The 144,179-nt window shown below is 40.8% G+C and overlaps 1 protein-coding gene across 3 annotated transcripts; it reads right to left on the bottom strand.

The window, feature by feature from the left end:
• Positions 1-1,062: 1,062 nt before the first annotated feature.
• On the bottom strand, positions 1,063-103,771 carry GAB1 (GRB2 associated binding protein 1). 3 transcript variants are annotated; one of them, XM_042829687.1, is made up of 11 exons: positions 103,628-103,771; positions 46,177-46,471; positions 37,168-37,381; positions 29,661-30,265; positions 27,723-27,808; positions 27,213-27,423; positions 14,438-14,527; positions 12,181-12,274; positions 11,723-11,846; positions 8,803-8,925; positions 1,063-8,552 (listed from the first exon to the last, which is right to left on the bottom strand). In XM_042829687.1, the coding sequence occupies exons 1-11, from the start codon at positions 103,697-103,699 to the stop codon at positions 8,394-8,396; spliced, it is 2,073 nt and encodes a 690-aa protein (XP_042685621.1). In that variant the 5' UTR covers positions 103,700-103,771; the 3' UTR covers positions 1,063-8,393. The 3 variants fall into 3 exon arrangements, with proteins under 3 accessions (XP_042685621.1, XP_042685619.1, XP_042685620.1); XM_042829685.1 differs by having other exon boundaries at positions 27,213-27,516; positions 103,628-103,770; XM_042829686.1 differs by lacking the exon at positions 14,438-14,527 and having other exon boundaries at positions 27,213-27,516; positions 103,628-103,769.
• Between the last annotated feature and the right edge of the window lie 40,408 nt (positions 103,772-144,179).

A 144,179-nucleotide genomic window follows, 5' to 3' on the forward strand; every position in this document is an offset into this window, starting at 1 on the left:
CGGCGGGCGGCCCGGCGGCGGGGTCGGGCCGCTGCGATCGGAGCCCGGTGCGCGACCGGCGGCGGAGGCCCGTCCCGCTGCCGCCCCGGCTTTCTCGGCGGGATCCCACCAACCAGGAACCGAGCCGGCAACCCGCTCTCGCGAGAGCCCGGCCTCAACGTGCGGCGCGGCGGGAACGAGCGCGTCGCGAGCCGCCTCCTCCTCTTCCTCCTCCTTGGGCGGCCGTTGGCGCCGCTCCTCTCGCGCCCGCCTTCGCGAGCGCGGCCACGCAACACCCGGACGGGGGCGGGGCTGCCGCGCGCGCGCGAGCGGCTGTGCGGGCCGGTAACGGAGCGCCGCGTGCCGAGGGCCGCGCGCGGTGGGGGGGCGGGGGAAGGAGGCGGGACCAGCGCGGCGGCGTCACGGGCGCGCAGGCAAAGCCGGCCGAGGCACACATGCGTGCTCGTCCGCGCCAGCTGCTCGTTGAGGCAGAGCCCGCGTCCCAGCGCGCTGCACGCACCGTGATGACACGTCGCTCCGCCGCAGGTGCGCCTGCCTCGATCTGCTGTTAATGGGCGCACGGAGCTGGCCGTCCCATGCCGGGACAGTGCTGCTGGGATGGCAGCTCCGACCTAAAATTTCCAAGGAACGGAGGGAATCGGCTTGGACACAGCGATTGTGGCACTCGGTTTCTGAAAACAAGAATAACACGGCAGAAATGTTCAACTTCCCTAGAATAGGATTTCTCAACTCATGCTTTCTACTGCTTGTTTTCCCTCACCGCACAGGAGAGCCCAGTGCAGACCGGAACCCTGGCACTGTAAGCAGTAGCTGATTCCACCCCTTTTATTCATTTAGCTACCTGTGCTCATCTAACAGGACCCTGGGTGCAGGTTTTTACCTGCTCTCCTCCACTCCTTCCCCACAGTGCAGGCAGGATGGAGGGCTGGGAAGCACCACACGGTGCCCTTCCGATTTCTTACTCTATCTCCCACGAGAAGCACTCAAAACCACAGGTGGAAGATCCCTGGTGAGGAGAAGTGTGACTTTTAGGAAGAAATCAGGCACCCGGGAAGAGCTGGAGATGTTTCAGCGTCAACATTTATTAGTTCGAAAATCATCAGGTCAGATCATACTGGCTGATGGGAGACGAGAGAAGTTTTAGAGAAGGGGGGAAAATACCATCACCATCCTAGCCTCATCGAACCTGGCCGTCGAGTAAGGCAGTGTGTGGTGTTGAGATGCTTGTGGGCCTCAAAAGATGTTCGTCTCTGTGGCAAAATGATTTTCTCTTCCTGGATAGCTTATTTCTCTCTCTTCCTCTTTTATTATAGAGAAGAATCTTTGCGTCAAAGCTAAGATTCAGTGAAGTGTCAGCCCCAAATCTTTCATGCAGATACGGTCAAGCATTGTCAAAAAACATTCCAGCCAAAACCTCTCTATAGAGACAGGAAATAAAATTGGTCTTGCAACTGTACAGAACTTGGAACATCATAGGAGTATTCCTTGATAACCCTAATAGGATACCTGTAAAAACACACGATAGACCCAAAGGCTTCTGAATACAATTTACTTCTCAGTGTAACTTCTAACTGTAGCACTAATTCACCCCTAATTCATTATTCAGCATAACTCTCCTGAAGTTGCCATGGACCCTGTATCACGGCAACAGTACAATACCATTAGGAGTCAACTCTTAGACGCAGTTTTTGGACAAACTATTTCCAAGTGAAGTGAACCGTACTGTGAAGCAAAAGAAAGTTACTATTGTGGTTTAAGCCGGCAGGGAGATCAACACAGTGCAGCCATTTACTCACCTCCTCCCCACTGCAAGACAGGGGAGAGAACTGGGAAAAGCGCAAGAACTTGCGGGTTGAGGTAGACACAGTTTAGTAAGCAAGAATTAAAGTGATGAACAACACAGCTGCTCACCAGTAGCTGGCCAGTGCCCAGCAATGGCAAGCCCCTTGACCAACCTGCCCCACATTTTACTTATAAACATGGTACCACATGGTATGGAATATCCTTTTGCCATTTTGGGTTCTGTCTCCTCCCACTTTCCAGTGCATGCCCAGTCTGCTCGCTGGCAGAGACAGAGAAAACCTCCTGGAATTGAAGATTCTGGGGAGAAGTCTTATCAGAAAGACATGAAAAATCAAAGTAAAACTTCAAAGAACAAAGCACACAGGCAACAATAACACCAAGTACTCGATTCATTACAAAGCAGGGAAAAAGAAAAGACCTAGCAAAAATGACAGTCTGACATAAATACGTGACTAAAACAGATACAATTCTAGCCAATGATCAACCAAATGGGAGTAGGCTGGGCCAAGTTATTTCAGCAGCTCCGAGCAGAAGGCCGCAGCCAGCAAAATTGATGCTATTTAGAAATGATACTTTCTGAAGGAAACAGAAGGTCGTACAACTGCAGCTAATCTGAGATACGAAATGAAAACATTCTCACGTTCTGATGCTTGGTTTTTTTGTTTTTTCTAAGGTGCAAAGGTGCACTGGTGCTTGTGTTCTCTGGGTACTCCATCCCCCCCCTTTTTTTTTTTTAAGAGGCATTAATTCCATGTAAAGAACAGTCCTGTTGGCTTAGTTCAATGTTTCCGTCTTTTTACGCAAAGCACTTACTAAATAAAAGCCTCAAGGCAGATGTTAGAAATATCAACTGGAAACTCATCCCTAAGCTTTTGTGAAAGTACATTCTGCATTTATGCCAGTATACCCTGACCAAAAAAACCACCAGAACTAAAATCCTAATGAATCCAATTGGCTAGTCACATTATCACAAAACTAGGTCTGTGTATTTTTCCACATTTGCTAACAATGACCCACGAAGCAACCTGCTTTCTGTAAACTGGATTTTTAAGTAGAAATTGGTGCTCTACCTGAAGCATTCTTAAAAGTGGTGTTCCTCAAGCACATGCTGGACTCCGCACTGCTAGGTTATATAGCTACTCGCTAGCTGGTTACAGCTAGTCCAGGCACAGCTCAACTCTCCTACAATAAAAGGAAACAGCTAAACCTGAATAAAATACTAAGTCGTCCTACTGTGAGCATTTTGGATTTTATCTCCTCAACCAAAAATGCTGTATTTCACACTCAAAAGTTCTCGGTCAATATAATGACCGAATGCTAAGAACGGTTCTGCTTCACATTGCACCTTTTAAATATCTCCACAAGACTGGATTTCCACGCCACCTCCTAGCACGCAATCAGGCCACCTGGATGGGTACACCTGGGCAAGTCCCATCTACATACTAGTACCCAGCAGCTGCAGCTGAGAAGAACCTCGAGCAGCATTTAATAAAATCTTATGATAGCAGCAGCCAAATTCTTACGAGCATTTCTAAAAACTGATGTGATATGCATTTTCTTCTGGTTTCACTGCAGATCCAACTTACTGGGAAAAGGCTTAGCAACAAAGCCTGTACGAATCTTCAAACACGTACCAAGATTATTTATACAGACTTTCTTTTTCTTTGAAATAACTGAAAGAAAGCTTTCAGGGTTTCCATTTTAATTATTTTGTATTCTAGGTTCTGAAACCACGGGATTTCTTGTATGCAAGATCTTTGGACACATCTGGCTAAAATATTTCCAAATTAGTACGTTTTTTACTTCTCGTTTTTAAAACAGACATAAAGGCATTGCCCCATGACTTGTGGTTTAGTAACAGCAAAAAAATATTTCTCATCTCACTAAGTTTAGCATCACGATGAGATACTTTCATAGTCCATTTCACCAAAATGTTCAGCGTTTCTGACGTTATGCACGGACACTGCGGGTTACTCAACTGTACACTTCAGGTAACTTGTGTCCCGCTTACCAAGAAGTGAAATTGCTTCTGGCAGGTTCTTGGCAATACCAGCTTAATTATTTGCAGGTAGGCCAATAGTCATATACACAAAGGATGGAAGTCTCCCAAATGGGAAGGGGCTCTCTGGCTGTACGGTACTCCTTCTCAGGAAGCAGCCTAGGTCAGAACTACGCTCTCCCTTCAGTGGCAGGCCCATAGATGAGCAGAGAAGCTGCACCTGAGTTTACCTCCTTTGGACGCATGGGGAGCACAGGTGCAAACAATTTGCCTGTGTTCCCTGGACCAGCCACAGCCCTTTACCAGCTGCTCAATCATCAGTTCAAGCTGCGACCTAACAGCTCCCCTACAAACTGTTTCTTCTAAACAAGTGAAAACAAGCATACAACCTTTTTAAATCCTCCAAAACAAAGGATTTCTTAACGAAGATGTTCAATGAGATCCACTGGCATCAGAACGTTCTAGCTGTTTAGTAATATGTCAAGCCTCTCATCTAGTCATGCAGCGAGTACTTGTTCTTCTCCCACTTTTGTTACTAAACATTCATACCAAAGATGTCAGAACTTAAACATACACTGGGAAGCTCTCAAGGGCAATGACACTGTTCGTAAGCAACTTTTTTTTTTTTGTCCCACTCTACCTCACCAAACAGGAATACATCCAAGCATATCTGGCCACTTGTTTAGTTAAAACGGAAGCTTAAAAAAACCTCACAGCTTGGTCTCTGGCTCATCCACAGCCCATAGTCATAATGCTTTTGAGGAAGGTTTGCTCACAGCTAGTCATTACAAACAGTACTAAGCTTAAATTTGTTCGCAGTAAAGATCTCGTTCGGCTCTCGGTACAATGGGAAAGATACAGAGCTGCCCATCAGTCCCCATGTAGCTGTATGTAGCAATGCATTTCAAATGATACGTACAACTGCAAGACTGTAATTGCCTGCAAAACCTGTGTGTGTCACTATATCACAGCTGCCACACATAAGTGAATTGTCTTCTTTTTAATACATAAACAAAAATCTCAAGTAAAAAAAGACTAACGTTCATGTTTCTATCTTTTTCAACATCACTTTGCACATTTCTGGGAGAACATGACTATGTATCTGCATCAGCACTTTAAGAGCTTACAGCGATTAAGTCACACTGTGCAGAAGCGTAGCCAGTAGCCTTTATGAGAAAGCAATGGTTGAGGTGATACAGCAAGGCATCTTTAGGAGTCTATCTTACCGCACGAGGCGCTAACGTTTTCTTTTGATATGAGCAAGATCCAGATGCGTATTTGCAGTTGAAATTTGCTCATTTTAAATGGACGCACAGCAGTGAAAACTACACCCACACTATAAGATAACCCTGTTTTAGACAAACAAGACAGAACCTCCTACCTGTTTGAAGAGGAACGCTTGACAACACTGACAAGCTGCACCTTCACTGCTTTCTACTGGAGCTTCAACCAGCATCCACTCGTTAGTAGAGCGTCCTCACACAATTAGTAACTGGAAGTTACGGCTAAGTCTAATTCTCCTTCTACCACTTTTAATTTTAGAACTTACATTCTCAATTTAATATTCACACCCTTTGAAAATCCTAGAGCTCTGTCAAACCTGAAGCGCAAAGTCCCATTTTAGCTTTTAAGGTGAAAACGTGACATGTCGTCAAGAGTTAGCATGCCTCTGTTTCTTTGGACTAAATGAAAGTAGGCAAGTTATTACTGGAAACAAGGGGAGAAAACAGCTTAGAAATTTAATGAAACCAAAGATAACTTTTAGCCTGTTACTTACATAGCATTACACTACACGTTGGAAGCTATTATTTTCATTAAGAAAAAGCAGGAAAATGGTATAAAAATAGTAGAGTGTAATTCGTAATTGACACTCTGAATGCTGTTAAATTTTAAATGAAGAAAGAATAAGCAGAACCTGTAAAACAAGCACTGATGTCATAAAACAGAACAAAACTGCCTTGTATCAATTGTTCAGTAAGAGATGCCAGTCTAGGAAACTTTCTATGAGGCATTTATACTTCAATATCAGAGATGCTCAGGACACCTGAAAAAATACTACTGGTACCTAAATACAAGTGTCAGTCAGTGTTTCATTATAAAAACCCACAGAGTTATTAAGTAATAAATAAATACACGCACAGAGCCAGCAGATGTTTCAAGGAAGGGCGGGTTATGAATAAGAAAACAATTAGCACCCCTTCCAAAATCTCTTCCCCTAATTTAGGTGTCTATGGAGAGACAAAAGAAACAAAGTTGAAATAGGATTTTAAGATCCTGTGGAAGTGCTGGACCACACTGTATGACTCTTTCCCTTAACAGTAAGCATCAAAACAACTATGGCTGATAAACCAGAGCAGTGATTATCTCATCACTTCTGTTAGCAAATTAGAGGCAGCTCGGTGGAAGCGCTCTGCTATGACTGTACCAATAAAACGCTTAAAACCAGCATCCTAAACCAAAATTACCTTCACATTAAGCGTTCCAAGCGTTTGATGTATCTGTGAGTGCGTCAGCCATCGCAGCAGTGAGGAACAGTTTATTATGTAGTAATAGTAACTTCAAAGCAGAGTTGAGTTTCACCTCCAGAGTCCTCCAGGACCTGATACGCTTCCGATCAAGCTTTCAAGGTCCCCTGGCTCACATGGCTTTTCCCAGCTCCCAGGAGGCTGGGACTCCGATTAATTCAGTTGCTCGCAGCAGGGTTTGAAAGCAGAGATTTGTTTTGAAAATTAATTCAACGTTTTTTGTTTTGACAGCTACCTAATGTACAATTTCAGAAAGTAAGCGGTTGAAATCTAGGCACTTTTACAAACACATTAATACCCAACTGCTGTTTAACAGGACAGAGCTTACACATCGAAACTGAACAACTTGATTTATTTAAAATTCACCTCAAAATCCATTTTTTAGCTTTTTTTTTTTAATGAACATTCAAAGCATCAAAATATTACTAATTTTAAAAGAACCTTCGTTAAAAATAACATAATTTACGTATGGTAGATTGTGGTTGCGAGGGGAGAGAACCAACGAACGGTAGGTTAGGCACAGTACTAAGGCCAACATGTCAGAAAACAAAACAGCTGCATACTCAAATTTTAAGTGACCTGGACAAAATAAAACAATGGGGGGTGGGGGGGAAACAAAACCGATAGCTTACTCAAGGGCAGTTGTAGGAAAAAATAAAAGCGTTAGTAAGTTTTCTATCTAAATCTATCCTGTTCACGTATTTAAAGAGCTCTATTTTCTTCCATATATCAAAAAAATTGTTTCTAAATCAAGGCAGATTATTATTTGGAACTGTCATAGTAAAATAAGGGATCACAGTATACAGAGCTTAAAATCCTGTACCAGGAAAGAGGAACGAGTGGTTTACGAGGGGATCATTTAAGTACATGATCTAATTTTTAAAACAGAGATATAAAATAACAGTTGCATAGGGATTTAAATATAAGGCCAAGCAGGAGATTAAAGTAAAATACAGATCGTAAGAAGGGCACTACGGTGTCAAAACATAGTATTTCCATTTGAATTAATGTCTAATTCAAAATCACAGTATTTTGCTAGTACTATAAACAGTGAATGTCAAACTGTCCCGTTAATCTTGAACTGAAAACTGACATTAGAACTTCTAAACAGTACAAAACTAAAGCTCACTGTCTAAACCTGATCAGTGTGTTAGCACAGTAGTGCTTGGTACGTACCTGATTTATATACTCTACCTTCTGTAAATAATATAAAGGTTATTTCTTGTTAATAAGTGTGAGATCACAATATTACTGCATGCCATCAGTGGTTTGCAGGCTTACTTGATATTTAATTACTCAGTCTTAAAAAGTGTGAGATCCCACCCTGCAGAATCTTCACCTATCAAACACAGAACACTGTCATTAATAAAATACAATAGAAGTTCCACCGCTAACAACTAACATATAAGCCAGTATTGTAGGTCTAAACCCAGTATAGGTCATTATTATTAAATCACAGCAATTTTTGTTAGGAAGGTAACCTGCGGACTTCCAAATAATCTTTTGCATGTATTAAATATAAACAAGTACGTAACTGACGGTTACCACTTGACACTTCAAGTAGATTATTCTATTGTGAAAGTATTTCTGCAAAAAATTGATTTTAAGTTGTTAAAATGAAGTTCAAATATTCATTTCCATATCTACACGTAGCTTAATTAACCTAGAATTGTAAAGAATAGTAGTGTAAGGAAAAAAATTCTGCAAATGAATTAGGCATTAAGGTACACTAACTGGGAATACCTGAACCAACATTGTAACTGAAAAAGTGCATAAACATGGTAATACTACAAACGTGTTAACTACAGAACGAGAGGTTTTCTGAAAGCAAAGTGGTGCTATTTTACACGTTATTTACAGGTTGCAAATTTTCCAGAGACCACACAGCCAATTTACGATCTTAAACTTCTCTGATGCTTATGAAGCGTCCTTTGGCTTCCATCCTACTCGGTCAAAAACCTATTCACACACCAGTGAATACCGTACAGCCAAGCAACAGGGCCATTATGGTTCTTTAAATCTTCAAAATTCATTCCTTTCCGTTCTTTGAAGAATAAGCAGTGTTTTCACTTCACGCTTTTTGTGGGTGTTTCTGATTCTGTAGACTGTCGCCCATCAGTCCATGCCTCTCGCGTGCTCTTCAGTGCAAGTGTTTTCTGCTGGTCAACTACAACATAATCAACTCTTTCATCTGCCACACTGCTGCCTGAACCGCTGCTCTTCTTCTGGATAAAGGCAAGAGAGAATGAAAAAAATAAGTTAAACTAATAATTTATTCATTAGAAAATTAAGTACATATCCCAAACAAATAAAGAACAAGCACAGGTTTCTCTGGAGAGTGTGACAGAGCCCCTCTGATTCACCTGAGGACAAACTACATGGGGTGATACGTCTGGAGGCTCTTTCCCAGCAGCTTCTTGCAAGGAAATCCCAAGCTGTTTGTGCCGATCATTCGAAAAGTCAGGACGTGCTTACCTTACGAGGCGGGGTAGATTTTCCTGAATCTAGGTCCAGATCTAGATATTCCACTTGCTTATCTCCTTTAGGTTTTACCATGGGGCTGCTTCCTCCATCAAGACTGTTGCTACCGAACAAATTCTGAAATTGTAACATAAAGAACTTCAGCTGCGAATGTACACAGTAACAACCCAAACTGTCAAATATGCTTATTATTAACTGTCAAAACACTGAAGGTTAAAGAACTGAGTTTTTACGACCAGGTAAGCCATGCAAGTTTTGTTGACGTTATGCAACAAGTAGATAGAGTCAAATTAAACAAAAATGAAACAATCTTGAGCTCGGGACAAAATCAAAAGCCAAAGGGAGTGGACGGAAGGAAACCAAAAGCCGCCGCCCCAAAGTTAAGATTGTCACCAAATCAATCTGTACCTTCCACCTAATACCCCTTTCATACCATGAGGTAATAATGAATTGCTTTGGTGTTTCACATCTCAAGTTTAACATTTCTTTACCACAATGAAAAGAAAGAAAAACTTAAAATTGCTATTAGGTATCTTAGAAGAATTTCAGCCTTTCACAGTAGCAAAGCTTCAAACACAACTTTTCAATTTCAGTGAAAGCTATCGTAATTAAGCTTAAAACCACAAGGTATTATTCAAGTTAATAAAACTAAAAGATTATCACTTTGGATTATTTGTGCAGGACTGCCTAAACTGAAGTCGTATTGCATATACCTACATTTCAATTAGCCCAGACTTTTACAACCTCACCTCCTCTGTCCTCTCCCAGCCTGATCCCTCCCTCTTAACAGGTGTTATAGGAACAGTACAATAGAAGGACTCTTCTCTAAAAGATAAAGAAAAAAAGGAAGACAGAGGGCAGCAGTCAGCAAAAAATGAAGAGGAAGGCAGAAGGACAGACAGAAGGGTAAGGCTGACAGCAACTTGAAGGAGAGAGCAGAACATTGCTGATTTTATTAAATAAAACAGAAGTGCAACATGTCCAAGTGATGATTCAATGCTGATGACAGAAAAGGATTTTGAAAGTATGGAGTTCTCACTAAGATATAGCTGAAGCAAAAAAAAAAAAAAATAAAATTCTGAATAGTCTATGCATATTTTAAAACAAAGGCCTTGGGATACCTGGAAACATTCAGGTTCTCTAGGAAATAAAATATTTTATTGGTTAGAGCTGAACAGGCTGGGCTCTTAAAATCCATGCTGTTATACATTACGTCTGTATCATCCAATGTAGTAAGTGGTAACAATGACAAACAACAGGCCAAGTTTTTGTTGCCCAGATTCTCTAAATCTATTTCTTCATATTTAACACATAAAGCGGCATCTGTGTTAAGGTTTCCAGCACAAATTACAAAAAAAAAAAAGCTCTTAGTCATTAAACATCTTTTTATCTCAAGCAAACTAAACAGGTAGAACGTAGGTATAAGAAATCAAACGTAAAATACACTTAAATGAAGACGAAAGAAAATCTGTAGAACAACCCTGGAAAATAAATGGTGCAAGCAAACAGAAGGATACTAATGATAGGCTGTCTCAGCTGCAATACTAAAAGCACCACCTTAGCACTCCTTGTAAGAATCAGCAGAAATCCCCACTCCTAATTGCAGTGCTGCAATTTTACTGGGTAGGAGGCGATTCCAAACCTTTGCAAAGAGGACATCTCTTGCATCTGTATAAGGGGATGTGACTGATTACTTACCAGTGCCTCTCGCACAGTACTCTATGAGGAGGTAAGTTTTTACACCACTGGCTCCCCACTGCTGAAGTGCACTTCACCTAGGAAGCACACCTGTGCTGCTGACAGGTCAGAGAGACATGGAGCAAAGCGCGAGTCAGGACTTTCTGGCTCGCAAGCTCGCACCGAGTCACAAGTGCCACAAAGAAACCAGCAGGAGGGGCTCACTCTGGGGGTCATAAAAGGTGCCATCCATAGGCAGCTACAGAGCACGAGGGGAAGGAGACTGGAGGAGACCAGGGAGGGTATCTGGGACAGCAGGGAATAGGTAGCAAGCAGCACTGCCAAGAGACAAGGGTTAAGTGAAATGGGATAGCACATGCCACATAAGGCAGCAGAGCAACGAAAAGAACAAAAACAGAGGTAAGCAGGTTCTGCCTCAAAGAAGATTTGGAAACCACAGCTTGATACGGCTTTAAAGATGAAAAACAGATTCTCTACTAAGAAATCCAAGCAGCAAAAACACATTAATCACACTGAAACTACTGTGAACTAAAAACTGAGGTACAAGTGCAGATTTTCCCCCAGTGTTTCAAGGGTATTATGGATTGTGTTTCATTTTAGGCCTGGGTTTACTGCTATCCTTTCCCTTCAGAATTTTTCTATTTTCTCATACTCTCTCCTGAAGAAAACTAAAGCAAAAATCCACAGCATATCAGTAACTTCTCTTACCTAGCTCTTCAATAGATGCTAAATACTTGAGACATCACCATCCAAAAAATTCTCCCCAAAAGGGGAAAAATAAGCAACGTATCAAAGTCCCCTCTACCTGCCCTGGACCCTCCTCATTTCTCACATGTCCTTTCAATAAAGGTTCTAGGCCTGTCTCAGAGGACCTATGGTAGCACATTTTCCTTCACGTCCTGATATTGAACTGCTGCATGGTCTAGAACTATCTGCTGAAGACAAGACGGTTTCTACGAAAAAGAAAAATAAGTAATCTGCTGATCTATTTTGCAGAGCGCAAACATACGCTAACCACAGTCTCTAGATGACTATGCTCATATCTTCCTTAGTGAAATCAAAATTACAATTGCAGCAGAGGGATAATTTTATTCTTTTCCAATTTTGATCTAGAAGTACAAATGAAGGTGATGCTGAGTGGAAAGATTTGTGTTTGCATGATTTAAAAGTAAGGACTGCACAGGAAGAGAGTAGTTAAGACGTAGATGTTACATACTGGGTCTTCAGTGGACTGATTTGGATTCATGGATACATAATTCTCTTCACTGTCGTGCGAGTCACTGCTGGAAGTTGTGCTATGAACTGAATCCGGTCTGGGAGACATGGGAAACCTGGAGGAGCTAATTACCAGGAATTATTTTACAAACAATACATCTTGAATATCTTAAACCTCCTGGTAAACAACAGAAACAAGCACGTTAGAGCTGGAATCTTCATTCAAGATTACTAGAGCGTCTCACAGTTTGGATATACAGTCCTTTACATACATTATTACAAAATAAGAATTAATATTGACATACTTTTGTCTTAATGCATGCATATGCATACACACAGTTCCAGAGGAAACTTCAATCTGTATTACATACGCTGAAAATACAACACAGATGTATATACACATTATTAATGCTACAGTCAACAGAAACTATCCAAATGAAGAAAAGCTAGGAAACTTACTCTCGTGCAAAGCTTCTGGTGATAGGAGACCTAACTGGGGCTTGTAATTCTTCCCATTCAGGCAAAGGTTTTATTTCTAGTGGAGCTGGTTTTGCTACGTAAGAACACAAGCATAGAACGTTCTTAAGCAAACTTAAATTTAATAGCTTTTCAAGTTTCTAATGCCAAAAAGAAACACTGTTTATTAAACAGTAAACACTAGTTAAAAAGAGACACTTTCATTCTCACAAAGCTATGACGTAACAACTTATGTTTTATGCTTTCCAGTTACAGAATAACAACAGTACTTAAAAAAAAACCCACAATTTAAGAATTTTGCAACATAGACAAGTACATAGTAATTCTATTTCGAAAAGAGACTGAAAATGGCATCAAGTTCCGTGGCACGGGGACTTGCTGAACTGATAAGCCCAGAAAGGGATGACTGACAGTTTCAGCCTTAAAATGCAAGCATTGCCAACTCCGTATGCTTTTATTGGCTTGTGCACTATTGTTACTATGCAAACTCTGCCCTCACTGCACAAGTCTCCTTACGGATTAGGTTTCACAGCTCAAAGTATGAGCAAAATATTCAACTATGATTAAGTTTGCAAAATGGAGAGATGAGCCAGTAGCTAGTTGCAATGCCAAAAGGTGCTTGGCTTGCTTCAGGAATCATCAACTAGAGAGCAGAGCAGCAGCATGCTGGTGCCACCAGAGACAGCTAACGTGCCATTTTTAAGCTCCATTTTCAGAACAGAACCACAAGTTGAGTATTAGTGAGAAACATCATCCCTCCCTCCAATATCTGCAATTCACCCTTTCCTAGCCAATAATATACATATATTAAAGGAAGATCATGAGACTTCACAGAGAAAAAAATTACACAAACTATTGTCATACTTGTAATCTGAACTTCTACCTTCTTAAAAACTGTTTTAAATGAACGAAATGCAGTGACATTTCAGTAACATCCAGCCCCACCACCCACCCCTCAAATCATCTGCTTGCGGCGTGTTAACAAATTCACCAAGATCAAATGTCAGGCAAGCGGAGTAAAAGCTGTCTTAAGAGACCACATGAGGAACTGACAGAAATCAGTTGCTTAATCAGTGTGGTCATCTTGCAAGGAACAAACAGAACTGCACTCATGACACTTTCGATATGCTCTCTCTTCAGATAGAGTTCATCGCGGAGTCAGCTATATTACATATCAAACATAAGGATGCATGATTCACATTTTCTGGTTAAGTATCAGTCTTCAGCATCCCTAACAGTTTTCCCCTTTAATTAGAGGATCATAATTACTCAAAGCACATCAAGCCCGATCCAGTAATTCTGCCACTTCTACTTGCTTATATAAGACCTGTCACCACAGCCTCTGAAGAGGACCGACAACACACCTATGTCAAGGTGCCAGGTATCGCAGGAGACAGGGTGGCAGAGCTGAACTTTACATAGGTGAGATGACACTGAAGACTGAGCGACAATAATTGTCAGTTTGGCCAGAGCCCTCTGTGGAGGGCAGAAGCTAAACGGCAGGTATAATCTGTGGCCAAGGTACCACTCCAGCAGAATGAGTAAGGACCTTGTGCAAAGCCCTCTGAGAATAGAAGCAATGGTTCATCCAGTTGCAATGGGCTTCAATAACCAAAGGTACTGTTCAGCAAAACTTCTGTGAGATTTTTAACGTTATCTACTATTTGCTCTACTACACGTGACCACATGAAGAGCCAACTCAACAGCCTAAATAACGCCCAGACTAATTGTGATATTCATACAGTTTCATACGTAAATCTCTGCAATAATATATGGTCACGGGAACAGTTTTTTGCCTTACTTCAATCCTTATCCAACAGCAAGTGACCCAAGTAAACTGTGAATTCACAACCATTTCCTAATGAAAGATATTTCAAGCAACTTCCAGGTGAGTATATTTCTCACATACATATTTCATATTCGTATTTCATTCATTTCATTCATGTTTCATATACACATTTCTGAGGAAATAAAAAAGTAAATCCAGAATACGAATAACTAAAATTTAAGAGACTTAGTATCTATGCTAAAGCCAAAACAACGCATTCATGCGCTCTTTACAAGAGAAAGCTTTGACTTTCCTATACAGGACATCTTTTGCTCAGCAAGGTATATGCACCCATGATCTTAGATTATAATACAAGTAAAAAGACTATAGTAGAGATATAAAATAACAGTTCCTTTAATTTTTGTCTTATTTTTATAAAGCTCCATAAACATACAGTGCTAAAGTACATACCCTTTCTTCTTGTAGTAAAGTCACCTATGGTTTGTGAATCAGTTCGCTCTAAACCATGTGGTTTAGGTCTTAAAATTTTAGGACTTTGACCTAATTGGCAAAAAGAAGACTCTCTTAATAAAATATTCTTTTTAAAATGGGAAAATGGAATTTTGTAAATAAACAGCACATTCCCCTGCAGAAAGGTTACCGCCACAAGCATAAGCAAGCTGCTCAAGGAAGAGTTTTACAGCCTATAGCTAGGTTTCACGCTAAAGCCGTAAGCACCAAACTTGAAACAAATAAAATACTGCATGCAAGTAATTTGCTAGAGGCAAGCGTAAAAGCTGTACAAAAAAAGCCCAAAGGTGCGTCAACAAATTCTTCAACTGATCATCAGTTGCTTTCAAGCTGTATTACATAAAAAACACCAGAAACGTACCTAAGGAATTCTCCAGCAGGACAGGAGAACAGTTACCTTTCAGATGTGAGTTAAGTTACTTCCAAACAGATTAAGTCCTTTTCAGTGAAATGACTACAGTATTGGGTACTATTACCTATTCACCACACACTCCCTTCACCTGAGAAGTCCTCAGAGTTCCGTATCAACCTGCACCAAAATCACCCCCCTGACTGCACAAACTGAGCGACCTTCTCTCCGAGCTCCCAGTCTGCACTCGGGAGCACACCAGAGCACACACGGCCTTCACCACAAATGGCCTTATCAGAAAGTGAAGTCATTTAAATATATATATTTTTAATTGCTCGTGGCCATCTGCAAGTGCAGCAGATGCACTAATCGTTCTCTAATATGCTGCACTATCACAGAACACTGTATTTTAGACCAATCTAGTAACAAAACAGAGTGCAAAACAAGAAAACATCTTAGACTGAACAGCTTTCTCACAGGAAAAAAGATACTTTCCTTTCAGTAAGGAAGCTGTTTGCCGATTAAAACCCTGCAAGCAGTTCCGGTCATGCTGCGTATTTTAAATATGATCAATAACACATGACAACTCCAATCTTCTGAGTAAGTTTACACGACAAAATGTTTAATATCAGGAAAGGCAAGCATCTCCAGGTGTTACACCAAGAAGCCATATGAGAAAGGTAAATCTTCACAATAAATCAAGTAAGTTTAAGACTGTTTATATTCAAAAGTTGCCCTACAGCAAAAAAAAATATGGGAAAGGACTGGCACAGAGTCAAATGTGGGCTCGAGCTACCAGCAGCAACCAAGAATGCCTTTTAAAGAAGTAAATTTGGCAAGAACACTGGGACTTTGCAAATCTCAGCCTGAAAGGTTTTGCATGTGAAGAGCCCTATTACTGTTATCGCTAAGCATTGGGAATAATCAAATAGTAAGTAAACAAAAAAGGTTTTGTACTATATCTGAACATTTACACACTGCTTCTGAGAGATCCTGCAGGAAAAACAATGTATTTATTTACCAATATTGTTGCACAGCAACTTTCTTAAAAATAAGATAAGAAAAAGAACAGACTTTCACACAATTATTTTTTCATTTCAAGAAAAGATGCTGCCTTAAGTGGCTAGAAGTGCTGGCAAAAAGACAGCGCACCCAGGCAAATGCTAACCAAAGACCTGGCTTACAAGTGGTACTCACAGTAACTGTCAAGAATGCCGCTGGCTAGAACTAAGCATGACCCAGCATGTTGGCCAAGTTTATGCTGTGCTGACCCGATATTCTTGAGTACCTGACCTACAACTATGATAAAAGCTTGCCTGTAGAAAAAGACCAAGGTCCCCAAATCAATCAAACAGATTTGGAAGTTAAAATTCAAATATTTTCTACTAACAACAATTTGATGTCGAATATCATCACCTACTCACATCAACTCTCCAATCCACTTCCATAATCTGATTAAGAAGAAATTCAGGCACAACTCTACTTAGAATGTCAATAAAGTACTAACACGTGAGCATAGATCAGTGCAGTGAAAAATCAAGCAGAGGTAGCAGGGTAATGGAATAATTTAACCAGCGTGTACATTACAACCTCTCTACTCTTGCAGCCAAATCATGTAGGCTGAAGTGACTGAAACCAATTGTATTGAGAGGTAAGCACTGCCTTAGGAATCTGGGTCTGCGACTCATTATTTCTGTTTTTATTAAGGGTTCAATGTGGTCTTGTGCAGTCAACCTCCCTGAACTACATTATCACTCCCATTTGCAAAACACAGATATTACCTAATTGCCTTCATACTTATACTTCATACTGCTTTGTACTTAATTTTGCATTCAGAAACTGTTCTGAGACTTTGTGAAGTGCTATATAAGTAAGTACAGGTCCCTGCAATATTTCTTTTATGCAACAGATGAGAACATACAAGATGTTCCCGCATAAAATAGATGCATGGAGTTTTTACCTCTTCCTGCTGAAAAACTGTTCAGTCTAAAATAAATTTGCTGGCAAATCAGCTTGTTATTATCGGGATAATGGAACGACCTTAGTTTGCCACAGGTAATTAAAATATTTGTGTATTTCCCTCCCCCCCCACACACAAAACCAAAAAGCCTAATCTCTTCTGAGTAGCTCACCCTGCAACAGAAAGACCTGACATCAAGGAAAGGAAAAGGAGCTGTGGAGAAACCGCAGCCATGAAACTGATGTTTCTTGTTTCGGTCTGTACCGCAGAATTCTTCCACCCTGTTTTTTTTTGTTGTTCATGAAAAAAATAAAAAATAAACTAACAGAAATCCTTTGATAATACTCTTCACTCCATCAAAAACCACATCTTAAATAAATGCGTCAGTTTTAAAAACTGTCATTCAGTGTCCAAAAATCGGCAGTTCCTCCACTATCTTAGTTGCTTCTTTGAACAAAAATACATGTTTTTAGAACTTAAAAAACCCAAGTCTCACAACTGAAGATCCTGCTGCTGAGCCAGAGTAACCTTGCTGCTTTGCTCCTCAGAGCTTTCAGAAAAGCCCTCAGAGTAAAGAGCTGAATACAATAAACAGAAAATGCAGTGTACCTGTACAACAGACTGTTCTTCACCATTTATTCTCAGAAAAAATCTCCTAAAAAGTGTCATAGGGCCCCTCTTCTAGTCAGTTTGCTGCAGGAGAAAATGCACGAGGTCTCTGTGGAGAGCACGTGGTTCCACTTGGCATTCCAGCTCCAGGGTCACTACAGAATGCGCTTCCAACGCTGTAGGTTTAGGCTCACAGACCCAAGCTGACCCAAGCTAATTATTCAGGCACTCAACATATGACAACATCTAATCTACAACACTATTCTGGGAAAGGTAAGCCTGGGTCTACAATACAGTTTGTTTATTTATTTATTTTTAAAACTGACAAGGAAACGAGACAACTAAAAAGCCCGCTAGGAAAAAAAAAGCAACAAAATAAATATGTTGTGGCTAGTGAAACCAATCAAACAAGAAGTGAAAATTAACACGTTTTTGTTGTTCACTGAAATCAGCGCTTGTGAAATGCAAAATGCTACAGTTAGAAAAAACCCTCAGTTTCTACATAGTGATACAACTGTGCAAGGGCACTCTGAGATGAAACAGATCTAAAGCAGCCCAGTTCTTTGAGAAACGGCTGCTTGCAAAAACTGCCCAGTAGAACAGGCAATTATGAATCCAGCATTAGAGTGCACTCAGACGGCATGAATTCTGCTCCTGGCATTTCAGCATGTGTCAATGCTGCCTTTGTTTAAGAATTCATCAGGAGAAGAATCACTTGTTTGACTTTGTTTCCAATAACGGTTTAAGTTAAAAAAAAAATTCTTTCTTCATTAATTGGCTGATGCATTCTCTTCTTGTTTTCCATACAACATGTGACATATGATGCCGGAGACAGGCAGTGGGAAGGTGGACCACTACAGCCAAGTCCTGTATCAGAGCAGCTAGGCCCTAACATTTCTCGTTTTAAGGACACAAAAGGTAATCATTGAAGAGCCTCATTTTGCTTTCAGGCTTTAACCTTCAAGCACTACTGCTAACAAGACTTCTGTTAAAAATTTCTGTTACTTTTTGACTAGTTGCTTGCTGCCAATGGATTTTACATCAGGAAATTGCAAATATCCTCATAAAAGAGGCCAAAAGACTCCTTAAGCACCAGCTATGTAGGGCTTACATTTTTAAAGTAAATTTACTAATGTGACATAAAATTTGAGAAATGTGTGATCTGTTAATGCTGTTTCCTGGCCAACAGGACTCTAATCCTCACGAGACAAGGAGATCAGATGTAGGAATGCTACAGCAGTGCTTTACTTGGACTAGAAGGGGGAGAGCAAGAGGAAAAAACAGCCATATTAGTGTCCTGCATCAACAGAAGTACTTTTAGAAAGGCGTACCTAATAACAGTTTTCAGTTCCCATTAAAAAAATATGCATCTTTCTCTATGCATTCAGAAGAAGCTGAAATGTGCAGAGGTCCAAGAATACCAGTACTCTAAATCATTGCGGTTTTCTCCTTAAAAAAATAATAATAAAAAAAAAAAGTCAAGTCTGAAGCTCAGTCTTAGTCCCACAGGGTTTATTATTTGACTTTCATTTCTGCAGAACAACCTCCCCCTTTCGTTCGCTTCCCCTTCCTCACCGGAGTGAATTCCTGAGTACATGGGCTTCAACACAGAGCTCTACAAATATCCTGAATTTGCTTTTTTTAAAAGATTGTTTTTAGAAAGACTGTTTCCCGCCAAGGTCTTCTATTCAGAAACATGTATTCAGTTACACAACATTCATATCCATTCCCACACTAGCACCTAGTAATAAATAGGAACAACAGTATGGTACTCAGATCTGGTCAGTGGTACCACATGGATGATGACAATTAGTCTTCTCATAACAGTAAAAAAAAGTGAAATCAGCTTATGCCTTCAATATTATGAATTTTCAAGGCAGTCATCTGAAGAGATACTCTCCAGTTTTCTTAGACACCTTTGTCTCCTCCAAATAGGTCATCACAGAGCACTGGTACTTTGAATTCTCCCAAAATTAAGAATGAATTGTAAAAAAAAAAAAAAGACTATGAAGTCAAACTGCATCTGACAGCTAAGGTTCACTGGTATTCATAAAATGTTTGGCAAATGTCAGAAAAACTGCTTTGAGAATACCAAAGCTATTAATCATCCAAATACTATTTGACTGCTCTAATTTGCAAGTAGTTCGCCATGCTCATACGTAAAAATCCCCTACTGCATGACAAATTAAAAGCCTTCACGTAGTGCTTTAAGACCAAAGTGCAGTGTTTTGATGTTTTTATTGACTAGTAGCTTCAAGCGGCACTATCATTCATGAAGCCCAAGTGATACTACTTGAGATTGATTTCATTTTTTCTTTTTAATGAAAAATGAGAAACTGGAATAGCATGACAAGATGTATATCAAATCAACTATGCTTGCATATACAGGCATTAAAACACAGGGAATAAGACAAAAAAAATGTAGAAAGGGAAGAAAAAATAGGTTATCACTAAAGTCCTGTTTCTGCTCTCCCCAGGGTCTCTGAAATTCTGCATTACCATCTCTGCAACTAATATCAGAGAAATTCCTGTAGCTTGTCTTCAGAGAGCCATTTTTTAAATCTTTAAAACCATCAGATTTAGTAAATCAGCTTCATCTGCAACTATGAAATACTCAATCAGATTTTTTTTTTTCTTTTTTTGAACTTGAAATTATTTGTTGTTTTAAGGTTTTGCAAGACCGATCACGGCTGCAAGCTGAGGACTGGTGGATCATACCAAGGCACTACATAAATTTATTTCAGGCTTGGAACCGAAAGCTAGCCTTGTAGAAATAATTTAGTACTGCCACTGTAAAAGCCTAAGATCTAGCTAACCTGAAGGCTTTGGAGACTGAAGATGGGGGGGAAATAAATAAATAAATCAGTACACTTCCATTTATCCTGCTTTAGGAACTCTGCAGAAGCACCAAAACATCCTCAACATTTTTACCTTTTCAATTGTTAAACAAAATGAACGGCAAGTTCATTTCAAGAGAACTTAAACACTTAGATTTCCAGAATGAAGCATACTTCTGCTCTGAAAAGCAAGCATGAAAATTAGTTTCTTATCCGCTGTTCGGTTCAGATCTTGTTGCTGATTAAAACTGATTGTCATTCACAATTCTTCCATGACTATTTGCCGTAAAGTCTAAGTGAGTGTTCTGTTAAGACTGTACAACAATCATGATAGCACAGAACACCGCAGCGTTGCCAAGTTCTGACTCGGTCTCCCTTGGCCCCTAATCTTTCCCTTAATTTTTAAAGAAATCTTAGCTGTCGCAAATGCTGTAACTGTTCCTGTGATTTTATTTTGGGTTGTTGGTGTGGTGCTTCTGCTATACTAGGAAAAGCAATATGTTCACACTGTCCAATACAGACACCCATACACAAATATTTAACGAGGCAACTGTTCACTTGGCTATTTATAACTAAACTTCATGATTAACTCAAGTCCATTTCCTTAAGAAAGATTGAGCTCAGGATTTTAAAAGAACTATACAGAACTACAACAATGGGTAATTAGGATTGTCATCCAGAAGCATCACGGTGGGTCCTATTGTAGCCAGAACGTAGCAAACATAGCAGATGCTTCCTGACACACGTGGGAGTTCCGTGCACAGTTCCATCTTCAAAGTGGACTTGCATTTACAAACGTAAGGCTTGGTTATTTTTGGTGAAAAAAAGAAGTTTTCTAGGAGGTTAATCTGGCTGAGAGATGCTCACAAGTAATCAAGGAAAAGGAAAAGATAAAGCCAAGTCCTGACGAAAAATACATTTGTGTGGTCTGACCATAAATTCCGTCATGAAACATCATAAATGGTAAAGATTTGTATGAAAAATAACCAGAGAAAAATCACAGAAGTGTAGGGGTTGGACAGGACCTCTGAAGATCACCTAGTCCAACCCTCTGCTAAAGGAGATTGTGTTGTCGTGAAGGAATAACTTGTTCCTTCACAAGTTGTTGTGAAGGGAAGCATCCAGGCAGGTTTTGAGCATCTCCAGAGAAAGAGCCTCCACAATCACTACGTGCAGAAGCAACATTTTCGAAACAAGCACAAGCACAAGGTGCAACCAGGTACTTCATCTGCACGAAGAGAAATGCATGCATCACTCCCTATCTCTATGTCCTAATTTACTGCTTTCTCAGCTTAAAACTACCAATACCAAGCACCAGTTTCTTTTCAAGATAGTTGTATTTGTATGGGCTGAAGTTGCAGAAAGCATCTCTACACAAAATTCTGATGACTTATTTCTGCTAAGAAATAAACTTTTTTTTTTGGGGGGGGGGAGGGGAGGGAGGAGGAAAAGGTCAAGAGTCACTATAATACTATCTATTTGTTTCTCTTGCCATCAGCAAAATACACTGTGAAATTCAACCCAAGACTAGGACTGAAAATCTCGTTAAAAATAATCTTGAAAGTAATTAAACTCAAGCAACTTTCAGGCAAATATAACTGCCATCCAAAATCCAAGGAACCGGGAATTTAAAATTCTCAACCGTCTGTCGGCAATCTGCTTAGCGATCCTGAATACATTATTCCATCACAACTCCCTGTGACCCTGGAAAGACATCTGCATTAATCTGAACTCTCCTGTAAAGTGTTTTTATAAGAAGGTTGGATCAACAGCATTACAAAAATAACAGCACTGCACTCAGTTTAAATTACACTTAACTTCTGATTTTCATTCCGTGGTGATCGTAGCTTGTTAAATTCAGCCACATGCTCGCAGTTCATATTTTCCTTTCTAGAACCTCAAAAAAAAAATTCACTTTGGCACAAAGATGTGCTTTAGAAAATGGAAGCTGCCAAGCTACAGTAAGTAAAGCACCAGATCAAGACTTGAAGGAACTACGTTCCACCACCATTAATTCCATCAACTTGTTTAAGATAGATATTGAAAAAATACATTTTGCCAGCCAAGACTAAAAACACACACAATCTTAAGAACTCTGAACTTTACAGATGAAGAGATGCACCACATATATTAGATACTATACATCCTGAAGGATTCCTCCATAGCTTTATTAAATAAATATTTTTCAAAATATAAAGATCCTAAAATTTTGCTTTAAGGGGACAAACATGATCTTTTACCCCTGAAACAAAACACTTCGGGGGTGTCCTTATCATGCGCAGAGACCCATGGACACACAATCTCTCTCCCACGCTGCTCAGCCTTGTCCTGACCTACAAAGTACTACTGACCCACCCTCTGCCCCTTCCATTTTCAAGCATGTGCTTTCCTTGATCTAGGACATAACATCGCATTTGTATTGAAGATTAAGATCGTCTTAACTCACAGATCTCCGTCAGGCTTCACAACTTTCTCATGGACTGCCAACACAGCCACTTGAGACCTGCCTGTTCAGTATCTTTCACTACGTAGACTTGTTCCCTGTGGAGCAGCGGTGACAGGAGGCACTGCCCCATATCACACATTTTGAAGAGCCCTATGAAAGCACACGGTGGAACAGAAGAGAACCTGTCTGTTCTCTGCAGCCTTAGCTTTCTAGGGAGTCTTCCCACCTCACTGCATTTATATACTTTTTACTCTACTGGCCCTACTTTCATAAACAGCACTTTTGAAGGAGGAGCATGAATGCGTGACCGCCTCCAAAAAAAAAAAAAAAAAATTGCCACAGAACCACTCTGTCACAGAACCCGTCACTGACTTTTAACAATTCAGGGAAAGTGATTTAACTGCAGGGTTGGCTGAAACATGTCTGGATAAAGCCTTTTGCTAGCAGCAGTGCTTCGAACTTAGCATCAGGATTGCATGCAACCACGGCAAGCCAAAGAGCCAAAAGCAAAAATACAACAAAGATTTTACATGAAATAAATTATAATTTAAGAAAACAGCGCTCCAAGAAAACCCACTTCTTTTAAATCTAATTTTTGTCATTCAGTTACAGGTGACTGTGGAAAAAACATCTGGCCAAATACTCTCCATTTTGTCCCAAGTAATACATCACTTACCTTTTGGTGTATTTCTTTAAAGAAAAAGTGTTTGATTTAAGCCACAGGGGCAGGAAGCCAACAATGTTTTGAAAGTACTTTTAAGACTTGCAAATAAGTACTGGAAACTCCCCCTACTTACACATAGAAGGAGTGGTAATCCAGAGAAGTGAAACTACCTGAAAATGCAAACTCAAATTCCTGTGTTTTGTTTTTGTTGTTGTAGTTTTTTACCCCATGCTCAAAAAAAAAAGCTCTTCTAGAAACCAGAACAAAATGACACAGGGCATCTCACACCTCATCATGGCTTCTTGCCCGGTCTATTCCTTCTGAAGAACATCTGGCAAAGCAGGGGTGAGCAAGTGTCCGCGCACAGAACATGCACACAATTTAGTGACTTTCATACATACATATTACCCACATTTAGTTATTGATATTACTGATTTTCATAACTCATTCTTCAATCACAACTGGAACAGAGGAGAGTGTTAACAATATGACGAGTTACCCAGAACTTCACTGCTCTCATGTAAGCACTTGAAGTCATGCACCTTGTAGTCAATGCTGCTGACATAATTATGTCATCTGCTGACAGATGGACAGATCTTTGTTGCCCAGTTACGTTATGACCCAAAGACCACAGAACCTGAAGTAATCTAGCATTTATTTTGTCTGAGGTTCACAAAACAGAAGCACTGGAAGGGAAAGCAGGCTACGTACGACAGAACAGACTCTGGAATTCTTGTATTCGTTTACTACTATTGCCAAACTCCACTGCCTGTAAAATTCCAAGGTCTTAAAATGAACAAAAAATAGAGAAGATACATAGGCACATACATCTGATAACTAAAAGCAGTGCCTTCCTTTGTCATTTGGTAATTTCTCTGCTATTTCTGTTCTACATTCAGAACCACAATTTTGAACCAAATTTGACAAACTTTCCTGATCCACACAGAAACGTTACTGAGCCAGTGTTTAAGATAAAGATTATAACTGTACTTCTCAGTAACAAACACATCTACAAAACAACTGTTTGCTGGCAGCACAAATAGTACTTTTGCAGCAGTATCTGCAACTGATGAAAAAATAAAACTGATTCTTCTGACAAAATACACAATATGCCCTCATTTGCCCAGAAGCCTTAAAACCAATAAACCTGATCTCAGTAACGGCAGTACTGCCATTTTTAGTGATGGTCTACAACAGAAAATGTTGAATTAATCACAAAAAAAAAAATATTAAAGATATTAAAAATATTAAAAGGAACAGTAATCAGAACTCAACTATTTTACGTACCATTTGCCCATTTCTACGCCTACCTAGATATTAGGGAACATACTGACCCACTTACTATTTTCTGGGTACTAATTTGTAGTAGAACACCACTGCGGAACATTTAAATAATGCAGAAACAAGCTGATAATAAAATGTGCTAAAAGAACTTCAATGCTGAAAAAACAACACAATAGGATGTAAAGCACATACTTGCTTTGATTAAGTAAGGGTCCACTAAATCAGAAGTTTTATTCTATTTTAATTCAAAAAGAACGGAAGTTTTATTTTCTCAAAAATATTTCAGGAAGTTATTTGTGTACCAAAATGGGAACAACATTACCACCCTGGGGCGTCATCATATCTGCTCTTGACAAGACTGGAAAACTTGTATCGCTAATGTAATACAACTGAGAGAATTTGAGTATGCCAGCGTGAGCCTGCGTTTTACTAAGATAAAAACCTCACTAATAAATCAGAATTACTGCCATTCTTGGTAACTCAAGATCTTTCTACGGCATTTGCTTGTTCCCCCAGCCAGTATAGCCAGCCAGTAGGAGCTACACTGGGCACCTCTACACTCATTAAGACACGTGTTAGCCTCCTAGCCTAAAAAACTGTTCCCCGTTGTTAGTCAGGGCTTCTCATCTGTAAAGCATTTGAGGGCAGGAGAGAAGCGTAATCCTCACGCAGCACTTACAGAAGGTGAAACACTCAGTTTCAAGAAGAGAGTCTCAAAATTAGCAGTGCTGCCTCAACAGACATGTATGCGACTGCCTTGCATCACCAACAGCAAAACAAGAAGCTTTTCAAGATTAAAACTTAATTGTGTTTAAAGTCAAGGATTTCATCAGTCGAATACACAAACCTGAAGTCAGAAAAAAAATACTTCAAAGCAGCTCAGTATTTATTTTAAGAATATTTTCCAGCATTGAGTTTCATTCTGTTACTGTCCAGTATTTCTTAAAAAGTAAACAGAGCTACTCTCTGCTAACGCAGCGACAGACAGAAGCAGAGAGCCATGGTTCTGAACAAGGCCATGTTTCACTTTCGGAACACAGGCAGTCAGAATGAGAAGCGGCACTTTGTTTTACACTGAGATCATCCCTATCATAATGATATTATCCGCTTTGCTTAATTGTACGTAAGGCTGTCTTCACTTATGAGGAAAGAAACAGTAATTTAAAGTTTGAATTAGGTCAATATTTTGGATCATCTGATTAAAACATTGATTTTTTTGCTCCAAAATGAAGTCAGCCACTCTCAACTTAAACACTCTTTTCAAATGTGTAATTCTGAAAATGGGAGCTACAAAGTTCTGCAGACGCCGACTATTTGTTTAGTTCCCCGTTCCAGAAGAAAGATATTTCTGATAAAATATTTCACATTGACTGGGAAGTCTAAGCTATTCATTAGTGATTCTCAGTAAGTACTCTCATATGGAGACATAACAATGATATCTATTTCTTAAGGCTATCACTTCAGTCACCTAAATAATCATTTACTTTAAGGCCAAGTAAACATTGTGCACCAGATTTAAGAGATTTACTCGTTTTTTTCAGGATAGCTTTGGAGAAGCCCTCTAAAATTTGTGCACTCCTCCCTCAATTTTGTCAGCATTACTGCAGCTACAAAACCCTTGAGTTTTCTCTCACACGTTCAATCATTTGAAATATTTCCACACAGAACCAGTTCTCGTTTTGCTTCATGACTGTTCATCTATTGCAGCCTACTTACTGCATTTGACAAACAACGTGGTATCCAGCTCATGTGATAGAGCAAACATGCCTTAAAAGCAGGCTTGAATTAAAACTTTGCTCCTCACATTTGGATCTCAAGGAAAGAATATCTATGGTAACCTCATAGCCCACATTCAACATCTTTTCTGCCCCATATGGCTGCTACATCTCAAACACTGGCCAACCTCAACATCAAGTGAGTTTCCTTGTTTTTACGGGTTGAAGTGAAGATAACATCATGCGCTCATCAGCAAACACTTCCTTGAAGCTAATATTATTCTTACAGTAACACATTCGTAGGAATTATTCGGTGAATAAAAAATCATTTTATAATATTTTTTAAAAATAATTTTATTCTTGAATTAAAAAATACTGCATACCTTGAGTAACAAGTTGCAAAATATCCCACTTATTACTTATTATTAATTGCTAACAATGCTTAGATCAAAAGCAAACACATAAAATAGCTAAGTCATCTACATCATACAATGGAACTGTGTATTGACCCTGCACCAAGAGCTGTACGTCTATAAATCCTATGTTGTTCCTCATGTGATGTCTCTATTACAAGCTAGCCTGCCGTCCTCTCTGTGTAAAGACAAGAACTCATACTTGAGTGTTAGCAATTCCATGTAATTTTTGAATTGAAATGTAAACCCAAGTTTGTATTTGGCTGTTACTGTGATGTATTATCATCATTAAGAAACATCTTAGTAATTTTGCTCATAAATTGGGCCAAAATTCCTTCGTTAGAATTGCTCAAAAACAGTATTTCCCACTAATCAGAAGTTGTAAGAGCTACAATATTGTATTAGATGATAAAATCAACTATTGGATATTTTCCTCACCTTTTCGGTCTGGTTTGAGGTTCCGATCCACTGGCGGCGGTTCACATTTTTCAGTAGGCACTGACCGTCTGGGAGGGGTCTTTGGACTGGACCTGAAACCCATGTGAGAGGGAGGAGGGACTTGCTTTCCAAATAACGGAAAATCAAACGTGCCTGGTGTCATTGGAACATAATTTGTTTCCTGGATGGGTTCAGTGAAGCTGCTGGAATGCTGTCGTGGAGGAGAGTTGGGATTCATTGGGACATAATTTTCATCTAGTTCTTCACTTGAAACACTTCCCACTGTCAACATGCTTCTGTTTTTCTAGAATTAACATATATTTCCTTTAACAAAATAAGTTACGCAATCAGCTGTGAATCATATGAATCTTTTAACCTAAGCTACTCAGATTAATACACTACTTTGAAACTGAAAATCACAAACACCGTACACCTTGCTTTTTTTACACAGAAACAAAAAGCATTCAAGCTCTGTTACTGTTGTCTCTCGTAAGATCACATCATACTTACAAAGTGGTTATGGAAGCCCTCCAATGAATTAGATCTGTCATTCGGAAACGTTCGTGGAATATCATAACAGTCTTGAGAACTAATTTCTAAAGAAATAAGAAGAGAAAGTGGCTATTCATCATTTGTGTTCCCCATCCCTTGGCACCAGTCATCCAGAGTTTGTTTTTATTTACTGTCTGCTTCTAAGACACCAGGCAAACATACCTCCCAAAGCTGTGGCCAATAGGTTTTATCCACAGACTTGAGATGACTGTGTTCATAAATGAACTCAGCACTTGCCAATCAACTTGAAAATCTTATAATGTTTTCCATACCAGAAAAAAAGAAAAGAAAAAAAAAGAAAAAAAAAAAAAAAACAGTATTTTTTCCTTTAAAAGAACCAGCTACATCTTCCTTTCAAATAGGCAGGCATAAAACTTTACTGTAAGAGCTGTATCTTTTGAGATAAAAGACCCTCATGAGAAACCTACTGTAAAATAAACAAACAACAGGTGTAATTTAAAGTCTAGAGGGATGCCTTCTGACTGAATACACTTGATTAGAAAGTGCTGATTCAACAGAAACTGATTCACTGCTGTAACAGGTGAATTCTTCTTTTATCCCACCACTCTTCTCTCAACTCCCCTGTAGGCTTCCAGGGGTTTTCAGATTGAATAAGTGACAGAACCGAAATATCTCCTGCTTCTCAGGGCCCTGGCTCTCAGCAGTCCACATTAAGAAGGTCCTCACCTTCGTGACTGCCTCTCTGGAGCACTGGGATGTTCGTTAAATACTTTGTCCCCAGGTCCTGGGTCTCACTCATTTGTTGCAGGCAACAACTTGCATTATTTCTCAACAAGCCTGCTTCTACTGACAGTAAGACAGAAACTCGAGGGGAAATTCTGTTGTGTTCTCCTCTTGACCTAGACAAAGAACTCCAAAGGCTCTCCCCTCCACCATCACCTTCCTCATTTTTGCCTGCCATCCCACAGGCACTGTGTAACTTTCCTCACAAACAGCACCAGCTTCAATCTACAAAATTAGACTCTGAAAGTCACATCTTTATACCCACTGCCTCAGGAACCTAAAATAAATGAAACTCTTAGACCTAAAGTTTTTAGTAAGACAACAACAACTGCTCTCTGTAACAGTAAATATCACTTTCTGAACTCAGCCTTTCACTGCATTTCTTTACTTTAAATCTGAGAGAATAAGAACAGGAACAAAAACAAACAAGCAGAAAAACAAGACACACGAAAATCTTTCTAAAATAGAACTAGCCCCACCAGATTTGCTAGTACCCAGAAATACACCCAGCTGCTAAAAGAAAAACAACACTAACGCATTAGCAAGTCTGCAATGCTGGCATTTAAACTGCTAGAAGGAACAACTTCAATTTTACTGTAAAAGCTTTGTATGCACACCTAACACAAGGAGAGAAAGCTCTGTGGCGTCAATAACCAGTTCAGGGTTGATTTCAAAGCTCTTGGTGCATACCAAATTTCACTGAACTTCCAGCTTCTGCAGATTTTGGTCATTATGTGTGAACCTTACATTGGTTGTTCTGACAGACTGACAGCAGCAGTTTTGAACTCAGCTATACAACCCTATTAGCAAAAACAATGCTGTTTTCCACTGCTGTTTTCAGAGACTAATAGAGCCATTGAAATGTCTAGCACTTCAAATACGTCCAGCTAAAGCTGAATGCCACAGTGGAGTAGCCTTTATCAATGTTCTGCGCTTTGCTATTTCAATGCTTTTCCTCTAATCAACATGTCTTTCTCTGGTTTCTTATATATTTTAGACTTCAGTGAGTGCTTCGTGAAGTGCCACGCACTCGCTTCTCAAAGACAAAAGCAACACAATTCCACTCACATGGAACTCATCTTTCTTCATAAGACTAATATCACTGAGCATTAAAAGAATCTGGAAGAGCAAAGTAAAATATGGAGCACTGACCTTTACGAAAGATATTCAAATCTACAGTTGAAATGGTGTTACTGCGTGAGGGTGGTATTCCTGCTGTAGGGATACAATAGCTACTATCAGTATCTGAAGCTGTGCGAGTAATGCTACATGTTTCCACAGGAGATCGATCTGCAGCGTGGTGAGGTTTTGGTGGCCGAGGTGGAGGAATATCTGGAATAGTATCCAACTTTGTAGTCTGAGACAATGTTCCTTCTGGAAAAGTTCGTGGAATCTGGTAAGTACCTCCAGGTGTAGGGGGAATGTCGTAACTGATGGAGATGTGCCTCATCTGTGCATCTAACGACGACGTCGCTGATGGCGTATTGAAAACATGCTGCTCGCCTTCTGCGTCAGTCCCCGTTGGAGATGCTGCCTTCGGTAAAACATCTTGGGAGTAACTCCTGGGCAGGTTATAAAGGCTGGAGTCTGCCAACGGTAGTCCAGTACGAGAAGGCGGAGAGTCATAGACACCTTGCTGCTGAAAAAAGCCATTCACAGCTTGCTTGCTCATGGATGGAGCAGGGTTTTTGTGGGAGGGCACGTTATCATTGCAGTCTGTTTCAGAAGAGCTGGATTTTGCAGAGTCAGCGTGAGATCTACACACAAGATCAAGAGATTCAAACATTGACGAACACCAAGAAAAGAAACATCAAAATAACTTTTAAGATGTTTAAAATGTGGACATTTAGGTGCATCAGTCTCTTCCAACTTTTAAAAAATGAAATGCAGGAACCCAATTATGAAACGAACTACTTCGGAAGGATTCTAAGTTATTGCACATACACAGACCATGCAGGTGAAATAGATAACAGCACAAGCACGTAACTTTAGCAGCAGCTCAGCAAGTTGATATTTCATAAAGCAAGTGATCTCCAGGAAGATGTCAAGACAACCTAAAGCAAAGTTTGTTTATTAAGGTAGTTGAAGGTGGGGTTTAATTTTTTATTCTTTTAATCAGCTCTGCCAACTAGCAGCACTTCAACAACACTGAAAAGTGAAAATGCATTCAATCCTTGAGTTCACAATACTTGCTGGTTCTAACCAGTATGAAAAAACACAATTAAAAACAGCTGCTTGCAACACCCTGAAGTTATCTACTAACCAAAAAAAACTGATTCCAGTATTTTTTTTTTTTTTAATGCATTATAAAGAAGAGAAAAAGACAGAGAGAGAAAAATCCATGTGATACATGTAACAACAGAGTGCTTTTTCTCCTGAACACCAGTTAAGGCCACATCATTAGGCAAAATGGCACAGTTGTTTGCTTTTATTTCTTTGGAACAACCACTTTTTATGACAACAGCCCTCATTATTACTGGTAATAATGGATACAACTGCCTTTTGGTTCAGTGTTTTGTTGACTTTTGTTTTTTAATGGGGGAGGGTGACACCTCCCCATTTATCTTGCCCCAGGAAGAGAGATTCTAAGTTCTGAATGCTTGCTTAAATGCAAGTGAAGACAACTGCAGAAATACTAATGTAGAAGGAGGTAATGCAGTTTTTCCACCATATCCTGGTATTTCCTTTTATCATTACCACAGAACCATTTCATTGTTTTTGTTTATAAATATGTACATGCATACTTCAGCACGTGTGCAACACTGAATAGCTGGTATACTACTCTCACTAAGCAATTGGTCAATTCAATTTACAAAGCTGCTGAGAAATAAAATATTCAAAACAACACTATTCTTCCTTTAAGAGACTCTTGTTCTACAGGTGATCAATTTGTCAGTAAAATCAAACATTTTCTTACTTCAGCAACAGCCAGATTCTTACCTCCCAGGCTTCTAGTAACCTGGGGAGAAAGGAATTCAGCTTAGCAATTCATTTAGGTTTCCTCTTCATTCATTATGGAGAAATTGATACAGTGTGAAACAAGCCTTTCTTCTCAGAGATCCATCTAAAAAATGACAAATGACTCCCTACGAGCCTCTCTGTGCCAACTCTCAAGGGAACGGATGTTATTAGTTTAGACTGGACATTAGCAGTCAAGAAAAATGTTCTTCACCTAACACATTCCTGTTGTGTTTAACAGAATTGATACTATCATCCATCAGCCTGGTCTTCTATGGCTTTAACTTATGACATACTTTTCTATGTATTTTTTTTTTTGTTACTTTATATATTATTTTTTTTTATTAAAATATATACTAATTTTGCTCTGATTACTATTTTTCATGTAGATTTAAGTTCTCCTTCAACAGTCAGAACTGGTTTCCACGTGACTTAGAATACTAACCTGCACTTAGTTTAACAGACTCCCAAATATTCTCATTAAGTATTTACCCTTGGCAAAAGCAAGGAAGTCCATCTTCCGATATTCCTTGTACCATCAACTTCGTTAAGTTTACTCTGTCTCAGAGCTTAACAAGTTCTCTAATGAACTACTGCAAGTTTAACATAACTGCAAAAAATACAGCACACAGGATGGAAGGAACTACGTAAGGTTACAGAGTGCTTCATCAATTGTGAAAGTATTATGTGATCAGATTGTATCTTTGATGCAGCCCTTGCACTTGAAGTATTGATTCCAAAGCTCTTCTTTTTCAACGCACACTCTTCTAGTTCTGTGGCATTCATCTGTACCAAACCCACAGCAGAAGTCACGTGTTTTACTTCAGTGAGCACAGCATGGACCGTGATGTATGTTTTAAATGCTAGAAAAATAAAGTGGGCAGACATTGACAAGTGATTGTAGAACTGAAATTAGTTCCAGTTCAGCAGGATGTACTTTTACCTGAAAGTATTTCCAAAATACTTAATAATATAGGCACTGGTATAGGAATAATAGAGGCACTGCTATACATCTTACCAAAAGCAAACAGAAATGCACATCATAAAAAAACTGTAGAGTTGACCTCATTTCTCAATTTTTAGCTTGTACACATACCGGGATCACTTTCATCCATTCAGCCACGTGCCAGAACTCAACCTTTAAAATGTTTTCACACACAAAAGCAAAGCAAATGTCCGTCATCTTAGCAGTTCTAGGCACAATGGTGGTTTTACAGACATTAAGACACATTATAATGACGCCAAGTCATATTTGACTCTAGAGAAGCAACACATGCAAGCATATAACCAAAACTCAAGATGCAACAACAAAGCACATACAATACAGTTACCCATCACATGTATGCAACTTAGGAGCTTTCTGGACCCAAGTAAATGCTGCTGCTTCTCTCTTGAGCACTTGTGAAAACATAAAGACTTGCAGCCAGTCATTTTCTTAGCTGATGGCAATGGTATGCATATCTCATTGTAAGAGGGCTTCTATGATTTACTCCTTTTTTTTTTTTTTTTTTTTTTTTTTTTTTAGGTAATCTTTGGAATTGGCTTCCTAGGCAATTGAATTAAGTTTTCAAAATATGAAAATGTTGTAACCAGTTTGACTTCGCAAGACCAAAAACTAGAAGATGGTCTGAAATAGAGGGCACAAAAGCAGTTTATACCTAAATGAAAACATAACTGACCCTCTGAAGTTTGAATAGATTTCAGAAGTCAGCATTCACCACTGAACATGGCAGAAAGAATACATACTATCTACAAGATTTACATTGTATTCTTGATTCATGTTACCTCAAGAAAAACTAGATTAGCACTACAGATGAGGGACAGATTTTTACTCCTTGTTTTTTAAGAAAAAGCTTCAGATATACAATCTTCGATGATTTCTGCATGTTTTCTAACATAAATCATGCAATCACAGAATCTTTTGACTTAGAAGGCACCCTTAGAGATCATCCTGCCCAACACCCCTGCAGTGGACGGACTTCTGCAGCTAGATTAGGTTGTTCACAGCTCGATCCAGCTGGACCTTGAACAGAGAACAGGGCATCCACCACACCTCTGGGCAATCTGTTCCAGTGCCTTACCACCCTTCTTGTGAAAAACTGCTTCTTTACAACCAGCCTAAACATCCCCTCTATTAGTATGAACCCATCTCCCCTTGTCCCTTTACTATGGACTCTGCTAAAGAGTCCCCATCTTTCAGCCTTTAGAAACTGAGAGGCTCATGTACAGCTTATGATCCACCAGGCCCCCGAGTCCTTTTTGGCTGGGCTGAATCCTCCACTGACATGGTAAGCATTCATGTTTCTCTGTACTTCAGTTTAAAATAAATGCAAAGTAATATCTAACACAACGACAACTAACCCTATTTATAATCAGAAGATGACTGTGATATGAACTCAGTATTACCAGGTGTGCATCACATATCTGCAAAAAGTGCTTAAGTGAGCAAACTGTTCTTTACCCAGTACTGAGAACTGTACAGCCTACCAGTCCACAAGAACTGGGTGTTAATATTCACGGAGCAGAGATAAAGTACCAGGGGCAAAATAAGAAAGCCTAACACCATGTACTGAAATCTGACTGCTGACAGAAACCCAGGAGAAAAGATTTCAAGGCAGACAGTATACAACATGAAAAAATGGGCTGATTGTCCGTCAGACCACTCATCCTTGCAATCATCCTGATTCTTTTTGCAACTGCAGGAACAAATACGTCAGACTAAACAGAATCACGATAAATAAAGTGGCAGATAAACTGCTCTTATATGCCAACAATCTGGGACAGAAACAGCAAGCATAGTAGAAATGTGGATAAATAAGTAAATAAAACAGCTCTATCTTAATTACAGCTATTTTCAGAAAACGGAATCCAAGTTTCCATAGTTTTTTTCTGTTAAAACTGAACACCATGCAAGACGTATTCCAAACAATATTTTCAGGCAAGTTAATGGCACTGCAATTAATTTCTCACACACGTTCCAAGAACAGCTACTGTTCACTCACTGCAGTGGAACCTTTTTACTTTCAAAGTCTTCTAAGAGAAGGTATTCCTGCCCTTCTTCAGAGATAAAGGGTGACCCTTGGCTGTTTCATAGACACAAGAAAAACGAGGAAGACAGTGTTATTTCCATATACATCTTGAATGAGCCAGAACAATAAGACTTTCGGAAACAGTCCCTGGCTTCTTTTTCTTATTTATGATCCAAATATGAACGTCACACTCTCACTAAATGCTACAGTTAAACAATACTCTTTTTCAAGCCAACAGTGATCAGAGCCTAAAACTATTTTAGACAAAATACAGCATGATAATTATAACCACAAGTACTGTGTTCAAACTATTCTAATAAGACTATATGATGCACTGCATGACACTGTAAGGAAACATTTTGAAGTTATTGTTAGTTTTGACACATAATAACTAAAAATTCTGAAAAGGGAGGTTGACCGTGGCCTCTAGATTTCTCAGTTACCCATCTCACCTGAAAAAAGAATAATTCCAAAGATTTTTTTATAGAAAAATCAGTGCTTCCCAGATTATCCACTAAGTACTATGCAAAGTTAGAGCAGAAAACATTCCTTCTTTTTAAAAATCTAAAAAGAAAACAATGCAGAAAAAACCATTCAAGCAACAAAATCCATATATAAATTAAACAACATCCACCTACTATAGCTTTGCTTTTAATTAACATTTACACAACTTTCCCCCAGTTAAAATAAAGGCTGTATGACATAGGTGCATGTTCCACATCTGGAAATGAATAGGAAAATGATGCAGACATTTAGTGGATTATGGGAATGTACTTCGTGCCCTGCAACACCATTTTAGTAACTTGCTCTGTAGATACACTAAGCTGTAATTCCATAGGAAAACTGAATATATCCTGCGTATCAGACCAAATCCAGCAAAACACCTGCAATCTTTTTACATGACAGGAGCAATCATGGAAAAACTCCAGCGCGACTACTGCTTTGAATTTTCATTATTAAATCCTTCTTAATAAAGAGACAGAGCTATTTAGTGAACTTGCTTAAATATAAAACAGTACAAGTCCATACCATTCTCCACTGATAACCTTGCCAATGTTTCATCGCTTTGAAATAAAGAAACTTATTATTTTAACAACCTCTACGCTCCCCATGACTTTATACAGTTCTTCTTTCAGTTCCCTTGGCATTTTTAACTCCACTGGACATTCTGTCTTCCCCAGACATTCAACTATCTTCTCCCGTAACCATCTAAAGTCTTCCTCAAGTAATTTTGGAGGTTATTCAGACTCCATTCCTCGCCCCCTTCTGTGTCCCCTTTATGGTCTCCTCAGACTTCGTTGTCTCTACTTAAGTCATACAACCATACAAGTACAAGAAAATCAACTACATATCCCAGCCTCGATCATTCTTAAAAACACCCTTCATTTGTGCTGGAAATCCACTCTGTGCCCATCCCTCGTGAAAACAAAGGGGTACTCAGATATTTCTGATGACTCAGAGCTCTGAAACGAGCCAAGATTTATCTGCCAAGCCATTATGGAAACAAAACCAAAAGTTTTGATAATTTTTGGCAGAAACTATGACATACCTATCAGGCACCATCTAAACATGAGTAAACATTTAAAATTTCAATATTCATAGCGCACATTGGATTTCCCCTTCTCTACAGGATGCTCTGGGGGCATGCCATGCTGCCTCTAACTTGCACATTTCATACACCAGGGGAACTGTAGGCTCATTCCTCCATTTTATAATGAGGATTGTAAAGGGCGGATACTTTTCTACCGTGCAATCATCAGCAAACAGAGAAAGAAGCTACTCGGGCACAAGAGCAAAATAAAAACGCCAAGGGAGCAGAGAGCATATGGCTCAGGTAAAACTGCCAGAGCATCAAGCTGTTGATGAAGAAAGCACTGAGACTAAGAGGTATGGCACTAAGGCACCCTAAGAAACACTTAGAAAGCTGCTTTCCAATGATAGCTCTCCTCAGCCTTCAACGTGCTTTCCTGCAATCATAAAAAGAATATGCAGTTTTGCATACTTATGTGTAGATATCCCAGCACATTTTTATTTTAAATTACTGCAGAAGAGCAGCTTGCAAGAGATTTATAACTTCATCCCAAAGAATACTCAAGGTTGAAAAGGACCTCTAGAGATCACCTAATCCAGCTCTTCCAATACCTCTAAGAAAAGGGGATTTCCAAGAGGGGTGAGGCTTCCCAGGGCCTCATTCAAACAAGTTTTGTTTGCTTGCTTTTAAACCTCAAAGGACAGATTCAACGAGGTTCCTGGGCAGCCCATTCCAAGGGGTGCCACCATTATCCCCTCTGAAGAATCAGTGACATTTCTTAGATGGTTACCATAGATTACATATCCTTCTCTACAGAAGATGCCGGAAATTTATCTAAGGTAAAAGTAGCAGTGCATAATAAACATACATTTCTTCCAGCCTAGAACCACTACACTAATCTGATGCTTCAGATGAGGAATTACTCTCCCTGCTTCTCAAGACTGCTGTATGAGTCTAACGTTCCAACACCTCTGTATTGTCATAAGTTCAAGAACATGAAAGAGAAGCAAAAGTTGCAGCCAACTTCTCCCACTGTTTATAGGCATCCAAACTTTCAGTGACTTAGTACAACAAAAAAATGCTTTTAGCACTAACATTCTTGGCCTGTTCAGAAGTGTTATTAAGGAAAACCATAACTTACCTCATTGGTTCGGGTTTTTTACTCTGGCAGTTAATTAGCAGTAGGTAGTCCTGAGGATCTTCTTGACTAGAGGAAGACTCCAGTGGGGGGATGTTAATAAGCTGATAAGGAGGAGGTAGGGAAGATTCTGCTTGCATGGAAGGCGGTGAAGTGTTGATGGGCAAGGGTAACTCAGCAGATGCTTGTAAAGAACTGACTGGGGGCTTCACAGCATCTGCAAACACAGAAGCATACTGCTTTACACAGTTAAGAAATGGTTTTAACAACACTGCCAAAATATTTGTTAACAGAACATCAGTTTCTTTGGATTTGTTTTTAAATTCAAAACTGTACAATCAGTAGGCATAAGAAAGCCTTAGTCTTGAATATTAAGGCTTGTTACAGAGCAGACACGGACCCATAGGTCGTTACTTGAATTTGGTAACCTGAGTCACTATTTGCTTATGTTCATCCAAGATCACTTCAACATTTGCTATTACTCATCTGCTGAGAACCGGCCTCTCAATAGCTGAAAAGCAACAGGAAAGAAGCTGCTTTGGCAACGGAAGTTTCTTTGTAAATAAAATAATACAGACATACAACAGGTATCACGTTCCAATAGATGTCTTTTTACATACTCCAACTTCTCGTTTTGGCGCAGTAAATGCAGTTATATGTGCTTTTTTAAGCATTCTCTATATAATTCTTACCCACTCCTATTCGTATATATTGCAGATTAATGTATATTTTTTCTTTCTTATTAAATTATCTAGGAGATAGAAAAATACTGACACTATCAAACATGAAGCAATCCTTCAATTTTTCTTTCTTTCAGCGATTCATAGATTACAAACAACATAGTTCAAAGTACAACTTCTCAGCTATTTAGGCTTCCTTGTTCTTGCAATTCACCATACATTCTCATTTGTGCATCCCAAGAACGGACACTGACTACTAGCATTTTTATAACAGACATATTATTCAGGAAAAACTACCCTTTTTAGACTTAGAGGGTAGTTCAGGATTAAAAAGAAAAAGCCCATGTCATCCAACTTCAGCTTCCCAGCACTATCCTGGGAAGAACCAGATGAACACATGAGAACACAGCCCTCCTGCTTCCAGTTCTGTCTATACAAGGTACGAGCGATTTAGACATGGAAATAGGAAGAAAAGTACTTGCTTTGAACTCCCAGAGCACTTGCACAGGCTCAGAAATTAAATCCCACCACACCCACGTGGGTGGAAGATGTATGAAAATTTCTCAACTTGGCCTACCTGAAAAGGTAGGAAAGCCTAAAAAAAGTTTTTACAAAAAAGGTTGGACTTGAGCTCTCCAGTAAATTAGTTAGCATTACAAAGAGAACAGACTGCACCCAGTGATCACACGCACACACGAGTAAAACTGTTTCTTTGCAATTTTTTAAAATATTAAAATGTGAAAAATACACAATTTAAAAACTTCAAGAGCTCTATGAAGCTCTCATGAGACACCTACATTAAATACAACTGATCTTTATTTATTCCCCTTATGCTGGAAGAGAAAGGCATCAGAATGGCTGTAACAGGCACATATTGCTTGCTTGCTCCTAGAAAAGACATAGTGGGAGAAGGGAAAAGGAGATCTTTGTCACCTCCAGAACCAGGGACCACAAGCCAAGCTTATGTACGAGTAGGAGAGAGAGAGAAAAAGGTTTCCTGTCAGATACGCTACCATTCTCCAGGCATATTCAGCAAGAAGCAAGATTCACAAGGGCTTCAGAGTACCCAAGTCACCACCCCCTATTCCTTGCCCCTGACTAAACAAAACCTTCACACCATTAGGTTTGCTTGGTGCCAATATCACATAAGAAAAAAAAAAAAATCAAACAGGTGCCCTTGAAACTTTCAGGCAAGAGAGATGTTTCAATGAGACCATACGTAGTCAGGAGAGCCCAGCAGTGACGTGGTAAGATGCATGTCTACATGAGCCTCATGTATTTAAACAAACCACACATTCCCAAGAAAAGATTCAGTGGTAACTTTCCAGGGGAAAGAAAAGCACCACCACCACAATCAAAAAGCTTGAAAAAGGACTAATGCATCAGCCATGTTCAGAGTATGAAAGAATGACATCGTGTTACAAGAAAAAAAAAAAAACAAGTCTGTGAAAAAATAAACTAAGTTAAAGGTTGGCTACACAGTAAATGGTGAAAGGAGGTAATGTGAAGATGACCAGCATGCTAAACATACAGGCTCAGATCTGGAACCTCTAAGCCTGCAATGCCCATCTACAATAGCGGCATGTCACAGACAAACTGAGCACAAGCAGCAAGGCAGGCCTGGCATCACGCCCTTACTATCTGGCTCCCTACAGCTTCAGAACATCGCACTGCAGAGGCTGCATCCACATTCTCTGCTTACCAGGCTCTCGTACACTTCTTTCCGAATTTCTTTTTGTTGACGTTTTTTGAGCTCCACAACAGCCTGTAGCAATGGTTCCACAAGATACTACGATATTACACATCATGAAAAACTACTTGCTTTAATTTTAAACCTGCAGCCTGGTACCTTCATTTCAGCTCCTCTCCTCAGAGAAGCACCAAACAGTCATTCCCTATTCATAATATCCATTCTCAACTTCGTGGAGCTTTGCCACTGCTTTACTGACTTGGTGCTGCTTAATTTTTCTTGGTACAGAAACTGTCTCAGGGCAGCACTTGTTTCTCTTCACCCTCACTTCTCACAGCCCTACTGATTCCCTAATTCCGCTCTCAGAAAGGAAGCCAACTGTTGCGTAAAATGTAGAAAATTTGGGACATACTTATTAATTTATAAACACCCAACAATGTTTCATTCTATTTCGATCCTAACCACTTACATTTGATTGTTGCTGAGTATTGAAGTTAATGCTGTCAGACTGCCCAGAAGGCTCCGAGCAAGGATTTGGAGCCCAATAACATTAATGGATCATTAAGGTCATTTTCCTCGTGACAAGATGCCACATTTACTTTGACAGATATAATTTGACAAAATCCCCGAGTCCTTGCACAGACCTGTTTTATTCACTTATTTGTTTTTCCAGGCATTTTGTGTGCTAAGAGGAGCAGGCTATCGCCTGATTTAAAGGCCATTTGAACGCAGTTTCACGTAGTTCACCTGCCGGGCCACTTATTTGCTTCATGCATTCAACCTATTTCAAATTTTACTACCAAGAAAACAGTCAAGTTAATGACTGATCACTGATCAAATAAATCTTGTTTGCCTACCCGTACCTTCCCAAACACTCTCCTTAGCCACTTACTTCAGAAGCTGATATGAAGAATAAGGTTTCTCCCAGCAGCCTATTATGATATCAAAGAGTACAATAAACAGCTTGCTTCATTTTGAACCAGCAGATTTTTAGGGAAGGGGTCATCTGCACACCAAAGAACACTGCAAGTCATTTGGTTTGTTCCCAGAGCTCAGACACTACGACTGCTTTGAGAAACTGCGAGCTGGAAAAACATCCAGAATATTTAACATGCAAATTAGTGTAAAAAGAATCCTATTTTGTTTTTATAATTCTTGCATTCAGCGCAGCTACAACAAGCAACTTTCTCAGAAGACAGTAGGAGTTTAAACTTTTCTCACTTGGTTTGTTATGAGCAGCTATAGGCATCACTTATTATAGAACTTACACTTTCTTCTCATGGCCATTTTCATATTTAACTCATTACTCAAACAATCAAAAAATCCATGAGGTAAAAAGAAAGCTTCTGAATAAAAATAATATGAACAATTCAGAAGATTTGAGTGCGGGAATTTGCATTTAGGGATGGTTTTTGTTCTTAGCGTGCATGGCTTTTTTTAAGTCAACTTTTTTTCCTACGTCGTGATACGCAATGCTGAAGTCTCGAGATGCTGAGAATGTAAATACTAGAAATATTCTTCAAGTGTAATGCAGTCTGTTTTCTACAAGAAGCATCATTTCATTTAGCGCCAAAACCATAATCGAAGAAGACAGAAAAGTAAGGAAATGGATTGGTGCAAGATAGGTAGAGAGACCAAAATAGAAATGGATTTTTCCCAATCTAACAACAGATACACAACTGCATGATCCTACGATTGAGATGTCTCATTCAATCCCATTTACCATGACGCAGATATTCTCACTGAAACAACAAAATATTAGAGTAATACCCTTGCACAGGAATTTTCAAATACAAGTAGGAGTCACAAAAGACATGTAGAAGTACAAGTTATGTACTATTACGTTACCCTTTTTTTCCTGCTTCTACCCACTACGCAAGGTGCACATATCTAAAATAACTTCAAAGAATCTGTATGATTATATACTTCACTTTACTCCTTAAGAGAACTCCTCCTTTTATTTCTAAGCTACTCAGTGAAGTCATTATCTTTGCTCCTTCATGTGATAAGGCACATTCTGAAATACACTGCCAGGGTTTCCTCTACTGCCAGCTTCTCCACACTGAATTTTGCTGAGAGATTTTCAGCATAAATGATCAGTTTACAATCAATGTGAAATCTATGCAGTGAGCTTCAATTCTGAAGCTTTCAGCTTACAGCAAACAAAAGCTTGCGTGAGCACCTCACGACTTGATAGGTAGCTATCTGCACAACCTTGCAACCCACTCTCTTGGAATTCCTTTGTCCAAGAAACTCATCAAATGATTTTAATGCCACAAAAGATGTTCAGCAGGTACCACAGAGAAAAACTAAGCTAACTGCCTATGTTAGTTATATTGAGGCTGTTCCTCAAGGAAAAGAAAAATTACGTTTCGTATGATTTTCTGCTGAAGGCAATTGACAGTTTAAGATAAGAATACCAAACATTCTAGATTAAGGTCTTGACTGCATTGTATTTTTTCAAGCATTTTTTGTTCCTCATACTCTTACAAAGTAAGAGGTACCGCTGCAGATTTTATGCTCTGTCTTCTCTTAGCCGTATTATCTGGAATTGAAGACAACTCAGTGTCCTCTCATGTATTCTCTTTCTCCTTTCCATAATGGAGAAGGACTATCACAGCTTAGTGAACCTCTCATCAGTTCTTTAGCCAGCAGCAACCTCCACCACATTTGCAATGCCAAATTTCAGGTCCTTCTCTGAAACCACTTCTAATTTTACTACACCACTCTATTTTCTCCAGATGACTTCTGGCAACTGTAACAACTCCCTTCACAGCCTATTCTGACCTTTCTCTCAGCAATTCCACACTCACCGAGAAATCACAGGTCTACATCTCACTGATACTTCCTCAAAGTAAATATCCAAAAAACCCTACACATGATATGTTCTCGGGCCACGACTCCCTCCAAACCTATTGCTTCACTTTAAAGATAACTAGCTCACAAACCCTATCAGAGGATTCCTCTCCTTTATGTTTAACTCGGTCCTTTCATGGTTTTTTTACTCCATTCAGGGTCCCCAGTCTCTCACGTTCCTGGCGCGTCATCTCTGAGCAGGTCTGGCTATCTCTCAAGTTACTAATATCCAAGAAGTGTCAAAAATCACAGGTTATCATCATGTACATCATCTCTACTGTGCAGTACATCCTATTATCACACCCATTAAAACAAACCAATGCTCATTCAGAGTGCTTCCACTGCACGTCTAACAAAGAGAAACCTATTTCCATTCCACTGTTCTGTTCTTGCCTCACCCACATCCATCAAAAAGGCTTGTTTGCAGTTTATTATCCTTAGAATTTTTATATTCCTCCAGAATCTTCATCTATGTCTCACTTTTGAGAATTTTCACGACCAGAGTTCTCAATTATCATGTTACTGATTTGGCTATTTTGATTCGCCAGCCTCTATCATCCACTTGGTAAGAAACAAAAAAACTGCCTTACAGGCTAACCCTTCATGCAGGATAGGTACCCTGAACACCTCTAATATCCACCTTGATTTACCAAACACCCATGAGAATTTCTTCTCAATAGTCCCTGAATTCAACAACAGCCCAACAACTGAAGGACTAAGGTAACTTACCTGTCACTGTGATAAAAACTGCTTTGTTTGCTTTTACTTTTTCCTACTCCCCTGCTTCTACATTGAGGTCTCCTATCACACAAGCTAAGTTCTTAATGGCAAGACCTGTTTTCTGTTTCATACTTGCGCTATAGGAAGCACAGAGCTATCCTGATCTGATACAGATATCTTCAGAACAGCATGGCAGCAATGATGCTTGGCTGCACGGCCTTATTTCTTACTGGTGAAAACAGGAGCTGAATTTGGTAGAAACGTGGAGTTAAATTCATCCTGCCAGTCATCGCTCTTACATCCATGCTATCATCAAGCAATCTATTACCGTGCATGTATTATCAGATCACGATTTAAAAAAACAACTGGTTGCTTGACAATTATACTGTTCAAAACAAAGAAAGCATGAGAAGCATGTATGAGATGGCAATTCTCTGAACGGGAATCTTACAAACTTAGAAAGCATTGTATGTGAAAAAACTGCAGTTCTTTATTTGTTTCTTTTAAAACTACAATCTGTATGACGACTAAAATTTTCTGTACTGCATTCAAGTTTATTGTCAATCTCACTATCTTTTTTTTTTTTTCTTTTTTTTAAATTTTCTTTTCTTCAATGATCCCCTCCTGTTTCACCTGGTCATTGTTATGTTCATCAAATGACCACGTGTAACTAAGATGTTTGCATCTACTAAGATCATTTTCCCTTCTCCCACTTTGCTAAGGGTGTAATTCATTACATTACAAAAACATGGAGCTGGATTACATATAAAACATTCACCACAGTCATCTACTGAACCGTAGGGAAGGGCTTTCAGCACCTTGTCTCAGAACCTATGTTTACATGCCCTTAGAAAGTTTTCCTTACCATTACATTTCTCACTGAAAATAGAACAAGTTACCTTAGATAACAACTGACCCATACCCTTCAATACTCCTCCCTGATTAATTTCTTCCTGTAAAGAATCAATTCTTCAACTATTCTACCCCTTGATCACTTAAAAACCCATTTCCATTATTTCCACTGCTCTTGAAATGTTTATCCTCATCCTCCCAGAAGATCAGACCACAGTCATTCAGTTGAGGTCTCCACAGTGCCAAGCAGAGGAGAATGGCCATTTCTCATAACCATTTATTCTCTCCATCCCAGAATGTATGCTTGGAAGTCCAGTGACACAAGCGACAGGCAACATATTCTCGCTTATAGTTACATCTTAACCTCTACGTGACTAAGCCAATACCTATTATATTATGACCTTACCCAGAAAACATGAATGCTAAGAATGCAGTAAGAAGCTTGATGACAAAGCAATTCAGATTCGTGCTCACACGTAGCTCCCTTTATAAAAAGGCAATACAGAAAACAAAACAAAAAAACATTTGCTGAAGAAAGAGTAAAAAGCACCCCTATTTTTTTTTTTTTTTTTTTTAAATAGAACTGTCTAAGTTACTTAAAGACATATTTCCTTGATGATTCAGGCTCACTGTAAGTTTAAAGACTACCTAATCACCGTAAGCCCTACCTCAAAAGAACTGTTACATAACACGATTTGATACCATCAGAAAGCTGAAGACTCTACAACTTGTAAAAGTGCCTAAAGAACACAAATTTATCTACTTACTCTCCAAAAAGAAGTATAACCTTGCAGCTCTTCAGTACACTTAGGATTTGTTTTCTTCCGTTAGCAGGTAGATATATCTTACAAAATAGGAACTTTGAAATACAAACATTCAGCAACTGATTTGCCCGTGTTTCTTTATTAATTCTTCCTCTATGAATTGCAAGACAAAACTACACCCATGACACAGATAGTACCATCAACTTCCAACTACATAAAGTGATAGGGCTGGGATAATTCAGCAAATGCTTCAAAGCTGAAGATTAAACATGCAATTGAAGAGTAATAGGGAAGAACTACTGATTAAATTGACCGAATTAAAAACTATTTTGATCCGAACAGGGCATAGTTAGGTCTCCTTGCATTCATAGTGGATTTAATCTTCAGTTGAGATATATCAAAATAAAGTAACGGATTAACAAAAACCATCTCTCAGAAAGTAAAGGCCTCACGGTTTTGAGGTGCCTACTTTTCCATTCCGTGCGCTCTTTTCTGCAGTCAAGTAAGTGTGTGCTCTCTTTACATCCAGACTCTTAGCTTGTCCCCAGAAATAATAATAATTTCTAGGTGTCTCCTATTCGTGGCTGCACTGGGCCACTAGTTTGTTATCCATGAAAAAACAACTTCCTGTCTACCTTTCTCTCATTTGTAACACGTCTATCAGATTGAATACTGAATCATGCGGCAATCACTTAAGAGATATGCGCTGTGGGTGGTCTCCTTCCCCTCCCTCAATGCATAACCCAGAAGAAAAAAATGAGGGATTTAATTGCAGTCTTTTCTCTCTAGTATGCTTAATTCACAACTGCTCCTCTTTAATCTTTCCTGGGAATACGCACATGGCTACAGAAAGTCACGCCACCCGCTACCCTTCAGAAGGAATAATAATAAATAAGGACAGTTTCAGGACAAGTAATGGCAATAATGTATTTGTCGGCATTTAACGCCACCTTCTTTCCACAACGCTGTTCCCACACAATGACTGCTTTGGTAGGATTTGAGCTGGATAGTGGAGAACTACAAGTTATTGTTTGTTTCAGCCAGTAAAGGGAGCATATTTTTTTCCAAGTTGCAAAGCAGATGGAGGCACAGCAGTATTAGAATCCTGACATTTTGCACTCATTCCTGATCACAGAGCCATGCGTTCTACACCAGACGGATTTCCTTTGGTGACAATCTTTGTCCTGCATGATTTTACTTCAAGATTTCTCAAGACCTAACATCATGCAAAACAGAAAAGAAACATCCGTTTTTCTATGACACGTTTAGTTTGTAATGAGTTCTGAATACTTTGCTCCGTTCTGCTCACATTCTTTCACAGCAAGAAAGAACTTTCACAGTCAGTGCACGTGCGTTTTAAAACATGTGAATGTTAACACTAGTCATTCGGTCTTCAAAATGTTCTATGCATGTAGGCATGACACTTTCTGAGGGAAAAAAACAAACTTACCCTCATCAGTAGGGTTGAACCCACAGATATCACAGATGCATCGAACCCACTTATTCATCTCCTCCTCGCTGTCTGCCACCAAATAGAAAACTCTGTCTATAGTGTTGATGTCAAAAATGTAGCTGTTTTCAAACTCTTTTTTGTTGAATGTTAATCCAGCATCCACTTGCTGACACAAGTTTAAGTCAATAATACGGATAGGCTTCTTGGCATGGTCATTTTTGTAGTATTCCAGTACATCTGGATCTCCTGTTAAACGGCCACTCCGAAGCACAAACCATCTCCTCTTCCATGCCTGAAAATTCATAACAGAAAAAGAGAAAAATTAGAAGTAGGAAATAATACTTCAAAACCTTCTGTACGTTGTTTCAGGTCGAGCTGAACTCAGTAATAATTAGTTCAATCACCATTTGAAGAGACGACACTTAAGTTAGCGGAATTTAATGCAGTCCATTTACTTATTGTTAGAACAGCAGACTAGAGAGACACTGAATCCATATTTTAACCTTTACTTCTTTTGCATTTTAGCTTTGCTTTTAAAAGCAGATCATATAATTAAGCTACTATTCAAAAATAATGAAGGATGAATCCAGAAAAGAAAATAAGGAGGCGAGAAGAGGAAAAAAAGCCCCAAAATCTTCTGAAAGTAACTGCCACAGGCATAAGAAAATGAAACGCGTCTAAGTGTAGATATTTAGAAATAAGATCATAACGTCTTGTTTCAGGCTGGTTTATTCCAGCTCTGATTATGTTTTTTTTTTAATTGATACTCCACAATAGCAACCTGCAGTTAAAGAATACAGTGTTCACACTGCACACTTCCCTTGACCTTAGGCAATCTTTGCACTCAGAAGTTTGCAGTGTTTTACAACAGAACTTTTAAAAGAGAAAGACCTACGCTATTATTTCAGAAAACATCAAAGATGGGGGGAAGAATGACCCAATGGTCCAGTCTTATACCACATAAAAAGTCCCTGCATGAGGTACATCCACAGAAGAAAAAACTTCACAATCACTGTATATGTTGTATCAACCTCCAGGATGCTGCAAATCTGAAGAACTGGGACAGAGAGAAAAACACAACTAAAACGCCTCATCTTCGAGTCAACCCTCAATTGCCTTTCATTGCTGTGGGCCTCTCTTTCTCGTCAATTAAATACGCTCCATCACTGCAAAGACACTAATGCAAACCGAAAGAGAAAAGTTCACGTTTATCTGTCTTCATGTCACCACAAGCATTCTTATTGTCCTGCTCAGTGCTGCACTCTGGTTTCTCAGCTCTACCAACAGCATCGCATCCTCTGCTATAAACTCCAAATGCCAGGAGAATCGTAGAACGTCTCTCAGAAAATGGCTTGGGTCAGAAGGGTGCTTAAAAGACCACCCAGTTCCACCCCCATAGCTGTGGGCAGGGCTGCCCCCAACCCCACTCATCCTGGCCTTGAGTGCTTCCAAGAATGGGGCACCCACAGCTTTCTCTAGGCAGCCTGTGCCACTTGCCTGCCTTCCGAATGAAATTTACCCCAAATATCTAACCTCAATCTCTTCTCCTTTAGTTTAGAACCACACTCCCCTGTCCTACCACTGTCTGCCTGTGTGAAATTTCTGTCCATTTATATCCTTCCTTCAAGTACTGGAAAGCCACAATGAGGTCTCCCTGCAGCACTCTCTTCTCCAGGCTGAACAAGCCCAGCTCCTTCAACCTTTCTTCGTAGGAGATGTGCTCCAGCCCACTGATCATCTTTGAAGTCCTCCTTTGACCGTCACCTACAGCTCCGTAACTTTTTTTTGTGTGAGAGGCTGCAGGCCTGGATGCAGTATTCCAGATGGGGCTTCACAAGGACACAGTAGAAGGGGACAATCCCCTCCCTCTCCCTGCCAGCCATCTCCCTTTAGATACACATGGGAACAGGCAGTAAAAGAAACCAGACATACTGCTAACTGCCCACTGGAAAAAACTGCGTTGCGTTCTCACATGAAAAGTGAACAAGCAAACCCTGTTAGGACAAAACCTGATGTTAGAACCCCCCTCCAGCCAAAAAATAGATATCAGCTCACCCCGATTACAGACAGAACCGAAGGCCAAATGAAAGTAACAGTATCAGCAGAGGACGTCAAGACATGATATCCTTTACACACTGATGTAGCTTAAAAAACAAAAGTTTCTGACAATATATTAAGAAAAGATTCAAATGGGTTTTCTTAGGGAGAAAGGTTTCATTTTTCTGAAGGCATAAGCTTTGAGCAAACTCATGGAGGAAGACATGAGGGACAGTCAGAGCTGTGCCATCAAATTCCAGCTGCAAACCAGCGCCACCAGCTTTGTGCTGGAGCCACACAAACCAGTTACTGTGATACTTACGTGCTATTCTGGGTAGCAGGCTCAGGAATATGTTATGAAAAAGTAATACAGAAAATGGGAGAAAGAGAAGAACACCAGACAGCTTAATTAGGGCTTGAGATTCACTCCCCACCTATGAAGCTGCTTGAAGTTTATTTGATCTTAGACAACTTTTATACTCGATAAAATAAGCAGCATAGTTGTGAAGCTGCCTTGAAATGCGGAACTGTGTGGATCAAGCCAACGCCTCAAGCAGTGATTTCTGCAGTCCCAACAAGATCATTGGGTGAACAGAAAAATGCAGAGGTGGCAAACGGAACAGATGAAGGATATGAACTTAGACTGCAAGTAGAAGCATCTTCAGGTAGCACAGCTGCTAAGCACAATGTAATAGAGACCCAAAAATACCAGCAAAATGGGCACTTGTTTCCTATTTCCAAATCAAATGACAACTTCGACTCCGTAACAACAGGAAACTCCAGTAACAGAGGATTCTCTTCAGACGAGGCTGACCACAGACAGTTAAGAATGGACTGCAAAGTTCTTAATTCAGAAACAACATTTCTCTTAAACCTCAGCCTTCAGTTTGCCCAGATGACATTTTCATTGTCTAAATGAGAAGATTAGAGGGGGAAAAAGCTACTGAGAACTAAGGTTGATTTGTCTTGTGATTTGTGACCAAAAGTGAACTTGGTACCAACCAAGCATACTTCACAGAAGTTCAATTCCAGTACTGTGTTAAAGAGAGAAAAATTTACCTGGTCAATCCCACCAATCACTGTGGAGCATTAAAGAGTAAAAAGCACTCAAATTCAGAAAATCAACCAGCTAAACAGAATTTGGTTTTAGCCCTTCTGGCTACAAAACAGCAACTATTAAATACTTATAACAGAATTCAGCCTAGCAGCACCTGCTACTATTTTGGAAGAGTTTTCACATAGTACATATGTGAATGTTTATCTCAGTCATACAATGAGTCACACTCACTGAAACTGGCACAGATGATATTCAAAAACAAAAGCAATTCCATAAACTACACACTAATAAGGCAGATACAAAGGTTCTCTGGATTACAGTACAAAGCACAATTTAGCAGCAGAATAAAGCTAAAAGCTAGACAAGAGAACTGACATCAGCACCCTTGCTAATCATAGCACAAAAGCGCCTCTATATTTTGTCAAAGTGCAAAATGAGCCCACATAAATTACTCTTTGTTATTCGAAAATATCTGGGATTCTTAAAGCTTGATCTATTTTTAACATTTCAGTATTTGCTGTTGTAACGAGGGCTGTATACTGCCTCACTGAAGCACCAAATCCTGTGCTACGTGCGCAATAAAGAGAGCTTCTTTAATAGCTGCTTTCCAAAAAGAAATCTTCAAAAAACAGCACGCACATGTGCAAATACGTACTTATGCAAATCATCTTTTCCCTTCTCTCTTTTTAACCCCTTCAGGCATCCCTGTATGAAGCTTCTGCATCTCATTTTACTGCGCACTTTCCAATCCACACAGCTCTTTCTCTTAATCATGCACACACACAAGAAGCTCCACTGGTTTAAGTCAAATGAATATTGTGATTACTAATGCTCTGTCATGTCACTTAGGATTATCAATCATACGTTATCAGCTCAAATATTTTTTCAAGAATAAACAATATTGGCATTAGGACAAAAAAATCATCCCATAATCTACTGAGTTTTGTGTTTTTGTTTTGTTTTCTACTTTTCTGACCTAATCCTGTTGACTTCAGCACAGAAAAACAGCATCTGACAGAGGAAAGAAGGCTGTATTATTTTTATTTTTTAATGAAAGACACACACACGAAAGTCATACTAAAACACTGCTATTAACAAATGCACTTACACTAACTAGTTACACGACACTACATGCAGATTTATTACTAACACAGAAGTAAATCTGTTGCTTTTCCAAGCGTGATATGACCAAAGTCACAGGAATAAAGCTCACCAAAAGCCTACGCAGGCTTCTAAAGCTCTCTATTCCCAAGCAAGGCTTGCTGCTTTTACTTCTGACTAAGAAATGACTTCTGCGACTCTCAGCTTGTTTCCTCCCAGAGCTGCACAGCGTATCAGCTGGTCTACCATAGGATGTGACCATTCCTGCCAAACACTGTCCTGTTTATATCATGAGACCATCATATCATGAGACTATCATAACTACAGGAACAAGTTTGCTTGCTTGTTTTTCAAGTAGACTAAAACATGACAAACTGCTCACTCACGGAGCCTCAAATGATGAAAGTAAGTGGAATTCATTATTTTTCAAATAGCATTATGAGCAGGTAAAAATAAAACAGATAATAATTGAAAGCTTGTAGTTAAGACTGTATGCAATACAGAGAATTTAGAGTACAGTCTCCTTACCTTAGCTCTATCTGCTGAATATGTCAACAGCACCATAGCCTGCAGCTCTATCCCCTATAAACCTACTTACTTTAGGATTTATTTCTTTTCTTGCAACGTCTATTAGAAAGGTACCTCATCTTGTTTCAGGTTCCACTGGAAACATGTAGGCATGTCTAAGTGGCCAAGGAAAGTAAGGAGGAAGGAGCAAGAGGAAATGGATAATTTACCTTTTTATGTTAAAAAGTGTTTTATGTTCCACTTGGATACCCCCAAGCTGTTGCTCAAACAGTTAGATGAATTTTTTTAAAGGATTAAAACTTGTGAAATATGTCAAAGGATATTTGTTCTGGACAGCTCTTTTTGCAGCATTTGTTCTCATGCATTTAAGCAACTGCACTTACTAACAAACTGGCCAATTGTCCTTGCTGGGTTTACCAAGTATTATTACCCGTAATCCTCACGTCACTTAAGTTGTTTTTCCACTACTAGTGCAACGACCACCTGTTTCTCCATTCTCAAAATCCTGCAAAAGTAGCAAGCACTAGCAAGCCAGCCCAAAGAAGATATCGCTGGCATCCCTCTCCAGTAACATCACCCGTAAGTATTTTCCCTATGGCTGACCAGCAGAAACTTGAATAATATTACGTATCTCTGACCTTCCTTCTCATCTTTCAAGCATAGCCGCTTGTGTTCAGGCACTCCAAAAAGTATGTTACAAGGGCAGTTTTTGTCATCTTTCTTTTCCAGAGCATTAATCTACGGTTTGGAAGAAAGAAGAGACTCACCCAGGGGCACAGGGAGGATCCAAAAGAACACTTGATGTTTTACAAACATAGGTTAAACATTTCCTTGATCCAAAAGAACTTCTAAAGTAAACAGAAAACAAGCAGGGTGTGAAGCAGAGAGAAGTAAGGAAGACAGCCCAAGGTCACTTTGTAATTCTCTCTTGGACATTTGTTTTAGTGCTGAGCTTACTTCTGAGGTTTTATGAGTCATTTGCCAGCACCAACATTTTATTTTCTTTATGCTTTTCCATGTAATTCATCCATCTCTCTTTACTTTTTTTTCCTAGAGCAAAAGGAACAGGGAAATAGCTGCACATCTTAGACAAACAGGAAAAAAGACAGCAAACAGAAGAAGCTGAGTATTTGTGCCCTCTTTACCTTCCCATTTCTTGTTCCCGCATGATGAGCCAAGCACACCTCTAACGCCACTCCACTGATTCATACATTAGAGCTACACTCTGCATCGTTTCAGAAGCCCAAGCGAAATACCCAAGTATTCAAATGATATTTCTTTGAAGTACTGTTTGTGTTGGGCACAGGGCAGTGGCATCTGTCAGCAGGGAGCTTCATTACCACGAGGCACATACCTGGGAAGACTGCCGGGAAGCAGCTCCAAGAGGTCATGGTCAACAACGCCACCTCAAGCACAACAACTTTTTCCACAAGCCACTCTTAGGGCTTGCAGAACTCCTGAACGGTGAAATTGCAAACTTCTGGCTGAAGTTTTCCCTGAGAAATCATTACTTCTATATTTCCACGTGGAAATGTAGAAATACACGGGTGTTTTTCAGAAAGCACTTTTATGGAAGTGAAGAAGAAAACTTTTATAGGAGGCCGTACCAAAAATTCAGAATTAACAGTCGCCTCTGAAAATCACTGTTGTAACACCTACTGGCAGTCGACACGCGCTTCCTGAAAAACTGGGGCCTTTAAAAACATAAGACAAAATTAATAGACTCGGAGCAAAATAGGGCATGTTTGTATCTTAATTCTAAGAACAGAAACTTCACTTCCTAAATTTCATAACAGTCCAACTGTTGTACTTCCAGCACGATTGCACTGAAGTGTGTAAACAGATAGCTGCAAAACAAACAAACGTGAAATGAGGAAAACACTGGATACATTATGACTTTCTTTAAATACTTAAGACTTGTTTTCCAGGAAACACCATCTTTTCTCACTGAGCAAAATAAGGAAAAAACAGTCTCAGTGGAAGTTTCCACTCTCCTGGCCATCATCCTGATCATCTGTTCCGAATACACACAAGGCCAAAATTTCCTGTTTTCCAACTATTGTCACCATTTTCTAGTCTTGCGCTGTCGATTCTAACTTTAGCTTGTTAAATAAACAGAAGAAAACACTGCAAATGCAGCAGAACAATACTTGCACACAGATTCGCTGCGAAGACTCTTTCATAACTGATGTTTCAGCATGTGAACTAACTAGTCTCCCAGCATTACACAGCTAATTAAAGCATCAAAAACAGGACAAAAGACAAGTCAGACCATTTTTGCACTCTGCTGTTTGGTACGTCTTAATCTAAACGAATATTTTCATAATCCTTCCACATTTTGCATGGAGGTTTTCACAGTTTTTTGTTCTTTGTTGGTTTTTTTGTTTGTTTTTTTTAAAGATTCTTGCTTATCCCCAGTTTAACTGTACAGCTTGTATCGTCATCCACTGTTACGCTCATCTTCTCATGATTAGCAGCAGCAGTCATTTCAGTACTTAGCTACTTCTCCACAGTATGTCAGAACTGTTGTGATGGCAAGCATTAGTTTATCTGCAATACTCCTGCACATCAGAGAACTATCACAGCATCTTTACCAAAGCAGAACTAACTCACTAAGCTAATGCTCTAGTGCAGACCTCCTGTAGAACCAGGAGGTTCTACAGGACCACATCTTCATGCTAGGACCAGTGACCAGATGGACCTTCTAGACTCCTAAATCATCTCACCCACCCCTGGCAGCCAGAGCTACCCAGTGATTTTGAATCCTCATCAATTTACCCTTTCAATTCTATTCTGCTTCACACCACCCACCCTGCATGGCTAGCACGTAGCTCCCTAGCAGCATGCTGCCTGTGACACTAGTAAGCTCAGTCTTCTCTCACTGTTTTGTCAACAATGAAAGCGTAACACCATTGCATAAGAATATTTGTTGCAGGTCCCTCACCCACACATGGCACCTTTGGCTTGTTGCCCTTGCTCTCAGAACGTCTCCCAGATTTCATCTTTTCCTCCCTATCTCAAGTACATTCTGATCAACCTCCTCTCTGTTCTTCCCCATCCCCCTTTAATAGACTGAATGTAATGCTACCAGGACCATCTTTTCTGACCACATCTCTGTTGTGAAGTTCTCCATTACCAACCAAAACTGCTTCATTGCAGTTTTGAGTCCCTCAATGTCTTTCTAAGCTTCTTATAAAGAGGAGTGAATGCCTCCCTAAATTTGCAAGTCATCTCTTTTTGCTTTATCACTGATAACAGATTGAACACATTCTCCCTCCTCTCCCGACTCTCCTCTGAAGACTCCATGAATTTCCTGCCTTCAGATTCCTCCTGAAGATCACTTTCTGTGATACTACGTACAACCACTCAACCAATTACAATTTGCCTTCGCATCAGATGGCTTCATTTAAAAAGTAATGGTTTTGTGTATTCATCAGTCAAAGGCAGAGCGTGCTTTTTATTTCTGCTTCAGTTCCTTCATCGGCTCGTCATTAAAAGCTACATTCTCTCCCCCACAAATCTTAATTTAAGAAACTAAAATGTTCAGGACAGGTTCTCTTATTTGTAATGACTGTGCATTTCCTATTACAAGGATTACTGCAGTGCTGACCAGATGTCCTGCACAAGACAACCTGGACAAGATGACAGCTGCACCTTGAATTCCACTGTCCTGAGCACAGGAGTGCACATCTTGACAAATACAGCACGACAGCAATGCACAGAAATATAAAACTGAAAAGTAAGACTTGTTAAGATGCAATTAATCTGAAGCTGAAAGATCAAGCATACACTGCAGTGACATTAACAGCTACTTTCCCACTAGTGGCAGGGGATGAAATACACCACAATCTGTGTCCGCTCACTTCTTACTCCTAGCAGAATAGTCATTTCAAAATGGTGCTTGTACGTAGGCACAAAAAACACACCATTCCTCCAGTTCACAAGTCCAGGATTTGTTTTGTTTTTTCTAAATTATTTTGTACACATCTTGTACGGATTGAGCTTTTTTTTTTTCTTGCTGCTGTAAATATCTACTTTCATCATTCATGAAAGCCTTATAAGCAAGAAAAAAAATAGGATATTAGAACTGTGTGAGAACAAAATGTCAGGCTCCATTTTGAATCCTTCGGAGGACATAGAAGTTGCAACAAACCTACATGTCTCATGCTTGGTTCACTCAGGTGGCATGCTCATACTGCATAGATTTCCACACATGACAAGGTCAGGCATCTTGCATGTTCCCTCTGACAAAATGATTATATAGTATTTTGTATTCCCCTCATAAAAAGTATTTGAGCTACAGATTCACATTCAACAAAGGACGAATTAAAACGGATTTTAGGGCAGTGCAGAGTTACCCCATAATTCCAAACTACATTTTAAGTGATCTTCACGTTGACAGCCTATCCTTACCCATCCCTTGTGAGAGCAAGGCTGGCTGACGTTTCTGCAAGTCAAGCATGTGTGGACTAAAACAGCAGCCTCTTCTGCAAAGCAGTTAACCACAGTTCCAGCAATGATACTTTCTTGAGCCACTTCATGCAGAGAAAAGGGAAAGCTATTGTTCTGCCAAGGCGTTATAGGGAGAATCAGCACATTATGGTTTAAATACTACAAGGCACTCCAAGGAATTCCTTATTCCAATGAAGGATGAGAAATAAAAAAACACGCTCAGTGTGGTTTGCCTTATTTTAAGAGCAAAATTATCAGCTTTTTCACTACCAATGAACAAATCTGTGATGTGCATAAATTATGTAGACACAGAATGCTAAACAACAGCTGCTAAAAAAATAAAAATGTGAAATAAAAGTTAGCGTTGTGTCTGATATACACATCCCCCCATCACTGAGAACACTAAGCAACTATGCTCAGTGGAGTTTTTTCACAACTGACCTGAAAAACTCCAGAAAAAAGTTCACTTTTAAGAAAACGAGCACAGTCCAAATTTGCACAACATAACTACATGCACATTTCTTTTGCTATGCTAACCAAATTTAGTTTCTTTTATAACAAAAACACATTTTCCAAGACTGTAACCGATATACTTCATTTTAGGTTCAGATAGATCAGTAGCAGTTACAAAGGGGTTAAGACATTTTTAAAAAGCTACGTTGCTTACTAATAGCAAACGTAACAACACGCTAGCATACTTGAGGATTAAAATGATTTGGGATAACAACTGAGTAGCTTACAAAATGCTGCCCAATCTCATCAACACATGTAAAAATATATTTTTTGTTTCCTATATCTTAACAGCACATATTATTTACATCAGCAGTTTTAATGAACTTCACCACCACGACCCATTATTATTTTTTTTCTTCCCACTCCAGAGCAACCTGAGGAAGCCAGGTTTGTTCTGAAACCAAATCCTTCAAGTCTCCTTGCCACAATTGCTTACCACAAGAGCCCTACCAGAGGAACCTGAACACCAGCACGATAAGCCCCCAACAGCATCTGCTCGTAGCAGCTCGTTGCAAACAGCCCTGTTGACAAAGCTGAAGGACTCATGCTACTGCTTTAGCAGCCAAGAAATAACGTGGTTCTGGAATAACGATACAAATATCAAGAAAAGCTAGGAGCACTGTAGGTATGCCTACACAGTGTAACGCAATGCAGCAATACATCACATAACTCCTACTCGCACTCCATGGCATAAAACTCTTTTAGTGATACAAGTGAGCTAATGGGTAAAGCTTCAGAAGGCTGCTGCTTCAGAAAGTTTCCCAAGTCCATTCCTAAAGCAAAATGAAAGCTAAACTTCTTTCTTAGGGGAAAAAAAAAAAAACAAAAAACAAAACAAAAAAAAAAACCCCACACAGAAAAGGGGGAGGGAAAGCATATCTGAAGCAGAAAAAGACAGCACTCTTTAAGGAAGCCCCCATTTAACCCAAATCATTTCCTATACACAGAAATTAAAAAGAAGAATAAACAAGTACAGTTTTCTCTAGTTTACCTCTTCAAGTCCTCAGAAACCTTAAGCAATGTCCTGGCCATTTCTGTAGTGGTGTCTACCCCAAAACAAGCAAAGCTTTCTTTTTCCTGTCAGCTTTCCATCTCACTATACACCACCCTATCCTCGTAACCTTTGACCAACAGGAAGTAGACACAATGGCCTGAAAATAACAGCAATTGTAACATTTGGAGTGATTTAATACATGAGGGGTGGGTTTAAGGTTTGAAAGCCTTCCCTTGCCTGGTTTTCCAACTGTTGCTTAAAAAGCATGCTATCTACATAGACCTAGGGCACCAGGCTAAAACTAGGGAAAAACACTGGTGAGATTCTGCATCGAAGTCTGCCATTAGGCCACTGCCTAATGACTTATTAAGAGAATTGACTTCATTTTACAATAGTAAAAAGTCTTACAGCATTCTGCCTTTTCTACCGATTTCTTATCCAAGTGCTCAGATAAATAGCAAGTTTAGCCTCTCACAGAATATTACATTCAAGTATGAAACGTAACCAGCAGCCCACTTAAATACTGCAGTCAAAAGCGTGAACATGCCTCATGATTGAAAGCCACAAAACAGACTGTTAATGAGAAGGACCTTCCTAACGTCAAGCAGCCAAAGAGCTCTTCATGGTGTAGAAGACCTTTATCTTCTCCTCACGTAAAAGCACACGCAATGACTCCATAGATATTTTCATTACCGATATAAAAGCCACATGCTTTAAATTTTACTAACATCTTGGCAAGAAAACTCAAGGGTTATAGATTCCAAAGTCCAAAGACAATGAAAGTACTTCTTTTTCATTAGTTTAATTCCAAGCACTGTTTGATTGCTATTTTGCTTTACTATTAAACTCATGATTCTGTCCCGCCTTTGTCACCCTACGCAAAGGCTCCAGGTTCCTCCTACGCCGTTGTACCACAACACACAAAGGTCACCAAGATAAGGGCAGAATGAACCAGTACTAAGGGATTCGCTGCTCTTCACAGACAGTTTTAATATGTCTCTTGCAGAGGGAAATAAGGGAGGACAAAAATTGAAAGTTACCCCATGGATACGCAGGATCACGCGTTCACCGCACCTCTACCCTGCACTGAGCTCTGCGTGGTTTTAGAGGCAATCCCACTGGAATTACACTATAAATACTCTTTCGTTGGCAGGGGAAGCTCAGACACTGCCTTTCTGCATTCTAAGACTGGACCCAGCCTGTCAATGCAGTATTTCATTAAGGTCTGCAAGTTCAAAATAACTACAGAGAAGCTCCACATGGTGTATTTCAGCACAGTCTCCACAACAACTTCCAAATACAAGATGTCTGTACTGCACGTGAGAAAGCTTTTCAGCACAGAAACTACACATGGTAACCACGGCTCACAGCACGAAGGGTTCAACGCTGACAGCAAATGTGAGGCTCTCTGACAGTTCACAGTTTCAGAGTCCCTTGAAACCACTTGGCCTGTAAAGAGGATCCTCCTTTTCCCCTCCCCCATTTTAAGACAGAACCTGATGCCATCACACCAAGGAATAATAGAGAAAGGATATCCTGCCTAGATTTTCCATTATACAGATCAAGTCATCAATCCAAAGAGGTCTTCGCTTACACATAGGATAAAAAGAAGATGCTTCCAACTGATAAACCCAGAGAGGAAGCAAGGTTAGCTCCACAACTATTTTTAAGTAGTTACCATTTACACAATGGCCTAAAATGAACGGTCAACCCACAGGATCCACGAAGAAGTCATTTCAAAAGATACGGAGGAGGTACGCGTATTTGACAGAGAAAAAGCAAAGCATTAGAAGGGGGAAATTGGAAGTTACACTTTTTCCCGGACTCACCTTGAATTAAATCTGCACGCTGAAACTAAGAAAGCAGAAAGATAGAAAGCTTCTGTTGTTTTCTCTAAAAAAGAAGCTTTTGCCTTGACAACTGCTGTGAATTCTCTCTCTGCCTGGCTCTGGATATTTTGACTAACGGTTTTGCATCATACGACAAACGTTGAGTAAACAAGAAAATAAGAATATATTTATGTAGCTTTATCACAGAAGAAGGAACTTGTTTCCCAGCCCTAAATTCAAAGGCGAGCCACCACAGCTGGACTGCGTAGTGCTCTGCAAGAGGGGCTGAGCTCCCAGCTAACCAGCTCAGGGCACCTCACCACCTAAGAAAGGGCACTGAGTTTACCCAATGCCCAGTGTTTCACATCTCCCTCAGTTAAAGGCATCTGACATGTAAGTACGATATGAAAAAAAAAAGAAAAAAGTACTTTGTGCAACTGCGCAGTAGATGAATACCATCATCTCTGTTATCATCTGATGATATACAATTCAAAAGGTTTTTGAAAATTGAAATCTTTTCAACACTAAAACGCACTGGAAATGTAATTCCTGTGGCAGGCATTTCTTAAGATAAACAAGAGAAAGCAAAACACTCCTCATTTAAAAAAAAAAAAAATAAAAAAAAAAATCGCCCTAATAATCCAGAAAATACCCAAAAACTAAGAACATTTTTCATATCATCACTGATCTTTCCCTTTAAGTTCTGAGAAGGATTTGGGTTGCTTTCTTTTTAAAATACAAGCATTTATGCTACAAGGGATGTTTTTGGTGGAGTTCGTTTTAAACAGCAGCGTCCTTCCAATGAATAACTGCTAAGGGAATAAAAACTGCACAGAATTACTGATCTCATCGAACTTCATCCCCTCCTCTGTCTGCGCACTAGATAAAGCAAACAATAAGCCTGCTGTTCTCTTGGTACAGTGAAACTGTTCATTTCTCCGTTTGTATCCGATCACATCACAGAACGCAGATCAACATTAAAAACACAAAATAAAAATCATTCCACCACCAACAGTACCATGACAAATTAGATTTCAGATTCTTGTTTTTATTTCTTATTAGATTTTGAGCACACGCAAGTGTTAAAGTGTCCCTTTACTTCATCTGGCTTGTAAAGTACTTCACATTTTTAAGTTTTGTTTTTTGACATTGAAAGCAAGCGCTCCATTATCCAACTGGTTGGGTTTTTTGTTTGGTTGGTTTTTTTTGCTTTTAACTTTTTGAGAGTTCTACTTACTATAAAAAATTGTTTAATTTTTAACTTGCAGGCAGCAAAGGAACTCAAACAGAGTGTCCTGGAACTTAGTTAATTAGCTCTCTATACATCTAAATGACATCTACTTTGTTTACTGACTGGAAGCACATACTACTGCCAGCACTTTAAGAACAATGTGACTGTGGAAAGGGGAAGAAAACATGTTTTCCTACATTTTATTTGTCATCTAACAGAATTACAAGGTACACATGCACCAGTCCAAAAATACTTTTAATTGCTGGTAACCTCAAATGGACAAAATAACCTCCTCCAGCAGGTACTTAACCCTACCTTAACCCTCTTCATTCTGGAACTATTTATGAATAACAGCAATTGCCTGATTGCTATGAAATGGATTATTTTTCCAGTATCTGTACCATGAAGGCTCTCAAAGACATATTCTTTTATAAAGATGACCATTATTTAATCCTTAAGATGGGAAGTAACCTGAGGCAACAGCAGAAGATGTGAGATCAAAAACAAGACGAAAAACCTTACATAAAATCCAACTCTTAAAAAAAAAAAAAAAAAAAAATCACATCATTTACATAAGCTTATATAACTGCATTCAGTTGCCTTTGAATAAATCCAAGAAATACTACTGTAAAGACATATCAAACTTCAAGCAAAGGATGTTGCTCATTTTCCCACACTCAAAGAAGCCCCCAAAGGCCTTCTTCTTTCAAGAACTACTGGTGACAAGTGTGCTATGTAGTATGACAAGGATCCAGGAGTCTGTGGGGTGCAGCAGAGTGGGACAGATAGCACTGCTTATTCACCACTTGAATCGTGACAGAAGAACTGTAAAGACCAACATCAAGCCATAATTTTAGAAGCTGCTGATGCAGAATGATTATGTCTTCACTGTCACTGACTGAGAAGATAAGACACCTACAAAGTCCCATAATTGCACTGCTGCAGTCAGTTCTCCATTAGACAGGTGCCACTTCGCTAAAACTAGACATAATTACAGAGCACTCATTTTTCCTGATAAGTAAGGAGGCCTGAGACTGAATAATATGCAAACAAATACTATCTCACTTTCGAAAATATGCTGACATACTCGAGTGGCAGCCACTCTTATTCTCAATTATAAAATTTTTCATACAAAATATGACAGACTTCAGCAGATGAGGCAAGTCAGCTCAGATTTTGCAAACTTAAAATTATATTAATATGCTATGAAGACCATAAGATTGAGGACAGGATGATAAAGCAAGTCTGTTTAACTCTAAGTATCGCTTGACGCTTGATTTGAGGTCAAAGAACATGCTCCACTTTTTTTTTCCACCCCTCACCATAAACTTTAAACCACGAGGCCCCATGGCACATTAAAAGCCTGAACACTGCCAGGACTCCTTACATCAGCTGCTGATGGACACTGTCCAAACAGTTTAAAATCAGAACAATTATTTCATCAACTGAAGTCACTGAAGGAAAGTAGCAGAAAGTCTTGGCACCTTCAGCAAAATATTCCGACCAGCTGGCCTTTACTGTTTAATGTCTTTAATGACGACCCAGACAAGAGGATTGAGTGTACCCTCAGTAACTCTGCAAGTGATACCAACTTGGGAGGAAGCGTTCATCTGCCTGGGGTTAGGAAGGTCCTACAGTGCAATCCGGACAGGCTGGATCAGTGAGCTGAAGCCAATAGGATGAAGTTCAGTGGGACCAAGGCCCGGGTCCCGCACTTGTGCCACAGCGACCCCAGGCAACACTGCAGACTTGGGGCAGAATGCATGAAAGACTGTGTGGAAGAGAAGGACCTGGGGGTGTTGGTCAGTATTCAGCTAAACACGAGCCAGCAGAGTGCTTGGGTGGCCAAAAAGGCCAAGGACATCCTGGCTTGTTTAAGAAATAGCCTTAGCAGCAGCAGCAGCAGGGAGGTGACCATCCCCCTGTACTTGAGGCTGCACCTCAAGTTCTGTATTCAGTTTTGGGCCCTGCACCACAAGAAAGATACTGAGGGCATGGAACGTGCTGAGACAGTGGCAACAAGCTGGTGAGGGTGTGGAACATGAGTCCTGTGGGAAGTGGCTGAGGGAACTGGGATCGCTTAGTCTGTATAAGAGGAGGCTCAACACAGATATTGCCACTGTCTACAACTACTTGGAAGGAGGATGCAGCGAGGTGAGAACCAGCCTCTTCTCCCGTGTGACTAGTGATAGGACTAGAGGGAATGGCCTCAAGCTGCGCCATGAGAGGTTCAGGATAGTTATTAGGTAGAATTTCTTCTCAGAAAAAGTGGTCAGGTACTGGAACACGCTGCCCAGGGAGGTGATGGAGTCATCATCCCCGGAGGCGTACAAGAAACATTTAGATGTGGTACTGAGGGACACAGTTTAATGGGAAATACTGGTGGTAGGTGGACGGCTGGATTAGGGGATCTCAGAGGTCATTTCCAACCTTAGTGATTCTCTAAGTAATAAATAAGCATAACCAGTATTAATCACATGCTTTCCACCTCTTCACAACTCTACTCAAATACTGCAAGAACAGAATAATAGTTTACTATAGTTTATTATACTGTAGGTGATTTTCTGCAGTAAGATGTGCTTGAGCCAGACATAGAAATTCAACTCCTTCTGAATGAGCTGATGACAGCATGTGATGCCACTCCAAGGAGAAGCCATAGCTGAGCTTCTCTAAGCATTTAGGAAAGCTGTCACATCACACTGCGATGACACATCTCCCAGAGAACTGTAAAAAGTTTCAGTGATTTTATACAAATGAGCTGACACAGTAGAAAAGCACAGACAAATGACCGCTCTCCTTGATTCACAACATCTAGATTGTTATTTCCAGCCCAGGTTATACCAACTGGTGTTATGATACTATTGTTAGGCTAGATGTATAAACACACTCTTGCACTTTTGGAAGCAGACCAGCTAGCTCAACAAACATATTACAAAAAAAAAAAAAAAACAACAGTTAAGAGGTAGAACATTAGTTTCTTCTTGGGTTCACATACTATGTTGTTATGGAAAGGGAACAGGGAGCGGGAAGGAAAAAAACAGCACGAGAGTGGAACAAAATATTTTGTGATCACTATTTTCAGAAGCATAGAAGGTTTCTTAAAAAAAATAATAACGGCTCATGCAGCAAAATAACTTTTGAGTATTTAATACAGGGATACACAGCAGGCAATTCCATACAGCATGCTCAACTCCAGGCAGAACTTCGTAGAACAGTCTGCAACTACTCTGGCTCTAATTCCCCTTTCTGCCCCACATTTCTCTGAACCATTAGAATAAAGATATTTTAGAAGATATTTTTCCCCACTTGAAACAAAGGATAAGCATTTTAAGACAGGCTGCTTACTGTCGTTCACCAGGGCACTCAGTTTATTACATATAATGTAGAAAGCAAGTATACAGGAACCAAAGTAAGCTACAGATTTACCAAAGGTTACAAACCAGCCAATGTAATCAGGACAAAAACGTGCCAATATTTAAAGAAGAACAGCAGAGTAACTAAGACAATCACGGATTGCTCTTCCTAGCTTACGCACCGCCTCAGTGAACCTGGAGTTGCTTCGCAGCAACCAACAGGCCTAGGTATCATTCCTGCAAGTATTTTTCTTAAGGCACCTCCTGTGGATATGATATGCAGGCAAGAGAAAGAAAAGCACTGGGTCTTACTGAAAAAGATCTTGAGAAAAGAATCTTCTCATTTATGATTTGCTCTCCCCTGTTCAAGGCCAAATTTCTGGAGAGAGTAAGCTGATTTGCAGGCAGCCCAACAAAGGAGGTTTCTATTTTCATAATGAAAACAGTTGCCTCATTTCACTGGAAATACTCCATAATTTTAAAACCTATTTAGAGGAACAGATTCTTTGCAGAAAAACGCAGCTGCAGATGACGCTTGCTTTGCCCATTAAGTAAAAAGAAGCTACCAATGTTCTGTTAACTGAGTACTCTCCAGAACCCCAGGCAGGGTCGAGAGTTGACCAAGGTCTCTAAATAAGAGCTCTTGAGATACTTCAACTCAGGTGAACAACTTAAAAAGAAGAGAAAATGTTTCTATGCTTATTGAAACAGTCAAGTAATCCATTTAAGTTTACCATACAGAGAAACAGATTTACACAAAAACACATCTTAAAGGTTAGGTAACTGCTTAAAGAAAGAGCAAGAAAATTTGCAAAGCTCACCAGAACCTTCATTTTCTTCTGCACTGAGTATCTGATGTGCAAAACCAAGCTGAGTATCACAAACTATTATCCTGCTTTTCATTTGATGTCACTGAAATCCAGCATGACCTTGCACTTAAAAATCAATACAAGATAATCTCAAGTTATGCCATTTTTAATAAATCAAGGAAATTAAACCTGAAGCGCCTCAATCCACGTACTTACTGTACTCATCAAACTTCATAGCATATCACTGCCATTAACCCCCTAGTAGCTTAACAAATGTATACTTTTATGCTATGTCAAATGCATGTGAAAGAATATTCTTGTCACAGTGTGCAAATTTCCCACTTTTTAGCACGCTGGAACAGGCTGCTGTAGGGTTTTGCTGAGGGTTTTTTTTTTTTTTTGACACCATACCTTCAATAGCTCTTAGACAAAGATCACTTCCTTGCAGAACTGCAGAATAAATAGACCACATCTGAGAAGGGTTCAGAAAGGACTACATCACAGGGGTTCCCTTGCCAAAACACAGTATCTGTGCTTCATTTTGTCTCACTAGTTGCACATACATATTTATTTGTGCCACAGTATTTGCTCTCACTAACAGAACAGACCAACTGACCAGAACATGCAATGCTAATCAGAAATGTTTCTTTCTCTCTCCCCAGACAGACTGCCAGTACCGTCTTTAATATCAAAAAATTCAACTCTACAGCCAAAGCAGTTATTGCCAGTCTCGGATGAGCAGTCTGTCTTTCCTAAGCATTTCCTAATAACCTGCATTATACATACAGTAACATCCATATAAATACCTGCATTATACATACTGTAACACTTGAATTTCAGAATTAGAAACATCTGTTTTTCATTTCAGCTTGCTAGCAAACCAGGGCTTAAGTATACGACTAATCAAATATACTACTTCTCCCTTCAAATTTCATGTCACTGAATGAGCTGCCTAAAACCTAGCATATGACCAAGTCAAACAGGATTTCTGTATGCCACCTGTTCTAGCATGTGCACACTCTACCTGCCATGATGACTTTAAACAGGACGAACAGGAGGACAAGGAGCGCCATTTACACTTGCTCTGCTCCCGGGCCAAAGCACAGCTGACAACTTTCAGAGGAAAAAAGAAAACAACAACAAAGGCAGTTACTTAATGTAACAGCAGTTTTGTTTTCAGCAATGTAACACTTAAAATTCACTCTTACCGTAAGGGAATAGAAAGCTACATGAAGCCAAATTTTTTTTTTATTTTTTTTTTTTTTAATAAAACACAAATAGCACATAATTTCACAAACAGCAGCAAAATAGTAATTAATGAATGAATGAATTTCTCCAGGAGAAAATAATTAGTTCATTTAGTATCTTACTTCAAGCTACAGCCAGATGGAACATCCCACATCACCATTTTATCCGGGCTGCGGAGACTTTGATCCAGCAGAAAGAACCACCAAGATCTCCATCTCAGCACCACTCCAAGCAGAACACTACACTTACTTTGCATCAGTTCCCAACTGCAGTACAACTGAGAGCTCTGCCATCTTGAAGACTTGATGAAGGTTTTAATCATCTAATGAGATTACCTCATCTGTGTATGGTTTCACAATGCAGTCTCAACTGTAGCCCATTAAGCCAGTCCCATGACATACAGTATCAATCATGCTAATCAGCTTACTCTGATAGCACTCATAGAACTAGATGACTGCTGTGCACAGAAACCACAACTGTGAGGAGTTTCTATCTCACTGCAGCAAAACGCACATGAAAAAAATCGAGCTAGATTTTGCTGCTCAAGTACAGAACACGCTGATGCTCAAATCGTAACATGAACGTCATTGACATTCAACAGGCTTGAGCTATAGCCCATTTTTAAATTTTACATATATTCTATGTTCAATCATAACAAAGCACAATACTGCCCGTACAAAGAAGATGAAGTTTAGGTATAAGCTGGGAGCACGTAAGTTATCATCTTCTGATACTAAATTCATTAAGAGCAGTACCAGTAGCTATGTTTTCTGAAGTGCAGGACTCTACAATCATCATCAAAAGGAATGTACAGTACCGTGGGTTGTTTTATTTATTTATTTTTCTTTTTAAGGTTACCAATAAGAAAACCCGACAGTAATTCACACCATTCACTTAGTAGGCTGGCTGCTTCTAGCTTCACAAGTAACATATTGTTACTTGTGAACAAATAAAGCTTGCTCTTTTTTCCACAGATGAAGCTAATGAAGAAATTTATACATTAAGGCTCAACTGGCTAAGCTAAGTCTATTTTTTGTTCTTCAATTGCATGGAAAAAACAGCCCTGAGCTCTAATACCTTGCTAGATAACATGGTGATCCAGTTGCTGCTCATACTTAATAAAAAGAAAAGAAAAAAAAAGCAGCTAGCTACACTACACAGCTCGCAAGACAATGAAAACAAGCCCCTCTAGTATTTACATTTCATACCAGGCAAATGAAGTGCCTTGTCCAAAACAGCTCAAGATTGATGTCCAATAACCTAAGATATCTTTTAAATTAGATAATACCACCTCACCACAATGACATCACCTCTTTACTCTCCAGAAGTGTTTGAAGGCATTAGCGCTAGAAAGTTCATTCTGTAGACAACACACTAGCAAAAACAGAAACGTTAACACAGTTAGCAATGCCAGTTAGCAATTTTCTTTTCTGAGGACTACACATATACCTAGACTTGACTGGGGACTGTAACAAGCATCTCACCAATACACAAATCACTTTCTCTAAGGTGAACACCATTAGCTGCTTCTAGGAAGGGAACAGAAGTGAAATCTAGGAGATCAGACAGTACACAAGGCTGCAATCTTACAGCATTTATGTCGTAACTGCACAGAACCTCCTAGAACTTGACACAAGTAAAATCAAGAATCTCAAAAGCAACAAAAAAAACAACCGGCATGGAGCAACTTGAGGCCTTTACAACCCTATCCCCGACTATCAAACCATTTTGCTGGACCGAGCAAAACCCCCAAATTCTTCTGAAAGTTTCTCAATCCATTGCAAGGATACTCATTTCAGAAGTGAGCAAAAGAAGAGAAAGCTAGCACAGCAATTGCTAGATCACAGAATCAAAGTATTTCTTACCTACATTATCCAAGCCTACACGCTCTGCTGGACCAAATGAAGACAGGATTTATTTTGGGACTCTTCCCACTCTTAGAAATTTTTTATTCTATTTTTCTCAGGGCAGCATACTAAGATAAAAAGGTAACCTAACAGCATTTGACAATCTCGTAAAACACAACGGTAAAAGCATCAGAACTTTTTCCTCTAGCTTTACATAAACTGTTCCAAGTCCAAGCAGTCAATAGCTTCAAATTTTTAGAGGATGAAGGTAAATAGGTCTCCATTTCAAATTTAGAAATCAAATCTCACAAGTAGCGCTGCTAAACAAACACATAAGCCTTTATACTAGAACTGGGCCATGCTGATCTCTCACCTAAACTCAATTACTTCCACACTGAGCCAACACCTTTCATTTCCTAAGAATTACAAACTCGTTGAAGATTTTTCATTTACCTTTAACACACCTTGTTTATAAACACAGCATCAAGGCAGTTTCCAGATTTTGAAGACAAGAGGGAAGCTTGGGTAAGGTAGGAACAGAAAGGATACTGGGTGAGAGTGCCAAACAAGAGTCAAAAAACAAGAATCTACCCACGTTTTTTGTTCAGCTGCTCAGAGATATTCAGGGATGCAGAGTGCCACTCAACTCCTGATGCACCAGGAGGTGCACGAATCAGTGACCACTTGTAACACCTGAGATTCACTCACTGCTTCCACTGAAGCTAGCAAATGAAAATATCAACAATAAAAAAAAAACCCAAAAACCCAGACAACAGCTTTTTAACACAAAGGTAACATCTATCCAAAATAGGATAGCTCCTCCAGCTGCAAGAGATGAGGCTGCTGAAGGTAGCAGGAGGGCTGGTGACAAAGGACACGGTACACAACACCTCATTACCTCAGCCTCTACCAGAAAGACTGGCATTCAGAAATGCCAGACTCCTGAGATGACAGGGAAGGCCAGAGCAATGGAAACTTGTCTTCAGTGGAAGAGGAAGAAGTTCAGGAACATTTACACAAATCGAAGAAGCCCATGAGACCCGAGAGGACGCATCCACGAGCACTGAGGAACTAGCTGACATCGCTGCAAGTCCACTTACAGTCTGAGAGTCGTGGAGGCGTTCTGGACAGGTTCCCGTGGACTGGAAGAAAACAGAAGATACCAAACTGCCAGGAGCAACAGAAGCACTAGCTTGTTGTGCTGCCATTCAGAGGAGCTCAACACATTGGAGAAGTGGGGCAATTAGAATCTTTTCCAGCTCAAAAGGCTATACCAAGTGCTTCACCTGGGAGGAACAAACCAGGCATCCATGCAGTCTGGGGTACAAGCAGCTTTCCAGGGATGGCTCCCAAGAACGTGTTTAGCCTGGGAATAAAGAAGACTAACCTTATCCATGTGTAATAAGCGGTGAAAGCAAAGACAGTGGAGCCCAACTGTCCTAAGTTGGCCCCAGCAAAAGGACAAAACGTAACGTGCACAAACTGAAGTACAAGGGATTTCTTTTAGACCTAAGAAAGAACTTCTTATCCTGAGGCTGCCAACTGAAACAGGTTGCAAAAAGGGCTCTGTCCTCACAGATGCTCAACCAGTGGCCTTCAACACCTTGCTCTCACCGTGGTCTGCAAAGGGGGCCAGACTACACCTCCGGAAGGCCTTCTGATCTCAGTCACATGAGTATATCATCAAGCAGCTATCAAGCACTGTGTTTTCTTGATAGTTGCAAAGTTTTGCTTTTTTCCACATATGCACAAGCCAAAACACAGTTTGCATAAGCAAAAACTATCGTATCCTCTGCGATTTGAAACACCAGCTATTGAGCAAGAGCTTTCTGGAAGGAATAAAATAATCCACTCTTTCCAAAGCAATGTCCAACAGTTTGCAAGACTCTCCTAACAAGGAATACAGTTTTAAACAGCAAGATGGATAGTCAGGCTTGATCTCTCTCTCCATGGAGATTAAACTGTTAATACATTTTAAAAACAAAGCAAAAAAAAAAACAAAATAAAAAACCCTACAGCTACAAATCAGTATTGCTTATTCCAACGTTCCATCAAAATAACTGCAAAGATAATAAGGACATACGAGAGTGGAAAAGGGGGACATGCATTTGACGGCCGTTTATTTAATCCTTTTTTGTTGTTCTGTCTTTGTTTCTGTTTCTTAAAGAGAGCACTGAAATCGACCATAAAAGAGCAATGCAGTCTTTGTCAGAAACAAACCATTAAAAATCTGAGGCAACTTTATATGCTTCAACATAAAAAAAGTTTCTAACATGAACCACAACACTGGCAAGTGGAAAACTGGCAATGCACAAGTGTCTCTAAACTTCTGGGCCTTAAGTAGGTCTAGACACATAACTGTTCCATCCAGCAACTTAATATTGCTTCCAAATTTGAACAATATTCATTAAGTCTGCTAGTAACCTTCTGAAACCGTGATGTTCCTTCCCACAACCCACACAAATTTCAACCTGAAAAGTACTGTCATGCTTACCCGATTTTCTCAACATTGCTACTGAAAGAATTTAACTTCCTTACACACATTCCAATATCTGTTTTACTTTCACTTCTTTTCTGACACACACTCAACTCACTTCAGATGTCCGGGACAAGAAGAATAATAAGCACAACCAGCTTTAACACGATTAAATGAAGACAATAGTGCACTAACTCTGTAACATCCTAAAACTCAGAAATTGATCGGCTGGTCTATCTATATTAACATACCTGGTGTTGCAACGTTACTTTCCATAGAGATCCAAAATACTAATTGAAATGGAAAGTCAGAAAATCACGATTGCACTCTCAGTGTGAAAGAGACAACAGATCAAACAGATCAACCTCAATTTAGTCACACATCCCAATGTCACTTAGTGCCACGATATTCTGCAGACTGCCGATTAAGTTAACAGAATTCAAAGCTCAGGGAGGAGAGACACATAAAGCTTAGGAAAGAATAAGTAATGCAGGGGCAATGAAAAGGAAAACATCTTGCACTGAAAAAAAAATATTTACTGAATATAAATTCAAGGATGGGATTCTTTCCCCCATTACTTCTTTTTCAAGTGACCGCTTGCCTTTTAGTAATTCACCCATTCATATGCATTTCCTAAGACATTTTTCAAAATCCAAAAATATTGCATAAATCAAAACAAGTGCCATCACTCACATTTCTGGTCAATTTTCCTGAGTTTTTGGAATGAGAAGAGGAAAGCAGTACGAATTCAGTCGTGCACGTAAATCTATCATTCAGAAATCAACAAAAATAAAACAAAGCAACAGTCATTTTTTGGTAGAAAAAACTGACTAAGGAATTCAAACAACTCCTTAGTTTATTTATACTGAACTCCTTGTTACCAAAATACTTTTCCTAATGCAAAGCACTCTAAAACACATTAAAATTGCACAAGCATGCAAATAGCCAATGAATGCACAAGAGTGAAAGACAGGAAGAAACTGATTTTCAGCACATGATCACAGGAAACAAATTTTCAGGCTGAACTGCAGTTTTAGAAAGAATTTCGCAATTGTTGTCATGTACCAAAAAATTATTACCTCAAGCTTGGTATATATGACCATAATAACGCTTCGTGTCTGACAAGTTATTTTAGTTCATAAAAACCATATAATTTCTGACACATTTCTCGTTGGTCAAAACCAACAGATTGCTCCATACTTGTAACCAATGCATTGCAATAGACACAAATGTTGAAAGATGGTTTTAAGAAATATCTTCCCACCTGGCAGTAATTTCTTTCTGACTCCATTATGATGAAGCAGAGAGTGTGAAGCTGCACTGGAATTTACACCCACAGAAAACTTTAAACATGAGAAAATGTTTTTGGAGGTGGACATTTGGCCGCATTATGTATGGGATTGGGGTTGTTTGTGTTTTTTCTAATTCTGCATATTTAAAAGAGTCTGTCCTGGGAAAGTGCAGGTGCTCCTTAGGCCAGCATACTTTCAAACCTCACCTACAGGATTTACCATGGATATAGTTCAGAACCACAAACCTCAACATATGTGCTGTATGGCACCGCCAAGACCACGTCTGTAAAAAGGCGTATCTCAGCCTGCCCTTGCAGTTCCTGTCTAGTACACTGAAAAACCCAAGTGAATGGCACAAGGCAAGATACGTACTCATATATATATACTCTGATAAATGTTGTATTTAAACAGCTTAGAACAAAGAAACCTGATCATTTCCACTGATATTACTCCCAACTGCCCTCAGACAGGAGAGTGGTGAACAATAGTTATTACCAGAGAACAGACCAGGGTAACCAGCTCCATCTGAAGGGTAAAGCGTTGCCTTATCGACAAGAAAAGAAAAAGAAAAAAGGAGCTGGCCTAGACAAGTCTTCAGACACAGCAGAGTGAACGCTCGGCCTGAGATGTGGCTAATAAGCAACCTGCACCATCTTCCAATCCAGGGCATATTTCTTTGTCTCAGGCATCAGATCATCTTTGAAGGGGTATCCTTCTTTTACAGCTAACAGCGTCCGCTTCCACAGCGTAAAGGCCTGGCTCTGGCATGTACTAATACCTCTGCCAACGGCTGAGTCCCTAGCAATGCCACCCAGTTGGTGAGCTTCTCTACCATCTAGCCACACACTGTTGGCCCCATTGTCCCAACATCAAAGTAACCAGGTGACAACAGATTCATTTGGGTGACATGAAAAGTCTTTTCTCAGACTTGGAATTCCATTCATTTTCAGAAATCCATCAACAATGGTAACAATATCTTGCTCACCTCTTACTCTTTCAGGACTTCTTGTTGCCCTCATAGGCGTTGGAGACCATGATCTTTCTGAGGATCCCTCCCCTGGACTCACAGGTGCTTCCCTTGGATCTCGGACCACTCCTCTGGACCTCTTTCCTCCTCTTCTCTTACAATGACTGCTTCCTCTACTTCACCCTCTTCCTCTTTCTTCTCTTCTAACTGAGTTGAGATTCGTTTCATTTTCCGTCCTCTTACAGGGGTAACTGACATCAGTTATGGTGCCTCCTGTAGTTGATCAGGTTGGTCAGTTCCGATGCTCTCACCCTCCAGCTCAACTCGGAGTCTGTCTTATTCAATTATGAGTATTCAGTTCAGATTGGAGGGTGTCCCATTCAGATTGGAGGATGTCGAGTTTGGATTCAAGGGAGTCTCACTCAGATTTGAAGGCATCTCGTCAAGATGGGAGATTCTCTCTCTCAGCACGGAGATTTTCCCCTTGGGCTTGGAGACCTTCTTTTTCAGCTCGGAGACACTCTTGCCAGGTTTTGAGATTCTCTCTCCTGGCTAGGAGACTCTCCTTCTCAACATGGAGATTCTCTGTATCACCTTGGAGACTCTGCCTCTCGGATTACAGGGAGTCTCTCTCAATTCAGAGGGCACCTCTCTTGGATTGGAGGTCTTTTCTCTCAACTAGGAGACTCTCTCACTAAGCCTGGACAGTCTCCTCCTTGGCTCAGAGTCTCTCCTGGAAACTCTCCTTTTCAGCTTGGAGACTCTCGCTCATTTTGTACTGTCTCCCCGAGACTCTCCCTTCCAGCACTCTGACGCTCTCTCTCAAATTCACAAACTCTCTCCTTCTCTGGGGCAGTATTGAATAAGGCTCGATAAGCATTAGCCAGGCCCCAAATCATTTGTGCCTCCTCAGATCTGCCTGAGCTGCAACATTCCTGTCTCATACGTGTTTAAGCTCTCAGGGTCTTTCAGGGGTTCAGGAGTAAAATTCCATGACACCAAAGATGTCCATCTCTCTGCAGTCTCTCCCAAGCGTCTCCACACTCCCTGCCACTCAGTATTCTCCGGTTTTGGGGAAGGCTTTCTCAAAATACGATAAATACCAATACTGAGTGAAATGATGAGCGGTACATTCAGGGAGACTAACAAGCTGATCAGGTGAGCATTCAAAAAAATGCATAAAGGATTCCAAGGAGAGACTGGGAACCTGTTTAAAAATCCCATGTTCTCTAAAACTAGCAACTCCCTCTGCAAACAGGTTTAAAAAAGAAAGCCAAATCATTTTTTTTTCCCCTCTCTTTACAGAAGCAAGATAGCAGTGCTCAAGTTTACAAATATCCCAGAATACTGGCAGTCCGCCTGGACTTTCAAGGTTAAGTTTTCAGTACGCACCTGTGAAAGAGATAAACTTTCCCAATGAAGCTCTCGGAGAGCAGAGAGAGATTCGTTCTAAAAAGCTAAAAAGCAGCTAATGCCTGCATTCTCCACCAAGAATGTCAACGGTTTACAGGGTGGTCTGGCCCTGTTCCGTGACCAGCGGGGCAGAGGGATTTCACAAAATCCATGCTGCCAGAAAAAGGGAACAGGGGACCCCAAAATAATTAAAAACAGCGGCAACGATCTGAGCAGAAACAAACTAATTTACTAAATACAGTATCGGAATGCAAGGTAACACACCATAACACAATACAATTAAAATTGAAGCTAATAAATTAAATATAATGAGAGAACTTCTGAAAGGTGGATAGGCCTCACCATCACACTGAGGTGAGATGCGCAGACATTGAGCAGCAGGGAGACAGGAGGAGAGGCGATGAAGAAGAGCAGACGAAGAAAAGCCCATCAGGCATCCTTGCCAGGAGTTATATCTCCTCTCTGACTGCCATGCCCCCTGGGGAATGTAGTTGTTCTTCTCTTCTTCTTCTCCAGGTGCCCGGAACTTGAGCATTAACAGTTCGACTTCAGAGCACTACGTGATGTTATGATGCGAAATACTGATAACCAAAAACTCAAAAAACCATGACAATGAGACAAAGGACAAAATGGAAGTACTGATTTACTTTCCCCAGGTGCAAAGCATTTGGAAAACAAAAAACAAACCTGCAACAAGAGGGAAATCAACCGGCCCCAACGAAGACCCGATACATCAGCAGTGCATCATGCACAGCAGCACAAAGCCCTGCCTTCACAGCACCACGTCTGTGCCCTATCCTGCTCTAGAGGGAGACAGGCTGCGGCACACACATGACAGCACACTGAACATACATCTGGGGCCGCTGTTTCCAGAGGCCATCTTTAGGAAAATTCTTTGTACATTTCTGTGTGTCTACCTATGATACTTCATATTCATAAGTGTCACAAAAAAGCAAAGCCAGTAGTTTTGTTTCTTTTCATTTCAACTTGATCGGAGAGACCTCTTAAAATCATAAGGAAAACAATCCCTGCTCATCCTTCAGCAGCTTCCCACAAGTTACACGCAGGTGCACGCAGTCTCATACACAGTTTTGAAAAGAGCAGAACAACAACTGATTTCCTGAAAGTGTCATGTCCTGTTTTGCTGTTGGTTTGGGTTTTTTCTGTTCCCTCCCACAAGGTGATGCAGAAAATCATCACCGTCCCAGATGTTAGCTGTAACAGTCTTGCACAGGATGGGACTGTATGAACACATTACTCTACATTCCCATTTCAGAATTCGCTGTTTTTTCTACAGGGGCTCTTCCAAATCCTGGAATTTCAAGCTGTAGGACGTAAATAAGCACACATTTGAGATTCCAGCCATCGCAAGTGTGCATGAGGCAAGCAAATTATACCAAGTATTTTTAGACTTCCGGCAATCAACTGCCCTCCTGGCATTGCTCAATATGACACACAGTTGCCTGAATTATTCAATTGTGCTAACGCATGCTCTAATTTAAAAGTTGCATTTCTGCAAAAATAACTACTGTCAAATTTGCTCCTGCAAGAAGTTGAATCACAAATGATCAAGGGTCATCTAAGCTAAACAGCATTGTGTAAATGCTTATTAAATTAGAGAAAGTAATTTGTTTTATCTATGCAAGATAATAATGTAAACTGAACAAAACACTAGTAATGCTTGTGTGTATATACTAAGAGAAGCAGCTAAATTCTGTGCAGCGAGTTTTGCCATTACAGAGACACATACCTATGTTTTACTTGCAAATAACAAGTGCATTCTATAAAGGAAAATAAACCAGAAAACACTGCCTCAACTTTGCAGGTCCTAGAAGACAGAACCACTGCACTCTAACAATTATCCTGTTTGCTGGAATGGCTCAGTAAACATCCAGTGTTTGAAATGTTTCTCAGAGGAGGAGCCAGGAGCCAGGTTGTAGCATCTAGGCATCTCACCTGCCAAAGAAGGGAACAAATGATAGATGTTTCACTGAGAGAATGGAAAGGCAGGCTAACTCAGCCCAGTGCAGGGCCGACTTGTAAGAAACAGCCATGTATGGAGTGATTACTGGAACAACTTAATTATTCAGCAGAATTGAGTAACAAATTACTATTTGATGCAGCTCCAGACTATACGCTATTATAATAAATAGTGTCGTTAACCATGATTATGCATTATCTCTAATGAAGAAGCTTCAAATGAAGGAGCTTGCTAATTAGCTGTGGCCTACATCTTGGAGCCAACAAAGGAATCTCAGAAGTCTTCTTCTACCAATTTAAAAACAAGCAAATAAGTTCAATAAGATGCTGATGATATTTCTCCTACAAATGAAGTAAAAGATATCATCAAGACGTGATGTTGTGATTTTCATCTGCTACTGATGTGCCTTTTTTGGCTTATGACTGCTCTTGGTGTATTTCAGCATAGTGACTGCCTTTCACAGAAAAAAATTATTTACTTTACAACTGCCTCAGTTCACGATCCCCTCATTAAGGCTATTATTTTCTGCATAGTAAGCCACAGAAACTGATCACAATGTTCCACCTCTCCAGGAAAAAAAAATAAAAAAATTCATGGACTAAAGCTGATGATATTAATGAACATAATGGCCTTTGATTGTAAGCTCAGCTGAGACTCCAATGCATAAAAGGTACTTAGAGAGTCAAGTAGTAACAGTAATTTTAGAGGGTAAAAACTTCTCAGCAGCATCTTGTTAGGAAGAAATGTTTCTTTCTGAATAAGGAAATCAAAATAACCTCTCATGTTCAGTTCGATTTTTTTTTCTCAGACAATATGATAACAGTCAAAGAATTCAGGCGAGAGAAATAGTCTTGGGAAGTTGCTCTCTCAAATTGGTGAAGAACTAACTAAAGGAGTCACACTGACTGATTCAATGCTGCCAAGGCTACTATAGCATGGCTGGTGGGAGCAGAGCATTATATTGTATTGCTTCCAGTTACAGCCTTAGTCTTGACAAAATGAAGAGCAGTTCAAGAGTTGGGGGAGGAGCGAGAGTGGTGGAAATCAAGCTAGGTACAGAGTTAAGGATCCTCTTCCTAGTAAGAAATGAAAATATTTCCTGTTACAATGCACAGATAACCAATGCCTTTCAAAATGAACCAAATGCACACCTTTATGCCATTTTTAAAAATGACTCTCTCCTTCTGCGCAGCAGAAGAAGCATTTCTGTCTGTGGATCATCCAAAAAGAAGCTTTACAGGTTTGATCAAGATTCTTAAATGTGGAGAAACACAGAAAGTTCTTTGTGAGTACATATATGCAAAAACTTGCTAATAATTGTGTTACACGCTGCCTTTCCTGTTTATCACACGCGAGGAATTTTCCTGAAATACCCCCTGAACGTAAGACTATTCTCGCTATCTCTAGAAGGTCCAAAAGCAGCATGGGAACTTCTAAGAGGTCTTGCCCACACCTGCAAATTACAATTTTTTTATCATAACCAGACAAAATTAGTCCATTTTCAGACACCTGGCAGCCCAGCATTAGCTCTTGTCACTCTAATACTGATTGCATGAAGAAAACCCGGTTAGAAAATATAACATTTGAAAGGAGAAAGCATCAATTCCTGAAGAGAAAGCACCAATTCCCGTCACACAACATTTTTAGTTTGTCTTTAGATCAAAAGATAATGAAAAGCAATTCTTGAGTAGGAGTTATGTTAATGTTTTCTTAATAGGAAATTGTAATCTGAGAGCTAAAAATAATTCACTCAAGAACTATGGATAACAGCAGAACATGAACTACTTTCTATTAATGACAAATCCATTCTGGGGAGGAGCAATGAGGCTGACATTTCTGCCAAGCATACACACACTACTTGCAATAAAGCTTAAGGGATGCTTGCAATACTCCTGTAACTACTGAACTAAGAAAAATATATACAACACAAGGAGAAGCACGCACAAATAAAACGTTTAAAGCCACAAGAGTGCTCACTCAGTTTGACGTTATCTGATTTACAAATTGAGAAGGTGAAATGCCTTGTTATCTCTCCAGTTCCCTCTCCACTTGGCCGTTTAATACTCCGCATTTCCTTTTTACTAAGCATTAAATCTGATTAAGTCACATCAGAAGAAGCAACTGGAAACCCTTCCACTTTTGTACAGATGTTCTCATCACTATCAGATCCTCACGTTTAAGTGATAAAACCTGACTACACGTCATAATCACCTTCATGGAATTCTGCAGCTCAGAAGACACTTTACAAATAAGTCTCCCATTCTTTTAGCTGGAAAGTTAAATGCAACCAAAGTAGAGTACATTTTTTCAAGCTATATGGGAAGATGACAGTAATAGATAAAAACTGCAAATATACCATACAGGAACTTACATAGGTCATGTAATATCTCAGTCAAACGAGCACTTTCTCAAAGGTTCAGTTTAAAAAAAAAAAAATACCACCTTCTGTAAGGTTATTGCTATTTGTTTTCATTTGATGGCGTAGCAAGGGAGCAGTTTGTCTTTTAAAGCAGAATCCATACAATCATCCCTAAAAGAAACAGAGCTGTTCCATTTACATTCAGCAGGAGAATATCAATAGCTGCAATGTGACTTAACTTCATTCATTTCAAAGAGTACTTTCTAAACGCGAAGTACCTTTCAGCAATCCATTATCACCCAGTGGTTTCTCTACAACAGGTACAGCACAATGAGGAAAAAAAGAAGTCCATTCCTAACAGGAAGGGACAACGAGCACCTCCCAAACACTTGGCTTTTCTCTTTGCCTATTCCAGAGTTCTTCTTAAAAGCAAATCACTTGTCAGATACATATAATGTCCTAGCAATAAACAAACAAGTTTTGCAATGTCCTTAATGAACTAGCAGTCACAAATTTAAAGACAAATCACTGCAGCATCACCAGAACTTAAAAGTCATCTTAGTAGCAAAGACTGCGATCTATTATGTTTTTTCAGACAGTTACAAGAACCTAGATTACTCGCAAGCCCCTGACAGGATTCTTTCCCCGCTTCACTAAGTTGTGAACGTTTAAAGGAGATCTTTATTTCTGTACTTCCTGTGGAATGATTTCAGACTTTCTCCCTTTCGTTATTATACACTTGCAGAGAACTCAGACAAGATTTGAAGATCTTCTCTCAAAGTTGACTGAGATCCTTTGAAGGTGTGCAAGGATTGCACACCTGCACTTCTACTACACACAGACAGTCTACTGACCCTAAACGCCAAAGCTGTTGAACAAGACTTTGAACAACGAAACACAGTTACTTAATGACTTACTGGAGATAAACCACTGCTTACAAAACAGTGCCCATTTGTCTAACTAGAAAAAAAAGTGAAATTATCCCGAGGGACAGAACACAAAGCTAGTGAGAAGAAAGGAAACAGCCTGTGTGCAAGCAGGACTACACTACGCTCAAGAAGGAAAGGCAAAAGGACCAAACGTACCTTCGCTGGGAGCTGCCCCTCTGCCTGCACTGTCACCGCTCTGCTCACCACACTGGTCCCCACACAAGCTACAGGCAGTTCAGCCTGGCCTGCAGCCAGCTGGGTGACTTCAGCCGCTCCATATTATCACAGCAGCAGAAGCAGGGGACAGCAGGAGAAAATGGAGCATGGTGCAGGGTTTGCTCAGGTCTGCCGCTGCCCGAGGTTAACAGAGGCAGAAGTCCCCTGCCTCACTCACACAGCATCGCCCCGGAGCTTTACAGCGCCCACAGCCTGACCGGCCCCAGCCTCCCTGCACTACCCGTGTCAAGCTTCAGTGGCCACATGCAGGAGTGGACCGAGCAAGAGATCAATTAGCAGGACTTATGCTTTCATGGTATAGGGTAAGATGAAAGATGTGGATTTTAGAATGGCTTGACGACTCCCCAAAATGATAAAACTTAATAAATTCCTGCAATAAATTATCTTGCACATTCTGAACTATTTCCTGAAGCACGAGCTGTTCAGACAAAAACTTAAAGGTCAAATTTGCATTGACAGCTTCGCCAACAAGTCTTCTGAAAAGAAGAGAGGAGGAAGAAACAAATAAAGACGTCACAGTAAGAAATCGCTACCTTTAACACAAGAGAAGCCACAAGCAGTATAAAAGCAGCCTGAAGAAGTGATTTGTCTCGTTTTCACCAATATTCTCTTACCTTAAGGCCTAATAATTATTTATACCTTCTTCAGTGCTACTTGGAAAGCCTTCCTTCTCCAAAATGAGGCTAAGGGCAATTACTGACTGTCCCACTTTTAAGTCTTCCTCACATTCCCATGCAGATAACTCTTTTTTTCCCCCCTTAAGAACACAAGTACTTTATTACATCAGGATTATTTTCTGTTAAACAGCATATCCAAAACAGCAATTCACTACTCTTAATTAATGCAAGCTGCAGCCCGATGTCTTTCTTCAGGAGTTCACAACTAAGCACAAAGTTGTTATAAGAATGATCTGTGAATAGCAGTATGCTTAAGTAAGCAAATGCATGAAGAAGCCAAACAATCTCTTACCTCTGTCACTTTTCTAACTTCTTATGAGACCACCTGGATTTTTTTGTTTCCTTTCACTGAAGGAGAAAGGAGGCACCTGTGTCTTCTAGAACCATCCCACTCCAATAAGAAAACTGTAGATCATAATTAGTCAGCCCTGTTCAGTTTGCAACTAATCAAGAATGCATAGCATTACGAGGTCCCACATTCAACCAGCTGATTCTTTAGTGAGATCATACTCACATTAGCACTGATATGCCGCCACACTCAGGGAAGAAAAGAGCACAGCTATGCATATGCCTTATTTTCTCAACTTGTACTGCCAACGAAACCTTTCAAGAACAAAATGCACGAAAAAACAAACCTTGCTTCTTAACACAGCCTGGCGCTACAACTTGAAAAAAAGAGCAGGAAAGCATTTAAAGCTGTCACAGACTTAGTACTAGCTTTGCAGCGACCAAAGCAAAGCGAGCCATGGATGCCTAGTAACCAAGAAAGAAGACCACCCAGTAACGCAGCTTACAAGCTAGCACACCTTCCCCCTCCTCAGCTTCTCCTCCTGAGGAAAAACTGCACCAGGGACAGGCCCAGCCCAAGCTATGCCTGTCACATGGCAGTACATACTGGCTGTCTGCTAAGTAACCAGCAGAGCAGCTTCCCTGTACAGCCCCTCCTCACTGCAGAGGGGAAAGAGACCCCAGTACCTTCTCACAACTTGCTTCAGCTTTCTGCTATAACATCCCATCACTATTTACTCTGAGGGACACAGTTTAGCCTCAGAAGATTAAAAAAAAAAAAAAAAAAAAAACACACAACAGAAAAAAACAACAATGAACAACAATCCTGCTACCACCAGGTGCTGTGATCTGCCAGAAAGCATTACTGAAATTCCCCAAGAGAACGTCTTTGGCCCAGCTGACAGTAACTGTAGGTCTGAATGACATATTTAAAAGCAATCAAGCTGATTACATTATGCATCAAAACATGGAGAAGTGGTACAGTTCTGCAGCAACATTTAAAGAACATCTGACCTTCCTGGGTAGAAATTAGGTTGAATTGCTAAACTACAAGTGAAAAAAAGTACCCAAAAGTGAGATTTTTTTCATAGTTTGTGGATTCTAGAGCTTCTCATTCCAAGCAAAAGCTTTACGTAATCAAATGCTCAATTTAGTGACCTTGCCTTTGGCAAGTGGAAAAGACTGTAACATTACCTAGTTCTCCTATTCCTTTTTGGTGCTTTTTGTTTGTTTGTTTTCTTAGGTGCAAGTTATTCTCGCCACTCCCTTCTCACCAGGTGTAGGTTCACTTCTAAAGCTCCCAGCAAACAACCCCTCCGCTCAAGTGCAGCCTATTCTGCTGGACAGACCAGCCACTCTCCAAGTTTCTGTATTCCCAGAGCTCGAAAGAAAAAAATCAAAAAGGCTGCTGCCTGTAGGAGACACATTCATCACGACAGGAGAGAAAGAACTTAGCAGAGAAAGAAGGTAGTTGGTACACACTTCCAGACATCTGTGCGTTAGTCATTTTAACATGGTGTAGCTTCTACTTGGAAGGCCTAGAGAAGCTTACACAGTAATTCTGTGAACATACACATCAGCTTTATTAAACCACCAGTAAGTCTAGAGTGCAATCTCTCAGAGCTCCGGAACTGCATTTCTGCAGCTCCACTACTGCAACCAAGGAGACAAGTGAAGAGTCTCAGGGTGGTTTGTACAGGTAGATCATACAGTAACAGCACTGACATGGCATTTTCAGCAAGGAGCGCTCACCAATCCAGTCTACTTTTAGTACTACTTTTGTTTGCTTGTTTTTAACTCAAAAGAGCAGTGTTGTTTCCTTCTACAAGCAATGGGGCCACAGGTGACTCCTTCCTAAATAATGCAGCTCCAGAAGACAGAATTTCACAAGCAGCAGGCACGATGTGATAAAAAAGACACAGATGGAAAAACTAATTCAAGACTTTTTTTCCCCAAGGGTTATCAAATCTTTGGTCCTATGTACAGTTCTGCATCACATCTGTGAAATCTAAAAAATAAAAAAAAGTAATCTCCTAAGGAAAAAAGATCACGGCCCACAGATCTCCTCACATACAGAGGAGCCGATGTCTCGGTCTTCCTACGTAAAGAGGAAGAGTCTACCAAAGAAGTGATTAAGTCAGCCAACGTGCCAACAGGAAAGGTTTCACATTTCAGCACTGCAAAGGAAAACCAAACACGCAAAACAAAGAAATAAATTCTGCTTCCATGCATCAGGTCTGAGCAGGAACATTCACTAACGAAGGCTTCTGAGTCAATAATAACTTCAACAGAATAGAAGTAAATGTCTTCCAAGTTACTTACTGAGTATTCACTCTAAAGTCTTTGCATTTTATATCACAAGCCCACTAACAAAATTCCTTCCCAAACCCCACCCTTACCTCTATGCCAAAAAGTTCAAATTTGAAATTCTAGCCCCATCCTGGATTAACAATTCATGCTCTGTCACCAAGTCCTGTTTCGCAACAAGCCTTTAATGTAGTTGTAGCAAGAATGTCTATAAAACCTCATGCTGCCAAGACCTGCTCTGATGCTACCATTCCACTGGCTCAGCCTCATTCAGGGCTCCCTACAGCCTGGAGGCAGAGATATAAGGAAGGACAACTCTGCCAGAAGTTCAGCTATTTCTCTGCTACTGCCTCAAAGCTACATATTGATTTCAATTGAATGTTCACATGTCAGTAATCTGAAATGGAATCAATACATTGTTTGTCTCACTTCATTCTTCCCTCATGAATTAAGGTAAGAACCAATTGCTTTCAACTGTTCATCAGAGAACAGAGTGACAGCACGCACTAAACACTGCTGATCACAACTTTTGGTATATGTGCTATTGATATGCAAGTGAAGAAATCTTACAGAGGACAGTGCACAGTCCTACAAAAAAGAAAGAAAAACACGCCTTATTTTCTCCATTCCATGAGTAAATGTGGCCGTATGTTCTTAAAATACTCCAAATTACATTCCTGTATGATTCTTTCATGGAGTGCCCGTCAATAGCAAAATCAATTTCCCTTATTTCCTAACGTGAGAAGTGAAAGCTGTAGACAATATGAAATTTAAAGATATATAATAAACAGCATTTGCTTTTAGGATTTCTAATTACTTTTTTTTTTTTTTTTTTTAAATCACAATGGTACAAAATTCAAAGAAGAAAAATTCCAAATAGCAACGCTATCTGGAAGCAAAGTTCTTAGGAAAAAACATGACAAAGTGACAAAGGAAGTGTATTTATAGGTCTGCAAAAGGGAAAAAAAAAATCACTGAAGCAGCTGCATGAGTCTTGCACAGCAGCAGATTAAAAAGTAAAAAAAAAAGGAGGAAAAGGCAGACACATAAGGAAGCAGGCAGTTTAAAACAAATGTTTCAGAACTTATTACTCTCACGTTACCTTAAAAGTATTTTATCCTTTAAAAGTGTGCTTTATTCCATCCAACCCAGCTTTCCTAAGTGCCTTTTCCAGTTTTCATAATTAAACCCATTAAATAAATAATTATACGACTATGACGCATGTTGCTATGGCAAGGATTGCGATAGCAAAGATTCAGGCTTTTATGACTTCACTACAAGGTCACATAAAAGACTGCGAACAAGCAAAATGTGTGGTGAAAGAGGTTGCTTCCATTAACATCCACACAAAATAAAGGCAGTACGACCAAGAACGCGTCCATACTCTTGAGAGAGGTCTGAAGCACAAACGTTTCATTTCTTACTCCAGTCTGTGCAACAGCTCATAGAAGAGAGGGAATATGACTAGCTCATCCTTCTGGTTATATCTGAAAGGTATGTTAGCACAACTCCTGAAGAGGACAAAAAGCCCCAGGGCCACATACATTTATTTGCCCGCTAACCCCGCCAAACACTCTTTTGCCTTACAAAGTATCCATAAAATACTACGAGACTATGATCTTTAAAGAGGGTGCAATCCTCATCGTCTACCTTTCAAGTAGCGTTCAAGGCAGATAAACACCAAAGCCTCCCATCCCATAGGAACACAGGCTCCTTTCACACGGACCATTCCCAAGCAGCAAAGCACAAGTCCACCCAGGGAGGCACACCCGAGTGGCTCCAGCCAGGGCCGCATGCTCCTGCATGCACTATCTGCCTGGATGTTTGCTTGGGTGAGGATATCCAGAATAAGACTGGGCTCCACAGACGCCTTCGCTAGGGAGGGAGGAGCAGAGAGCAGCCATCAGCCCCACACTGGAAGGAGTTAGGGAGAGGAAGGCCATCTGCTCCCAGATGGCCTACTTTTTCCTCAAGCAAGGCTCCCAAAATGGTTAGAAACCTCTGTACAACGCAGTCACTGAAGGCCACAACCTACTGTGAGAAAGAGCAGCGCTGACCTACCTGAAAGCTGCCTGTGAACCAGCAACCATTCACAGCGCAGCACTGTGCTGCCAAACCAACAGGAGCTGCTGGGGAGTTGGGGGGACAAACGCCACTGCCTCTCTGAGATGCACAACCTTGAGCTCGGAATCCAAAGCAAAACTGAGAAAGAGCAAGATGCCTCAAACCTGTTGCTATTTTTACCAGTCAATCTTGTCCTAAAAATATTTGCGTGGGGAAGGAGGAAGAAAGGAAGATTTAGGGGGTGTCAGCCGAAAAATTCTAATCAAATACATACATGTATTCGAAGGCAAATAAACTGCTTTGATGCTGCTCCACGGTGAAGTCTACAATTTACTGGAGAGGACAAGGCAAACAGACTTTCACATTAAGAGAAGAGGTGGGAGATTGAAAATTAGGGATGAAGAAAGCACACTCGTACTGAACTTTCAAAACAAGTTATTCCAGTTTAACATTTTTCTTCCTGAACTGACGTAGCATAAATAAGAACCGATGAACTAATGAAATGCAAAGCTTATCCTGAAGCATGAAAGTATTATAATTATGCTGCTCTCTGCTAATTTTAGAAGATGGAGAAGAATGACTATACTATAATAACTCAAATGTAAATACACAGGGCCATTCTATCACCCCTGGTGCACTTAGCCCACTATTGGATTCTTCTCTGCTGCTTCTCAATTTAAGACAGCAAGAGCAGCGAGGAATTTCTTCCCCTACCTCCACTTCGTTTGCGGGGTTAAACAAATCTGCCCAACTCCAGAGAAAGGATGGCCAGTCACAACCTCCCTCACATTAAGATGGAATTACTGCCTGTAGCTTTCCCTACCTGAGCCATGCAGAGATTTCACAGTACAATAAAAAAGGGCCACGTCTGACATCTTCACAGTGCTTCAAATATATCATTGGCTTCACTTTCACATCCAGATCCTAGGCAAAAAGCCAGACTCAGCACTATAGAAGTCAATGCACTAATGCCAGTGAAATCTGGAGACTGCCATCTCTTACACAACACCCAAAATATTTGGACTGAAAAAAGTAATAATGAAAAATGACTGGTTAGTTTCACACAAGGGAACTTCCCTTGTAGCCACCACTTCTCGATGAAAATCACTTCAGGTCATGACCTGAGGAGCCAGTGTTCTGCACACGCCTCCTTCCAGTAACACAGATTACAGTCACAGAACTACACTGAAGAACTGTGATAAAAAACACAACGTAGCTTTACATGAGTATAAATGCTCACTATCTCTGCCTTAAGTTACCATAAAAACCTTCAGATAGTAAAGTCTAAGCAAACCACCACATGCACATTAGGAACATCGCCAACACAAAAGTCAGGAAACCCTAAAATTATGAAGCTGCGTTTCCTTCCAATGTTTTGGAATAGTGAGGAGCACAGAAAGGAAACAAAAATGTAGCACAGCTGTATTTTCAGTCTTAGGAAGAACTTACACCATTTATAATTGCTTTCTTATGAAATTAAAAGCTGGGTGGTTTTTTTTGTTTGCTTGTTTTACTGCAATATATAGCTTCAGTTTCTTACAGAAATACAGGTATTACATTCTAACATTAATAAAGGACCGCAAAAAAAATCCTAAGCATAAAGCAGAAAACAGTTTCATAACAGACAGATTCTATAGCAGAAGCAGTCCTCCTGAGTCAAACTGGCAAACAACATAGTAACTACGGAGGTTACTTGGTTTAAAACTTTCAGACTTATTTCATGTTAGCAAACAAGTATTCAGCAAAACTCCGATCGAGTTACAGCAGCTCTGAATCAGCAGCTTACTTGAAAAATTTTCTGCTGAACTTCGCTTGGCATTAACTCCATAGGTTTAGTCCTAAAGGAAAAAAAAGAAGTACGCTGGAGCAGTTTTCCTTAGTATCAAAAAGGTTATCTGAGCGACAACCCCATTCATTTTACACTACAGGTTTTCAGCGAAAAACGTAGGTCAAAAGCGACAAAAGATGAAATACCAAACGCATTCCTGTGATGAAAGCCCAAAAGCTCACCAGAAGCCCATGAAGGCAGCATATTTGCGAAGTTATGAAGGAGGGGGAAGAAGAAAAAACTACCTCACATGATATGAACCATCCATCAAGGCAAACATTTTCAATTTATTTCACAACAAGCCTGAAGCACAGTGGTAGAGTATCTCCAGCTTCCATTTATCTTCCCCTTAGGAACTCTGATCCCAGCACTGATCCTCCACCTTTGGGGTGCTTTTGAGCAAGTAAGGATAATCGCAATACGCTTTGAATACACTTGATTTCCCACCATCTGCAATAACAAGTGCTATCACCATTATGGTGAGTGTCTCAAAAGCACATAGATTTCGTATGCCATTAGTGTGTCATACCACAGGGGCATATTTTGTTAATGCTACGTAAGATATTACACTACTTCACTTAGCTTTGCAGACTTTTAACCACACTCACCTAACAAGACAGGCGGGTTTGGCTTATACAATACGTAAACAAGCCTTAGAGCAAACATGCAGTAGAACAAGTTGAAACATTGGTTACATTAGTTAAACCTCATTACACCTGAGTAGCCTCTTCATTTCCAGTTATTCCCATTAAGAACACTGCAGGTTAGCAAGATCAGAAAATAACAAGTCATCATCTCCATCCCTCCGTTCCAGGAATCTCTTGCACAGAGATGCAGAGGTATAACTGCAAGAGTAAGCAACAGCCCTGGAAGGCTTCCAGGTGAAGCTTGCACATCCACCTGCAGACAGCTCTGTCTTTTTTCCCCACGCATCCACTCGTAGTCTTAGGAAAGCTGAAACAGAGGCTGATAAGTTCTCATTCTACCAGCAGCAGCCTTCCATGCCTCTAAGGATCTCAGTGCATGCAGAACTCAAACCAGGTAGCTCACCCAATTGCTTACTCACTCAGAGCAAGAGACCTGGATAACATAACAGCATTTGGGATATGGAGATTCCCTTCACTGCAGAGCAAGAGGAGCAATATTCTATTAATTCACTTTCAGAGCACTGTTGAGAGCTTTGGAATCAAGATGCTGTAGCCCCAGCAGCCACACCACCACTGCAAACGCATCTCCCATTCCCAAACTACCTCAGCTCAGCCTGATGAAATAAATAAGCATATCCAAGAGAGCTTAGTCCAGGAGAGTCAATTTTCATGCTAAGAGAAGCACACAAATACCGATCAGTTTTTTAGCCCCTTCAGATGCAGGAATGCAAGTCTTTTTTTTTTTTTTTTTTTTTTTTTTTTTTTTTTTTTGAGATTAGAATAATGAGATCATCAAATGAAAGACAATTTGGCTTTATAATTAAAAAAATATTTCATTCTTTCAGGAGCCAGCTTTCATATTTGTGTTTGCTTTTATATCTCAAAGGAATTCAAATCATGTGCACTATTTGGGGCTTCACTCAAGGATGACCACAAAGAAACTTTGCAGCTGATACAGAAGACAGCAGCTTATCTTGGCAGGTCTCCTAACGGAGCGCAGATAATTCCCATGCTCTCCAGTTTGTATTCTGTCAATTGTTCCTATGCACAGATCCAAGCCATTTCAGCCTTATGGATCTCTACAGAGCCAAAGCCCCAGCTACAGAGAATCTCTCACTCCACCCGGATTGCACTGGGAAAAAAAAAAAAAAAGAGCAATTTCTTTTAAAGCCTGCCACGTGCTTCCCAAGCCCAGGGAGAGATGGGACTGTTTTTCAGTGTAAACTCCTGTGTTAGCACAGTTCCTTCCTTCAGTTGTGTGCAATCTCAGAAAGATGGAATTAAAACAGGGGAAGTGGTCAATTCAATTACTCTGCTTCATAAAGAGTGTTGACACAAACACATTGGGTTTGTGAAAAACAAGTTATTAACACATTTATTAGCATTTTTAAGTGTGACAAACAATAACATGTTGAGTGACATACCCAGCGTAAGCAGCATCCTCCTTGTCTGAAGCTGAACCTAACCCCTTCCAGATGTAGGAGCATTTCATTTAAATGTGAGAAGAACAATCCACAAATCATTTGTACACATAACAGAATAGCCGGAATTAAGAATTGGATGAGAAAACAGTCAAGTTGTAATAGTCCAGAAAGGAGTTCAACCAGTTTACCCTAAATTTAAAAATGTTGTATAAAAAAAATTGCTGGAGCAGACAAAGAAAATTATTGGACAAGCGTCTTTATAGCAATATAATGCAATCACAAAAGGCTCTGAATATAACCTTGAAACAGCCTGAATTTAATGCATTTGAGAAGAAATTAGCCGTGGCACTTGAAGATACACACACAGGTAGCAAGACTGACAAAAAATGACAGTAACTGCAGTTTGTGTCATCTGGAAAAAGCCTTCATACCTACCCAGTGACAAACACCAACCATCTAATTGTTCTCAGAACAGACAATGCCAATAGTCAAGAGACTTAATTATGAAGATGTATCCGTCCATGTTCTCCTAAAGTAATTGAGAATGTGAACTGCAGAGATGGCTTACAAGAAAAAAAATACACTTCATTTGGTATCGAAGCAACTGTAGGAACATACAGAAGACAATTCAAAGAGGCTGCATTTAGGATCAAAGAGAATAAAGAAAACACGGTTCATCTAAAACTTCAGTAAAACAAGTGTGAGAAGTCACCTATGGACAGGTCAGTGCCCAAAAACAGCACAGATAAAGAGACAGAAACTAACAGAGAAGATGCAGCCTGCCAAGGGAAAGAGAGACCAAAAGGAAAAGAAAAAAAACAAACAACACTACAATCTTTCAGGAGAGACACTAATCAGACTACCAGAGTACAGGGTATAGCATCACAAGACTAAATATATGAGCTCAAGAAGGAGGTACTGACTGTTTCTAACATGAATAAAGATCAAAGGAAAATACATGTGTATATAAAGAACGAGCAGAACGATGACACAAGCGATCAGATTGGAAAAGGTCACCTGTAGACATCTGTAACAGTCATGAGGAAAGACTGACCCAGGAAGAAGCCAAAACTTCCCAAACAGAGATGTCCCAGCAGAGAGTTTTCCGGGAATGCTCTTGGCTCCAAATTTTGCTCTCGCCTCCCCCTTACAACCTTCAGGGCACACTGCAAGGCCTATTTATTTACCCAGGCTTCTGCCTGAAGGATACAGGGATGGGTGTGAAGATTTTAGTGCTAGGAAAGCAGAGAGATCTTCTCTTGGTACCATCACTAATTTATAAGTTACTTAATTGTGTTAATTATAATATACCTACAGCAAGAGGTTATGGTAAGCAATGAAAGTACATATTGCACTTCATTATGTTACGAATGTATACTGATTCGGACACCCAGATAAGTTTGTACCATACTTGATGGAAGTTCAGTGTGTTCTTGCTAATAAGTTCATTAACTTATCTGATTCTTAATCCAGAACTGCAGCAAACGTGACGGACACATTCATTTGGTCCTTTTACATCAATATATGCCTACCAGAGGTAGGACTCAAGCAACATACCTTGGTTCTCACATACAACAATTAACAAAGTTTCTCAATTGTAACATTCATACCTTAAAGGTTGTTGCTTCCACCTAATCTTCAAAACATACCCTTGGGCAACGCTCTCTATTTATCCTTTGAGATAGAAAAGTACAATCCTGCAATCACATCTGTACCTCTTTCCACCAGGCAGCAAAAAGTTTTCTAAAGACAAATAGACAGTAACAACATCTAATGCTTTTCAAGTAACTTTCTTCCAATCAGCCTTTTACACACCTACAATATCTGAAAGTTTAGGGATCTGTTAAAAAAAAAAAAAAAAAAAAAGAAGTAATAATCAGTTTGGGACACTGTGCTTCTTCATGGAAAGCCAAGATTAACACATTAAGTCAACAACTTCTATTTTGAAATAGTTTAGTACTCTAAGGAGATGACTGCTCTCCCCAAATGATGCAGACATGCGTCTGCTGTTGTCTGGGCCAATTCAGAGAATTGTTATTCACCGCTTGGTTGATTTCAAAATCAGACTACCCCTTCAGTAGGTTGCAGAGACTATGACATCACATTTATGATAATTCATTGCACAATTATGGTGGCTACATCCTTGGATTTTATTTCGTGGGAAAGTATGTTTCTACTACAGTCTCAACCATTTTCTTGGCTAACGCCTGCTGTCAGAGTTACAAGTTTTGGTATAGAGCTTCGCATGATTTTTTTCCTAACACCATAAAGGTGTTTTATAGCAACTTCAGGCTGTGTAGTTCAATTGCCTTGAGAAATATTTGCATTTTAAATTGAGACTTACTGGAATTCACAAGCACTGCATTAACTATTTGCTAAAAAATAAAAATAATAATAAAAAAAAAGAAGTGAAATTATACAATCCTCTAACTGGTTTTACTTCAATAATACTTGTGTCTTCTCCAAGAAAAACAGCAAAGATACTTTGAGAAGGCAAGACCATCATCTCCTCAGACAAGTGGCAAGAGCAATTACTGAAACCCATGGTAAGATTATAATTTAAGAGCTGCAGATTCAAATGAAAAGATTTACACACCAATGTGATATTTCATGACTAAAACTGACAAAACATTACCAAGGAACATTAAAAGACCAAGTAATGCAAAAGACTGAAAAATTGGGTTCATTATTCTTTGCTCAGTGTTATCTTCATTCCAACCAGAAATACTTCATATTGCAAAGTTAAATTAAAAGGCAATCATAAACAGGTCACGTAATACTATAATTACAGGACCCAACCCTTACATTTTTGCTTCTGATTCAGCAAAAAAATTTCACCATGCAGCATGTAGGACACAAGTATTATTTGAATCTGTACAACTCAGTTGCAAGGACTCCAAAATTCATGTCACAAAGGACAAAATCAGGACACAAACTCGTTTCCATCTTCGGTTACTGCATGGTACAGCACCTTTTAAGAAACAGATTGCAATTATTTTTAGACTAGCATTATTAACAGAGTACTGTCTTCCGTCACACTTCCTTTTCTTCTCAGCTCCCAATCACTATTCGCTACCTAAATGGCACCTCCAAGATTACTTTTATAGCCCAAATACCATCATGGAAAGAAATCTAAATTCTTTCATTACACATAAGGAAACAGACTAAGCAGAAGATGAAGACAGAAAGGGTATTCAACTCTTTCATAACCTCTAAAATGAGCTACCAGTTCCAAAATCTCTCTATCTTCTCTCTGTGAAGAACTTCTGTCCTTGCCTTTACTGACTAGAAGAGAACAAATGGCACACGGAAAGCCCTGTACTCCTATGCACACATAATCTGTCAGAGTAAACGGGAAACAGGAGGGCATTTCCATAGTATCTGACAGCAGTGGGAGGTTTTTTCTGCCCCAGCTGTTCTTTCTGAAATTGCTATTAAATTAAGTTGAAATACTATTCTGTTGCTTTGACTGGCAAAGCCCGTTCGTGTTTTTATTTTTAAATCATGTGCTTCCCATGCTATATGAAAGGTAGCTATAAAATCAAGGTAGGTTGTAACTGTCAAAAAGAAGGTACCCTATTACAAGAAAAGTAGTATTAAAAAGTCAGTGTAACATTCAGAGTGTTCTTACCTCACCTCGTCTACCCTTAATACAGTTGACTTATTCTCCGCTTCTTCCCATTACAGCAGGGGAATCAGACAAGGAAGTGATAACGTAGAGATGAATAGGAAGGTACCAACATAAAGCTGCCAGAACAGCTAGTGGATCTTTCCTCTGCTATCTCAGGTGGACTTAAAACGGTCAACTAAGAATTCCACGTGCAGTTGCAGTGTAGGGAGCTGTACCATTCAGCACACTGTACTGATCTATGAAGACTCAATGATACCTTCCTCTTAAAGTACAGCCCAGCAGAGCAAAAGGGAACAAATGAGAGAGAAGGGGGGTGAGAGACCCTCAAAGAAAGATCCTCCACGCATCACTCTGGACTGACATTCGATTTAGAAATGAAAATAAAATTAAGGTTTTTACAGATTAAAATTAACAGGAATACCAGGAAAAGCAAAGTTAGCATGCTTAACAGCTTTCACAGACATGGGCTAAGAGGTCCAGCAGATGGATAGAGGCAGCCCACGTGTCTCACAGTGCTCTGTGCCATCTTCTTGCCCTACCATGAGAGTGTTCAGAAAGGAGGAAGGTCCCATCATTAGACAAGGCAGCACCTATCCAAAGTGACTGGTTACATGGCAGGCACCAAGCACCTCAGCAGTGTACATACATGCAAGCTTCAAGAAAAGAGAGAAGAGGTAACAGCAGAGAGATACGAGGCAGCTTAAGAGTAGCCACATTTAATAAATTCAGAAGCATGTTACTGCTTATACTCGGTTTTTATTGTCTGCTACCATTCTCACCCTGACAAACAGAAGGGGGACATCGGTATACAAAATTGGATACGCTGTATCCACACGCTTCCATTTCCATCACCAGCTGATGTCTTTGTTTTTCTTATCTGCACACAAGACAATTAGCTTCCCAAGCAGCTGACAGAGGGATATTCCCCCCCCCTCCTCCCCACAAATACAATTTCAACTTCAGGAGAGGTGCCAGTAGCAAAATGTTTGTTTACTGCAGGCAGGAAGAGCTACCTATGATTCAGACATTACGAAGTGACAGGATGGACTGAATTATGCAATTTAAAAGTAGGAAAATAAACACCAAATAATTGCAACAAGAGGAAGGAGGAAGAAAGAACACAGGAGACAAGTTTTGGATCTTTTCTCCCACTTGTGCAGGGCTGAAGCAGCAGGAGGCCCCCATAGGGCTTCTTCACCTTTCAACCCTTATCCTAGAGCTGCTGGCCAGGGACTTTCCTCCTTAGCACTGAGTAAGAAACATCTGTCCAGCTTGGACACTCGGCTGGAAAGGACAGATCATGGTCTTCTTTGTTCCCTATTCCATATAAGCAGTTGCAGCGTTTACCTCTGAAATCTCAATCCCTTCCCCTCTTATCAGCAGCTACCAGCAGCAAAGGATTCAAACCACCAGGAGGCTGATGTTTTCTCCTCTCTAACACAACCTCATTACGAGTTCAGTAGCAGCTGGGACACTTGGCTTCATTCCACTGCCACAGGGCACTCTGAAGTACCAGAAGCCACCAGTGAAGCAGTTCACCAGAAAAGGTCTCTGCCATCTCCTTTGCCCGTACTGCACTGCCCACAATGGGGAAGCAACAAGTGCAACGTAGGAAAGAGAAGGCAGCCACCTGAAATGGGAATTAAGCAACGGAAAGTGAGGGAAAAGGTTATTTTTCAGCCACCTAAGGGAGGCAGGAACACGTTTCAGCCCTGTGCAACACCAGTTAAAGACCAACAGGAAAACCTCTTCCCATAAACAGAGAGCAGAAGCTCCATGACGGGAACGCTTCTGCCTTGCCAGCAGTTGTTGGAAGTGAGTGGGCACCTCATCTGTGTTGCTAATGACTTGGCACCTCCCCTTCACAGTGCTTTCGATTGACTCCCAACAGAACATGCTTCAGCAAAAATTCTAATTATGCAGTTACTGCAATTTAGAAGTGGGTCCATTCCAATGCTAGAACAGCCAAGTAGAACATCTGAATCTGTCAGGTGTGGCTGTACTACAAGTATGAGAATGCCATCGAGGACACCAGGAAATTTAGGTAAAGTCCTGTCTCATTTCTAGAATTATATAAAGACAATCCTGCTACTACTCACAAATCAGACAATAAACTTCCTTTTTTCCCCCCGATCCTGGATCCATAGAAATTCCCAGATTAACTGAACTGTCAGGTCAGGGAAACACGCAAAGGACCATGAAGAGGCAATTACCTTAGCATTAGAAGTACACGCCATAGCAGAAAACTCTGCAGTTACTTGTCCTGGCACCAAATTACCCTGGGATGAAACCAAGGTTAAGTTTCCCAATTTACACTGATGAGTCACTTGAATGCTACTCTTTACTTCGTATCTCTTTCCCTCCCAGCCCCCAAAATCTCCCTTCTCCTTCCAAAAACCCCAGAAAGGAAAAACAAACAAACCAACCAGGTGTCATCTCAGTAATAACCAGCTCTTGAATCTGTACAAGTGTTCTATCTGCTGACAGACCTTTAACAGTAAAATGATAGTTGAAGTTACTTGTCACAGAGCTGACAAGCTTACGCATTTCACTTCCATTATGCACAATGACAACTACCAGATAGGTGATAACTCAGAAGGTGACATGACCTCAGCCTTGAGCTTTAAGGATGTTACTTTACATTGCACAACAAATAAATCATTAGACTACAAAACTTATCTATGCAGCATAACACAAACTTTCAGTAACAACCATGTAGACCCGAACGTAACAAGACATCAGAATACACAAGAACCAGGAGGACGCTGTTATACTTGATACTTACTCTCGCACTTCTTCCTTTAAAGTCATCATCTGTAGCAACAGAAAATGATTTAGTAAACACAAAGTTTACCTAATGTCATCACAAGAACATTTCTACTTATAAAACTAAAAGAAAGAAACATTTCTTTAATGAAAAGCACCACGCAAAAAAAAAAAAAAAAAAAAAAAAAAAAAAAAAACAAACACTGTGGCATTCTGCGACAAGTGAAGCATTCAAAAGGGGCACCACTGTATTAGTCTGTGGCTTACATCTCAGATAAAGGTCATACAGATCACTACTTCCTAGGAAGGCTGAACTGCCAGTTTCAATCGTGCCCGTTAACTATCTCTGATGCCTGCAGCACAACAGCAGAGCTAGGAATAGACTGGATCATAGGTGAATCAATGGAACCGGTCAGAACACAACATTTTGGAAGCCTCTTTCTGTCCCGCCCAAAATCTCCACGTGTTCATTCATACAGCTGTGAGACGCTTTCGATCCAAGTCCCCTGGAATCTGCTGCATTCCTCACTCAGGCCTCACATGGCAGAACTCCACTGCCTAATCTGTCCTGGGATAAGTGAGCCTGTTCAGACTCAGGCTGTGCTGATCACCCTCCCCTCTACCTCTCACTTCCCTTCTTTTTTCTTTTCACTACATAAGGACAAATCACCAATGCATTTCCTAGGTCCACGAAGTATTTCAACATCCTCTGCTGTTCCTCGACAAAAAGTACACAACATCAATCCATACAATATCCACTGCAAGCAGCAGACAAGTTATTCCTGCTGGCTTTCCTATTACATTTTTTTTTTCAGTAGCGCTTCTTGGGAAAAGGCAGACTTGCTGCCAGTATTTCAGCACACTTCCAAGGATCACAAAAATGTATATACCTGTTCTTTGTTGTTTGTTTTGATCATAACTGTTAGACAGATCATGTATAAGGACTTCGGACTTCACCAATATTAACTACTGCTCGCATGCTAGACTGAGCTGTTCCAAAAAGTAACCCTTCATAACTGTCAGCCCTTCCCGCACCACCCCCCCAAAAACCAAGCCCAACGTTTCGACTACACCTAAACCAGCTTAAGAATCTGCAAAGGAACGTAAGCATCAGAAAACTGTAAACAAAGCATGCATGAAGAACGAATGGGAACATTTGTCCAGCATGTAACAAGCCTCAGAGCAGTTCTTCATGCAAGGAAAGATGACAAACTGACACTACTTTCGCACTTGATTCATTCATATGTATAGAAATATAGAGAGGTATCATTCTACTTAAAATCTCAGGATTAAAAAATCTGTTTTTATTTGGTAACATGTGCATATCTACCTTGTTAATAATTCCTCCTAATGCACTGTAATTTTTGTGTGTTGATCATATCACAGGTCTGTTTGAAGGCAGGGGAATTAACTGCATTTGAATAGCTTCCTGTATTCTTATTCCATACCCCAAATCTAATCCCACGAACTCCTCCTGTCAGCAATAAACACCTACACAAGGTTTATTTTGCTTCTGAATCCCAAGCCCGAGACAACACAGAAAAATAAACTGAAGTCTGTCTATTTTTTTGTTGTTTTTCTTTTCCCTTTTCTTTTGAGGCCAAAATACTGAAAAGCCAAAAGCAGCTGTAACCCCAGTGGAGAGAAACGTGCCTGCCGCACCACTGAAACGCATCGCATTCCTTTTGGGGTGGAGACAGACTTACCCTGAAGGAAGACAGGCAGCAGATCTGCCATCACCCTGCCCCAAGGCTGGCTGTGCTGGAAAGTGGGTGGGGAAGCAGATTTAGTCTGTGACAGCCACTATCTCCATTGCCACAAAGGCTTTATCTGTTGTTGTTTTCACTTATAAAAGAGCAGAACAACCATCATGTGATCATCTAGCCTGCTGGAAAACTCAAGAGTCCAGAACAGGCAAAGAGAAAGATAGCTCCTGTCCTGCTACACAAGGTCATCCCTATAACCTACCACCATTCCCACCCACCTCTACCTGCAGAAAGCCACATGGCCTCCTCTGCAAACATCCTGACGCCAAGATTTCTATTTCAAGCTTGCCAGTGTTTGGGAGACGACAAAAAATGAGCTCCTTTACAAAAAGGAGAGAAGACAAAGTTTGTTCTTCAAGAATTTCCATGAAGCGTAAAGCACAGCCCCCCAGAAATGAATCTTTTTTTAAAATGATTTTGCCAATCAAGTGCCATACTAGCAAAACCCTTTTAAGTTCTTGATGCAGTGTGAACACATAAGCTGCACATAAGTGGCAGACTGCTAAACTAACTTAGCAGGGCATCCCAGCAGTAGCACCTCCTCCTCAAGGCATGTTGCCTTGAAGTGTGGTGGGTTCACGCGGACAGTCTTCACCACATTGCTCTCTCACTCCTCCTCCTCAACTGAAGATGGCAGGAAGAAAATGTGATGGGGAAAATAAAGGCTCAAGGGTCGAGATCAATTTAATTGCAACAAGCAACAAGCAAAGGCTGCAAAGAAGCAAGTGACCTTCAGACATGAATTGGAAAGCAAGATTTCAAACAGCATAGCAGCTGATCGTGAGTACAGAGTTCTCAGTGCAAGCCCTCCCCTCCCTCCCAAAATATGTCATTGTATGGTGTGCAATAACCCTCTGGTGGGTTTAGGTCAGTTGTCCTGGCTATGCCCCCGCCACAACTCTTGCCTACCCCAGCCTCCTGGCTTCAGAGAGAACCCTACTGAGACGCCAGCACAGCTCAGCAACAGTGAGAACATCAGTGTGCTATCAGCTTTGTTGTAGCTACAGGTGCTGAGCACAATATCATATGGGCAGCTCCGGGGAAGCGAACTTCATCCCAGCCAGAACACAGAGAATTATTTTGGTTACAAAGAGGGAGTTAAGCAGTCAGATCAGTCCCTTTTATCTCAGTGAAAGTCACCATATGTGTATTTCCCTCGTGGATATTGCTAAGACAGTTGAACACCTACAATGTAAGATTATTTTTACAACTGAAAGTGAAGTGGCATGTTCCAAAAAAAAAAAAAAAAAAAAAAAAAAAAACAACAAAACCTCCTGTTAACAGCTGGAAGCAAGACCAAACACAAATACAAAACCAAGACTTTCTTAGAAGCCATCGGAAAATACAACTACCATAAACCTAATGTTATTTGTATGCATACAAATACTTTCTAAAGTAAATAATGCAGGGAAATAAAAAAGACCCAAACCCCTACAACAGCTTCTTAAAGAACTGACAAAGAAGGAATTGCAAATAAGCAGTCCTCTCCTTTTGCTCTGGAGACGGCATAACTTTTTTCCTGCTCCCCAACCCCCCAAAAAGAGAAATGTAGTACTGCCTTAAAAGCACGTAGCTTTTACATATGTGAATCCCACTTCACACTAGAGTCCCTAGAATAAGAGCAAATAACAATGAACCAACAATATTCACCTGTCTACAACATACCTGCCTTAACAAGATGATCCCTTTTTGTCTGATCTTTCTGTCTGCCTCGCTCAAGTAATTTGCATGACATAAGGTCTTCCCCTCCTAGTGAAATACTGCAATTAAATTGCAACAGATTAAATTGCTTCTATTGGCAATAAAATGATTAGTCACTGAAGCGTGGAAAATTTTAAGGTCAGTTTAAAAAAAAGTCTCCAGACGTTTGTCATTGCAATACTACAGAAGAAGTTCGGATGAAAGGTAAGGTTGTGTATCTTTGTTTCACCGGCTCTGTGCAAAAACAAAACCTGCATCCCATCAGCTGTACTTCTCTTCTTGATTTAAGAAAATACTTCACCCAGTACGATCTGGTGAAGTCTGTTTTTTGGACTAGAAGAACCTAATAGCAAAACTAAATAAACATTACATATCCAAACCAGAGTCCCCTACAGTAAATGAAATTACTCTTCCTTGAAACTACATCTTCAATCATTGATGCTCCTTCCACTTCTAAACCAAGACTCCATTCAAAGCCAGAAGCCCAAATCGAACGAGAAATGAATTGTCCTAAAGATCTACAAGACTACATTTGATTCTAAGCCATTGATCCACAAGTCATGCCAAAAAAAAAGGCAACTGAAAGAAACAAGCAACAAAAACTAACATCACATCCCAGAAGCACGTGAGCAATCATTCCAAGATTTTAAGATTTTTTTTAAAGGATGCTGGAAATGATTTTCTAACATTCTCTTCTTTCTAAACACGGGACAGTTCAGTACCAACAAAGAATGAAAACCAAAGGGTTGCAACCCACCTGATGATGGTGTCCTCGTCAACCAAAAATAACACTTCTGTACATGTATTTGGGAGTAGTAAAGCACTTCCAGAGGGCTCCAAAATTGACAATTAGGGTCTAGACCTTTTAGAGCCAAACTGGCCAATAAAAACATTCCTTTCCTCAAGGCACTCAATTCACCTTTATTTTACATAGATGCTTTCCCTCACGTTTGAGCTTACAATTGACTAAAACACAAAAAAATAAGGTTATCTGTGCTTAACTGCAAATTAAAATTGGAGTATTTCATTATTTCCTTTGATTTGAAAGCATGAATGCCTTAAACTCAGCGCTCAACAGCGTTCAGCAAGATTTTATGCATATGTAGAATATCAGCTGCTATGCAGCATCACAAGAAGCTGGAAACAAAAAGCACGGTGTATATCAGTACAACACATTCTATGAAAATCAGAGTAACTTGTCTTTCTTAGAACATGTAGAAATGATAAACGCTTGCACATGGAGTTCCACGCTGCAAAAGCGAGGTTTTCACCCAAAGTATAAGCCTGCAAAGGTCAGTATACCCCTAAAGTTAAACCCAAAATGGTTTTAGCATCTTCCATCAGCACACACAACCTGCTTCTATTAGCAAAACAAACGCTCGGTTTACTTCTGCTTTCCAATTTGTGGTTTAGGGTTTACCAACTGATGTCTTAAAATATCAAATGTCACGATACTGTTCCTGTGCAGTGCGTAGAAGAAAGGAAGGAACAGGCTTCCTTTCAGAACATAACCCTTCTACACTTTACTCCTGCAAAACGTCAGTAACTCCTAGAGGAGTGAAGCACAACCAAGTTGAGAATACTAAGTTGGCACATCACATTACCTGGTTACAGCCATCTGCCTTGATTCTTCCCACCCACTTTTACAGGGACAGCACTGTGATGTCAAACCAGCTCATCTTGTTGTGTTGTTGTTGGGTTTTGGTTTTTTTTTTAATGATTGTGCGTAAATTGACTGGCTCCTTAGATTTGCTCACTATACTGACACAAGATCACAAGAGGTTTTGAACGCAAACAGGTGCCTTCCAGAAAAAGGGCTTTTGTCATGCACTGCAGCTTCTACCAGATTACAAATGTTCTGCTGAATAAAACATTTCTTAACGCCATTACATCTCTTAGCACATTTAAGTATTACCCAAGACAGAGGAGCTACCCACATGATTAGTGCCAAAGAGTAACAGCCAAACAAGACCAGAGCGAAATATTCAGTTTTTAATACTGCCATACTCATACTGGTTTAAGACAAGGCTTTACAACATCAGTGGCTACTTCAGTCGTCTGTCCCTTTTTTGGTTGCTGCCTGTAAGTACGACCACTGGAATGAAAAGTAGAATGCCATGCAGCCTCATCTGAAATACACCCATACTCCCTGATCGCCTTGGGGAAATCAAGTTTACTTCTCACTTCTTCTCTCTTCATTTTTAAATAATTAAAAATGGGATTAATAATAATAAAGTCAAATAGCCGAACGCATTTTTGGTTACCAGCTAACCCAAAGAAGTGCTTTTTCTTCCTCCAATATAGTCTGTGAGATGGTTCTGATGAAATTTTACCTTTCATTCCAGTCTAAGTAGAACATGTTAAAATATCAAGAATTATTATATTTTCACTTAGAAATACAAACCAGTGCAAAAAGAAGTTCAGCTTCAGCTCTACCACATTCATTTTAAAAAATAACAAGAAAACCACAGAACCACCTGCTCGTCACATCACTAGACTCTACAAATCAATTGTACAAATGAAGCACCAACACTAAAACCTTGATTTGAAGCATATCCAGTTACCCTGCTGAGCCTCAGGCACCACCCAAACGAAAGCAAAGCAGCCCTATGAGAGAATTTAGAAGACTCACTAACATTCACTGCAGTTTTTCTCCATAACTTCACCAAGAGCAGCTGTGTTGAAGTATCTGGTGGCTTCCTAACAAAATGGCAGACTCTATATGCTGTTGCCACAAAGAATGAGTTACTTGAATGAGCACACAGACAGCAGACCTGCAATGTAACAGACCTGTGAAACCACGGTTTGCTATCACCGACTGGGGAAAAAAGGGATTTCCAATTAATCTTTAAAAATAAGAGAACCAGAACAGTAAAAGTGCAAATTGGTGACAGCTGGTCAAGAAGTTCCCAGAACTGAAGGCAGCAGACGAAGTCAGGAAAGGAAACAATGCAGGACATAACAGAAGTCACCAAACTTAGTGGTCTGTATCCTTGCGCAGAAACAAGTTCTTCAGTGCAACTCACACAGACACTGCCCAGGCTGCAGAGACTTGTGCAGAATATAGCCCCGCTTCCCTCTCCCTTCCTTTCTCCTAAAACTGCATCTTGATCTCAGAGCTGCAGCTGACACCACAAGTTACTTTTATTTCCCCCCCAAATCTGCAGCTGACAACCACCAGCCTGTTCCAGCAAATGAACTGCTGTGCACATCAGCTCCAGGGAGCCAACAACAGGTGCCAACGGTTATTGGAAAGTTACTGCTGTACCCAGAACTCACAAACGTGACATTAAAATAGGACCCCTTTTAAGAGGGGGAAAGATACGCATGGCATTAAGTCATACATCCGAGTAAATCTGATTTTTCCACCTGCAGGATCGTTTCCTTTCTTTTTTTAGCCTTCAAATGATCACAAGCTTTAATACTGCATCCAACTATTTCAAACTAAAAACTGCAGTCCCTGCAAAACATATGTCTGTGCACTAGCTTCAAAGTGCTCCTTTTCACCCTTCCTAAGAACCAAAGCCATATTTAACTGAAATTTCAGACTTTTTATCTCCCTTCACAGATGGTAACCTGGATTTGCCCCAACACTCGCATGCTAAAACTAATAGGGCGTGAAGTTACAATTTTCCATATATACATGTGAAAAGTATGTGTTGCAGAGGAACAGTTTCCTATTGAAATCACTTTCCCATCTTTTCTTCTGGTACAGCCTCTTGAAACATCAGCAGGATAAAATACGGCTTCCAAAAAATACAGCTTTTCTGTGTCCCAGCACAAGCATAGAATTACAAAGAGCAGGAGCCAAAGCACTCTCACTTAAAATTCGCTCACATTTATCAACCTCAGTTTTGCTTAAAGATGGGTATTACTTTTACACCTTTAAAATGAACCTTTAGCCTACAACTAATCAGGCACCACAGGCAACCAACTTCAAATCCGGCTTTCTCTTATACAGGAGTGTACAAGCAGAAATCAGTTGGCAACGATGTGCAACTTATGACCTTCGAGCCTCCAGTGCATCCAGATGCTAAATCAAGTCCTGCTGATGTGAGCCTGCCATATGCTCACTCAACTCATACACTGCATCCTCAAAAAGCAGATCCCTGTTTCAAATGAAAATAAATTACTTTGTGAGGACAGAGTGCCACTTGACGAAAAGTATAGTCAGTTTTTCCCTCAAAGGTTCTGATGTTATTCTAATATGGAAAGAGAAATACATTGAAAGGACAGTTACGTGGGAAAAAAGCTAATGTCTTCAGGAATTCATTTATGGTATCATTTTTGGACAGCAAACTTGCTTACACTTTCTTCCATAATTAATGAGACTGTACATTATTTGGAGCTTGAGTGGGAAATTAACTCAAGCTTGAGCAAAATGGAGTTTTCCCAACTGCTACAGAGTGGTACAGCAGCATCCACTGAGCACACGCGCACACACACACACACACACACACACACACAGAGGACGAGGCAAAAATGCAGCCCAAGTCCAATCCACCAGGGAAGCACAACCCTCCCATGTCCCATCAGGTCACGGTCTGCAGATCTGATCCTGCATCCTCTGGATTAGTGGGATTTTTGCCATTGGGAACCTGTGAATGGACTATTCCTCTGTGTTGAAGAGTCCCTTTTCGCCAATTCCCTGGAATATAAAAAACCGTCCACAAAAGCAACAGTTCTTTTTCAAGAAGCGATCGTTAATCACTAACAGATGCAAAACAGCGTGGTTACACTTGGTTCCACGCTCATGAATCCTCAGATCAGTGTTTAGCTTGTTTCAAAAATAGTGAAAATCGCAAAGGGCCGTTTCAATTTCAATCACACCTAACAGGCTTTAGGAAAACAACAATTAAAAAAAAATTTTTTTTAAAGAGAGAGAAGGAAAAAGAAAAACAAAACCAACATTTCGTACCAATTACACAGATCCCGTGGAGCTGTGCCGGTGCCAATGGGAAAGGGCTCGGCTCAGAGGCTCCTGGCATCACCCGCACCTCCTACGTGACCCGACAGCGGCCCGGCAGCACCCCGTGCCCCAGCCTGGCCGCTGCCCTGTCACCGAATCTGCCCTCTCAGCACAAACGCTCCATTTTCCTGCGAACTTAAATGTCAGCTCCTCTCAAACATTCACTTCTGAGCAACGGCGGGCAGACAGGAAAAGAAAAAAAGGCACACGCTTCGTGCAATCTCCTTCCCCCCCCCCCCCCCCCCCCTTCGGTTCTCCCCCTCCCGATCTACAGAGCTCCGCTCCCAAGGGCAAAGGCTCCCGGCGGCGGGGAGGGCTCCGCGCAGGGCATCCCGGCGGCGGCACCCATGGCCGAGAGCGACATTCCGCCGCTCCTCGAACAGCCTCGGTCCCCGAGCCGCACCGGCGGCGGTGGCCGGCGAGTGTTTACGTTTAAAATACATCTACACGGAGCTCGGATCCAAAGGGAAGAAGGGGAAAAAACTCCGCCCCCCTCTCGCTCCCGATTCTCTCGGAAAAGCGATCGAAGCGAAGCAGAAACACCCGAGAGAAAAATAATAATAATGATAAAGAAAGAAAGAAGAAAAGGAAAGCGGGGTCGGGAAGGCGGCGGCGGGACGCTGCCGGGCGGAGGGCGCACCGTCCGGGCCCGGCGGGAGGAACCGCGCGGCGGAGGCCGGGCCGGGCGGGGGGAGCGGGAGAGCCGCGAGGGAGAGGGGACACTCACGTAGCGCTTCAACTTCTTCTCCGGTGGGGACTTTCGGAGCCAGCCCGAGCAGACCACCTCCCCGCCGCTCATGGCTGGGCCGCCCGCCTCGTCCTCGTCCTCCTCCTCCTTCTCCTGCTCCTGCTCCTCCGGCAGCGGCGGCCGGGCCGGGCCGAGGGAGCCCCGAGACGCGGTGGCAGCACCGCGCCCGCTTCGGCCTCCTGGGGCTGAGGGGCGAGGGAAGGGGCGGGAGGAGGGATGGGCGCGGGCTGTGTGTGTCTGTGTCTCACGCACAACGAGCGGCCGGAGCGGAGGGCGAGCGGGGCCGGGGCGGGAGGCTCCCCTTCCTCCTCCTTCTCCTCCTCCTCCTTCTCCTCCCGCAGCCGCCGTCTCACACACGCATCGGGAGAGCCGATTGGGGCGGCCGCCGCCCCTCCGCCGCAACTCGAGCTCCGGCGTCCCGGGGCAGGCTGCGGCCGTCGCTCCGCCTGGCTGGCACCGCCCCGCACCTCAGGACCCTCCCGCCCCTCGGCCCCGCTGCCTGGCGGGACGCTGCCTTCCTTCTCCTTCTCCTCCCCCTGCGCCGGGAGGAGGGGGGAACGGCCCCTCTGCCGCCTCCTTCGGCGGGGCGGGAGCCACCGCCTCTCGCCCGTGCCCCGCCGCGGGGCCGCCTCTTCTCCGTCCCGGAGGGATCCGTCCCGCTCCTCGCGGCCCCCACCCCTCAGCGCTGCCGGCACCTCCCCGCTCCGCCCGCCCCCGGGCGTCCCGAGCGGCGGCTGCCCCGAAACTCGGCCGGAGCCTCTCTCACAACGAGGGCCGGGCGGGGCGGCCACGCGTTTCCAGGGGCTGCTGGGAGCTGTAGTCGGCAGGGAGGGAGCGGCCGAAGGGGAATGCGGCGGCGCGGTGGGACGGGCGCTGGCGGCGGCCGTGCGCTGAGGTGGGGGGCCGGGGTGAAGAAGACGGGAAAGAAGCGCAGCTCGCCTTTCCTAAACCAACTTGAGTCGCTTTTAGGTCTGTTTTGGGGCGTGGGGGAGCGCTCAGAGGCGCGAGGAAGGCTCTGTGAGAGAGCGGCGATCTGAATAACAAAGCTGCGGCCGGCGCGGTGGTTAGCCCTGTGAAACGCACCGCAACACATCTCATTACAGATAAAAAGAGAAGAAAGCTATAAAAACTGCATTAAAAACACCTCGGCGAAAGTAAGCTCCTCTCAGCAAGTCTGAAGTTGCCTCGAAGAAAAAAAAAAAAAAGAAAGAAAGAAAGAAAAAAAGCCGCAGTTGAAGTTGGGCTGTGAGCGCGGAGAAGCCGGCACCCGAAGCCTTGCCGAGCCAGGCGCTGCTGCCGCCGCCGGCTCCGCGCCCCGGGTGTGCGGGCTGTGCTCCTGCTGGGCTCCCCTTCGGCGGCCGTGCGACTCGCCACCGGCGGGGGAAGCGAGGAGGCTGATGTGTAAGGCGATCCCAAATGCCGTTCAGTTAAAAGACGAAACTCATGCAATAACTCGTTTCTAAAAATGCTCTCCGCCAAAAAAAAATAAAAAAAAATAAAAAAAAATCTACAAACAAAAATACAGGGTTGGTGGTTTGTTTTGTTTTCCCGTATGATTTAATTGCAGGCTTTTGGGATGGTCCCGCTGCCTGCTAGCAGCAGCGCTCTTCCACCGCAGACAACTAGTCCCCCTAGTGTGCCTTCACTGCAGGAAACGCGCTGTTGCTTGCTGGGATCCATCAAGGTGCTTTGTATTAGATTGCCAGGCAGTGTCTGTATCATTTTACCGGGGTCGTTTGCAGAAATAACAGGAAAACGAGAGGTGAAAGCCTGGAGCCATTTAAAACCCTTACAAATGTTCACCGTAATTATTTTATTTTATTCTTGCAGTGTTAAAACTGGCAAAGCGCTATTAAGTACAAAAAGAAGGTGGTAAAAGAGCACAAGAATTCTGCTAAAAAAATAAATAAAAATTAGAATAGTTGAATGTTGTCCTTTGTCAACATTAAAAGTGTGTGCACCCGAGCATCCAGGTGGTCCTCACTGACATCTCTGCACACCAACCATGCAACTGCATCAGTGGGCTCCAGGAAGCATAAAAGAAGTGTTGTGATGTGTGTGGAGCTGATGAAGATGGACTGAAGTGCTTAAACCTGCAGTGCTAGCTTTAGGTTTTAAGCTGACTGTTGTTGTAACTCTTTTGTTCAAGCTGCTACTGCAATTTTTTAAGAATTTCCACATTATCTCCAAATGTCAGATAAGACCACAATATTTTCCACTGTTCTCTAGAAACCTGGAGGCAATTCAGTATTATCAGAGCACAGATATGTAGAATCTGTGTGAATAAAAATTCCATCATAGTCAGGATGTTATAGCATGATCCAATCATCCATTAAAACCCCGCTAATTAGCCCTAATCTCAAGGGCTAATCAAATAAAGACAGTCTTTTGGCTTAAACAGACTCTACGGAAGCACCAACATAACAAGTTACCTATCGGCCAATTTCAAAACATTTGCATGTTCGTGCATTAAAATACACTGAGACCAGTGTTGCCCTGGAGTCCAGCAGAAGTTGCAGAGACCTCCGTCAAGAGTGGAAGCTTTAGCTAGTTTTCTTGCTGCAATTTGGCTTTGAGACTTAAAACAAGGCCGAGCACAGCCTGTTTGGACACTGTCCGGATCTCACACAGAGAGGCATGAGCTCAGCTGATCATAGCATGCTGGGGAAGCTAACATGGAGTCAGCGTGTCATGCTGCCCTTAGGCTGACTGGCTGCTGTGGCAGCGTGTCAGGATGCCGCTGCCCTCTCCTCTTGGTCCCTGCAGCTTATAACCATACAAGGGTGCTGTTATTGAGGAAGATTGCAGAATAAAGATCCTTTGAGCTCAATTAATTGCACTGTGGAACTCTTTTGGTTTTTTGTTCAAGGACTATCCTGGAGGGAAAAGGATTTACTTTGCCTTGCTAGCTTGTCAGCGATGGCCCAAAAAGCTGAAGAGGTTTGATGTGTACACTGTCATCAGTCCTGCTCTTCTTGTTTTCCAAAGTCTTCGTTCTGAGGAACTGATGCCTTTCTTTTTTCCCGTGCAAGTTTCCCTTGATTTACACTGCCTGTTTTTTTTACTAGCAGTAAGGAAACTATGCACTGCCGCTAGTTACGTTGCAGAGGCTTTCCCCATTTCTGAAAAAGAAGCTTATAATTGGCATTTACGTGTAGCCAAGGAGCAGACATGCCCAGCTGAGCTGTGAAGGAAGGGAGCTCAGCTGGAATTCCCACTGGCTATAATGCCAGCATAACTCCAGGCCCAGCTTCTACACATTTGCGTGTGTTGCTATTTATGAATCCCTGTTGTCGTCCAACTCAGCATCCATTTTATGATCACACACTGCCACGAGTTGCATTGAGTGGAACTCTGAACAAAACACTGCACTGACGAAGTGACACTGCGCCCTGCTGTGCGACTGCTCTTGCCCCAGCACAGCTAATTGCCTTGGACATCAGGCGCCTCCGACTGGAGTTGTCTCAATTGCTGCCTTCCTTCTATGAAAGATGCTTTCGTCCCTCTGCTGACTTTGTGTTCATTTGTGAGTGCCTTCTGAAGTGTTTTAAATGGCTTCTCCAAAATTTCAGAGCAGACTGTTTATATAGCTCACCACATAAAGTAGGTCATGTGTAAATCAATTTGCTCCTGGTTTGCCTGCCAAGCCCTCTTGACAAAGGAAACAGGAGCTGATAGATGAGGAGATTAAATTCGTATGGATTTGTTTCTAAAAATATAAACGATACTGATTTCTCATGCAAATGGCTTAGGAATTCTTGACTTGCATAATAAGACCCCGCTTGCTACACACCTTGACTTTCTGTTGTATAGTGTGAAAAACTACACATGCCTCCAGGAGTTTCACACTGCTGCCTCATTCAGCTGTGGCTCCTCCTAATTATGGCTGAGCTCTTCTGTGCCCTTTGCATAAATAAAGCTTGCACTTTGTCGTGCCACAGGAAACTTAAAACTCTAATGAAGAAAAAAATATATTTTATATCTCAGACTGTACTGCAAAACATGATTGGATATTTATGCAACAGTGAATCGGTGCTAAAATTTTTCAAGCTTGAAAAAAGATCTCCAGCAGACATTTGTTTTCTTTTCAGACACCTCCCTTAAGTTCAGAAATATTCAAATTCAGATATTCAATAAATTCAATCTACAGAGTTCTTTTGTCACTGGATGACATCATCCAGTATTTATTAATTTCAGACTGTAGTTCTTCAGATTATTTGGTAAATAAATTTAGGAAAGAGTAATACAAACCAGATATAATTGAGATTGATATCCGTACACTTCAGAATAGTTTACAAGTCATTAAACTACCTCTTGTCTGATTTCTATTATTCCTTTCAATATTGATGCAGGTAAATAAAGAAAAGTATATACTGCAAAACTCACTAAAAAAAAAAAAAAAAGAGAGCAGTTTTCAATTCTTCATTGGTGTAATAGACTGAAAATTCCTTTGTGATTTGTTCAGAAAGTTCTCCTTTCTGCTCCTGGAATGGAAATTCACTGATAAATGTTTGTCCTTAGTTTTTTGCAGTGGGATCAAATGACTACCATGCTTCATGCAAGGGAATAAGAAAGAAGGAGCAGACAAGCTGGCTGGCCAGCCATGCAGAAACGTCCTCCAACCTGTACTGTTTGAAAAATCAATCAGCAGTATTTTCCCTCCATAAGGACAATACCTTTGCACCTATCTTAGAGTGCTGAAAACAAGTTGTTCCTGCTTTCAAGAGGCGTTCTCTTAACACAGGAAGGATTTCACACAGTTCGGCCAAGGATGAAAACTTAACAAGACAAGTTTGATTTGATCCTGTAATAGGAATATGTATTACTTACTACAGAGAAGACTTTTCAGGATAAACTGTAAAGCATGGTCATACACGAGACCAGACTATGGTGTGCGTAGCCAAGAATTCACCACCCAAACCACAAGACACACAGTGAAAGATGTATTGAATTCTTCCCCTCCAAAAAATTATTGCAGTGAAGAGAGTAGGGGGGAACTAGTTAAAGGCGGAGAGACAGCAAATAAGAAGATATTTCAGGATGGAGGTTTCTGTGACAACAACAAAAAAATATCCCCAAAAAGCACCTACCATCACAAAGCAGAAATGACAGCTAGAAAGTATCTTTCTAACAAGTTCTCAGACTGCAGAATCACGCACTGGAAAACAAACTCACATTATTTTGGAGCTGCTGCTTTGCAGAGAATTTAGCACCACTATGAATTACCTTATCTGCAGACTTAAGGATATCTCCTTCAGAAATGATTAGCCATCGTTCTCATCAGTAGCTCTTCAGACAGTCCCGTTTAATCTCTTATGTCTCACTGGAAGAAAAAGAAATGCCTGCCTTCCACCCTAATACTTTCAACCCGAGTAAGGGCAGTTTCAGGATTGGTTCTGGCAGTCGCCTACAGCATCAGCCAAAGAGGAGTCCTATTGTATTTAGCCAACTAGCAGTGCAAGTCATCTAGGCTGGATTTCATCTCACTGTAGTCATCTACAGTGAGGTCGTTTGCATAGGAGTTACTCATCTACACATCCTTTATAGTCAGTGGTGAGATATAACCAGATAGGATGCATTTTGTCTCTTCCAAAGGAAGATGTTAAGGTGATTGGTTGAATTGCATTCTTGAAGTGCTTCTTTATCTCCACTGACAATAAGAAGAGTCAGAACAAGCAGCTTGGCAGGAGACAGACAGCTTTGCTAGTAAAATGTAAAGGCAGGTAAAATGAAACTTCAGCACCTAAGTCACGAAAGCAAATATATTCTCAGAGATGAATGCCAGTCCCAAATTATTATTATGGTTATTATTGTTGTTGTTATTCTATTACCATAATTCAGTGACTCAAGTATTAGGAATCTAGTGTTTTTGAGAATTTTCAACATGCTTTATGAATGGCAGGAATAGGAGATCTACTAAACTTACTCATTAGATTAAAAAAATTTGAAAAACAGGATCAAGCACTTTTGCACTGAAGCCAGGACAGCCCTTTCTAAGCAGAACAATCAGGAGAGAAATGTCTTTTTATAGATACTTGTAAAACCTTCAGTGGCTTAAATGTCTCACAGCCCACTTTGTAGAAGATACGTTTCTATCACTGCTTTTACTTAATCAACCCCTACAACAGTATCTAAGGTCTCAGAGACAGGTTGAGAGAGCTGGGACTTCTCAGCCTGGAGAAGAGAAGGCTCCAGGGGGACCTTACAGAAGCTCTCCAGAATCCAAAGGAGGCCTACCGGAAAGCTGGGCTGGCACTTCTTAAGGTCATGTAGAGGCAGGACAAAGCAAAATGGCTGCTTTAAACTGGAAAAGGGTAGACATGGACTAGATATTAGGAAAAAATTCTTTACAGTGAGGGTGATAAGACACTGGAACAGGTTGCCCAGTAAGGTTGTGAATGCCCCCTCCCTGGAAGCACTCAAGGCCAGGCTGTGTGGGGCTGCGAGGGGGGAGGCATCTCTGTCTACAGTAAGGGGATTGCAACTAAATGATCTTAAGGGTCCCTCTCAACCCAAACCGTTCTATGATTTAAATACACCCACGAGCGGAGCAGGAAGGTGTACTTCTTTTCTGCCTTCCCAAACAGAGGAACACGTATCTGTGCAAGATTTTTATTATTTTGCTTAAAATTTAAGTATTTCTACACTGGACTCAGTCTTCATGAGAAGTGATTTCTCCCTAGGTTTGAACTCTTTCAGGCTCAATCTGCTGTGTTTTTTTTCTGACTGTTACATTATCAGGAGCACATAGAACTGAAGTTAAGTGGATATTCTCAGTTAAGTGAGGCGTGTATCATATTGTCTGGGTTTGAATTACATCTTCTGTTTTCGTATCCCTCAAACCAGAAAGAAGAATTCAGGTTGAATCTGACAGGTAGTGCCACAGTCAAGGAAAGAGAAATGTCTAGCCCTCAGGTTACACAGCATCCGAAACGACATAAAAACATGCGAGAGAAATGCTACAGCAGGAGGGCAGTGGAGCCACAGCTCTCTTTCAGGATGTATAAAGTCACATCTAGAAAGAACAAGAGAAAGGGTGTATAATCAATGAACATACAGGTGTTATAATTAAGAAACACAAAAGAGAGTTTAGCTAAGCAGGTTATTATACCAAAAAGAATAGGTTGAGGGCTTACCCTTGTCCTGGGCTCACCGGAAAACTCCAAAGCAGGGATCTCCAGAAAGAAAATCTTCCCCAGTCGTAGTCAACTCTTAAATGGGTCTAGGAGAAGAGGAGCCAGGCTTCACCCCTTCCAGTAGCATTTGTGAATTGCCTTCACCTGTGCTCCCAGGGCTGACTCATTGCTCGCCTCAGGTGGTCGGTCAGTCAGAGGTTCAGGTTGTGATGCAGCAGTTCCCATACAAAGGCATAGCTACATGTAACTTTACAAATGACATTATCGGGTTCAAAATTTAGCGAGATTGTTCCTTTCCCTCATGTAATTCCCGGGACTTCAGGAGAGGGATCAGAGTTCTCCACAATGAAAAATGAGACAAGAATCCAAGGAACAGTGAGGAAAAGAGTTCAAGATGGGCATAGACTCATTCTTGCCAACACTGCAAAACTCAGATCAAATTTGAGGAGCTCAATCCAATTCAAGAATATTAAAAATTCTCTTTCTCATCTCCTTGGCACAAAATCATGCTTCTGACATTTTTTTTCAGTGGAGTTTGAGTGTTAAGAGTCTTTGTCTCTTCTACAGCTCCCTGCAAAACTACCACAAACGCTGCACTCTCTCTTGCTTCTTCTAGGTGCAAACATGTTTTTTAAATAAAGAAGGAGGAGAAGAAAAAGATATTTCCAAGTTATACGTGAATAGATAGAATGCTCTATTTGGATCTAAATAAAAAATTGCTTCACATTTTAAAGAATTCAATTTCACCATTTTTTTCTGGAGCATATATCTGATGCTCTTCTGCACGTTGTTCATGTATGCTATGGGCTTTCACAGATAGCTCTTCACGGTTTTCAAGATGCAAATCTTTAGTAAAGCATTTGGCATTTCAGGAGCAGAATACTTATTTTTGTGGAATTGCTGTTTGGTGCAGCTATTGTGGCATAATTTTGAATTGGTTGCATCCACTGCTAAGTACTGAAGCTTATTCCAGAGCTCTGTGGCAGGCAGGCGGTCACAGGCATTCTTGTCATTCATATCTGTCACACAAACACAGCAGAAAAAAGGCACTCCACTGAGGCTGGTGCTAGGGCCATGAGGCCATTGGTGTAGGCATCAGATATTACTAAGGTGTTTAATCACATGCACTGAATATTCAACAAAGTATTCCATTGTTCTCATTTTTTTCTGGAAAAAAAACAGAAATTTTAAATTGTGAGTGTTAAAAGAAATTCAAAACATAACATTGCTAGGTACTGATTAACTTTTCCTCCATCCCCTCCCCTTCTCTCCCTCCTTCCTTTCCTCCTTGCTTCTTCCCTTCCTCCTTTTCTCCCTTCCTCCCTCCTTTTTTTTTTTTTTCCCCCCTCCCCTGAAAGTTGCACATACCAGAGCTGTCTTTAAGGATTCAAACGCAATGTTTTTTAGATCACTTGAAGCCTTCCTGCAGGTTTCTTTTTCCTCTGGAAGCTGGTTGTTTCCTTTGTGTGGGGAAGAAATTAGTGACATAAACGAAACAAAAAAAAAAAAAAGAAAAAAAAAACAAAACCAAACACAAAACACAGAGAGAAGCAGAAACAGAAAATAAGCATTGGGTAATCTGTGGTTAACTCACTTCTTCAAAGAATGGAAGGGTGAGTTTTGATCCCTGCCTTTTCTGAAATGGAGAAGAACTCGAATCTGCCTACTCTTTCTATGCGAACACCTGAACTGCAAAGTATTTTTCTTGGGCATACTGTTTTCTTATCCCTTTTTGTTGTTCAGAAGTTTTATTCTAGAATTAAGAAATAGGTTTAATGCAAATCAATATGTTCCGAGCAGAAGGTATTTCTTGGAACTTTGTTGGGAAGTGAAGGCTGCTGCACAGTGATCAGCATGGCACACCACGGCAGCTCAGGACTTGTCTGTAGGCTTCATCTTCATCCTCAGGAGCAGCAGCATTCAGTTTAGCAGGAGCGGCGTGGTTTCCCATTATGGTGGGTGGGAAGGGGCTCTGTGTCTTTCCCTCGGGTGACACCTGTCCCTTCTCATTGGAGGGGCTGAAGCTCAAAGCGGAGGTTAAGGGAAGCAGAACTCCAGCACACCAGATGGACTTTCACCTTGTCCACAAAACCTCGCTTATCCAGCATGGTAAGAAATGAAGCTGCTGCTTACTTGACCAGCCACACAATTCTAGCACTGAGTGTCAGAGGCAGTACATGACAGAGCGCTCCTGATCCCCTCAAGAGCCAGTGTTTTGCAATAGGTGTGAAATCAGTGTGGCACCTCAGCTCACTCCCTTGGGAAGAACAAGACAGCAGTTTCAGACACTGCTGCAGCGACAGAGGGTTGTCCTGAGCTTGGGAGGACAGAAGGAGGCTGGCAGGGCCAGGCACACAGGATTAGCCAAGAACTGATAAAAAAGGAGCCAGGAGGATAAGCAATGGCATTATTTGAGGCAACTGCTTGCGCGTAGCTAGGTCCCTCTCCAAAGGGGGTTCTGCCCCTCATCTTCTAACCTGTTGTGTAAACACAGAATATCAGCCTTCCCATGAGGATAACATCTCTGCTCAAACACAACAAACTTGATCTGGATGTTGTACATATGTAATAGCACGCACAGATAGCAGGAAGATCTGAGTTTGCAATGCTTAGTTCCATGCTAATCCTCAGCCTCCCACATACAACAAACCAGAAATAATAAAGTGTTGTGACCTAACAGCAGGAATCTAGAGCATCTTTTCTGCTCTAGACATCTTTGGCAGTGAGAAAGGATAGATAACACCACATAACAACAACAAAAACGAACAAACAACATAACTGAGCTGAAGCTGTCAAACTTTTGGATAGCTACAGGCATCAAGAGTATGAGATAGTTTTCTTTTTTTTTTTTTTCCCCACCTTTATTTAGGTGAACCCACAACTTTTGCTCCACAGCACCAACGCTCTTCAAGGAAACAAGCAGCTCTGGTGCGCCTTACTCAGCACTCACAGCACTGTTTCTCTGTGCTCAGTGGGACAAAGTGCACTGCAGCACTTTGTCAGTTGCAGGGGCAAGCTTTTTTCTCTTCCTGGCACAGCTGTTTTTGTGTTTACTGTAGCAAAAAAATGAGGTACTTAATGCCATTTGAAAAGTGCCCAACACACCTAATTGAGCAAAGCCAGATAGAGACACAGTGATAATAAGCTAAAGTCTAATTTGTTCAACGCATGTGCAGATTTGATAAAAGCCTATCTAGGACCCAACCAAAGGTTAAAAGTGGTTTGAAATCCCTCTGCACGATAAGGTGAGGAGAAGTAGCATAACCTCAGCTGTATTTTATGACCCCGATCACTTTTACGCCAGTTGGTGGTTATACATCTCCATCTCTATGCAGCAATCAGGCTTGCCACTGCAAAAGTGCAGAGTTATCCCCATGACATTTTGCTCAATAAAGATCTCGCTTTCAAGAGACTGTTCTGTTTTTGGTGTACAGTTACAGTCTTTCAATGTAACACATTTTTGGTTTACTTTGGTACACTATAACATATGATATACTCTACTTTCCTTTGAAAATGATCTGGCTTATACTCTGAAGTTTTCTGTCTGAAAACTGAAAGGAGATGTACCAACATTATACAGTTTGTGTTTTGTTATGCATCTACAGGGCTCCCATAGAACAGGTTTATGAAAAGTGAACTGATTCTGACTAGTAACGTCAAAATTGTTACAAAGGCTTATTTCCATTTGTCGCAACATCCTACAACCTGTAATAACAACACAGCAACTTAAATACCTAATAAAAACAGTAGGGAAACAGGAAGGAAACAGATTTATGAGTCTATTGACATTAGTGGGCAACAGTGATTTTCCTCTGATACTATTCTGTAGCAAGCATTGCTGGCAAGTAAGCAATATGTAATGTAGTGTAAAACAAGTATATGATGTCATTAGTCATTAAGAGGCAAAAAGTGAGCACCAAAAATGAAAAGGATGCCGGGAATTAAGCAGAGCTGTATGCAGAATTCACTGCCCAAGTTTGTTTTGGCCTTTTGGTCTTAGATTGAAAGTTTCTTGCAGCAGAGGTTGTCTTTACACCCTGCGCTGAGACTGAATTCCTAGACTTGTCTGGCAGTGAAGCCTTTCATTCTTCCCCTGTCAAGGGGACAAAAGGGGCATGAGATAGGGAGCAGAGTCCTGGGGGCTGTACTTGCTGCATCTCCTAGCAGGCACAGGGCTGGGGGTAGTGTTGGAGGCTCTTCTGCTTTGCACCCTTTCTGATTCCCAGCAGGAATTTAGTATGACAGCAGCACTCATTATGGAGTTACCAAGATCTGGTAGAGAGAAAACACACGACAAGTCCTTGTCTGTTTCACATCCAGATCAACCTCTTACCATAAGCAACTGCCAAGTTTTCCTGTGCCTGCTCCCACTCCACTCTGCTTATGTTTGACCAGTACGGTAAAGACATGGTTCTCGCTTCTTACAGCATGCAAACAGGAATCAATAGAAATATGTCCTCTGACTTCAGAGTGCTTAGAACAGTAAAGTTTGGGGGAAAAAACTTCAGCCAACGTGTAAAGTTAAGATACAGTGCTTCAAGTAGGAATTGCGGAGCTTAGAAATGTTGGATCCTGTTTTCGACCTTTTAAAACCCATAAAGATTTAAAGATTTAGTATAGCACAGGTACACATTGCTCTGTTCCACTTCTTCCAACAGGCAGAATTCTAAGAGAATTCTAAGCTGAGAGATATGGAGAGAGCAGAATGGACTTAGCAGGACTGGAGACTGCAGTATGTGCACAGCAAACAATACACACACAGGCCCATTTGTAACAGTGGCAGAGGCGAGCTTGCGCCAGCTCCATATTTGCATAAGCAACTGGAGGAGAGGTGCTTACAAGTACACATTTTCTGTAACACAGTGTGTAAAACCTAAAAGTAAGTGAACATGATGTGGGTGAAACACAAAAGAGTTCATACCATAAATCTCCTCTTACATGACCATACATATGTACTCCTGTTTCCACAAAGCCTCTGCCAAAATCCCAGCAAAAGCAAAACCCAACATCCTGCAACTTGCTGAATACGTTGGGAATTGAAGTAATTGTGCAGAGTACCACACTGAGGAAAGCATGTGACATGTTCTTCAAAGCTACAGAAAAACCAAGTGTAAACTTAAATAAAAGATCATATCATGATGCAAATTTAGCATTTGGTCTAAACAAGCTGTAACTCAGCATTTTAAAAGTGTGATTTCCTAAGTTTCTCTGAGGGAAGAGCAGAGCGAGCAACTTGCTGTGTTTGCTGTTTTCCTGTCAAAGTGCCTAGGCAGCACCAGAGATGGGGAAGTGAAATTACTTGGAGTAGAGGAATTATACATGAAAAATATTGTGGAGTGCTGTCAAAATATCACCAATTGCTGTCATTTATTTAGACTCCAAGCTGCTGCTGGGCCTACCTGAGGTCTATTTTGAGGCAGCATCGATGTGGTGGCATTAGCCTCGTATGAGTGCTTTTTATGGGGATGCATTTCATCCCAGTTGCATAACTGTCAACAGCTGAAGTCCATAATAAACACACTATACGACAGTTGTTAAGTGGACCTTACTCAGTTGCTGCAGCACAGCCAGCATGTAAAAGGTAGAAAGCGCAGGAACTGAGCAACACTCCAGTCTGTGTCTTTTCTGTGTGAGCTGAAAATGTTATTCACTTCAAGGCAGCCCCTGTATGCTGACAGGAATTCAGTTTAAACACAAGATGCCATTGGTAAGAGGCCACAGACACAAACACAGGCTCACACCAAGCTGTGATCTAGCTTTTTGGTATTTGCGACCTTCAGCTCCAGAAACATGGGCTTGGTAAGATAAGAAGAGCAGCTCTCCTCGCTTACCCATAGAACAGGGAACTGATAAACGCTGGAGTAGTTTGGCATTCCTTTCTGCAGAGCACAGGGGTATGCGTACATGTGATATAATTACAGTGCAACTTCTTATGGCAGTAGTTTGCATACCCTGTCATCCGCCAGAGCAGACCTCCAACATCAGGAAAGCCCTTATCTCACGGGAATCAGCAAACCAACTTCAGCAAATCAACACAGTTTGGGACATCAACAACTTTCTGAGGGATCAAGTAAGGCAAATATCACTTTGCTTCATAAGCCATCACGATGGTATGGAGCACCACAGAGGTGCGTGCGTGAGTATATCATTAACAACATTTCAACAATCTCCCAGTGCATTACAGAAGGAGCTTTGCCCTGCATAATCTCCACTGCTTACAGGCGTTCTCCGTATCCACAGATATAATGAGCTTATAAAAATGAAAGAATCGTTCATCTTTATGTATGCATTTCTCATCCACTGCAGCAATCAATAACAGTTTGCAAAGCCTTTGTAGGCATGTTGTTACAGCACTCATTACTGCTAAGACAGCTGTGTACAGCTTGCAAGAGGGGAAGGATACGGTCCTATAATGACATTTCCTCAGTGATGGGTAATAGATCGGAATCAAAATTGTTTGTGTACCTGACACCAAATGATACTGCAATGATTACTTACTAGTACAAGCTACTAGCTTTATGCAGCTTTCTGCATTTTTTTTTTTTCCATGTGTAGATCTTTTTGTACAGAAGAAAAGTGGTTATCATACAGCTTCTGCTCATGCAGTGGAAATAGAGATCACGTTGCCGTTGGACCCAAATTTCAGGATTCCTCCCTCTGTCTGATTTCCATGCCCCCTTAGCTCTGTCATGGCATATAGGAATTAGGAGGTGAGCTCATGAAAGGGGACGGTTGGCCTATGGCTCAGAGATCTCTTCAGCATGAGGGAAAATTGTCCAGGATGGATTCATCAATCTCACTGAGAATAGGAAGAACAACAGTCCCCAAATCTCAGGGATTCCATGTCTTAGTTGTATCACAAGCTTTAGCCATACTGTAACTTGTTTTTCATTGAGATTATTAAGGTTCCCAAACTGTAAGGAAAAACTTAAGTGCTGCTCAAGATATTCCCATTAGCTATAACCTTTCTCTAAAGCCAGCACTGAGCTGTATCACACATCATAAAAAAGTTCTACAATGGTAAGTCACAGAACTTTAAGTACTGAGTCTCATGCCAACTTTGAGCTGAATCAACTCCTCTTTCACTTCATTTTCAAGAAAGAATATATTTTCTTTTTGTGAAAGAGCTTCATATTGGCAGCAACATTCCCTTGCTCTATTTGTATAACAAAAATTATCACTGTATCATACATACAGTGTTTCATCAGCAGGTTTAAAAACAAATAACTACACTACACTACAGCAGTGTGCACACTACAGTGCATTTACACAAAATGGAATCCCCATCAACAGGGATTTTCACAAGCAAAGGCTCAAATTTGGGGAAAATGCCATAAGAGGAATACCTTCTATGAGGAAGAAAACCACACTGTAAATCTGTCCTCCAACACTTGAGTGAAGAACACGTGCAGGAAACAGCCAGTAGCCAGAGGAAAAGGCGGGTGAAGCGGCACCTTGCCTTCCCACGACCTCTTGCGTCCCAGCCGTGGGGAAGGAGCTGGATTGGGCACAGCTATCTGACCTAACTTCTGCTTAAGGAGCTACCAGCTGATGAAGGCAAGACAGATGAACCTTTGAGCAGCCTGGTCTAGCAAGAGATGTCCCAGCCTACAGCAGCAGGGTTGGAACTAGATGACCTTGAAGGTCACTTCCAACCCAAACCATTCTATGATTTCACTTCATGATACCCTGATGCAATAGCACAGAAGTTCATTTGGACTCATCGTTTCAACTGGCTGTTTTACCACTTAATTCATTGCCACTTGAATGACAGGTCGACCAGCAATGCCCTAATTAGGGATGTGACAAAGCTTCTAGGCATGAGAATAATGTTCTAACACCTGGTATACTGAAGAAGCATTTGCTTCTTGTGCAAATTCAAGTAAGAACAGCGCAGCAAGAACAAAATTATAGTTGTATTCAGTTTGCTAATTATGTACAGGTTGTTTATACGCTGCCTTTTCCATCGTCCACCTCCTATGATACAGATTGGTCACATCCCAAATCTGCGTGATTTGGGTGTGTTGTGCTCCAAGAGAGATCCACCCGAGCTGCAGAGCCACATCAGGCCCCAGCAGGTCCCTGCCTGCGAGACCAAGGCGTTGGGAGATTCCTATGAGTGCACTGCCTTGCACACAGAGCACCAAGTGCTGCATGCGTGGAATGGACACACCGCACACTGCTAAGATGCTAAGATCTGGTCTGTCTTTCTCATTCAAGTCATCAGTTCCTTTACGTGAAAGAAATCAGGAATGGGCTTTTAGTAATTGCCTTAAAATAGCAAGAATCCAACTTAATTTGAATTTTCCAGTGATAATCATGTCATTAATGAATAAGCACTTCTATACCATTTTCGAGAACTGCCACCATTAGGAAGTACACTTTTTTTTTTTTTCCAGAAAGAGTCCTGTTCACTGGGAAAGGAAAGGTCAAAGGCAGCAATTTTGTCTAACTGATCATGACTATTTCTATTGACACGCTCTGAAACAATTTCTGGCACGGTCCTTAGGCTGAATGACAACCTAGCTTGATTAGTCTTATCACTGAACATTTGCTGTGTAATTTTCTATCCTGAGTTCTCATTTCAGATCAGTACTGAAAAAGGAAAAATAATGCTGTCTTGTTTCATCTTGAAATGTACCAGGCCGTATCTCATGGCTTCCCAGTCCCTTTTTTCATTTACTTTAGTACAGAGAAGGCACTGTAAGAGCTTACTTGCAGAAAGAGAGAGACTTTTTCCACACTCTAAGAAAGAGATTCCCTTAGTACTATGATGCAAAACAATTAGCAAGCATTTCTGACAGAAGATCATTAGAGAATATCCCAGGCCATCTGCACCAGAGACTAGCAATAGGACATTTAGGAATTTGGTGAATTTTAAGCACTTAATACACTCAAGTAAGGAAGTAGCAATCCCTCCTAAAACCATACCTGACATTTCTCTACTACATCTGATCCCAAAAATCACATAGAGGCCAGCTTAGTACAACCTCCTTAGGTTCACTCTTCCCACACTGAAATACAATGGTCTGCCTCTGGATTTAATATAGAGAAAAGGAGTTGAACAGTCCGCTTCTCATCCTCAAGTCCAGCTGCATTAACGCAGGCCTGCCTTGTGCATCACTCCACTATTGCACGCCCTAATGAACAAAAATCTCAAAGGACATAACAGAGAAACAGAACTTGTTGGGCACTGGACTCATGTGTGTAAAAGAAAGTAGTGGCAATAGCAAGTACTTCGTTTGCAAAGAAAATCTCAGCAGAAAATGCTTTAATAATACTTTCATGGTCACACAATCCAAGTTTATGCAGCATGATCATAAAACCCTGTTAGCTGCAGATTTCTCTTCCCAAAGTTTCTTTTCCATTTCCCTTGTGAGCTATTTATATATGAATGCTTTGCTATAGGAAATCACAAGGGGAAGGTAGGGTTCAGTAGGTTGGGGTACAACAAACTCTGATTCTTCTTTTCTGTTCCAAGGTAGAAAAAAGCAATACAGATTCTACTATAGGAAGAGTTGCAAACAAACAAAACAATATTCCATTCTGCTTCCCAAAACTGTTCCTTCTCCCAGCATCCCACATCCCTGTGAAGGGTGAGAAGGAGAACAAGGGAGGAGAAGAGACTGTGAAACAGTGAAGACAGCAGCCACTGAAGACATTTCAGCCCTTTTTAGTTTTTTTGTTTGGGTACTCAACAGCTATGGAGTAGATTTATTTCCATCTTGATGATGCATTCCTCAAGACTAAGAAAGTCTAATCAGGTGTACCCAACAACAAAAGCAATAACAACAGCAATGTATAATCAAAGAACATTAGAATGTTATAACCACAAAATAACCAAGAGAATGAGATAAAGTAGACTATAATAACAAAAGAGAATAAATAAAAGGCTTACCCCTATCCTAGGCTCACTCACAAAACACCCACAGAAGCAATCTCCAGAAGAGATCCTTCCCCTACTGGCAGCCAGCTCTTAAATAGGTCCAGGAGGGGTGCAGCCAGGCTCCACCCCTTCCGGCAGCACAGGTGAGTTGCCTTCACCTGTGCTCCTCTGGCTGACTCAGTGCTCGCCTCAGGTGATCAATCAGAGGTTCAGGCCCTGACTCAGCAGTTCCCATATAAGCAGTAAACAGAAACCCATTCACATACAGTCCTTTGGAATTACAGGAAGTAAGCCAAAGCTTTATTTGGTATTTTTTTGGTATTTATTTGATTATTTATATATGTATATGTGTATATATGTATATATATATATATGTATATAAATAAATGAAAGACAGAACAAAACCAAGGATGGAATAAAAATCAGATGGGAATGTGATTAATAGAGACTAATGTTTCTGATATGGGAAAGCAAGCTAGCTAACTTCCTGATTAAACATATCTGCGTTTCCAGTAGACACAAAAGCAAGGGTGTAAACCCTGAGGCAATGTGTTTATATGAAGTCACGTTTTGCTTAGATCATCCCCAAAGCATATACCAGCTGACCAATGTTAATACCTTGCAGTAGCTTTTGCACTTCTAATTTTTCATCTGTAAGAAATGTTTTAAATAATTTATTTGATAGTTTTAATTTATATTAAGGAAACCATAAATCATATCATAGGATTCTGCCTGGATCTGAGTTCACATGCCTGGGGAAGGAATGACTTTTCTGGGGTAGGATTACTCTCAGTTTCTTTCTCTGCACATGCAAGTCTGGCCGGTTCCAGTAATTAGCATGGAGCTGAAAAACAGTCTTTGTTGCCTAATCTAATACTTAGTGTGTTTTTACACAGCCCATGCTTCCAGAGACATGTCAACGTGAGAACGTTTGAGGCTGCCAGCTTCTGCTTTTTTTTAAAAGGGTCTGAGCTTTTCTAGTTGTAGACAAAGATTTGGAAAGATGAATTCTAAAGACCACAGTTTATTTTTCAATCAGTCTCAAGATTTTGGAATACTTCAAGTTAGCACATTTATTTTCCCACACATTTCTTTGCATCCTTTTTTACAGCAGGGAGGATAGGAGGGAAGAGAGGAATGCACAGATTGAAATTTTATTTTACTTCTGTGTGAGCTGTGCAAGGGAAAGGCTGTGTACTTAGACTCCTCATTATCCTGACACACAGAAGGGCCTGGCTCACTTTGGTGCCTAAAGCAGAACCAATCATGGTAGCAAGTTTTTGAAAAACATAATGAAATATGATCTCAAAGCTGACAATCCCTGATGTTCAGAATTAATTAAAATACACTTTTGTTCACGCAATACCATAAACTTGATTGCTCTCCTTTCCTCAAAATACATGAATAATAGGAACAGCTTCTGTCAGCCAGAGCAAAAGGTATTGCATGCCTTTGGGCCTCAGTTCCATGCACCAGCACATTCCAGTTTCTACTTTTTTTTGGCCCATTTTACTTTGGCTCTTTATTACTTGAGTGAATCTGTTGGCTGGATTAAATTCTTGTTTTTGAATCAGAGAGCAAAATGAACAAAGAGAAATCCAAGAAGAAATTGAGCAAAGCGTGACACGGAGGTGAAATCCTGTTTTCCACATCTAGGGCCAAATGTGAAGTCAGTGGAGTAACTTTGAACTTACAGCGGTTGAGCTGAAAGAAGGATGTGGCCCCTGAAGTTGTGAATTACCAGATCTGGAGCAGAACACTTGTAGTCCCATTGCAGTTTGGCTCTGACAAAATATGAGTTCTGGACAACATCCCAACAAGACGGGAATTATTTCAAACAGTAATCTTTTTGTTTGCATAGCATAGGGTTTCATTTAGTCATAAACGCATATTTTAAATTAAATCTCCTCTAAAAAGCAACGATTTAAGGAACGAAGTGGTTTGTTAGAGTATTTCCAGAGAAATCTAGAAATCTTGGGGTGGGGGCTACTGGAGGTCCAAACCACTGCTTCGTTCTGCCATGACCACAAGAATGGGATGCTCAATCACAAGCAGTGAGTAAGCTTGCCTCGCAGTTGCCTTTGCTTGTCCTAAAACAAGACAAAAAAATCACAGGCAGCAATGGCAGTCATTTGTTTCTCCCTCTCTATTCCCTCAGAGAGGACAGGCAAAACATGGCTTTCAAAACACTTCATCTGTAGACCACACACAAAGTCTGAGGTTAACACTCCTATTTCTCCTTCGTCAGGCATTTTTTGTCTTCTCTGCCAAACAAATTGTTCATTTCTTTATTAAACAGGATTTTTTTTTTCCAGTAGCTGTCTTCCTTAACCTCAAAACAAACCCCTTCCCTAGAAGGGAAAGATCAACAGTGTGCAATTGCCCCCTTGGTAAAATGGCAGAGTGAACATTTCACTCAGGGACATTTTAGAGTGCTCCCTCAGCCCCTTACAGAAAAGGCAAAACAAACAAAAAAACAAAACATGTTTTCCTCTAACTTTGGGTCTGAAGATCGAGCATGTGGTGCTTAGGCTCTGATTCCTGTAAAGCCTTTAACTCATTTCAGAGAAAACTGAGTCCTCAAAAAGTAAAACAAAGTAAGTATCTTTTCAGAAAAAAAGTATTAATTTATTCTTAAAGGAATTCCCATCTGTGCGATAGAATAAAGTCTTTCTATTAAGCCTTTCTACTTTCAGGCATTTTTAAAGATACCAGCAGGAGCAGCAGGATTGTTACCTAAAAGGAAGATCTCTGCCTGTGTGTTTGGAGCAGCTATCACTTAAAGCATCTTTGGTCATCATTAGCATTTCAAAGGCTTCACAAAGTTCCCTAAAGTATCTATCAGACTACTGTTATCTTTCCTTGTTCGGTTTTCAGTTTACTATACTTACATACTTGTATCGACTCTTCTAATTGTCCCAGGGCTACGACAATAATCACTGGATCCAGGGGTCCAACTTTCTCTTTTTATTCTATGTAGGATGAATTTCCTTCTGGCACAGTTTTTTTTCTCCTCCCTGTCTTCCTGCTTTCACCAGTTTCTTGCTTGCACATTAACCCCTCGCTTGTTCATTTGCCCTATCACATATCTTTTTTCCACTTTCAGTTTCCAATCTTTAGCCTCTTCACCACATCACACAACGATTGAGATGGGAAGGGACCTCTGGAGGTCATAAGGTTCAGTCTCTCTAGTGAAGAACGGGGGCCACGTGGAGCTGGTTATGTAGGACCATGTTTAGGTGGCTTTTGAAGATCTCCAAGGAGGCTGACGCTCTTGTTGCCTTACTCTCTGTCTCTGCATTATGAATCAACCCTGGCTGTGTCCTGCTGCTCACATGAGGAATCCTGCCTGTTCTCATGTGGGGAGCAGGATCATCCAGCCACTAGCATGGAGGGAAGAGCCCCTCTTCAGAATGGGCTGATAAGACCTGGTATGAGCTCTGCTTGATGGCTCTGTCCAGGAGAATCAGGCTAGTTAGTAAATGCACGCTCCTGATTGAATCAGATCAGGATTTGATTTATTCTTGGGTTGACTAGCAGGTGAAAGTTAAATGTTTCCTTCTGAACTCTCTTAAGGAAGTGAGAAATATTTTAATTTCCACCTTTTGGATTTTGTATTATGCAAAAAAGACAATTTCCTGTTTTTCATTGAGCGTGCCATCTGGAAGCATGATGTACTCCCAAGAGAGGCTATTTTTTGCAGAGGTATTCCCGCCAGGAAATGGCCACCAGCATATAAAATTCAGAAACCCTCTGATCAAATTCAGACTAAGACAATTTCATTGCTTACCGTGTTTAATTATGCTGTGCTTCAAAGTCTGACTTGTGCTGGGAAAAGAGGGAAAAAAAGGATCTGTGAGCCGAGCCTCATTGAAGCACCAGGAAGAGCAACCCCCTCTGTCACATCTTGTGCCATTATTGCTCCTCACTGGATGAGAGCGTGCCTCAGCCACACTGATACGGGGAGCAGAGAAGGTAAATAAAGTCACTCATCCACAGCACAATTTTGTGCTGGCCTATATTTGCATCAGGGCAAAGACAGCTAACTAGGCTGACCTGGTAGGAAAAGGCAGGGGAAATTCTCATCCTTGTTTCTTGTGTGGAATAAACAGATATACACAGGGGCCTACAGACCCTGTGCAGAGCGATGTTTCTTGGCACATCCTAAGCTGCTATTAAAAGAGATTTCTTAGACAAACTCAGATGGAAATTTCCAATCTGTGCCATCACTATGAGGGCAAGCTGTGAGGTGCAATCTTCCTGGAGAGCTGGGATACCAGAGATGGGTATGGCAGGGACAGGCACAGCAGGGATGGGTATACTGGGGCCACAGAAAATCTCCTGGACATCTTCCCTCTGTTGGAGATCAACCTCTAGGACTCGCTCCATTCCTTCACAAATTTCAGCCTACCCAACAGCACTAACTTAGTGCTTTAGAAGGAATACTTTTATCTGCCAGGTTCAGATGTCACTCTGGTGTGCCAAAGGTGAACCCTAAATAGTTCTGCTTTATTTATGGTAATAATAAGACATTATTTAAAATATGACCTGTCAAAAATACATGAAAGTGGCTCTTAAGCAAAAGCTTTGTGATCCAGACTTGTGCAACTGCCATCATGTGCCATTTCAGTGATTCAGTTCTCTGTTACATAGTCTTCAATTTCTATTAAAAGCTGTAAGACTTTCTATAATGTTTTTATTTCTGATTTGCTCATCTTACAGGTTTTCATTCTGAGTCATCAATACACAATCAACAAAATACACAGCAGCTACGAATATGAAGAAACTGAATAAAAAGAACTGCAGAAGTATTCACTTTTTTCAGAGCCACAACCAAAGATGTATAAGCAAACATGAATTCTCTAGTATTGATGGCCAAAATTTCATGGAGCATTTCATTGTTCTTGTCAATGCTTTGCTTAATACTTCCCTTTCCTGAATCTAGAATCCAGAAGTTTTTTGCAAGAAGTCTCTCTGATATGAATGGCAATTGCTAACAGATTTGCTTTCTATTATTCTCAGGTTTCTAAATTTCGTTGGGTTGCCTAATAGATCTGTAGTTTTTACACCTGAAAGTGTTCTCTTATTGCTGTTTGGACAAAGCCAAAATGCTTCTTCTAAAGAAAGGAAATTTTCTACAGCGAGATCAATCCAAATAGTGCAACTACAAAATCCAGAGGAGAAAAACATCACTTTCCTCATCCTGTTCAATTTTTCTTTTTCCAAGCAGAAATTTAGAACCACATCTTCATATTCTGACTCCTCTAAAACATTTTAATCTATCCTTTTCATGAAAATAAAATATAAAAAGAGTTATCCTTATTTTGGTTGTGAAACTCCAGAATTTCATTAAGTCTCTTTCTGTGACAAAGAGTAGTTTGGCTAGTACACAGTACATCATTATTTGATTCCTAATCTCCTTACACAATGAACCCTGCGACTCGCGTGTTTTTTTTATGTTTCAGAAGCACTTCAAGTTTCTTCCACAAGGCCAACAAAACAACGTCAGGATTTTTCCGGCAAATCTTGCTTAAAGATAGCTGCTGAGAGGCAGGCAAGAAGGTGCGCTGCGACTTCATGTGCTATATATCTGCCACGTGCAACATTTAGTTCTGAGTAGAAGAGCAGGAAAAATGCAGGAACAAACTCTGCAGTGCTTGTATTACTGTCCAGTCCTACTGGGAATCACAGCCACTCTGATATTAACCATACTCACTCAGCATCTTCTTCTAGAAGACTCTTGATGGTAACCAAAGAGACAGATTTCTGATGCCTTTGAATAACAGCCAACATTTCAGATACAAATTATTCAAGGTATCAATTATTCCACAAGAGATCTATGTTTAAGAAGCAAACCTCAATACAATGCATGCACTCTAAAGCTGTTAGAAACTTTGCATTGTTGAATTGCAGTGTACAGGTTCTAATCAAATTTCCAGAGGGAAATAAAAAGGAGAGGCAAAATCTTGTTTCTACTAAAAATTCCCATGGGAGTGATCAAATCAGTCAGCTATCACACTGAGGGGACGAGGACAGCTTAAGTAGCGTGCATCAGAAGAGTACGTAAAAGGATTGCTCCTTCATATTGTTCAGGGGAGGCTGACTTACACAAGGACATTCACAAACTGTTATTTTTACAGGAAAGCTGGGGAGGGACTTTTTATAAGGGGATGCAGCAACAGGATGAAGGGAAATGGCTTTAAACTGAAGGAGGGTAGATGTAGATTAGATAGTAGGAAGAAATTCCTTATGGTGACACTGGAACCGTAAAGAACTTTACTGATGAGACACTGGAGCAGGTTGCCCAACAAGGCTGTGAATGCCCTCTCCCTGGAAGCATTCAAGGCCAGGCAGGATAAGGCCGTGAGCAACCTGGTCTAGCAGGAGGTGTTACTGCCTACAGCGAGGGAGTTGGAAATAGAGGTTCTTAACGGCCCCTTTCAACCCCAACCATTCTATGGATACACCAGAGAGGCTCGTTAAAAGTTTCAGGCAAACAAAATGTTGGTCTCTTCTGGCCCTGTGCAGCTGTCTGTGCAGGAAAGTGGCAGGGTGAAAGGATCTGCTCACCATGAGGAATGTAAATGCCACTCCTTTCCTCCTCCCCTTACGAGCAGGACGTGACAAGGAGGTATATGTAGAGGAGCTGTGATAAATACGTAATTTTCTTAATACTATGGGAAAGTCCTTTCTGATCAGCAGAGGGAACTGCACGGAGAATATAGTGCAGTGACCAACAGAACTAAATATACTCAAGTCCACATGGTGAAATAACAAATGTTCACTGTGTCACGGAAACATGTAAGAAATACTCCGAGAGGGCAGTTTAAATGGAAAAAGCTGTGATGTCCATGGAGAACACTGCAGACCAATCTGATGAGTCTCACTGTGCCCATCACAAGCCTCCATGCCGTGGAGCTGACCAGAACATGCACAAATGCTGGTAACAGAGAGGGAGCAAGCTAAGTCATTAATACATCACAGTGCTCTGTTTGTCCATCACTGGCTCAACATAACCAAAATTTGAATCTGTAGAAACAGATGACAAGTAACCATCATTGAACGTGGCAAAAACACAAATCCACTCATCCACCCTCAGTAAAAATAGGTGAGTAAAAAACCACTAATAAAAGCAGGCTCAGTGGGCTTGAAATCCCCTCTAAGAGCCAAGGAAGATGTTCCAAGGAAGCAGGAAAAACTGGGATCAGCCACCTCCCCTAGTGAAAAATCAGAGTTAAAATGAAAACATAACACCTCAAAATGACTGACCCAAAGACTTGCTTTTCCCACAGGGCCTTGTGAAAGTGAATTGTGAGATGTTAATGTCATCGAAAAGCACAGAATGGAATGATTTGAAATGTGGTGCTGCCAAATATCCTTGTGTGACTGCTATGTATAAGAGTGTTCACATTAAGAGAATTACTTGAAAAAGTAGGCTCTGTTTCCTGTGCTGAGAAGCCCTGGACACGCACTTGGATTATATCAGACATAGCCATGGAAATAAGTCTAACAAGATAAGAGAAGACAACTAGGAAAGAGGTGAAAGCAATTCACCTGATGAGTATTATTATCAGAAATCTCTGTGCAGCTCACATAGCAAAGTGCCGTAGAAAGAGCATAAATTCTGTTTGAGTGACACAAAAGGAAGCCAAGCAGTTATGAAAATACGTACGAATGAGAATGCATAAAATACAGCATTACAGTTACTAGAAAGGAGTGCATTACACTATAAGCAGGCTCAGCTCAGGTTGACATATAAACATCATATGTTCTCAAATTTACGTAACATGCTAAATTAATTATTATTTTTTTTTAATTTAGAGAGAGTGCTTTTCCCTTTAGTATGCAGCAAATCTAACAATGCTTCCCTAACAGTCTGTTAGCTTTCACTATATGGATGGTCTCGCAGGATGCAAGGGGCCATCTGAGCAGCGCTTTGTGTAAGACTTACTCTGGAACCCAGAACCTCATAATATATGGATCTGTGTAAGTGAACTGAGTAGATGTAAGTCTGAGCATCCTTAATGGATAAAAGCTCTTGGCAACCATGAAGCAAAGGGAAATGTACTGGCTCTAAAAAATAACGGAGCCAGCATTTTTCAATTTCTCATTTCTTAGAGATCTTTTCCAAAGAATTAAGCGTATCTCTTCCAGGCAGTGGAATGTGGATTAAAAAGCAGTGTTGCAAGAAATGTCTATCTGGTCCAGGAAAACAGGTTATGTTTTTAGACATATTAGTGAAATAATTATTTATGTAAGCCATTTTAAAATATTTTTAGCATCCTGCATTAATTATGAGAGGAAAAGTTTTAAATATTAGGCCTAGGAAGATCTAACGTTTTTCTAAAACCCTGACCGTAAAGGAAAATGAGTTTTACCTAAAACACATGAAAGCAGGTATTGATGCATTTAAAAATATTTTTCTTTCTGTCTGTAAATAAATCACTCATAGCTGGCATTGCCTCATCCATGAAGAATTATCCTTGCTTTAACAATACTCTGCTAGATGCTGCACAAATCCCAAAACACAAACAATGAAGATTCACCGCGTGGAGTTTTTCATATAAAAGATAGAACAGAAAAACCAGGATACAAGAAGGGATTAATCTGCAAATTCTGTTTGTTCGCGTTTCTCCCTCCACCCTTCTACTGGCTGGATGGTGGTCTGCAAGTCTCCCAGATTGTTTCTCCTCCCAGTGCTCACCCAGCAGCAGCTGACTCCTCCCGTCCTGGCAGGCAAGGAACCTCAAAGGGCTTCCAGATTGAACCTTGTAGAACTGGCTTTGTCGCTATGAAAAGATGAGTTTACTGGTACAGAAAAAAAAAACTGAAATCAAATAAAAACTCGTGCTTGTCATTAAGAAATCTTGATACAACTTCTGCAGAGCAGAACCACAGTCAATTTATCAACCACATCTGGAAGGTGCTTTGGTTTATGCAGGAGGAAACGCTGGAATGCGAACACAGGCTAGGTTGGGCCACCATAAACTTCAAGAATGTGAATTAAGTGCATCGCAAATCTGTTACCACATATTTTTTCCAGAAACAAGATGAAAACATTTGAAAAAGAAAAGTCTAATAAATCCTCAAGGTCAATTAATGCTGTTATGCTATGGTTGAATTTGACATAAAAGATCAAAGTGCATCACTGACAGTAAATGATCTTTGGTTTATGTAGTGACACGTTGATCAGTATTCCACTTCTGACGAAGTCTTTATCAGCAATTCTCTCCCTTCTTCGCTGCACAAAACTAGAAACAAATTTACACACAAACATTCTGCTATTTTCTCTGAATGTTACAAAGGTTGGTAGTAGGGAAATGTTGGACTTCTCTCCTGACTGCAGATGCTGGGACAGAGTCTAGAAATACAAGACCTTGTGCAGAAACTTAACAGTATTTCCACAGACAACTGCTGTTAGCACTGGTTAGCGTCTGCGACTCCTGGAGGAGGACCCTTCTGTTTACTCCTTCCAGCAGCCAGTTATGCTTTCAGCGACATGAACTTCAAGGTCTTGCTTTGCTAGAATGCAGGTGTCGCCTGTCCTCCCAGAACTCATCTCCAGAGCTGCCAGGCAGATGAAAATGGACCATTTAGACACCATTTGATAATTATACCACGGTTGCATAATTCTGTCCTGATTTCTGTTGTTAGTGGGCATGCCAAAGTGTTAGGAAGCATCAGAGGAAGACCTCACTGATGCTTCCATTGGCAATTCATGGCACTTCTTAAGCTTCTCACCCTAACTTTGTCAAGCCTGGGTGTTCACTTCAGTATTACCTGTGCCAAAGCAGAAGCCCTAGGGATGATAAGCCTGAGTCCTGCTACTGCCACTAGAGGTTCTTCCCCAACATCTAGCAGCAGTGCGAGTGACAGCAGCCACCAAGCACCAAATTTCTTTGCAGATCTGTGACGACCAGATCAAGTGATCAGTTTCTCCTTAAGCACCAAGTAGTAACACTACTTATACTGAATAAAGAGGCTCCGAACTTGTGTGTGCATGCAAGTCTGACTTCTCAGGTTCCCTATTGCAAACTGGGAAGAAATGGATAATGAAATAAATAAGTATAACACTAGTCTACTGATAATTTTTACTTCTACTTTGCTTTTTACTTACTGTTGTCTTTTCTCCTGTATTTTTCCTTTTCCTCGGAGGGTAAACGTTTCGGTAATAATTACAGCAGCAGCATGGGTATCATCCTTCTCTATAGAGTGCTTAAGTACTGAAAAATATACCTGAGATAATAGGAAGCAAAAGAGGGTATAGTCTATTTCAGAAGGCAGCTCTCCAGTTCCAGGTGGTTGGAGGGCAAGTTCAGAGCATTCATTTATGATGTGGGTGGTCTGGGCTGAGAGCTGAACTCTGTGCTCTGCGAAGGGAGTGGAGTCCTCAGAGGGAGAAAGAAAGGTTGAACTTACTGCTCTCCTACTTCAGTCTGTTTAGTAAAAGTTAAGCATGGAATATCCGTAAAGACAAAGTTGTTGATAGAGCTGGCAATACTTAGTTTTAATTTATTAAATATATTTAGCAAGACCTTGGGGGAAAAAAAAAAAAAAGGAGGAAATTAATTTTCAAACTGGGAGTGGCTCTGAAGAGTTCAGCTTTAAAACAATTCTAAATTCTGGAAAATTTGCATCCAAATCTCTTGAGCTGTGGCAAAACCTATTTACTTTCAAAATCTTTAGTTTATATCCCCACAGGCTCATTTATAGACAGTGATTTTTTGGAGAGAGGTGGAGGGGAACTATTTGTCTTCCTCTGGTGATGGCTTAATAAGACCCCCAACATAATGGCGTTTTTGAAGTGCTGCAGTGGTTCAAGTTAGCAAAAACAACGTTGGAGCCAACAATTACAGATTCCAATCCATTACTCATAGGCAAAATACTCCATAATCATATCACAAATTTTACAAGCAAAGTCTTTTCAACTGTATTTTAGTCTGCTTTGCCATTGCTCTGTCAAACAGAGGAAATGTTTTTCGCTGTTCTCATTTTCCAAAGAACTGAACTTCTGCACCCTATGGACTGTTCAAGCCTGAGTCTGCAATGAACTTAGGATGGGAGCAGGTGCCTGACTTTCGCAGCTTCACCGAGAAACTGGATGAAAGCTTCTGCTGAGGTCACTGAAAAAAAAAACAACAACCCAACCTGTTGTTAGTGGCACCAATCCCATGCATGACAGCACCACATTTGGCCCATTGTACTTTCAAGGTCACCAAAGCAAAGTGACCAAAGACAGCAGACAGAGAAAACGGAGACAAAATTACTCTAGAGGAGCAAGAGAATAACCAAGTAACTTTGCCATCCACTGAACGTGTAATACACCCTTACAGAGTCAGCTCTAAGTGCTCAAAAAGACTTAGCTTACTTGAGGCAAGTTTACAGGGATGTTTGTATCACCATCACTCAGGAGCCTCTTACTTCAGGTTCAGAGATTGCAGAAGAGCTGCAGGAGATCAGTAGGAGAGCTGAAACTGGCTTTAGGCTTCTGTGCTTTGCAACGTTATCAGGCTTCGTGCTGTGGCAGCCACTAGCTACCAAGTGTTCCAAAGCCATCACCTGCATCTTTATAATGCTACTACATCTTACAGATCTGCAGTGGCTCCCAGAGAGAGGTTGTAAAGATCCCACACGCTTTGCTCCTGGTGCAACTATGCATGAGGAAGGGAAAAAAAAGAAAAGAAAGGCACTCAGTGGACAACTGAGAAAAGGCAAACAAAGCAGACAGCAACGAGCTGACAGAGGAAAGCAAACTCAAATAAGAGAGACATATACACACTTTAATGGTGCCAAAGGCCAGAGCAAAATTAGATCTGGAGAGAAAGAATAGAACAAGTATGTGTAGATGCAGGGAGATAATTATTTCTGTTTTAGCTTGACCTAGAAGACTGCTGCACATTTGTGTATGCAAAGCTGTTCACTAATTGCTACTGAAAGGTCACAAAAGCAAATAAAGAGCAGAGAATTTCTGGACGTATAAACAGACAGAGGATGGCTACTACAAAGCTCAGTTAAAAAGCCCTCGGTATATTGGGTAAACTCCTAAAGACAGTTTTAAACCAACAGTAGCAAAAAAATGCAAGACAGGTGTATTCCAGCTCTGTCGTGAGAATGCTGCAATACTCAGCCATAGAAAAAGGGGACTTAAGCAGGCAGTGGGAGTTTTGTCTCAAACTACTTCGTTCTGCTTTGCCAATTTAATTCAGAGTTCCAATGTATTTTTATGACATACAAGAGCAAGAGACTCTTGTATGTGAGACTGGCAATTGGAAACTTTATGAGATGTCAGGAAAATAAATTTGGCAAAAATTTCAGAGATCAGCAGGGTCACTGAAGAAACCCTGAGCAAGGACTACGGGAACTAACAAGCCCCATTACAAGCTGTGTGTTCTTTGCTAACTTGCTCCAGACGCAAAGGCAGCCTGGAAAAAAATCCATATTTATGAAATCTGAACTCACTTCAGGATATTTTAATTACAATAATAGCTTGATTAAGATCTAAGTGAAAATACGAAGCTCTAAAACGAGTTATTTTAATAAGTACATAATTTTCCTTTTTGAAGATTAGCTTAGAAAGGAGTTAATCCTCATGGACAAAGGAACACAATGCACATAGGAAAGGCTTCGTGAATGGTTATTCATCTTCCATGTTAATGACGTACAAACAATTGCATGGGCCCCACTCACACCATTAAGACAGCAAAACATAGCTCTGTTAAAGTCAGGTAGTGCCAGAATTTAGACTGCCTATATAACTGCTGTTCGGTTCGCTTCTACGTAAGCATTGTGACGGTATCTTCAGTTTTATTCTTATAAGCTATTTTTGTACTCTGGAGTCTAATTCAAGCACAGAATTGACTATTCAAAGAGCGTGCTAGCTGCAAAACATCCAGTCTTCTCAACTTCTGGTTAGCGACATACTTATCTAACTTCCAAAGCCTACGCAGAATCTTTAATTTTTTCTTTATAAAGTTTCTGCAACTTCCATTCACTGCAAGATGAGGGGGAGCCACAGGCTGGATAACAATGAGCCCCTGCCACTGAAGAAAGGTGCCATGATGAACACAAGAAGACTAAGTTAGGGAAGCTCACAACAGCACTGACTCGCATTTTTCAAGCATTTCAGCACTTCCTAAATATATTTAATCTAATAATCCAATTTTGGAAGTTACTTCTTGCCATTTTATGTCTGAAGACCCAGTCCTATAAAGAACAGGGCTGAATTTCAATATGCCCCATTACAGTACAATCGAACAAGAGACAACGTATGATAGGGACAATTCTTTCTCTGAAGATGTACACTGTGTCCAAGTGCTGGAGCAGAAGAAACTGTCGAGGCACTCAGCCTGAATCTGTCTATCCAGCTCCCTGGAGAAGATGTTTTTTTTCCACAGCTCCAAGCAGAATAAAGTCCCGGGAACACAGCTTCCCAAATGGCTAAGCTGGACCAAAGCATCACTGAAAAGGAAAATTTGCTCTCCCTCCTTCTTCTCCATCTTCTTGGCCACTTGTAACAGCTCTGTCCTCACGCTAGCTGTCCCAACATGCCTTGAACTGAATCATCTCACTCCCTGGTGCAGCAACAGTTTTCTGCAAGGTCTGTGAATTTGGGCAAAGTGTGACGGTGCCAGTGCTGGATAAAACAAACCAGAAGAGGAGCATGACCAGGAGGAGAGAGAAGGGGAGAAACAGCAGACCTTCTTCCTTAGCTGAGAGTTGTTCAGCCAGGTTGTTCTCCCAGCATCATTCAGAGACTTTGATTCTGCCATTTTATGAAGGGAAGCGGGAAATGGAGGGCTTAAGTGAGCATGTGCCTTAGCCAGAGCCGAGCAGAAGCACGCAAGAGGTGGAAAAGATACTTCTCTGTTTCCAAGGTGCTCTATCTGCTCAATTTCCAGAGGCTTCCCATGCACAAAGGGAGAACTACAGCTTTCCCAGAAAGGTCAAGAGACGTTTTTACAGCGGAAAGGATTTGGCAATCTAAATACATGGTTACTCCCTACTTGTAAGTACTTTCTTCTGAAATAACACGCTCCAGCCCATAGTTTCCAGGAGATGTCTGAGTCCTCAGAGTGTGAAAAGAATGAGGACATCTCCCATTTCTGTAACTCAGGTGGATCAACAGGCAGCCTCCGATGGTTATTGAACTGTGCTGCGTTTTGCTGGCTGGCCCACTGATGTGAGATTTCACCTCACTTTACCTTATCAGGCTCCCTGTTTCAGAAAGCAATGCTACCTGTGAAGTGAATTGGTACTTCTATAGATTTACATCTTTGGATTTCAGGCAACGACTTCTACGAGACATGAGATGTTGCCACTAGTGTCGTATAAGCTCGTATTTATGAGGATTTATTTCTTGGTCATCTCAAAAGGAAATGATCTAATTACAGACTAATACGGTAGGATCGTTATTAGGTTAGCTGCCCAAGCCTTCTCATTAGAAGACCCCCTGCTTTTTGCACTGTTTGATTTTGCAGGATTAAGTCCTTGACTTGGTTTCTTTCATCCTGCCAGGCTTCCTCAGACTTTTTATAACGAAAAATTCAGCATTAAAACATATCAATTTCCAACAGTACAGATGAAAAGAAACATTATGTTTTCCTGATGCTAAGGCTTCCATACACATAGCTTTGAGCAGGGACTGGAAACGTGAGGTGAGGAGAACGGGGCTGTTGAGGGATCATCCTTTGAAAATCAACTGAAATTTCGCACTGTAGCACATGCCTGAAAAACTGCACTGTGCATATGTTCAGCAGAGACTTGCCAGAACTTCGCAAGGCAGCTCAGCAGAGATGCAGTATGCAATAAGCACGTCAGACCTCATAAGGCTTTTCTGTGGCAGGAAGGTTTATAACCCAATACCGCTAATAACTGCTCCTTCAGATCAAGTTGCAGGTCTGTGCAGCACATTTACAGTTTCTAGCAGGCTGATAAATCCTCTTATTGTCAGCACAATTACAAAGTTCAGTTTTCCTTGTTTGCATCTTTCATAAGCTTACAAGAGTTGGCATAAAACATCTACTTGAAAAAACATCCAGTACAAAGGCCAAAGTGAGTCTTATTAGCCTCATTATACAAACATATTTCAGTATCACTGTAGTCCTTCTGCGGGTATTCTCTCTTGATCTTTTATATAAACATACAATCATAAGAAATTATGAGCACATTTTGCTTTGAAAAAGCATAACCACTACTTGCACAATAACTGTAGTAAAGAAGTTACCTCGACACAAAAATTATAGTGATTTGAAGGTGAGATTAAACCCCTTGCAACCCTGTTGCATTATACAACAATTAATACCTCTCACTTCAGGAAAACTGAAGTCTAGCTACAGTAATCCCCACTACGCTCTGAATTCAGGTACTGGAAAAAGAGGATGACCACTGGATGTAAAGTTAGCCACGCAGTGCTAAAAAATAAGCAGAGGAAATAAAATACATGCTATTTCCCCTTAATGCTATTTAGCCATTCTAAGAAACACACACCATCAGTCATAATTAAGATAAACACAACATCAGTGCACATATGGTTTGTGCTTTTATCAAGGGGTCTCAGGCCCTCCTCTCCTAACGAACGAGCGTACGTGTTATAGCTGGGAAGAAAAATGACTAAGTTAAATATACTCTGGCTGCCTTAACTCAGAATTGACTTGTTTTTATGGATTTATGTTAAATCCCTAAGATTATTTTAAAATTGTTTTCAGTGTTATTTTATCGTTAATCTTATTATCATCCAAAAAACCTGGCCGCAAATGCTTGCTGCTTTGAGGATTGGCAAACATATATGCACAGCTTGAAACAATTTACTGAAAACATGTTGCTTACATAGGAGAACATGCTGTCTTCAAATTCTGTTCGTAAGAAATGCTCATTTCTTAAATTTCCTTTCTATTTATGGATTCTGAAGACAGCAGAAACACAACTCCAAGCACACCTATTGCTACCAACTAATTTTAACCCTGAGAGAATGGACCTTTCTCATCCATGCATCATTTTGCAAGGTTTTCCTGCAGATGGCACCCAACCAAATGCTAGCCTAGGTAAGAGGAGTTTTCAAAACACGAAACTTGTAACCAGTCATGCTGTAAACTAGTAAAGAATAGTGTAATAACGAGAGGGATGACAGCTCCAATTCAACAAAACAATCATGTTTTGCCCAGAAATTTAGTGAACATAGTGGTTACAATAAATAAAAACTTGCAGTAATATACTTCCCTACCTCTTTTCCCCATATATCTACTCTGACTACAGTACTTCAGTCACTGGTAGATTTCAGTAACTCACTGCAGTGAAATACAGTTATCTTCACCATTTTATGGCCCACTTCAGCAGTAAGTCTTCCTTCAAGCAAGACAAAATTCCCACTTCGTCTTGCGCAGTGTAAGCATAATGGCTCAAATCTCATCACTCACTATTACCAGCAGGTGTGTGTGCAGCTGGGACAGCCTTGGACTTGCCCTGGTAGGCAGATGAAATCAACAAAGAACTCTGACCATTCTAGATTTTTTAAAGCAAACCTTCACTTTACAGTGATGTCTTTCAGATGCCATTTTTAATTAACCATTGTTAATATTACTCACGTTTTTGAGGGTTTAAAGCCCTCAATAATGAAACAATAATGAGATTTTCTTCCATTATTTCCATCAGCAGCAAATGCAGAGAATTCTGCCTCTTCCTACTGCTTTCATAGTCTTTTGCTGATTAAGTACCTTATCATCTGTGTCACTTAAGAACACAGAAGTCAGGAGCGTTTCATGCTTCCTTCTGCCTTCATTGCTCTGGACAAAGGGAAGGAGAAGAAAGAAACGAGCTCTACAGTTTGCAACATGCATAAGTACCATAAAATTCCAAAGCTTTCAAAAAAATTCAGTCCTCAGAGCGCCTTTCAGAGAGACTGTACAATCAATGAATATACAGATGTTATGGTTATGAGACAAGCCAGAGAGCTTGGCCACGCAGTTATTAAACCAAAGCAAAATAAATAGGATGCTTACCCAAATCCTGAGTTTGCTATGAATCTCCAGCAGAGCAGATCTCCAGAAGAGATCCTTCCCTACTGGCAGTCAGCTCTTAAACGGGTCTAAGAGAGGTGCAGCCAGGTTCCACCCCTTCCAGCCGCACAGGTGAATTGCTTTCACCTGTGCTCCTGTAGCTGACTCATTTGCTCACCTCAGGTGATCAATCAGAGGTTTAGGCAGTGATTCAGCAGTTCCCATGCGGAGACAAAAGCAACCTATTGGCTTCAGTAGCAAAATTTTGCTGTGATACTTCTACGTCAAGGTTTTGAAAATACTAAGTCTCAATTTCCGTCAATCTAAAAGGTTAGGTGTGAAGTCCCACCTGTGTATCTATCTGCACTTAAATGATATACAAGATCAAGCTGAAATCCCTTTCTAGGCTAAAGAGTAGGAAAAGCAGCCTGCATATAGGTAGCTGGCCTGCTCAGGAACTCAGCTGGAACCCCAAATTTCCAGCTCGCTTCCCCATGTGGTCACACAAATCTGGATCACAACAGCTGGACCCAAAGCCCCACAGTCCAACTTGACTCTCCTCCATTATTTTTTTCATTAATATCCAATTTCAGATGAGGAGAGTGACATAAGTGCTTAGGCATTCAGAATAACTTCATTCTAAAATTAAATATAGCTGTCTTTCGAAAAACTGAACTTTGGTAACACGTTAGATAGAAAAGATCCCAGAGGCCACAAGTATGCATAACTTACAATCACAGTTAGACTTCAAAGGTCCATCCTTCACACCCACACCAGGGTCTATTTTACTGCAATTCTTTTCTAAAAAACTAATTGCCTGCTGAGCTTTATATAAGCAATTTACACTTTCCCCTTTATTCCTCATGAGACAACGGACACAAAGTTGAGAGCACAACTGCTGGTTTCACCAGCACTAATGCAGTTTTGGTCAGCTTACTTGATCCCAGTTTCCCAGGGATGCTGGGTGTGTGCAGTAATTTTCCTTCTGTTTCATCTTGCCATGGACATTTAACCACAGTTTACTTCAGGTCTAACTCAGCTGCTGTCACCAGGTAACTCTCCCTTGCTCAGATCAATCACAGAGGGATTAAGTGATGCTTTTGCTAGAGGTTTTGTACAGACACAGCATGGCTACTGGCAAAGCTTCTGCAGCTCGACTTGCACAGTATGCGCTGCTTCCAGCACTGCAGCAAGCCCTGCAGACCCATGTGTGTGTGTCTTTTTGCCTCAGAGCCCTAAAACACAAGTCAGCTTTGGGCAGTTGTGCTTGTGTTCTACAGAGTTGCCTTCCTCTGGTTCCTCACAACATGTTTTTTTCCTGCATCTACCACAGGTGGGGTATGCACAACCTCAACCCCATGTGGTCACACTGCAGAATTGCTTTAAGTTGAAAGTTACAGATGCCACATCTTAGAACACAAATTGACCCAGACAGGTAAGAGGTTTCTGAAAGGAGAGACCACATTTGTATTTCTGATAATTCCCCTTCCCTATTCCTCTCATTCCTGTGTTTTTTTCTCTTGAACAGCTCACTAAAGAATCCGAGAAACCTTTCATGGAAACCAAGGAAAACCTTCAGCCAATTCAGGAAATTGTTCATCTAAAAGGCATTAAGAGGATCGCAAGAACATGATTATCAAAAAATGAGCACCAACTGGTGCTCTCAGTAGACCACACTTAGCCTGAGATGATCCTGGAGCCTCTTCTTACATAGAGATCAGCCGTCAGGCTTTCAGAACTATAAAATGCAATGCTTGGAGCAATGGATCACCATTTAGATAATGCCAAGTGTATTTTAGTTTGGCGATAGAACACCTAATCCTGCAAAACAACTGATCCAAATTACTACCAGTTAAGCATGGACTGCTTTCTAATCAATTCTTTAAGTTGGTGCTATTCACTGACATGCAGTTACTTTGATATGGGCACTAAAAATACTTCACCTAGATTCTTCTTTAAGGTCAAGCCTGGAAACGTGTTGCAACCATTTCAGTTTTTATGAGCTTTATATCTCCCTGGAAGGCCATCTTCCATCTATCTGTCTGTCCACTCATCCCTCCCCCCCTGCTCTCCTTCTAGTAGCTATAGAGAGGCTTAGGAAATCTGAAATCCTCAGTAATCTAAACTTGGCAGAGTGAATACTTTTATTCTCTTTACATTCCCAGTTTCTATTTTGTGCTTACAGCAACTTAAAACTCTTGTAGGAAGCCCGTCTCACTGTAAAGACCCCAAATAAAAAGAGAATCAACTAGCTCCTGTTAGCCATAATTTTATTTTTAATCCTTACTAATCATTCTCACAAGTCATTTTATGAAGTGTCCTAAAATAAGATAAATTTATAAAAAATATAAATTACACATCTATTCTCCTAAGATCCAATGGCTTTGTTGTTTAAATTCGTATCTTCCTATCTTCAGTACGTATATCCAGGGGTGTACAACCATTACCAACCACTTCCCAAAGCGTCATGCAGACTGACCTTGGAGGAGCTCCCTCCTTCCATACCTTCCTCTCCTAGTATGATCCACACCATGTCCTCCTGCTCCTCATCTTGGGAACCCACCTTAGCTCACTCCCCCACAGCAAGTAAGCAGTGAAAGGCTCCACCTCTCCCTTAGCTATGCACCTCTCACGGCTACAGCTGCCTTGCACCCATTACACGTAGCAGAAAAAAATACTTGCTGAAATTGGTCTCCTCATCTTCTTCCAAAATGTTTGTACAAAAGGAAATGACAGACCCAAGAAGATATTCTCAGCAGTTCCAAAAATACTGTGAGAAGCTGGGACAGAGGTGAGGATACATGTATGGAGTAAAAAGCCTATGATGCTGAATGGCACGCAGCCCTCCAGGTATATCCCTGCGGTACGAGATTGAGCCCCAAACCAGAAGGGCTTGGCTTCCCTGGGCTGATTCAGAATGCAGTGAGGCATTTCGATCCAGCAATGAGCAAGCAACCCAAGCATTTCTACTACCTAGATAGCTGACAGCCCAGCAGACTGAAGCATCCAAGGAAAGGAAATACCTTAAAGAGCCTGTAATGCCAAAGGATTTTTGCAAAATAACATGCAGCACCCAGAGGGCTCTGTCCTTATTAGCAGCTTTAACTTGTTGTTGTTGTTGTTACTGTATAAAGAACCTCCAGGGCTCAGGATGGTTTCAGGAACGTGCATGCCATACTAATATGCGCTCTCCTTCCCTGAAGCCACGTCACCAGCACTAGAGATGAATAGACCAGTAATAATATTTTGGGTAGAACACTGCCAACCCACCCTGCATGTGAACATTTTTCTCACTGGCTTGCCTTGAGATATTCAAAATCATGACAGAAATGGCTTCTGGGCAATCTTTCCCACCGGATATTGTTAGCCTGTTGTGCTTTTTTTTTTTTAACCAATTTTAAGTCGACTTGGACATCCTTTTTCCCTTACCAGCCATGGTTTTGGTTTCAATTAGCGCATTTAGCAATAACGCTGATAATCTGGAAGCAGACATGAAGGCTTTTACTGCAAACGTATTGCAACATGGATGTGCAGGAAGCCATGGAACTGTACTGAGGCTAAGTGGGAAGAGGCTAACTGTAACTGCTAGGGTACCAAGCGCAAACTCGAGACAATTAAGTAGATTCATAGAGATTAATTTCACTCTTCTAATTCCATTGCTCTGAAACCATGAAGGAGAACCATCACAGACCCCCAACTCAGAACAGTGAGCCCTAAGCAATTGAGGCTACCAGGCTTTCCTGAAGCATCCCTGATGGCTGCGTGCGGCCTCCTATTGCCTGCGAGCATCACAAACTCGTGCCACTTCAGCAGCTGGCACCACAATTCTGGTATAACCTCAATATCAAAATACGAGAAGAGGAGGAAGGAGAAAGCTTTACTGCATGCGAACACAAACCAAAACAATTCTTTACGACCATGAGGGCTTGAGAATACAACAGCTTTCAATGAGACGCAGCCGATGAATGATTAATGGGCTATTCATGTAAAACTACAAGGCATGACTAAGTCTCATCTTGATAAATCAGCTCAAATTCCACTAGTAACAGTAATATATTATAAAGCAGGCAACTCCATTCTTGATTGTTATTATTATGGTGCCTTCTGTCTGCTATTGCAAGTTTTAACATCTTCACACAACAGGATGAGATGAAGATACACGCATCTCCTTATTGAATTAGATAAGAGGATTCCGCACCCTTGATTTAACAGGCAGGATATTGCCCCACTCTCTTCCACACACTCCTTTAGTTTTGTAGAAGGAATATGAATACAAAGGACATCACAGTAAAAACTAAGGATGACATGACTGCCTGTCAAGGAACGAAAGGCATCCCACTGTCCTGTGGCAAGATCTTCTTCTCAACCCATTTCTTTCACTCCCCAGCTCTGTAGGTTGTTTCCCCCCCCTTGTGCTGACACCAGCACTTGTCCCATTGCAAAACAGGCCAATGTAATCCACTATGCTGGCAAACTTAAAAATATTAAATTAAAAAAAAAAAAACAAGAAGAAAGCCAACACCCTGTGGGAACACTCCACAGAACAGAAATACATTTAAGTACTTCAGTCTGCCTTTACAACCAGAACTTCAACAGTACAGTGGCAAAGCAGTGGCACAGCTGCCCAGAGAGGTTTCTAAGCACCCCATGCCTGGAGACGCTCAATGCCAGGCTGGATGGGGCCCATGCTCCTGGAGTCAGAGCCCTGCCCATGGCAGGGGGTTGGAACTAGATGGTCTTCTAGGTCTGTTCAAAACCAGCCCATAATATGGTTGAAATTTCCTTCAAATACAGCCATGAGCACTAAAGCTCGCTCGAGGCAAAATGATGTGAGATCATGCTCTTCTCAAAGCTACAAGCTGCTTAGCCGGCACATCTACCTCTAAAACTTAAGACCCTAGGACACATTTGTGGACTTACAAGTCATTAATATTTTCAATTAGTCTGGCTTCTAACGTGGGTTTGCCTCATTAGCTCCTGCACAGAGGTAATTCCCCGCATCTTCTCTGTGCTGCTCAATACTCATTTGCGGAAAGGGCTGTACATTGCATCACACCTTTTAAAAACTTCTGTCTTGAAGATAACAAGAACTAATTTGGTTGCCATGATGTACTGATGAGCTCATGCCTTTGGAAACAGAAACGGGTTCTGCTTAGCGAGCTAACATCATTCCTCGTGGCTTGTTTGTGACAGTAAGTGCCTGGGACAGGGTACAGATATGCTGAGTGAAAAAAGCTGTGATCGACTCACAGAGATCACCTGGGAGAGAAAGGGGACTGATGAACGCACTGAAAGAAAACTACGAATTGGAAAACTAACATGCCTGTACCTGTACTAAGTTGCTCTTTCTGTATAAAACAGAAGGAAAAAAAAAGGGCCTTTTAAAGTTTCAATTTAAAATACAATTCTACCTGGTTTCCAACGATTCATTACTAATTCTGCCGCTAATAAAATTTTATGTACTGCAACCTACAAAAAACTAAGCATAAAGCCATTTTAGTCAGGCTCTACGGTATATCCATGGTATCTGCCCTACAGAGTCTATAGAAAGAAAACAGAGCTCGTAAGGCTTCCCCTCACCCCAAGCCCCATTCCCATTTTCAAGTGCATATTTTAGAACAAAATTCAAAAGTGCTTAATAAACTTCACCTTTCCTAATGCCCTATCTCTGCATTAATCAAATATTAAATAGACTGAGGAATGAGATGATGTAGCGTGAAGCTTCATTCCCACGTGTTTAATCTTCCCAGAGAATTCATAAGCAGTTGAGGCATGACCAAGTTCCGCAGGTGTTTGTAGGCTTCAGCTCTCTTGGCAGCCACCGTAACAGCCTTCAAGCACCTTACAAGAGCTAAAAACAACGCATCAATCACCTCCTTCCTTCCAGCAGGTAGGCGTAAATTACTTGACTTCAGTGATCAGGCTGGAGGCAGAGGGAAACAGCAGCAGGGTAGCTGAGTGAAGCTGCCTGTAAGAGATTAAGGTTTCACACTGAAAGTTCAAAGGCTCGTGGTCATTCATTCTTCTGTCTTCTGACACACACCGCTAAAGCCAAGGTCCACATGTGCTCTGGCTTCTATATGCAAATCTTGTGTTTGCAGCATAGTTCAGCAGCCAGAGTAAAACAACGACTGCAGGAAACCCTGCTCGCTGAAGGATGAGCATCCTCAGACTGCTGGGGCCGGAAACAGCAAGACAGCCAACGTACACAGTGCAGATCTGGTGAGCACATGGGACACACGTGATGATCTTACAGTGACCTGTGCTGCTCAGCAGGCGATCCGCAGCAGGTTTGGACCAGATGAGGCTGTGCAGAGTGTAACCCCGGTCCTTGCTGATGGAAATAATCAGGACTGGATGTCTCAAGTGCGTGGATCACTGTGAAGGATAGGATGAGACACACTCCTAACCAGAAGCAGAGGGAAATGTTTATTTTTGCAGCTCTTTCGCACTCGCAAAACAGTGGGGGTCTAAAGGGTCCGACCACTGCAGGCTGAAAGCATCTCTTCAGAGGGGCA

Source organism: Centrocercus urophasianus, unplaced genomic scaffold, assembly GCF_019232065.1.
Source record: "Centrocercus urophasianus isolate 14NV4802_14NV808 unplaced genomic scaffold, USGS_Curo_1.0 seq_32, whole genome shotgun sequence".
Lineage (NCBI taxonomy): Eukaryota > Metazoa > Chordata > Aves > Galliformes > Phasianidae > Centrocercus > Centrocercus urophasianus.

What these genes read in the sequence shown, in the direction of transcription:
- GAB1 (XM_042829685.1), bottom strand. Translation starts at nt 103,699, where the DNA reads ATGAGCGGCGGGGAGGTGGTCTGCTCGGGCTGGCTCCGAAAGTCCCCA. An exon ending in AGGGCTTCCATAACCACTTT is followed by an intron (nt 27,517 to 27,722) that starts GTAAGTATGATG and finishes TGTTAATTCTAG; the next exon opens with AAAAACAGAAGCATGTTGAC. An exon ending in ACCAGAAGCTTTGCACGAGA is followed by an intron (nt 11,847 to 12,180) that starts GTAAGTTTCCTA and finishes CCTGGTAATTAG; the next exon opens with CTCCTCCAGGTTTCCCATGT.